Source organism: Sturnira hondurensis, unplaced genomic scaffold (genome assembly GCF_014824575.4).
Source record: "Sturnira hondurensis isolate 20B ecotype Veracruz unplaced genomic scaffold, ASM1482457v3 Scaffold0013299, whole genome shotgun sequence".
Classification (NCBI taxonomy): domain Eukaryota; kingdom Metazoa; phylum Chordata; class Mammalia; order Chiroptera; family Phyllostomidae; genus Sturnira; species Sturnira hondurensis.
The window spans coordinates 3197321-3341499 of record NW_028085930.1 but is presented as its reverse complement, the minus strand read 5'-3'; the positions used below and the strand labels follow the sequence as shown (position 1 = coordinate 3341499).

General features: G+C 38.8%; 2 protein-coding genes and 1 pseudogene across 5 annotated transcripts; 2 read left to right on the top strand and 1 right to left on the bottom strand.

The window, feature by feature from the left end:
• The first annotated feature begins 1912 nt into the window (after positions 1–1912).
• SLC35G2 (solute carrier family 35 member G2) lies at positions 1913–43037 on the top strand. 2 transcript variants are annotated; one of them, XM_037061222.1, is made up of 2 exons: positions 1913–2095; positions 40077–43037. In XM_037061222.1, exon 2 carries the CDS (start codon positions 40091–40093, stop codon positions 41327–41329), a length of 1239 nt encoding a protein of 412 aa, XP_036917117.1. In that variant the 5' UTR covers positions 1913–2095; positions 40077–40090; the 3' UTR covers positions 41330–43037. The 2 variants fall into 2 exon arrangements, with proteins under 2 accessions (XP_036917117.1, XP_036917118.1); XM_037061223.1 differs by having other exon boundaries at positions 1979–2116.
• Positions 28849–29377, bottom strand: LOC118997503 (protein tyrosine phosphatase type IVA 1-like; annotated as a pseudogene).
• Positions 43038–47955: 4918 nt separating the features above from the next.
• On the top strand, positions 47956–131763 carry NCK1 (NCK adaptor protein 1). 3 transcript variants are annotated; one of them, XM_037061218.1, is made up of 5 exons: positions 47956–48077; positions 94288–94389; positions 107715–107962; positions 128837–129549; positions 131034–131763. In XM_037061218.1, the coding sequence occupies exons 3-5, from the start codon at positions 107737–107739 to the stop codon at positions 131226–131228; spliced, it is 1134 nt and encodes a 377-aa protein (XP_036917113.1). In that variant the 5' UTR covers positions 47956–48077; positions 94288–94389; positions 107715–107736; the 3' UTR covers positions 131229–131763. The 3 variants fall into 3 exon arrangements, with proteins under 3 accessions (XP_036917113.1, XP_036917114.1, XP_036917115.1); XM_037061219.1 differs by lacking the exon at positions 94288–94389 and having other exon boundaries at positions 107719–107962; XM_037061220.1 differs by lacking the exons at positions 47956–48077; positions 94288–94389; positions 107715–107962 and adding an exon at positions 110009–110120.
• The last annotated feature ends 12416 nt before the right edge of the window (positions 131764–144179 follow it).

Below are 144179 nucleotides of genomic sequence, written 5' to 3'. Positions count from 1 at the left end.
GCATACAGCTACTATAGAGTTCCCTTTGGGTAATTTTTGCCAAGATAGTGCCCCGGCGTTTTGTTTTGTGTTTTTTGGAGAGGGTAGGGCAAGAATTAAACAAGTTAAACCGGTTTGAGTGTTTATACAAGTCAAAGAAATGGTCAAGTCCTAGATTCAAACCAATTAGTTATGAGTGCTACGGACAATTTAACTCTATTGCTTTTTATTTCCTTCCTCTTTGGGAACATTCTTTGAGTTTTCTACAGAAATGGCTGGAAACTCATCGACAATTGTCTCACTCAGCAACCCCTTCATAAATACATTTAGACACTGTGCCTGGGACTTTGTTAAACATCCTAAGAATATTGACTCATTCAAAAGCAGCCCAGCTACAGTTGGAAGAGTACCAGCACTTGTTCCATAAAGATCTAGATTGTCTTTTCATATCAAGAGTCACCCAATGTTCTATTATGTGGGACTCAGTTGGCTCCCAGCCCTTTTGTGAACACATTGGTTACGAGTGGTCTGAATCCCCATTCTTGAGTCTACTCACTCTGTCTTTGGTGCCCCCAGTGTGGAGACCACCTAGCATAATGGCTGTCCAGGGAACTGTCATGATGACTCTAGCAAATATATCACCTTTTAAAAGCCCCATCTTTCTTTAACACATCTTTTTCCTATGAATCTTCCTAACCCCAATGAAGTAAGATTTATTGTAGTGTCCTGGAGTGGTAGGAAAAAGATGGCATGGCACATCCAGGGGATAGTTGAGGAGAAGTTAGTGAAGTGACAATTTAAGGTGGGGGCAGGCTCTGGCTGGTGTGGCTCAATAGATTGAGTGCTGGCCTGTGAACTAAAGAGTCACAGGTTTGATTCCCAGTCAGGGCATGAACCTGGATTGCCAGTCCGGTTCCCAGTTCTCAGGTATGTGAGAGGCAAACACACACTGATGTTTCTCTCCCTCTCTTTCTCCCGCCTTTTCCCTCTCTCTAAAAATAAAAATTAATAAAATATTTGAAAAAAATTAAAATGTATGGACAGAGTTGAAGAATACTTCTGGGAGTCATTATCAACTCAGGCTTGAAAGGGCAAGGGCAATAGAGCAAAGAGAGAGCTGTAACAGAGGGCCACAGGATTGGAGTAATGCCTTTCAAATAAAATATGTAGTTACCGCTAAGAGTGGCCCTCTTAGGGTGAAGGTGGATGTCCTGAATATTACCCTGATCTTTGATCTCGTGCAGGTGTTTACCATTGGCCAAACCGAGTGAAAGCCAGGGGACAGTTATGTAGTCTGTAAAGGTCAGCCCTGAGTCACAGACCAGGGTGGAGTGGATCTGGACGGGCAGAAAAAAAAACCAGCAGTCACATCCTATCTTTCCTCACTTGGTTCAGGCCTCACCCTTTCTTTCTTAGCTAAGGGCAATGGCCTTCCTGCCTGTCTTCTTGACCCATCTAGTCCGTTGCTTTGATGACCAGGTCTGTTTCCAAGAGACTGGAGTCCAGGACCCAGTTCTGCAGTGTCAAGACCCTTCCCTCAGAGACGTCATTGGTAAATTGCCAGATGGACTCCGGGTTGTCTGAAAGGCTCTGGACCACAATATACTGATGCTAGTCATTTTTAAATATCAAGGATTGACTTGGAACTTTTTAACGCAGACAGGTGGAAATGAACTGAGGCTGCACCCCTGCCTCCTTCCTGAAGACCAGGTCACCCCCATAATCCGCAATTGCTTCAAAGTTGTTCTGTCTGAAGACGTAGGGTAAAGCGCTTTGGACCATCCCACCTCCCGCCGGAGGGCGGGGCGGGGGGGCAGTTCCTCAGTCCAGGCACAAATCTTGGGCGCCGACCCCTCCCCACACCCCTCCCCCCTGGCGTCTTCCTCTTAGGCACCAGCCCGGGGATTGGGAGGTGGACTGCAGAGAGCGCAGGCGCAGTGCCCGCTCCCGTGGCGCCCCTCTCCCTGCCCCGCCTGGCGGCATCAGCTACCTTAGCCGCAGTTTTCCTGGCGTAGTGCATGGGGAACTCAGCAGGCTCGGAGGTTGGACTTAAGTGCGGGTCAGGAAGCAGTACAGGCCGGAGCACCAGGCGCGCCTTACTCGCTGCGATACGCAGGTAACCGGGCCCCGAGAGCCGGTAAGCAGCAGCGGACTGGGACCTTGACCCTGCCTGCCCGACAGCCCCACCCAGAAGGAGTAGGAGCGTGCTGCGAACCCCACACACCTGCTGTTAGCTTTGGCACCTATAGGGGAAGAGTCCTTTTTGGGTTGGGCCGGCCGGGGGCAAAGCGTGCCCACTTCACAACCCTTCGCTGGGGGCTCTGCTCGACGCCTGACAGGTTTCGGGGACCCTACTTCCCTGCGCTCCTATCTTGGAGAACCTGGGCACCGTGTTGGTTGAGTCAGCATCAGCAACGGCCCCTGCACCCCCATTTCCTGCCACCGTGGCTTGTACAATTCCTTCACCAGCCTCCATGATAAAGGCTAGGGGCTGTGGCTTTCCTCTTGCCCAGAAGCTCACCCAAACGAGGGTGAACCTCTATGGAGTAATGGGATTGATTTCAAATACAAACTTCTAAGAATCTTGGATGGTTTTAGAAATATGGCCAAGGAATAGTATTTTCCTTTAATCTCTTGTCTCATGTCTATGATTCTTGAACTCAGGTCCATGTGGGTTGAGGTTTTCATGGAGAATAAGCGGTCTGTAGAAATCTTTCTCCAGCAAAACGCAAGGGCAAGGAGTAGTGGAGGAAGAGCAAGGCTATGGCCGAGTGTGGCGGCTGGAGGTACAGGGCAAGTTCACTCAGCCTCCGCCAGGCCCCGGGAGAACACACGGACCCTCCCTGACCCACCTCAGGGCGCTATAGAATTTCTACGCCACGTGCCCGGGTTTGGTCTGTTTTGAGAGGTGTGGATCGAACGGTTGCGCTGGCAGTTCTAGGAGCGGGAAGGAGACTCCGCTTTGGGGCGAGTGGGGGCGCTGCTCCGGTCTGCATCTCTGTCCTAGCTTTTGCCGGGCTTGCGGAGGAGCCGGACAGAGTCCACTTCTGATTGACGACTGAGAGCCCCGAGGTAGTGACGCACTAGGAGGAGAGGGCAGGGGCGCCCGGGGAGAGGGCTGTCTCTGCTGGCTATTCCGCCGGAAGGGACTGTGGTTGAGGTTGCCGGTGTCCGTGGTGCTGAAGTACCTTAGTAGTCTTAGTCCGTTTACTTCCCGGGGCCATGGCCTGCCTCTCGGTTCGCCTCTGCACCTTTGCCAGATAATAGCCCATCTCCAAGGCAGAGTGGAGCCGACCTGACACTGCAAACCTTTCCAGATGGGTTGATGCTGGTTTCCTGGATATAGCATAAAGGCAAATGTGAGTCGCCCTACGGGTGATACGCAGATAAATAAAGCATATGCCTAATAGGTTGGATTACCTATATGCAAGTACACACAGTAAGTGTAAACATGAATCTCACATATGCATATGTAGGATACACATATGTACATATGCACACAACACACACATAAGTACTCCGATCTATTTTCAATGCCATCACATGCTACAAGTCACACATTTTTCCAGAGCTTTTTAGTAACTCATTGTTATTTTTTGACACCTCTAGTGTTTCTGAACTCTGCAAAGCCATTAATTTTCGTAATTATTCTAAAATCACAGAGCCTGTGGATTAAAGTGTTTCGTATTTTGGTGAGCAATAAGTATTTATCCATACAGTATTTTCATTCCAAAACAAAGATAATCTAGCCCTGCCTGGTATGGCTCAGTGGATTGAATGCTAGCCTGTGAACCAGAGGGACGCTGGTTTGATTCCCGGTCAGGGCACATGTCTGGGTTTCAGGTCAGGTCCCTAGTAGGGGGAGCGTAAGAGGCAACCACACATAGATGTTTCCAACTTTTTCTCCTTCCCTTCCCCTCTCTCTAAAAATAAATAAATAAAATCTTTTGAAAAAACTGTTAAAAAACAAAGGTAGACTGGAAGGATGTGAAATTGACATGTATACAACAAAGATATTCCTAAAGGAAGTTTAAACAAAAAGACTTAGTGAAAATTTTAATATAGAACAATACCCAATATAGAACATGTATCATAATGCGGGCAATTTCAAATATAGTAGTGTTGTATGGTTTGTGAGCTCCTTGAATATTACAAAGGTATCTTTGAAAACATTGATACCTATGGTTTTTCTTTCACAAAATATATATTCATTGTAAGAAATTTAGGTGCTAGAGAAGTGCATAAATCCAGAAAAAAACATTTTAAAGAAATTTTCTTTTAGATGATGAACACACACACATTTTAATTAGACCAGTTTTTTTGTTGCTTGCATTTTCACTATGTAATTTATACTTAATGCCTTTCAAACCAATATGTATAAAGGTAGGTCATCATTATTAAGGGTTCAATAGTATTGCATTATATGGATAGAACATAATTTGATTAAACACCCTCATAATAGTGAACATGTATGTATTTACACTTTTGCTATTATAGATGATTCTGCAAACAACATCTTTGAACAGCCATTGGTGTACTAGCTTGATTATATTCTTAGAACAAATTGGTAGAAATAAAATTCATGGTTCAGCAGGAGGTACATTCTGTTTTTTTTTCATTCTTATTTATTTATTTATCTTCAGAGGGGAAGGGAAGGAGAGAGGAAGAGAAACATCAATGTATGGTTGCCTCTCGTGCATTCCCTGCTGGGAATTGGCCTGCAACCTAGGCATGTGCCCTGACTGGAAATCAAACTGAAATCCTCTGGTTTACAGGCCCATGCTCAATCCACTGAGCTACACCCACCAGAGGACATTCTATTTTTTGAAGTATTTTGTTCATTTATTTGTTCAATTATTTTCTGTCTTCTCTCTTGTCTGTTTTATTCTCTACTATGTTCTCGGCATTTACAACAGTGCCAGATATATGCATATGCAAGAGATATTTATTGGAAGAACACTATTTCCAGATTGTGCTACAGAAAAAGTGTTCCAATATATACCACTCTAAACATGGAATTAGAATATCTGTATCCTTCACACTACCACCAAAATTAGGTTGTTAAGGTTTTTATCAATATTTTAAAAGTATTTTTCAATTGGATAGGCAGAAAACATCTTTTTATATATTTATTGGTCATACTTTTTTCTTGTTTTGTGAGCTCATATCTTTATTCTTCTATTGATGTGCTTATATTTTTTTCTTATTTGTAAGAGCCTTTTGTATGCAAAGGACTCTGTTACATATGTCACAATTTTTCTTGATATTTTACTTTTAAATTTTGCTTATGATATTTTATACTGCATAGAAAATTTCATTTTTCTGTAGTCAATTATATTTTCTTTAACATTAGTTTTTCACTTCTCTATAATAAAATATGATCTATCATATATTTTATCTTATGAAAAAAGATTTATTTTTAAACTCTAGGTTTATACCCCTACTTCACTTCTTAAATGCATTTTATTACTTGATGTAAAATTCTATTAAAGATTGCTTTGTAAGAAGTAATTATTTATTTTCAACCCACATGTACATAGACTTTTCTTTTTTTTTTAAATTATTTTATTTATTTATTTTTAGAAAGAGGGGAAGGGAAGGAGAAAGAGTAGGTGAGAAACATCAATGTATGGTTACCTCTCATGTGTCCCCTACTGGGGACCTGGCCTGCAACCCAGGCATGTGCCCTGACTGGGAATCGAACATGCGACCCTTTGCTTCACAGGCCCGTGCTCAATCCACTGAGCTACACCAGCCAGGGTTAGACTTTTCTTCTATGAGAAATAAAATGTTTGAACCTGTTAATGTGATATATTTAATTTCTAAATACTTCATGAAAGTGTGTTTACTTAATGCTGTTTAGTCTGTAGTATGTTTAAGTTAATATGCACTCTTTTTTAAAAGGAGCTATTCTTTAGAGTATTTTTTGTAGATGAAAGAAAGTATAACAAAGTCTACTTTTTAGCCAAGTTAAGGAATTTGTATCACTGAAAGTAATGATAATGTGCACACATAAGGTTGGTCAAATGCCTTAAAAACAAAAGAAATCGCTGGGTTTTTTGACATCCATTACAAATCAAAATAACTTTTTCCAAAAAAACAAATAGTTTTTAGAGCATTGATGAAGTATTCTGTAGTATTTTCTTCCTGGGATTTAAAAATATTTTAGAACAGCCAAGTGGAATAATTTTATTGTATTTAAAGAATAAAATTTTAAATATAGCTAATTATAAAAATGGAAACAACACCAAAGTAGGAAATAAAACCCTTCTTAGTATGCCACTCTCCACAAGTCACCACAAATATTAATTTGGAATAATTACTTTCAGATTATTAAACGTATTTCATTGAATGTAAGATGTTATCAATTATAAGATGCATTTTGACTAAGAAATGTGAAAATGTGCATCTGAAATTTGACATATTACAATAGAATCATATCTATTTTTCTATGTTTTCATATAAAATATTGATATCTTCCCATCTGATACATGTAAGTACTGAATTAGGCAATATCAAATTTGAATATATTTCTATTATTTAAATCTTGTAGATAATAGAAGCAATGCTGGCCCTGACCTGTGTGGCTCAGTTGGTTGGGAGTCTCTCTGCAAAGTGAATGGTCACAGACACAGGCCTGAGATGTGAGTTTGGTAGGTCAGGAGAGGCAACCAACCAACTGATGTTTCTTTCTCACATCAATGTTTCTCTTTCTCTCTTTTCCCCTCCTTTCTCCTCTCTAAAAATACATAAAATCTTTAAAAACTCAATACTGTAATGAACATTAAAATATACCTCTATGTAATGGTGTTATTTAATTAGAATAAATTCATAAATGAAATCAATGGGTTAGGGAGAAGCACACTTTACATTTTAGTACACATTGCCCTCCAAAAGTCTTGTAACAATTTGCTCTGCAACCAATAATGCATGTTGTTCTAGATTCTTCACTAACTCACGGTAGAGATAATCAGCCTTTTCCTTTTTCCTCACCTAAGAGGCGAAACAGATATCTCACTCTTTTAATTGTTTCTGTGACTTTTAAATAAATTATTTATTTTTCCATATATCTATTAGTTATTGGTATTTCTTATTTTGTGTATTAATTCTTGGTTATTATCTAATTTTCTTGAATTTTTAAGAGCCCATTTTGGATAAAAGTTGTTAAACCTTTGTTGTGTTTAGTTTGTGATTTAAAATTTTTTGTGGTTTCTTTTTTTGCACAGAAAAAAACTGTGCAAATTAAATTTTCAAGGAGTCAAATCTCACTTTTTTCTTTGTGATGTTTGAACTTTGTGCTATCTTAGGATACCACCCCAATCCCTACCCTAAGATTATAAAAATATTCTGTAATGAGTTAAAGAACACAGTTAAACTTACTAAAGACTAGAACCTAGAATCTTATTGTAGATAGTCACCAATTCTGTTTCTAAATAGTATCTGACCTTAGCTGGTACTGCTCAGTGGATTGAGCACGGGCTGTGAACCAAAGGGTCACCAGTTTGATTCCCAGTCAGGGCACATGCCTGGGTTTTGGGCCTGGTCTTCAGTGGGGGCCAAGGGAGAAAAACACTGATGTTTCTCTTCCTCTCTTTCTCCCTCCCTTCCCCTCTCTCGAAAAATAATAAATAAGATAAAAAATAAGTAAATAAATACATTTTAAAAACAGAAGATTTAAAAAATTAAAAAAAATAAACAGGATCTAATAGACTTTGTTTGTATTGGTAGACCTGCTAATTAGCTCCAGTTAAGGAGTAGATAGTTGCAAATAAAAGAGCTCAAACTGAGGAGAGGCAATGATCACACTAGCTGACTTATTTAATTAATATGGCTAGCAACTCTGTTTTAGCTATTCAAAGTGGGAGTTAATACATTTAGTCACATGAGATAATAGTATTTGGGGAGACTTGCATGAAGATTGACAGACTAATTAGTCATTTTTTTATGCTTTATATAATTTAGAGTCTTCAAAGACATAGACTTAATGAAGTTAAGAGAATGTGTATAGATGTAAAGCCTAATCCAATAATTAAATATAAGTTTGGAGTTTATAAAGTTAATTTTTATAATATTTTATTTATTTATTTTGTAGTTTCCACAATATTTTCATTTAAATTGATAGTTGAATTTCCCTGGTACCTTATAACTTGGATAGCATGGCTGTCCACACTTGAGATCTAGCTGATCTCAGCAGTTGTTGGTCCATCTAACAACCTGACCCTTTGTGATTATTATAATAAGGTTTAAACCTTCCCCGGTTATTAGGTGTTTGAGAAGTTTTTGCCTTTTGGTGACCCTAGTAAGCAATATACTCTTCTAGTTTGGGATTGGAATTTGTTGGTGATAAAAAAGTGATTCATTGATCATCTTCTAACCAGGCCCACTTTTTTTCTGAGCAATGTTAAATATTTCACTGGTGATGAGAGTCATGTTTCATCTTCCTTGCTGAGGCCACTTTGGCCCGTGGATAGCATTTTTAAACACCATGATAAGTCACAGTTCCAGGACATTATGGGATACCACTCTATCCTGTTCTTATTTCATGCTTGTCCTGCATTATTTGATTATAAAGTCAGACAAAGTACCCTTCTCCATCACACACATACATATTTTTTCCTGCCATTCTGCTCATAGCAATAGATTCTTCAAGTAACCAAATTGTTAACATTAACAGTCACTATCTGCTGGCCAGTGGCTTGGGTACAGGAAGGAGAATGATAATCACACTAGTACCTGGCTCTCCTTTCTCACATTTCATCTATCTGCCTTCTATTTTGGACACAGAAAATACCCTTATACTTGGTAGGAAATGTCAGAGATGAGCTAAGCTCAGTGAGCTTTTTGTCCTCTGTGGACAAAAACTTTATTTTGCCTTATAAATGTTAGTATACATATATAATGTTAAAAATTTGGCACTTACATAGCATTATACCATGAAGCTATTTATTTTCTCTGGTTTCTTTTATAGTCATTGCTATAGTAAAATTATATGTCATCAATGGGCTTATAAAATGCTTTGTGTGGATTTAACACCATTTCATAGTGATAATTATATATGAAAATCCATACATCTTTCACCTTCATTGAAGTTTATTATCATTCCCTGACTTATCAAAATCATTTGGTGTTTACTCCTTTCCTTTTACTAAAGTCCCAAAGTATCAACAACTTCACTGAACTCTTGACTTTTATTTTAAGAATTCAATAAAAGAAAGTAAAAATGTGAGGCAATCTAATTTTCCATTTATTTTGCCCCTGTCTCTGTGTAACTCTGGCTGAGCCATTGTTCTACGTGGGGGTGAGGTTCCCAAAGATGAATAAGACTGCTGAGAGTGGTAATGAACTAAAGCCAGACACTCACATTACCTCTTGGATTCTCTTAATTCAGAGTTAGGAGATAGAAGATAAGAGTTAGGTTGCAGAATTGTGGCAACCAGAGCTCTGCACCACAGAATTAGAGGTCTCCCATTTATAGAGTGGCTTTCTCCAGAGCAGGCCAGCTATGCAACAGGAGCCATTCATTCTCCCAGCATTTGTTGAGTCTGGCACTGTCCTAGGACCTGGGAATACCAAGTAGATAAGGACACGATCTCTGTTCTTGGAACAGTAACACTTTATCAGGGGTTAATGTTACATATACAACTCACAGTGATACTATATGTCAAATACTATAATAGAGCCTGAAGAAAATGTATGAACCCAGAGGAGGAACAGATTGTTCAGTGAGAGGCTTCTCAAGTAGCTCATCAGGAAAATTGTGGGGAATGAGTGGGCATTTGCTAAGTATTGTTTTGTTTGGTAGTAAGGAGTTATGGGCTCAAATTGGGCTGAAAGATGACAGCCTGGATTTGAAGCCTGGCTGCAATAGTAAGCACCTTTGTAAGCTTCACTTATTATTATTATTATTATTATTATGTTAATTTCTACCTTGTTGTGGTTGTTGTGGGATTACGTAACATAATGTATGTAAAGAACTTGTTACCGTATACGTCTGTTACATAATAGTCCAGGTTTTTTGTTTGTTGGGTTTTTTTGCCTCTCTGTAAAATTGCATGTAAATCATCCTGGACAAATGATTATAGATTCTATTGTCAGAGCTCTCCAGGGTAAAAAGACTATATAAGCTTTTTGTGTCTTCTGAATCCGTGTGATAATCCTAATCTGGAAATTTCTCTTTTAATGTCTCTTAAATTCCAATCTGCCACTTTTTACAAATTATCATGCTATCCCCATTCAAGCTGGTTCTTGTGTTCTTTGACTATACATGTAAAATTTATGGAGTAATTTCTGCTGTAAGATGTTTTAGGCTCATCTTGGACTTTTCTTACCCCTACCATTTCAGTTGTTTCAAAACCCATTTCTCCAACCAGCCCTGATTCCTTTTAGTAGAAAATGGAAGACCTAGGTTCTAGGCGTGGTCATTGCTACTAGGGTGTCATTGCCTTTAGGCCACTGTGGCAGGCATAACCAGGAAACTGACAAACATATGTACACATCTCTATTTCTATATTTATTCATCTATTTATATTACAGTCCATGAGGTTACTATCTCCAATGGTAGTACTACAGGGTTCATTCGTCGTCACCCTTTTTCTATTTGTAACTTCCTTCTCTAATGGTGAGCAATCTGGCTCCCATTATCCTCAATATATTTAATTAACTATTTGCTGATTTCCCTTTGTATAACCGATATCCTGAACTCCTGATCTACTTCCTTGGCCTAGACTCCTCCTCATACCCAGTGCTCTGGATTCACCAGACTCCTCACAGCCTGAAGTTACACAGCTAGAAGTGATGGAGCAGGAAAAAAATTCAAAGCTGATAATTACTTGACAGAGAGCCCTTTATTGGTTCTTCAAACCCAAGGACATATATTTATGAAACTGCTCCTGTGAACATGCTCAAGGAAAAGAAGTCCTTGGGCTAATGAGATGAAGATTTAATCAGCAAGAATAGCAGCCCTCAGGGATGTGCTTTCTATGGGAAACTTGGAAAATGAAGGGCGGAGGCAGCCAAATGGTGCCACCTGCCAAGAATGTTTCTACAAAATTTGCGTGGTTCAGCAATCAACCAGCGCCCAGTGCCACAAATATACTATGTCCTACTATGTTTTGTTACTGTATGAAGAACATAATCTACTAAGGCAGAAATATATCATTGTGCTCTATTTCTAAAGAGGGACATATTGCTTTTATTAGAAGCTTCTTAAATTGAAATTCTAGGAGATGGATGATAGTGTCTGTTGATTTAGTGCTGACTTCATTTCCTGGTCCAGATCAGAAATCTGTTCATGTTTCAGAAAACAGTGTGAGATCCATCTGTTCAGGTCAGATTTTTCCACATTAATACAAAGATTTATGGAGTGGTAACCTATGTAAGAAAAACCAATGGTAATTACATTATATTCCTTTGCTGCCACTTGGAATCCACATTATTTTTTTGTTGGTCATGAAAATATAGTAGTACATGCACACATGCACGATGAATCGATTCTTTCAAACACTATGTATGATAAAGGCATCCTCCTTAGTTTATGTAGTATTTCACTTCTGTTTTGGTTTGGATTCGAGATACCATCAATTAAAATTCTCTCTGTAACATGGTCTGTTTATCCACAGTTTTCCTTCCAACAGAAGGCACAGAAACACAACTACACTTGGCTTCCTGGGTGACTATTCTGATCTGACTGAAATATAGAGTAATATTGTTATCCTCTCGTGAATATAGCTTGGTGTCCCCCCCATCATATTTTAAAGTAAATACGTGGTTATATAGAAAAAAATTTTAAGTAAAAGGAAGAAAGTACTGGATAATTGGAATTTCACCATCCACAGGTATAGATACACATTGTTTTATATAAATAGAATCATACCATGAATAACTCCTTTATATATCTTTTTACTTAGCAATGTGACATGAACATTTTTATGTCAATACATATACAATACATTATCTTTTTGGGTGACTGCATGATATTGGATTGATGTTTTCATTTAATCAGCCCCTCCTCATTAAAGGTCAATTATTATTTCCGACTTTTCAGTGTATAAAGCTGTGATGAATATCCTGCATGCCATCTTTATGTACTTTACTAGTGACCTCCTTAAGATATATTTCTGGAAATGACATTGCTGGGTCAAAAAATTCACAACTTTTAATACATGTTGCTAAGAAAATTAACTCTTGATGAAATGGATGATACTGTGTTTGTCCTTCATATGCAATGTCCCTACCAGTGATGGACCTTTATACAGCCTCTTCAACTTTCAGTAGTATTGTGCACCTATGCATATTTATTAAAGGAGAGAAGTGAGTTTAATAAATCTAGGTGTGCCGCTTAACCAACCAGGCTTTGTCAGTTTCATTCAAAATTTGACTTATGGTTTGGCCTGAAACGAGATGGCATCTGGTCACCATTTTTAAATTGCTTTATCTTATTTGAGGTTAATGAAGTGTGGTATAAGGAGAGATGTGACTGAGTTGTAGTTTCATTGAGTGATGCATATAGTGTGAAGAATCAGTTATGATTACATGAAACCAAATTTTTAAAATTTTGCACTAATTCATTTGGCATTTCCCTAAGTCTTATCCTCAAGAGGGAGGGATTTCAGGCTTGGCTTCCTCATGGATAAACAGCAGCAAGAACAGAATAAATGTGAGCAGGTGGTATATGTAGTATTTGAGAGATTTGAGAGGAGACAGTCCATCCTGGGTATTCCATATTCCAAAATATGAGGAGGGGGAAAACCAAACTGGTACAAGTCCTGGGGTGTGGGGTCCCATGCTTCTTTAAACTTAGATGTGCTGTTTACTTCATCCTCTCCCATGAGAGTTAGGTAAAGAATAAGCAACTAATAAATACGACTTTAACAAGTATATCAGAACAGCCCCATAATCTGATTTATTTTTAATTAACATCTAACCTAATTGGTGATTTAACCTCTTAAATACAGGCAAAAAAGATTATGAAAATAGAAAAGCATCATTTTATTCCTGCCCGTCTTGTGCCCCTTCTAGCAATGACTCCTTGCTACTCTTAAACAGATTCACCTAGAACAGCTGAATTTAAAGATGCTATTCTTTGTACTTAACTGACTCTCCTTTTTTAAAAAAGACAGTAGAAATGTACGTGGTGGATGATGAGTACGTGTTCATTGAGAATGGCATATTTTATGCAAATTGATAAGCCCCTTGTTTCAGAGATTAGAAAGGCTCTTTCCTGGAAGGGGAAGAACTGATTATACATGGAGAAAGACTTGCATTCCAGTAAGTTCTTAGCTGCCAGCCGACATATTCATCACAGTGTGCCAGAATGGATTTTAAAACAGTACGACCGTTACTCAGCTCCAAATCAGGCATCATTACCTTCACACAAGCCAGATCAACCTTCTTGTTTGAAAACTGCCACATAGGCTCTTTATCAACATCAGTTAACCTTTTCCTTTCCTGGTATCACGGTTCATTACAGTCTACTAAAGTTATTAACAACCATTGAATATAAGGGAGCAAGTTTTGCCTACACAGTAGCTAACAGGCCCAGTGCTTTGGCAAGAGAGAATGTTTAGCCCAGCTCCAACCAGACTGATTTTCCACCTTCTGCTCTTTCTCAGTTCTTTCCTTTTTCTCAGTCGTTGCCCCTCCCAGAGCCAGCTGTTGATTCCTAGCAGTTACTGCACAGCTGACAACCCCTCACTTAGTTAAGGAAGGTATACTTCCTTAACTTTCTGCCCAAGATCTGTCAGCTGAATCTCCTGCTTAAACTTGGACTAAGCCACCTCTTTGGTGCATGCATCTCTCCTACTTCTCTTTCCTACCAATCCCGCCAAACCCCACACTCTCTCCTTACCTAACCTTATCTCCAAGTCTCTTAGCTATAATTTTCTCCTCTCCTATAATCTAGATTTACATAGATTAGCAAAATCTTTAGCCCTCACTTCCACTCTCCCATACCCTAGCTTAGCCCAATTCTTTTTATCTGCTTTAGACCACACTCTACTTTGCTCCTCTCAGCCTGGCTCACTCTGAAATCCATTGCTTTTCCTGTTTCAACTAAGTGGCCTGATCCCCAACCCAATCATCTATACCCAGTTTCAGCTTCACCCAGGCCATCAAATCAAGCCTTGACCCATTCCTAGGCAGTTTCTGCTTTTCAGCCTAAAATAAGGATTCTGTTTCACATAAGTATCCCTCTTTTAAGCTGATGTTAGCTAACATGCAGAGGAGCTTATCCTTCAGCCTTCTGTGCCCCAAATCTCTTCTAGCCTAGAATGGGTAAGCTGTCATCCAGTCTGAGTGCTGCTGTGCATCTGTTAGCACTACAGGGAGTGATCCTCACAGAGGATGTCATACTTACCTCTTACCAGCAAAGTACAGTGATGATAATAGGTTTGGACTAATTTATTCACATTCCTCCTCTGATTTTTCTGAGTAAGAAGGTGCATTTGCCAGTTGGTTGGCAGAATAAGGAGGCTCAGTCAATGGCTGTGGAAACAAAAGCCAGCAATTGCTACAGTAATACAAAACTGGGCCCTGTCTAAAGGCTGGACTGTCTAGTTCAGAGCACCAGAGCAGATTCAGGATCTGCTTCAAACCACAAGGAGTTCTGACAAATGGGGTTCCAGGACTTTCCTGTTTTTAGATTGGAAGTTCTTCAATGATGGAGCTAAAATGAAGGTTCTCTCAGTCCAAGAACTTTGTAGAAATGCTGGCCCCTCTCTCAGGTGAATCCTAGGTGGGTTATTCTGACAATCCTGGGCCAGCATGGGGCCAGCATAGAGTCTAGGAAAAGGCTGGGTCAAGAGAAGAGGGGTTCCTCAGGGATCTTGAACCAGAGTCCCCTGCACGGAGAGTGAAAATTGCAGCTGAATAGCAGAGATAACAATGTGAGTACAATTTCAAAGGTGAAACAAAGGTAGAAATGGGAGAATAATAGTAGAGCCTATGATAGCTGATAGCAGGATGGGATGAAGTTCAAGAAGAAGCTTTAGAATGCAGTCCAGGACTGAATATTTTTGTTCAGTCAACATGTATTAAGTGTGCTTGTGTGCCAGGAACACAAATGTGAATGAAAACTCTCTTCCTTTCATAGAACTCTCAAGGCCACAAAGGATGTGACTTGGCATGCTTCCTTTAGGTGATGCCTTGATCTCTTGAAGGGATGTACATGGCAGATTAAAGGAGCTGCCTTGGGTTGTGCACAACCCAGAAGACTTGAGATGTTCTGACAAGGGCTGCCCAGCATGCATGTGGGAGGAGGTAGAGTTATACTGTGGGTCTCCTGACTTCTCTGTGGCTCTGAGACTTCTCAGAAATAATAATAATTAATAATCAGAGGTCTGAGTTAATATTAGTACTTGCTCCTTGGCCTGGAATTTGCTAGCTGAGCCTAAGTGAAGATTTGAGTAGAAATGCTTGGGAGAGTGGACAGAGTGTGCAAGAGAATTATAAGAAAACAAATTTGCCTTGATAATTGCATTTCCGGAGTAATTGCATAATTTTTTTCTTTTTTCTTTTTTAAATATATTTCATTGATTATGCCATTATAGTTGTCTCATTTCCCCCCTTAATTCCCCTTTACCCTGCACACCCCCTCCTCCCATTCCCCCCCTTTAGTTCATGTCCATGTGTCACAAGTTCTTTAGCTTCTACATTACCAATACTATTCTTGCCCTCCCCCTGTCTATTTTCTTCCTACCATCTATGCTACTTATTCTCTGTACCTTCTCCCATTTTCTCCTCCTCCCACCCCACTGTTCCTAACCCTCCATGTGATCTCCATTCCTATGGTTCCACTCCTGATCTAGCTGTCTGCTTAGTTTACTTTTGTTTTAGGTGTGGTTATTAATAATTATGAGTTTGCTCTTCTTTCACTGTTCATATTTTTTATCTTCTTTTTCTTAGATAAGTCCCTTTAACATTTCATATAATAAGGGCTTGGTGATGGTGAACTCTTTGAACTTGATCTTATCTGAGAAGCACTTTATCTGCCCTTCCATTCTAAATGAAAGCTTTGCTGGATAGAGCAATCTTGGCTGTAGGTCCTTGCCTTCCATGACTTGGAATACTTCTTTCCAGCCCCTCTTGCCTGGAAAGTCTCTTTTGAGAAACCAGCTGACAGTCTGATGGGCACTCCTTTGTAGGTGACTGTCCCCTTATCTCTTGCTGCTTCTAGGATTCTCTCCTTCATTTTAATCTTGGCTAATGTAATGATGATGTGCCTTGGTGTGTTCCTCCTTAGGTCCACCTTCTTTGGGATTCTCTGAGCTTCCTGGACTTTCTAGAAGTCTATTTCCTTTGCCAAATTGGAGAAGTTCTCCTTTATTATTTGTTCAAATAAGTTTTCTACTTGTTGTTCTTCCTCTTCCCCTTCTGGTACCCCTATAATTCGGATGTTGTAATGTTTAAAGAAAATCCTGGAGGTTCCTAAGCCTCTCCTCATTTTTTTTTGAATTCTTATTTCTTCATTCTTTTCTGGTTGGATGTTTCTTTCTTCCTTCTGGTCCACTCCATTGATTTGAGTCCCAGTTTCCTTTCCATCACTATTGGTTTCCTGTGCATTTCCCTTCATTTCAATTAGTTTAGCCTTCATTTGTTCCTCTAATTTGTGACTAAAATCAACCAGTTCTGTGAGCATCCTGATCACCAGTGTTTTGAACTGTGCATCTGATAGGTTGGCTATCTCTTGTTCACTTAGAAGTATTGGCTCTGGGGCTTTGAGTTGTTCTTCTGCTTGAGCCGTAATTTTTTGGTCTGTTTGTGCCTGTTAGGTATGAGGGGCAAAAGCTTAGGTGTTCACCAAGGCGGCGGGTCAATCCAGTCACTGGGTTGTGACTGGGAGTGGGGTCAGAGAAGGAGAAATGGCATTTGTTCTGCTCTCTCTCGGGTTTCAGTCCCCTCTGCCACTTCCCACAAGCAAATTGGGCTCTTCTGGTGCTGGTTCCCAGTGGGTGGGCTTGTGTACATTCTAGGACCTTGTGGGTCTCTCCAACTAACTCTCTTGTGAGGCTGGGAGCCTCTCCCAGCACCTCAGCCCCCAAAATTTTTTCAATCGGTGCTTTTAGGCTTTATTTCCTGGCATTGGGGCCTTGCATTGTGCGGTTTGTCCGTTTTTTCACCTGGTTTATCTGCGCACAAATGTGTGTCCAGGGTCAGCCAGCCTCCTTGTACCCTCACTGGGTCTGCTCGTTGCCACCCCACGCCTGGGATCTGCCAACTGCTACCTGCATGCCTGGCTTGGTCCAGCAGCCACTGCTTTTTCCTGCTGGGACCACTCTCTGCTGACTCTGCTCTTCTTACTGATCTGGATGAATGGTTCGTTGTTGTCGGACTTTAGTACAGTTCAATTTCATGTCTGTTTTGATTGTGTTTTTATTTCTAAATCTTCGTTGTCCTTAAATTTGGTTGTGCGAGGAGGTACAGTATTTCCACCTACACCTCCATATTTGCCAGAAGTCTAATTGATTAAAATTTAAAAGAGTCCTAGTAGAAGATGGCTTGAATTATCGAGATTCTGTCCCAATCAGCAGTCCTAAATTCATATTTACCACTATTGGCAAGCATGTCATTAATATGAGCTCAAAGTGCTATCTACCCATTGTTAAAGAAATATTAAAGTATTGTTATCCCGGTCTGCTAAGGAATGCTGGAAGATTCTTTAAAAAATCTACTCTAGCTTTCTTGATAAATTCTAGGCTATTTTCTCCAAACAATAACTACACAAGGAACAAAATGTAGGCAAATTGTCTATTATGGATTACTATTATACTCTACCCTATCTCATCCAGAAAAGAGTTAATAGCAATGTAAAGCTATTGAAGAGATCACCAGCATTATCTTTGGTCTTTGAATCATTAGACCATCATTAGACCTCTTCGATCTTTGAGTCATTAGACCTCATGTGAATCAATACTCTTTTATAAATTTCAAAATACTAATGCTTTACTGGCATCTTTATTAAAATAATATTGTTAAAAGCAGAGTGGGCAGGAGAGGTTCCTTGACTGGCAGGCCTCAATTTTGAAGATGACATGGTATGCCAGTGTTTCTGTATATCTGACAGGATTTAATTGCAGATAAAACTCACTCTACCTCTTTCAGTCAGAATGAAGTATAATACAAGGAATCAGAAAGCGATATATTCAAGGAATCAAGTTTCTAAAACCATTGGAAGGGCTGGAGAATTAGAGTTCAAGCCGGGTCTCATGAATATTTTCTAGAATGCATGGTTTTATCCTTTAAAAAATCCCTAATTTAGTAATTCTTAAAATGTATGTAGGCCTTCTTGCTATGAAAACAGAACAGAGAGGAAAAATAAGTTTTATACTATGCTTAATGGCAAAATCACCACAGTATTTGACTAACGGGAAAGAAGCAGACTTGTCTATATTGAACACCTGTTATGTACCAACTATTATTCTAGGTTCTTCTGATCTCTCTTTTCACTGAATCCTTATTAATAACCTCTTCAAGTTGATAACATCGGCCCATGAAATAACTGAGGTTCTAAACGTTTGAGTGATACCTGCACAGGTAGAAGATGATAGAAGCAGATTTCAAATTCAGATCTGCTATCTCCAGAATTGGTTAGCCATGTTGTCCTGCACTGGTTGTTAATCCAAAATTCTATTTGGTAGCATCTAACCAAAGTTCTCACTTAATAATTAATAAGTACATCCAGCAGGCCAGTTTACTAGGCCATTTAAAAGTATTTTATAACTTTTTTCTAGATGATCTGCAAGGATGTGGTTCTTAAAAGCAGGCATATAAAACGGTATCACAGGGGGTAAGCAAGCCAGCAAGTAGTTTCTATATCAGGCTGAAATGATCTTGTCCATGTCACTGGACCCAGAACTTCTCAGTGTCATCAACAGTTTTCTAGATCTTAAAAAAAATTTTAAATTCTTTTCTATGGACAATGATGGATTACATGCAAGCAGTTCTTTTTTTAAAATTTTATTTATTTATCTTTAGAGGGGAAGGGAAGGAGAGAGGGAGAGAAACACCAATGTATGGTTGCCTCTGGTGTGTCCCCTGCTGGGAACTGGCCTGCAACCCAGGCATGTGCCCTGACTGGGAACCGAACCACGACCGTGTGGCTCACAAGTCCGCGCTCAATCGACTGAGCTACACCAGCCAGGGCAAAGCAGTTCTTTTGTATACAAAAGGGTGCTAAGAGTGTGGGTTTTCTATCTAAGAATACAGATACGATTTTTAGATGTTCACAGAATGATGGTGTGAGTTTTCTGGTTGCTGTTGTAAAAAATCACCACAAACTTGGTGACTTAAAACAACACAAGTTTATTATCTTGCAGTTCTATAACTTAGAGGTCTAATGCATACATCACTGAGCTAAAACCAAGGTGTTGGCTGGATGTGTTACTTTCTAGAAGCTCAAGAGAAGGGATCCATTTCTTTGCCTTTTCCAGCTTTAGAGGCTGCCCACATTCCTTGGCTCATGAGTCCCATCTATCTTCAGTGCCTGCAATAGCAGGCTGAGTCCTCACTTGCATCACTCTGACCCTTCTATTGTCACATGTCCTCTAAGTTTTCTGTTTCTTTCTTCCACTTTTTAAAAAGTTTTTATTTATTTATTTTTAGAGGGAGGGGAAGGGAAGGAGAAAGAGAGGGAGAGGAACATCAATGTGTGGTTGCCTCTCGCATGCTCCCAACGGGGGACCTGGCCCATAACCCAGGCATGTGCCCTGACTGGGAATTAAACCTGTGACCCTTTGGTTCGCAGGCCAGCACTCAATCCACTGAGCTACACCAGCCAGGGTTCTTCCTTCCATTTTTAAGGACCTTTGTGATTATATTGGGCTCAACCAGATAATCCAGGATAGTCTCCCTATATTAAGGTCAGCTGATTAGCAGTCTTAATTCCATTTGCAAACTTAATCCCCCCTTTTCACATAGAGTAATGTATTCACAGATTCTGGGAATTAACATGTGGAGATTTCTGTGGGGAGTGAGGAGTTGGGGAGTATCATTCTGCCTACCACAGATGGTTACTTTGCAGTATAATATAGAAGAAAGGGCTTGGGAAGGCAGACTTAGATCTGAATCTTGTCTCTACTATTAACCGCTTATGTTCCCCACTAACTTGAAAGTGACTCAAGCTCCTGGAACCCATTTTGTCACCTTAAAATGGAGGTTACATATCTACTTCATAGAGTTGTTTTGACCTTTAAATGAAAAAATTAAGTTCCTAGTATGTGCCTGGCACAGAAAAGGGACCAAATAAACATAGCTATTATAATTATATAACTATAATTAGAGAATCTAGATCCATATTCAGGACCAAACAATCCAAAAGAGCACATCCCAGATGCTTGGAAGCATCTATGCTTGATATTTCCTGTGGTTTCATTTTTCCTTTAACTCTAATTGAATGGTTGCCTCAAGTCCTTTCAAAGCCAGTGTGTTGACCCTAAATAAACACACAAAACATGAATAAAGACATACTTTATTTCTCTTTTAGTCTCAGCTAGGTTCTCTCCATAGATAATATCTGAATGGAGAACAAAGAGATAAACATGAATACTCTTGATTTGTCTCCTGGTTTTTCACCATCTTCCCCTGGACATCAAAAACCATTCCTTCATTTGCATTCAGTGGGAAGACTTCACAGTTGTTATCTGTTCATTTTCACATATGTAGCTTTTCCTATAAGGGTCATGGATCTATTCTTGCATAAAGGATTCGTGGCAGTTGGCTATCCCATTTGCCTTTCAATTCTCAGAAATCTGAAGTTAATGATTGGCCTATTCTGTTCAAAGCCCATTGTTGGACCCATATTAACTAGCCATTAAAAGTGATGTTGTAGAATATCCCGTGACATGAAAAAATATTTACAATGTATTGATAAGTAAAATGCAAAAGTCATAAAATAAGAGAGTGCTTGATACCATTTCTGGGAAAGAAAATATTCACAAATAGAAAAATGCCTGGAGAGGGTCAATAGTTTTATCTCAGGCTAGTAGGATTCTGAGTGTTTTTTATTTTCTTCACTTTCCCACATTTCTGAAATTTTCTACAATAAACTTGTTACTTTTGTAATAGGAATGAACAAAAAAGTTTTATTTTATTTAGCGATCTGATGGTGGTAAATAGTTCTGAGCCAGAAGCTTGTCCTGAGCAAGCCTGGGGACCTTGAGGAGGAACTACTGTAGACTTGGTAGTGGTGGGACTCACCTGACTGGGCCGAACTTTGAGGTGTGCGCTAGAAGCAGGGGAATGGCAACTGAAGTTCATTCTGCTATTCTTGAAGGACATTTATCTCTAGTACCCCTCTAATTGATTGAGAATGATTTAATTAAGAAAGACAGATACACATTACTTTAGGAATAGTTCCACTTATGCCTGAGGAATTTAATGTTAAAGGAAATATGGGAGAGCTAACAACAGAAATAAAACTAGCACACCCTGGTCAGTGTCACTCAGTTGGTTGGGTGTTGTTCCACAAAGTGAAAGGTCTCTGGTTTTATTCCTGGTCAGGGCACATGGCTGGTTGTAGGCCAGGTCCCAGGTTGGGGTGTGTGCGAGAGGCAATTGATCAACATTTCTCTCACATTGATGTTTCTCTTCCTCTCTTTTTCCCTACCTTCTCTTTCTCTAAATAAATAAGTAATATCTTTTTTAAAAAGAAAGAAATAGAGCCAGCACTACAGAAGCCAAATACATAAATTCTCTTAGCCAAACTGCACACCCTAATATTTTATTATTCTTACAATATTGTTAAGGACTTTAAAGTGTTTTAATGAGTAAGGCTTCTTATTTTAAGTCATCAGCTATATCTATATGTATTTATATTTTGTTAACAAAATTTGCCTCATTTAAGAAATAGTTCATTATGTGTCTGTTCTTATGCCAGTGCCAGACTGTTGTGATTACTGTAGCCTTGTAATGTAGTTTTATGTCAGTTATTGTGATCCCTCCTACTTTGTTCTTCTTTCTCAAAATTGCTGTGGCTATTTGGGGTCATTTATGGTTCCATGTGAATTTTTGAAATGTACTCTATCTGTGAAATATGTCATTGGTATTTTAATAGGGATTGCATTGAATCCATAAATTGCTCGGGGTACCATGAACATTTTGATGATATTAATTCTTCCAGTCCATGAACATGGTATATGCTTCCATTTGTTTATGTCTTCTTTAATTTCTTTCTTTAGTATTGTGTAATTTCCTGAATGCAAGTCTTTTACTTCCTTGGTTAGGTTTATTCCTAGGTACTTTATTTTTCTTGTTGCTATATCAAATGGGATTTTCCCCCTGATTTCTGTTTCTGATATTTCATTGTTGGTATACAAAAATGCCTTCAGTTTCTGAATATTGACTTTGTATCCTGCTGTTTAAACATAGATCAAAGAAACAGAATAGAGGGCCCAGAAATAAACTCATGTCCCTATAGTCAATTAATATTTGACAAAGAGGGCAGAAGCATAAAGTGGAGTAAAAGTATCTTGTTCAAGAAATGGTGTTGGGAGATCTCGACATCTACATGCAAAAAAATGAAACTTAGTTACCAACTCACATCATACACAAAAATAAATTCGAAATGGATAAAAGACTTAAATATAAATCAAGACACCATAAAAGTTCTAGAGGAGAACATAGGAAAATCTCAGATATTCTATATACAACAATATTTTTATCAGTATGTCCCCTAGAGCAAGGGACATATAGGAAAGAATAAACAAATGAAACTTCATAAAAATAAAAAGCTTCTGCATGGCTAAAGATAACAGCAGTAAAATGAAAAGGGAACCAACTGTATGGGAAAATATATTTGCCAATGATACCTCGGAGAAGGGTTTGGTCTCCAAAATATATAACTAACTCACACGACTACACTCCAGGAAGACAAAAAACCCAATTAAAAAATGGACAAAGGACTTAAACAGACACTTCTCCAAGGAGGACATACAAGGGGCCCAGAGACATATGAAAGGATGCTCAGCATCATTAGCCTTCAGAGAGATGCAAATTAAAACCACAATGAGATACCACTTCACACCAGTCTGAATGGCCATCATAAACAAATCAACAAACAATAAGGGCTGGAGAGGATGTGGAGAAAAGGGGACCCTAGTGCATTACTGGTGGGAATGCAGACTGGTGCAGCTACTGTGGAAAACAGTATAGAATTTCTTCAGAAAACTAAAAATGGAACTGCCTTTTGACCCAGCAATACCTGGGTTGTACAATAGTACCTGCTGGAATTATACTCTAAGAATTCTGAAACACCAATACAAAAGAACTTGTACACCCTAATGTTCATAGCAGCACAATTTACAATAGCCAAGTGCTGGAAGCAACCTAAGTGCCCATCAGCAAATGAGTGGGTAAAAAAAACTATGGCACATTTATACAATGAAATACTATGCAGCATAAAGAAAAAAGGAGCTCCTACCCTTTGCAATGGATGGAACTGGAGATCATTATGCTAAGTGAACTAAGCCAGGTGGAGAAAGACAAATGCCATATGATCTAACCTATAAGTGGAACCTAATCAACAAAACAAACAAGCAAGCAAAATATAACCAGACTCATTAAATTAAAGAACAAACTGACAGTAACCAGAGCGGGTGGGGGAGAAGGATAAGAGGGGAAAATAGGGGAAGGTCTACCAAGGAAGATGTCTAAAGGACACATGGACAAAGCCAAAGGGGGCAGGTTCGTGTTTGGGAGCCTGGGATGAGTAGGGTGGCAGGCCATGGTGGGTGAGAATGGAGACAATTGTACTCGAACAACAATTAAAAAATAAAAATAAAATAGTTCATTAATTTATTCAACAAACACCTATCTCATGCCAAGTACTATGGTAGATGCTGCAAATATAGTAATTAGTAAAACTTAATTTTAACACCTGTGGGGTTAAAACCTTCACATTCTGACCTGGCTGGCGTGGCTCAGTGGATTGAGCACCTGCTTGCGAACCAAAGGGTTGCTGGTTTGATTCTTAGTCAGAGCACATGCCTGGGTTGTGGGCCAGGTGCCCAGGAAGGGGGATGCTCAGGAGGCAACCACACATTGGTTTCTCTCCCTCTCTTCCTCCTTCCCTTCCCCTCTCTAAAAATAAATAAATAAAATATTTTTTTAAAAAATCCTTCATATTCTAGTGAAAGAGAAAAACAAAAACACAGTTGTAATTCAGTGCAACAAATTCTATGATTGAAGGTATAATGAAAGCACTGGGGTGGGTGGACACCTAACTCACACTGGGGTAGAAGATAGCCTAGGAAGTTTTCCCAGAAAAGGTGATATTTAATTTGGGCCTTAAAGAATGACTAGCAATTTACCAGGTGAAAAAACAGGAAGAGAATATTCCATAAAGTAGAAAAAGCATATGTAAAAACCCAGAGACATGAAAAAGCAGGATATATTCAAAGAATTTTCTGTGGTTGGAATAGCCATGACTTGTGTGCATGTGGAAGACAAGCAGAGCATGAGGCTGTGATGATTAACTTCATGTGTCAATTAGGCTGGTCAAAAGATTACTTTGGATGTTTTTGTCAGGGTGTTTTTGGATGAGATTTACATTTAAATCGTGCATAGACTTGAATAAAGCAGGTTGCCTTCAATAATGTGGATGGGCCTATTCCATTCAGTTGAAGTCCTAAATAGAGCAAAAGACTTCCCCTGACTAAGAGGGAATTCTGCCCTAGGTAGCCTTTGGACTTGAACTTACACCATTGACTCTTCTTTGGGTCTCCAACCTGTAGCCCTCCACTGGAGATTTTGGACTTGCTAGCCTCCATAGTCACATGCGTAAATTTATCTCTGCAAAACCCTGGCTAATGAGAAGCTAAAGGCAGAAAACAGGGAGTGCTTCTGAACATTTCTATAGTTTTGTCTATCAAAAAAAAAGTAGGTTGTCAGTTACCTAAGATTACCATTGTTTGAGCAGTGATATCAACAGAACAGATAAGACTATCTGGGCCTATAAAATCCTATAGAAATATCAGCAGTCTTTTTTCAAAAAAGATTTTATTTATTTATTTCTAAAGAGAGGAAGGGAAAAAGAGAGGGAAAGAAACATCAGTGTGTGGTCACCTCTAACACGCCCCCAACTGGGGACCTGGCTCCCAACCAAGGCATGTGCCCTTGACTGGCATTCGAACCAGTGACCCTTTGGTTCACAGGCTGACACTCAATCCACTGAGCAACACTGTCCAGGTAAAGTACTCTTTTAAAAATATTTAAAATATTTTTTAATTATAGTGTACATTTAATATTATTTTGTATTAGTTTCAGGTATACAGCATAGTGGTTAGACAATCATTATTTTACAAAATCTCCCCTCTGATATTGCCAGTACCCAACTGATGCTATACCTACTTATTACAACATTATTGACTATATTTCCTATGCTGTACTTTACATCTCCATGACTATTTTGTAACTACCAATCTGTACTTCTCAATCCCTTCACATTTTTCACCCAATCCCCAAAACCCCTTCCCTTCTGGCAACCATCAATCTTTTGTCTGTATTTATGAATCTGTTTCTGTGTTGCTTGTTCATTTATGCTGTTCTTTAGAGTCTACATACAAATGAAATTATATGGTATTTGTCTTTCTCTGGCTGATGTATTTCACTTAGCATAAGACCCTCTAGGTCTATCCATGCTGTTGCAAATGGTTAAGATTTCATTCTTTTTTATTGCCGAATAATATTCTATTGTGTATACATGTGTACATCTATGGCACAGCTTTTTATCCATTTGTCTATTGATGGGCACTTGGATTGCTTCCATAGCTTGGCTATTGTAAATAACACTGTAATGAACATAGGGGTGCATATATTCTTTCAAATTAGTGTTCTGGGTTTCTTTGAACATATACCTAGAAGTAGAACCTCTGGGTCATAAGGCAGTTCCATTTTAAATTTTTTGAGGAAACTCCATACTGTTTGCACAGTGGCTGTACCAATCTGCATTTCCACCAACACTACACAAGAGTTCCCTTTTTTCCACAATCTTGCCAATACTTGTTTTTTGATTTATTGATGGTAGCCATTACGACCAGCGTGAGGTGATACCTCATTATGGCTTTTAATCTTCTCATATGTCTATTGACCATTTATATGTCCTTTTTGGAGAAGTGCCTATTCAAGTTCCTTTGGATTTTTGTGGAGGCTTCATTACATTATAGTCATGATTGATTATATTATTGGCAATTGGTGATTGATTCAACCTCCAGGCACTCTCCCCTCCCCAGAGGTTATAGATGGGACTAAAATTTCCAGTCCTCTAATCATTTGGTTGGCTTTCCTTGCAACCAGCCCCCATGCTTAGATGCTTTCCAAAAGTCAGCTTACTAATACAACTCTTGTCACTTAAGGAATACGAGGGTTTGGGGGGCTCTGAGGCAGTAACTGTGGACAAAAGTCAAACATATATGAGAAATATATTTTTGGTCATCTGAATGACCAAATATATATTTCTTCTAAATCACAATATTACATGTAGATAGGATTCAAATCCAGGCATTCTGGCTTCAGCATCCACTTTAAAAAACAAACAACTTTCCAGCCCTGTGCCATTCCCATCTTCCCTAGCCATGCAGTAGCCCATACATTCATTAAGTCTTAAAGGCAGAAGGTAATTTAGCCAAGTGGTTCTCACACAAGAAAGTTACACAATAGGATTATGGGGGAGGTTTTAAAAAATACTGATGCCTGGTATTGCCTCCCCCACTTCTTAAACACACTAGAGGAACCAGTACCTTTCCCCCACTTTTCTTTTTTTTGGATTTTAAAAAATTTTGATAAAATATGCATAACACAATTGTACCATTTTAACCATTTTAAGTGTACAGTTCAATGGCAGTAATTACATTCATAATATTGTGCAACCATTACCACCATTTCCAAAACTTTTCATTATCCCCATTGGGGATAACCATTATCCCCAATGGTTATCCCCTATAACCATTAAGCATAACTACCCATTCCTCTTCCCCACAGGCCCTCTAACCTCTAATTTATTTTGTTTTTATGAATTTGCCTATTCAAAATACCTCATATAAGTGGAATCATATAATATTTGTCCTTTGTGTCTGGCTTATTTCAGTTAGCACATTTCACTTAGTTCATATCCAAGTTTTATCCATATTGTAGTATGTTTTGGAATTTCATTCCTTTTTATGGCTGGGTAATAATTTGATGGCATGGATATACCACATTTTCTTTATCCATTCATCTGTTTAAGTACTTAGGTTGTTCCCCTCTCTCCCTAAACACACACAGGAAACATTGTTTTTTTTTAAAATGTAACTATGTCATACACAAAGAGAATAACATAACAAAGGAGGCAGAGGGAAAATGTCAAATGGCACAGGGAAGTGGCCCAGAGAAGTGAAAATGTGCACAACTTAGTTTGGATGGCAGGAAGCCAGGTTTTGGGCTAGGATTCTCAGGGGCAGGGGTGGTCATGTGATTGAGGCTTTTTCTCTTACATTCTGCACAGATGTCATCATCCCCACTGTTTACTGTTAAAGAATTTATGACTTCAGGAAAATGAAAATAGTTTCTTTTCTGAAAGAGAGCTTAGAAGCAGATTATTTTTCTCTAAAGCAGTGGGCTTTTACACAGAGATACAGACTTGAGGTTTTGGGGGGGTTTTTTTTGCATTTCATTATGTATTTAGATGTTTAAGCTCTCACACTAGATTTTTTACAAGCTGGTAAACACTGACAAATTATTTCTCCCACAGAACTATAACTAGACATTCCCAGACAGTATAAATGTATGGTTGAACTAACATTAATACACATCACTATTTTATCAATTACATAATAAAACAAATTATGAAGTATCCAAATATTAAGTTACACAGCTCAAAAGGCATGTGAAATATTAGATGTCTGCTCAATTCATTGGCAAAAACCCACTTTTTTTTGCAAGAGAGGGTAAGAAGGAAAAAGTCACATGTCAAACAAAAATAAGTTGGTAAACAACTTCAGAATGTATGAAAACAAATAAAGAATTTCAGAATTTTTATGATTAAGAATTGTTTTAGCTACAACAAAGCATCTCTACCTTTACCTTTAAAAAATGTACTAAAGAGCATTATCTACATGTTCCACACAAGACAAAGGCAACATTTTACTAAAAATATTTAATAGCCTCCTCCCATTCTTTTCTCAGGTCCTCCCTGTAAGTTGCACCCCAAGTGTAAACATTAAAATTAACTGTCTGGAGATAGTTAATTTTATGGAGACATATAAGTTTTCTCTGGAAACATTAAAGATATGTGCTTCTATACAATGTAGATTTTCAAAGTGGAGGCTTTCCATAACAGCACAAAATGAGATTTATAGAAAAACATTAAATAATCATTAAGACTTTGTATAAAAATAAAAAAGTTGAGCAAGCCATATGTATACTTGTATGAATGTGGGGGATGTAAACATAAAGTGAGCAGGCAAATAACCACATAGGCCCTATTACTGAAATAAATGAAGGGATAAACCACATAAGGTCCTGAGTGTTCATAGTTCCTGGGATTTTAGTTTCTGTATGATACTAAAAATATATCAGTATTGTGCTGGATATTTTGATACCTAATCTTTCTAAATCTCATATATTGATAAGATTCTGGCATGAGAATGGATTTAAAGATAAAACTCAATATTGCATGATTCTGGGAAAAGTCAATTGGTAGAAATGATAAGCATATTTTAAAGCTGAACAGTAAGAATCTTTTGCTAAGTGTCAAAACAGATTGATCAAAATCCAAAAACACAGAGGTTGCAATTCTGTCAAGTTTGTAGCCTGGTAAAACTGCTTTTTAATACTCTTATGGAAGCTTCATTAGATTTACTCACCAAGCCAATATGTTGGCTAATGTGTATGACAAATTAGGACCTATCTCAAGTTCCACTTCCAGGGCAATCGCATCAGGCACCCATTTTGCTGAATGCAACAGTTGTTTCTATGACCGTTGGAGTCTTTGAAGTGCAGCTGAATTTTTGGATGTCACTTCTCCAAATACAAAAGTTGCTTGCTGTTAAAAGCTCCTTGACACTTACTTTTGTCTTATGAACTGTACTGTCTTCATATTTCATTCCACCTTCAATTAATGCTAGGGCAACAAGTACTGCAGCTCTCCCAGTCCTGCAACGCAGTGAACTGCAATACAACCAGGTTACTCGTGAAATTTAGTTTTTACAAGGTTTAACCGGTCACCAACAATCTGGTTGGATCCTGGTGCATCATCATCAAAAGGTCAGTCAAGAACATGGATGTCTTCTTTCTCCACAAGTAGTGTCATAAGTTGCTTCACATAGTCTTACTATTGTGGTAACTCCATACTTCTTAAGTTCTTCTATAAATTTGTTAAGGTCACAATGGTTGGATTGTGTATAATAAGAAATCTCATGTTCTTATATGTGACTTCCACAGGAGCTCAGCAATCCACTGGAGCTATATTAATTTAGTTAAAAAACACTCAATGGGGTTATGAAAGAATTTAAAAATTGAATACAGAAATGATGCAAAGAAACAGTCTACTTCAATATACTCCACTTGAAATTCTCAGTGCTTTGAGTACAAAGTTGGGAGTAATGGGAAATGAGATGTACCTCCTAGCAAGAAGCAGCAATTCTTCAATCCAGTAATACTGAGGCAATAGAAAGGAAGTGCACTGAGGTTTACCCCATACAGGTCAGAACACTTGTAAAAGTGTTGATTTCAATTTAACGCTTCTGTGCCTGGTTAACCACTCTTATGTGGGCTTCTTGGTGGAGTAGTGATGAATTTCTGCAGCTCATTTGCCTGCATGGAGGTCATGCTGTGCCACTGCTCTCCAGAAACTCCTCAAATGTGTGACCAAGAATACCACAGAAAAGAATATGTTTACTCATTGAAGATAGTGGCCTAATCACACAGTCAGTCTAGAGGCGGCAGCAGCAGGGCAGGGGGCGTCGGTAGTCACGGCAGTGGGGCGAAGGCTTTGCAGAGCCTAAACTCGGAGAGTTTTAATAAAGCACAATCAAACTTAAATGCTGCCTCGAGTCCTTCTGATCTTCATGAGTTACTGTGGGGAAGAGAAAGAATAATTCCTATTCAAAGAGGGATATTAAGGGTTGTGTCTCCTCATCATTCCAGGCAGGGCTTAGCGTAAGGAGGGTAGAACCATGCTGACAGTCTTTGGGGCCTCAGAACATGGCCCCTTTTTCATGAGATCAGAGAAAGGGATGCTTTTCCCAGCAGGTCTTAAGAGATACATTTAACGGCATGGATCCTATGTATGTCTTGATGTCTCATGATATCCTGAAAAGATGGTTGTTGGTTCCTCCATTTTAGGTGACCAGTTAGGTGTCTTTACATTTTCATTCAGAGCAAGGATGTTTAAGCTTATTGGGGTTACTAAGGATACCCTGGGGGTAGGCTGTTCAGGTATAAGGTAGTAACATATCAGCTCTTTAGTGTCAAATATCACATTAGTGCACACATTTAAACCACTGTATTATAACCAAGTTGCACTAGCCAGCTTTTATATCTAGGACATTTTACCAATTTAGGGATCAGTCTAGTAATTAAAGAAACTCTTGTTACCAAGTGGCATTTGCCTTAGGTACCATAAAAGATTTGTCCTAAGGATTTCTACCAAGACAGTAGATATGTCAGTGTTAGTTTTCTCACCTTTAGGAGTGAAGTGATCTTGGACCTTGTGTTGTGGGATGGAGCTTAGGAAAGAGTGCCTCCTTTGGACAAAAATATTGGTTTTGGTCTTGCCACACTGCATTGTGCCCATTGTTGAAGGAGACAACAAACTATGCAACCTTTAAATCCATTTGTGTTTGGCATTTCAGGCTGATATATTGGTAGCCTGGCAGGCTGGTCCACTGGTCCTTTGTTTACATTTCGTCTACTTAGCCGAATTCTCAGGACAACTGAAATGGATACCTCTGTGTTAGAGGACATCTTCCCATATAAATCCTTGTCAGAGGAACTAGAGCATGAGATAGTTTATACCCCTAGTCTCTGTGAGGAAGGAGTCGCTGAGTTGGCATATTAGTTAAAACAGCTTTGAGCAGATGTTACAAAGTTGTGATCACTGAACTGCACAGTGATCTTGCATAGGAGAGATATCAAAACTATAAGTGTGAAATCTATAAAAAGACACTTATTTTTAAGAGTTAAGTCAAAAGATCCCAACAATTATCATCTAAAACTCTTTCTCTTAAAATAGACATAACTATTATTTCAGTTGTTGGCAGAGCCAGAACTCCAAACCAACGTATTTGACTTGTAAATTTCTTTTCTTAAAAAAAATTTTTTTCTTTCCTCTTTATTTGATTGTTATATATGCTCACATTTCCAGTTTGGGCTTCCTTTCCACCTGGAAACCTACTATGATTCCCCATATTTGGCTTAGATCCCCTTTGTTTGTGCTCTAACAGTCCCCTGTACCCATGTAGTCGCTTGCATTATTAACTTAACAAATATTAAATTTGAATTTACTTGTTCTTTCTTCCAATAATCTGTAAGTTCTATGAGTACAGGGAGAATGCCTATTTTATTCACCTTCATATTTATGTAGATTAGCATGGTGCTAGGCATAAGGTTCCTCAGCATTTATTGAAATTATCACATGTTGAAAGCTTACATGTGCAAAGATAAAAGAACTAGTCAGGATTCCAGGTTCTTTTCAAGAATTGGCTCATGAAGACTGAAATTAAAGGAAAACCAGAAAGACTGGTGAACAGTCCTTTATTATAAGATGGATTTGCATCGGTGGGACAAAATATAATACTAATGGTATTGAAAAATGCTGGCATATATCTATTATAGACTAATCCATTGACAGAAATGAACAAAAATTGCTCAGTGAAAATAACAGTGCAAGGTAAGGTGCAAGTTTTTATTCAACAGGTGCAAAACAGTGCAAGTTTTTATTCAACATTAGAATAAAAACATCAGAATTAGCATCCAGGATCCCACAATGGAGGACAATATATCCTACTTTCAAAAGCCAATCAGTTAGGGCTAGATATTAGAGTCCTTTCACTTTAACAATGAGATCACTCCACCTTCCTATTCCTTCAAATTCTGTGGAGGGTAATGGGATATTCCAGTTATCTATCATAGGTAACAATCACCCCAAAGCTTAGTTGCTTAAAAGAAGGACACTCATTTTATTATGTCATGGTTTCTGTAGATCAGGAATTTGGAAAGGTCTTGGCTGGATGATTCTGACCCAGGGTCTCTTATATACTTGAGATGGGTGGCTGGAGTTGGAACAATTGGGACTAGAGCCGCTCAGGGATGACAAGACATTTCTCTTTCTTCATGTAGTCTCATGGCCTCTCTAGGTGGTTTCTCTACATGAGCTAGTTTGAGCTTCACAGCATGGTGGCCTCAGAGCAGTCAAACTGTTTACCTGGTGGCTCACAGCTGCAAGCAGAAGTGTTACAACTATGAAAGATTAGCTCTATCACCTTTTATGAGGTCAGACAAGTCACAATATGTCACCTACATGGTTGAAACAGTCACAGAAGTCTGCCTAGTTTTAATAGGAGGAGATATAGACCCTGCCACTCTATTTAATAATGTCAAATTCACTTAAAAAAACCCCAAATATATAGTATAGGAGACATTAGATTAGTGGCTCTCTTTGGAAAATATAGTCTGTCCTAGGGATCATATTATCTGTTATGGGTCTTTGGTCTAAGAAGAAAGAATGTTGTGCTTTTTCCTTATGGGTAGAAAGAGGAATGTTTCCCCTTAAACCAACTGAGGGTGAATGTTTTGTTGTTGTTACATGTCACTGAGTCACCTCTGACTCCTGGTGACCCTATGACCGAGTGATATCCACAATATCCATTCCTCAACAGCCCTGCTCAGCTCCTGTAGACTCATGCTATGGCTTCATTTATGGAGTCAGTCTACCTTTTATTTGTTACTCCTCTTTTCCTTTTGCCTTCTATTTGCCCCAGAATTATTATCTTTTTCAAAGAACCTGGCCAGCTCTTGATACGCCTGAAATAGGATAGCTTTAATTTTGTCATTTTTACCTCCTACAATGTTTCAGACTTAATTTGCTATAGGACCCATTTGTTTATCTTTCTGACAGTCCAGTGTCCATGGAGCTCTGTTTTAACACCATAGTTGAAATGAATCAGTTTTTTTCCTTTTGGTCTTTAATGTCCAACTTTCAGTACATGATAATTTGCAATATGAGGATGGGGGTGATCTTAGTCTTGGTCTCTAATGACACGTCTTTGCTCTTGATGATCTTCCCTAACTTCCTTTGCTGCCTTTCTGAGTATCAGCCTTTTCTTGATTTCTTCACTGCAGTCTCCATTTGAATTAATGACTGAACCAAACTGAGCAAAACATCTAATAATTTTAATGTCTTCATTGTCTGTGTTAAAGTTGTGTATTTCTTCCATAGTCATTATTTTTCTGTCTTCTTGATACTCAGATACAGTCAGGCTAAAGGTTACCAGGTCGTCATTTGCAACAATTGCATGTGCTTTCTCATTCCCCAATTAGAATTCTGCTTAGCACATTTTAATTTGCCCTTTGCTTGCTTGAGCAAAAAAAGAAAATTGGAGACAAGGAAGCAATGGTAAGTAGCCTGTATACTCACTGGCATAATAAGGATATGTGTTTCCTAGGGCCCAATGAATACTTGTTTGTGCCTGCCCAAGAGAGCTGACTACCGGGTAAGAGGACCAAGCAGCAAAAATCTGTGGGCTGTAAACCCTAGGAAAGGAGGCTGTGCCACACCAGGGATTTGAGCACTGCAGCCCTGCAGAAATTACCTGATAGCTTGCATTTGGATGTCTGCAACCTGGAAGGTATCAGTAGCTTATCAGAGTTAACATAGAAACAAAGACAACAGTCAAAGAGAGAATTCCAACAAGTATCAGAGTCAGGGTTCAACCTGAGACACAGAACCAGTAGATTAATTAATTACAAGGAATTGACTTATGAAATTGAGAGGGCTGGATAAACAAGTCTGACATCTGTAGGTCAGGCAGCTAGGAAGAAGATCAGGAGCATATTGGAATCTCATGAGGACAGGCTGAAATTTGTTGTCCACAGGTAGTAAGGAAAGGAAGATCATGAGCAGGCTGGAACTTCAAGGGCTTGAACTGTTTGCAATCTCCAAGCTCAAGGAAAGCTTAAGCCCTCTTTTAAAGGGGTTCACCAGTTAGGTCAGGATAGTCTTTTTTTGATTAACTTAAAGTCCTCTGATTAGGGATTTTTATCATATCTGCAAAATAACTTGACAGCAGTAGCTAGATTAGTGTCAGATTAAATACCTGGAGGATGTAGTTCAGCCTAGTCAAGCTTATACATCAAAAACCCATCACACAACAGAAGCCAATATATGAGACATGTGTCCCTTTCCTTTTCCTTCCTCTCTGTGTCAGTTCATGAGGAAGCTAGAGCCTAGAAAAGGGATATGGAGAAAGTGTCCCAGCAGCAGACCATATTGCCCTCCCAACGACTCCAATGGGAGGGGATGTAAGAAGTAAAATAACAGACTACATCCTCTCCCTATTCTTGGCCTTGGAGCTATAAATTTGGCATGCAGTGGGGAAAAGGGAGGATTTAAATTGATATGTCACAATTTTCAATGGATAGCAAGTAGGAAATTATGTGATCTGAGATATCATTAAGATAGTTGCTGCCCTGGCTGGTGTAGCTCAGTGGATTGAGCTCGGGCCTGTGAACCACACGATCGTGGTTCAATTCCCAGTCAGGGCACATGCCTGGGTTGCATGCCAGTTCCCAGCAGGGGACTCACAACAGGCAACCATACATTGATATTTCTCTCCTCCTTTCCTTCCCTTCCTCTCTAAAGATAAATAAATAAAATCTTTTTAAAAAAGATTTCTTAAAAAAAAAGATAGTTGCTGACTAGCAAGGAAAGGAGACTTATCACAGCAAGTTTGGGTACAGTGATTGGAGACAAAACTCCACTAGGACAACTGAATAAAAAATAATTAGATTACAAAAATTATAAGAACTATTGCAGATGTTAAACAAAGAAGGAAAATATGTGGCTAGAGTGGTCAAAGAAGGCTTATTTCTAAATGGTGGAATTTGGACTGGGCCATCTTAAAAGAAACATTTTTTAAAGAGTTGGAGCAGAAGGGAAACTATTGAACATAAAGGTTTAGAGAAATGATATGTACACGTGGGGAGTGAGGACAGGATGAATGTTGGACTGATCAAAGTATGTGTGTTAAGCAGCCAAGTATTGACAGGGGTTATACTAGGCAGGGTCTTGAGAGCCAGGCAGAGAAATTGAGATTTGATGAGGTGGTTAACTAGGAAATCACTGTAGGTTCTTGAATGAGGCAAGCTTGAGGGAAGTTTTTGTTTTGAGTATTTTGAAGGCAGATTAATGTAATAGTAGTATAATATAGATGGATTTTAGGGGAGAAGGACCGAGATTCAAAGGGGCTATTTAAAATGCTATTGCAATACTCTAGATAGGAATTGATAATTACCTGATCCAGAATGACAAAGGTAAAATAGAATTAGAGAAAGGGAAATATTGCAAAGACAAAAACAGTAAGATCAATGACCAAATGGAACTGTGCTGGCAGAAAGGATAATTCAGAATATTCCTATTTCTAGCTTGGAGAATTGGAAGGACAGTGGTATTGCAAACATGAATGAGAAAGTTGGGAAAATCTATTTGGGAAAACATGAGTATTGATTCAATTTATTTGTGATTATTGAAGCTAAAGTTATGATTTGAAGTGGAAATGTCCTAATAAAAGTTGGAAAAAAGAACATCAGATTAGCTTGATAGAAATATGCACAAAGAACTGCAAGTGGAAGGTCGAGGCTGAGAAACTGAAAGAGGCACAGGTGGTGTTTTTCAAAATAACTTCTTCCAACTGAAGGTGATGTCCTTTAGAAGACAAAGGAGTAAATAGGAATAGAACAGTTGGCTGCCCAGATGGTATCAAAGAACAAAATATATTTTGATATCTGGAACATACCTTAAGACCCTGGAACTGATGGGTTTTTTTGGCAAGGACTAGGAAGTGTGTCATGAGGACAACAAAATAGAAAGGTTTCTTTTCCTTTTTTTTTTTTTTAGGTGGGAGGGGAGGCATCATTTTGGAAGGAAGTTGTTCTTGGATGGATAGATAAGGAGAGAGAACTGAGTGAACAAACACAGGGAGAATAGCATTGTTTCAAAAGATTCAATTACATAAGAAGACAAACAACCCTATTAAAAAACGGGCAAAGGACTTGAACGGACACTTCTCCAAGGAGGACATACAGAGGATCCAGAGACACATGAAAAAATGCTCAATATCGCTAGCTATCAGACAGATGCAAATTAAAACCACAGTGAGATACCACCTTACACCAGTCAGAATGGCCATCATAAACAAAGCAACAAACAAGTGTTGGAGAGGTTGTGGGGAAAATGGGACCCTAGTTCACTGTTGGTGGGATTGCAGACTGGTACAACCACTATGGAAAACAGTATGGAATTTTCTAAGAAAACTAAAAATGGACCTGCCTTTTGACCCAGCAATTCTACTGCTGGGATTATATCCTAAGAACCCTAAAACACCAATCCAAAAGAACCTATGCACCCCAATGTTCATAGCAGCAAAATTTACAATAGCCAAGAGTTGGAAGCAACCTAGATGCCCATCAGTAAATGAATGGATCAAAAAACTATGGTACATTTACACAGCGGAATTCTATGCAGCAGAAAGAAAGAAGGAGCTACTATCCTTTGCAACAGCATGGATGGAACTGGAAAGCATTATGCTGAGTGAAATAAGCCAGGCTGTGAAATATGATCTCACCTGTAACAGGAACTTAAACAACAAAACAAACAAGCAAGCAAAATATGACCAAAGACACTGAAATTCAGAACAGGTTGACAGGGACCAGAGGGGAGAGGGGAGAGAATTTCAGGGGGAAAGGGGAAGGATTCACAGAAACCAGTATAAAGGACACATGGAGAACAACTAAGGGGGGTGGAAATGGGAGGGAGGTGGGGAGCATGGGGTGGGGTGGGCTGGGATGGGAGTGGGGGACAGAAAACTGTACTTGAACAAGAATTAAATAAAAAAATTATTTGAAAAAAGATTTAATTACAGGTGAAAGGAAGCTGAATTTATTGTTAACATTTATTGAGAATTTACTGTATGTCAACATTGTGAAAAATTCTTTATATGCATTTTCACATATAATCCTTATAAGAAGCTTAACTTTTTTCCCACTCAACAATGTGTCATGGACATGCTCCCATGTCAGAAGAAATCTGCACTGTCGTGTTTAATGGATGCATAGCATAGTATTCCACTGCATGAAGGGTCATTGTATTGTAGTAAGCTACTGCAAACTTTCCTATTAAACATTTTTTCTACACCTTTAATTTTTTTATTTAAGAATTTTTTTGCCCTGGCTGGTGTAGCTCAGTGGCTTGAGCATGGGCCTGCGAACCAGACGATTGCGGTTCGATTCCCAGTCAGGGCACATGGCTGGGTTGCAGGCCAGTTCCCGGCAGGGGCCACTTCCCAGCAGGGGATGCACAAAAAGCAACCATAATTAATGTTTCTCTTCCTCTCTCCTTCCCTCTCCCTCTAAAGATAAATAAATAAAATATTTTTTAAAATAAATTTTTTTCTACACCTTTGTGTATCAGCTCTTTTTCTTAAATAACAGATAAATATTTTTAGTTTTTAAATTTTGAACATCATGATTCAAAAATAAAAATATGAAAAGGTATACAGTAAAAAGATTTTTTCTAGATTTCTGGAATTCTTGTTTCCTGCCCTATCCCTACAATTACTTGTTTCCTTCATATCTTTTCATAGTTTTTCCTTATTAAAAAGATTTTATTTATTTATTTATTTAACATTTAAAAATATATTTTATTGATTATGCCACTACAGTTGTCCCATTCCCCCCCTTCATTCCCCCGACCCTGCACACCCCTTCCCCCACCATTTCCCCCTCTTTAGTTTATGTCCAAGGGTCTCAAGTTCTTTAGATTCTACATTTCCCATGCTATTCTTGCCCTCCCCCCTATCTATTTACTACCTACCATCTATGCTACTTATTCTCTGTACCTTCTCCCTCCTTCTCCTCCTCCCACTCCCCTGTTGCTAATCCTCCATGTGATCTCTATTTCTATGGTTCTGCTCCTGATCTAGCTGTCCACGTAGTTTGCTTTTGTTTTAGGTGTGGTTGTTAATAACTGTGAGTTTGCTGTCCTTTCACTGTTCATATTTTTTATCTTCTTCTTCTTAGATAAGTCCCTTTAACATTTCATATAATAAAGGCTTGGTGATGATGAACTCCTTGAACTTGACCTTATCTGAGAAGCACTTTATCTGCCCTTCCATTCTAAATGGAAGCTTTGATGGATAGAGCGATCTTGGCTGTAGGTCCTTGCCTTCCATGACTTGGAATACTTCTTTCCAGCCCCTTCTTGCCTGTAAGGTCCCTTTTGAGAAATCAGCTGACAGTCTGATGGGCACTCCTTTGTAGGTGACTGTCCCCTTATCTCTTGCTGCTTCTAGGATTCTCTCCTTCATTTTAATCTTGGCTAATGTAATGATGATGTGCCTTGGTGTGTTCCTTCTTGGGTCCAACTTCTTGGCACTCTCTGAGCTTCCTGGACTTCCTGGAAGTCTATTTCCTTTGCCAGACTGGGGAAGTTCTCCTTTGTTATTTGTTCAAATAAGTTTTCCACTTGTCGCTCTTCCTCTTCCTTTTCTGGTACCCCTATAATTTGGATGTTGGAATGTTTAAAGAATATCCTGGAGGTTCCTTAGCCTCTCCTCATTTTTTTGAATTCATGTTTCTTCAAACTTTTGTGTTTGGTCATTTTTACCTTCCTTCTGGTCCACTCCATTGATTTGAGTCCCAGTTTCCTTTCCATCACTATTGGTTTCCTGTGCATTTCCCTTCATTTCAATTAGTTTAGCCTTCACTTGTTCCTCTAATTTGTGACTAAAATCAACCATTTCTGTGAGCATCCTGATCACCAGTATTTTGAACTGTGCATCTGATAGGCTGGCTATTTCTTGGTCGCTTAGAGATATCGGCTCTGGGGCTTTGCGTTCTTCTTGAGCCATAATATTTTGGTTTGTTCGCACCTGTTACGTATGAGGGGCAGAGCCCTGTTCACCAGGGTGGTGCGACCCAGTTGCTGGGTTGTGATGCTGAATGTGGGGGTGGGGTCAAAGAGGGACAATGGAGGTCTCCTCTGCTGCTCCCCGCTGCTGGGGTCTGCACGGTTCATCTTACTGCTCGCTCCTTTGCCTGGTTTATCTGCATGTGAATGTGTGACTGCGGTCAGCCTGGACCACCTTACACCCTCACTGGGTTTGCCCGTCGCAACCCCACACCTGGGATCTTCCAACTATCGCCCTGGGGGCCTGGGTCGGTCTGGCCTGGCCAAGTGTTCCTGTGCAACCGCGCTCGGACAATCGCTGCCTCCTCCCTTCTTACTGGCCTGGCTGTATGGTTCATTGTTGTCGGACTTCCGTATAGTTCAATTTTCTGTGTTTTGATTGCATTTTTGTTACCAAAAGACAAAACTTTCTTTTCTTTAAACTTGGTTGTGCGAGGAGGCACAGTATTTCCACCTATACCTCCATCTTGGCTGGAGGTCTTTTCATAATTTCTTCATGCTGTATAAGTGAATATGTAAATATGAATCAAACTTGTGACCTTTCAGTCTATGGGATGATGCTCCAACCAACTCCAACCAAGGCACAGCATTGGGTTATGTTTATCTTATTGGATAGGTGGAGAGACAGGCAGGAATTAAAAGATGGAAATTATCAGTTGTTTGTGATGTAAAGATATGAAATAGAGATGAATGAGTCAAAGAACAAACAGAATTGATAAATAGGGGCAGACTTAAGATGAGAACAAAGAAGGGTAGATCATTTCATTGGGCCTCATACATATGATAAGGCATATTGCCAGATCATCTCTGCCATAATTTTTTAAAAACTCCTATTACAACCTCTGTTTCTTTTATTGAATTGGTACACATTGATTATAATAGAAATTACACTAAATTTCAACTGAATGAATATGTTTATTTGTCTTTTTTCCCTTTTCTTCCTAAATAGAATTGTCTGAAGGAATGGATACGTCTCCCTCCAAAAAATACCCAATTAAAAAACGGGTGAAAATACATCCCAATACAGTGATGGTGAAATACACTTCTCATTATCCTCAACCTGGGGATGATGGATATGAAGAAATTAATGAAGATTATGGAAATTTTATGGAAGAAAATCCAAAGAAAGGTCTGCTGAATGAAATGAAAAAAAAGGGAAGAACTTTTTTTGGAACCATGGATACCCGACATCCACCAACAGAAGACCCAATGACCAATGAGATTGGACAATTCCAGAGTTTTGCAGAAAAAAACATTTTCCAATCCAGAAAAATGTGGATAGTGCTGTTTGGATCTGCCTTGGCTCATGGATGTGTAGCTCTTATCACTAGGCTTGTTTCTGATCGTTCTAAAATTCCATCTCTAGAATTGATTTTTATCCGTTCTGTCTTACAGGTCTTATCTGTGTTAGTTGTATGTTACTACCAGGAGGCCCCCTTCGGACCCAGTGGATATAGATCACGACTCTTCTTTTATGGTGTATGCAATGTCATCTCTATCACCTGTGCTTATACATCATTTGCTATAGTTCCTCCTAGTAATGGGACCACTATGTGGAGAGCCACAACCACAGTCTTCAGTGCCATTTTGGCTTTTTTACTTGTAGATGAGAAAATGGCCTATATTGACATGGCTACAGTTATTTGCAGCATCTTAGGTGTTTGTCTTGTCATGATCCCCAACATAGTTAATGAAGAAAATTCCTTGTTAAATGCTTGGAAAGAAGCCTTTGGATACACTATGACTGTGATGGCTGGGCTGACCACTGCTCTTTCCATGATAGTGTACAGATCCATTAAGGAGAAGATCAGCATGTGGACTGCACTATTTACCTTTGGTTGGACTGGGACAGTTTGGGGAGTATGTACTATGTTCATTCTTCAAGAACCCATTATCCCATCAGATGTAGAAACCTGGAGTTATCTCATTGCTATATGTGTCTGTTCTACTGCAGCATTCTTAGGAGTTTATTATGCCTTGGACAAATTCCATCCAGCTTTGGTCAGCACAGTACAACATCTGGAGATAGTGGTGGCAATGGTCTTGCAGCTTCTAGTGTTACACATATTTCCTAGTGTCTATGATGTCTTTGGAGGTGTAATCATTATGATTAGTGTTTTTGTCCTTGCTGGCTACAAACTTTACTGGAGGAATTTAAGAAGGCAGAATTATCAGGAAATTATAGACTCTCCCATTAAATGAATATCTGACTATTATCTTAACCATCAGTTATTAATAGGTCCACTGCCACTTTAATATTCACTTATACCTTTTGTGTTATATAACTGGCAGAGTGCTATATAATATTTAATTAATATATGCAGATGTAGAAAAATATAGTCTAGTCTAATATATTCAAAAACAAATATTAAATATGTGAAATGTCATGAACCTAATGTCTTTACTGTTGTTATTAACAAAAGGTAATTGTGGTAGAAGGAGAATGTTAACTTTCATCACTAAAGGACATAAACTTGAAGAAATGATGCCTTTCAGATGGAAATTCTGTGATACTAAAGTTCTAAGATTAGAAAAATGTTCATGCCCAATGTTTTATAAATGTTCAACAAAAATCCCTCAGTATTCAAAAATCTTCATTTGTGAAAAGTACACTGTAGGGTAAAATGCTGAACACTGGGCCCTGCTTTACCATCTACTTGCATTAGAAAACTAGAGGTGATTGAGCTGAGTAAGGGAGCTTGAGTTAAGACAAGAGGAAACAAAAGAAAGGAGCTGTTTTTTCAATGACTAGGGTGCTTATCCTACCTTAGAACAGTAAATTGGTCTTACTCTTGCTATGGCTACATTAGGCAATGCACAGGATATGGAAGTAGGCAAAAGACTGGATTCTTGCCAGCTGTACTTAGTCTACATCATTTTTTTGCCTGATGGTGGGAGGTCTAGTGTTGGGGCAAGTTCTGCTTATCCTCAGTTATAGGATCTCTTCAAAATTGCCCTTGTTTAGATTTTGTAGTCAGTACATGTATAAGCTTCCGTAAAGGTACTCTTTAGCCCCCCAAAAGATACTAACAGTAATCATAGTATAGCAGAAAAATGATATAACATGGTATCCTCAGATTCTTTTTAAAAAGGCCTAAAAGTCTGTAAAAGCATAAGGTGGCATTCATTTGGGTCTAATTTGGGAAATTTTTACTAATTTAGTACTAAGCAATGTTGATATGGTACTGGTTATTAAACTATTGTTATTGAGCTTTCCTAGCTCCAAATTCACCTTTCTATACTTTCCTTTCTGATGCTATGGCTCAGATCCTGCTAGCTACATTTTTCCTATGCTAGCTAATGTTTCACTAGGTTCCACCAATAAAGGTCATTACAGGGATACTGGAAGTGAAGGGCAAAAGGACTTCCTCCTTTCCAGTTGTTTGCAGTGTCTGTCATTGTTACCTCAGCAATAAACAATGGTCCCTAGCTGTAGCAGAAACAACTGGTTTTATCCTTGAGCTTTTTTTGGCACACCTTCACCCCAACCAGCTTCATCATATCCCTCTCAAAGGTAGCAAGGATAGATGGACAGCATCATCTCAGGGACTGGAGCTACAGTTCATCTGGGTTATTCTTCTGAGCTTCTGAGACCTAATAGTCCAACCTCAATTCCTCTTTTTCACTTGCTTTAGTGGAGAAAGCTGCTCTCTACAGTTAGCACCTCTGGGCTACTTCAGTGTTCCCTTTTTGCTTTTTCAGTCCATCTCTTGCTGGCCATGTTGGCTCTCAGTTCTTGAGTTCAGCAAAGGAAGAGTTCAGAGCCAAGAACTCAGGCATAACAGGAACTTTATTTAGCATGCCAAGTGTAAGTACACTCTAAGAGAAGATCTGAGTGGGCTGCTCAGAGAGCTGGCTTGGCCTTTTAGAAAAAGTCACAGAGGCAGAAGTGAGCTAGCTATGTTGTGTGGACTTGTGAAACAAGTTACAGAAGCAAAGGAAGGGCTCTTCGAGACAGGTCTGGGAGAGGGGGCGCCTGGAACAAGCTGCCTCTGCCTGCTGCTCCCTTGATTACAAGTGTTGTGGGGACCCTTAGAACTTAGAAGAAAGAAAGCACAGATAAACATCCAAAGAAAGAAGGTGAGGTTGCCCTCTAGACAGAATGCACTGGGTCCTTTTTTTTAAAGGGTTTTTATCTAAAGGCTCAGGAATTTTAAGAGTGGTCTCAGGGGAGATCTCAATAGAATATTCATCAGTTTTCCAGGTGTGTCCTTTAATATGCTGATGCATCAAAGTGAGCATATAAGTCATTCTCTGGTCAATTTCACCTTCAAAGAATGTTACCTGAAAGGGACCAGGACTGAGGTAGGTCCACTCTGGCGTGGTCTGGAATGTGTAAGATAAGACCTTGCAACTTATTATCTGGCTGTAAATTGCTTGCCTGGTTTGTTCAACCATCTGTCTCAGTCTTAGTTTCCCCATTCGGCTCCCCAAATAATTGTCCTAGCTTCTTACTGTCCTGCCTCACATCAACATTCAATACTAAACTCTGTTGTAATATCTTGTGATTTCTATTTTCTTCATTAATGTGTCTCCAAACCTTCCCCCTCAAAACCCATAGTCATTGGTTAGGTACCTGTGTTTTTTGGTAAAATGTTAACATTCAAAATTTTGTAGCAATTACTAGACACTGGCTTTCAAAACAAATTATCCAAATTGAAACAAGGAAAGAAAAAGACTTGAAAAAAATTAATAAAGCCTGGACTGACATGTAGTAAGGACTAAGAACTCTAGTGTAGGTGTAAGTATAATCTCAGAAGAGAAGAGAAAAAAGGACAGAATAAAATATTTGAAGCAGTGTTGGTGAAAAGTTTTTCAAATTGGACAAAAAGGAAACAACTAGAACCATCAATCCACAAAAATAGGGATACATGAATCCAAGTAGGATAAATACCAAGAAAATCATAACTAGTAACATGGTGTAACTGCTGATAAACAAAAGTAAAAAAAATCTTAAAAGCAGCCAGAAAAATGCCCTGGCTGCTGTGGCTCAATGGATTGAGCACCAGAACCAAAGGATCACGGGTTCCAATCCCAGTTAGGGCACATGCCTGGGTTGTAGGCCAGGTCCCTAACTGAGGGCATGTGAGGGGCAACCGTCAACGTGTCTCTTACACATCAATGTTTCTCTCTCAATTTTTCCCTCCCTTCCCTTCTCTAAAAATAAATAAATAAAATCTTTTATAAAAAGCTAAAAGCCATATGACATTCAGGAAAACAATCATAAGAATTGCAGCTGGCTTCTCATCAGAAACAAAGGAAGCCAGAAAACAACAGAATGACTTTTAAAGTTCTAAAAGGAACTCCTTTGATGACTTCTCATTGCCTATACAAAAAAGTTTAATGTCCTTGACTTCAATAACCCAGTATTACTTGCATTTCCAATCATCTGCTCAAACAATATTCTACTATTGTGTAATACCTTTTTTTTACTCAGGCCCCTCTATGTAGAAAGTCCTTATTTTTCCTTACTTAATTGCCTGACTAGGCTGACCACACAACTCCCCTCCCCTGGTGGCTTAATGTCACCCTATATACACTATTGCTGTACTTTACTAATAAGTATCTGTGTAAATCTCATTCTCTGATACTGGGTTAAGCTACTTTAAGTTTAAGTCTTGTCTTTTTGGATCTCCAGTGGTGCCTAGACTGGACAGTTTTTAGACTATTATAGTGCCTATCCCAGAGTAGATTCTTAATAAATTTTTGTTGAATTCCCATAAAGCATAATAATATTCAATCCAAAAATTAAATTTAGTTTCCAGGTTCCCCTAATTCCTGTATCTCACAGCTGAGCCTGTGATTAGTTACTTTTTGCTGATTAGTATGTAGGGCTCTTTGGTTCTAAACAGTCCTGCTTGACAATGATGCTAAACCAGATCATTCTCTCTAATCAGTTCTAACTATACACTAATGACAGTTTTGGGGGAAAGGCCTTGAGACATGGAGGCTCTTTTTCCCCTTACCTGTCTTCCTAAATCTTTTCCTTTGAGATTAATAAAATGAGCTGTCTGCAAGCTTTTATCCTAGACAGATTAGCTACTCATACCTGAAGCCCCATTTCCAGTCTATAGGTCTTAAGTTCTGACATAAATTTTCCTGTCACCTGATTTTGGCTAGCTCCTGGTCCACTCAGCACTAATTATGAAGGTTGATTCCTGTTTTTGGTTTGAGTTCCACTATAAGAGGAAAAAGAAACAACATGCATGTTTATATTTGAAAGTTGGGGAGACAACAGCATGTATTAAAAGAAATCTCTGGAATAACTCCTCCCCCATAAGAATGTGGACTCCATTCCTTCTAACTATATCATATTGCAATTCTTCAGAAAAATTTTTAAAGATTTTACTTATTTATTTTTAGAGATAGGGGAAGGGAGGAAGAAAGAGAGGGAAAGAAACATCAATGTGAGAGAAAACATCAATTGGTTGCCTCCCATTTGCCCTCTGACCAGGGACCAACTTCACTAACCAGGCATGTGCCCTGACCAGGAATCAAACGTGACCTTCTGCTTTGAAGGCTGATGCCCAACTAACTGAGCCACACCAGTTAGGGCTCATACTGCAATTGTCAAATGGCTTTTGCCTATCTACCCTTCCATCCAATGCTTTCCTCTTTCATTGCTGTTTCCTTATTTTAAACTTTTTTTCATGTTTTTTTTTGAGTTTATCTTTTCTAGAAGAGTTCCTGGGAAGAATGGGTTATGAGAAACTTAAGGAGAAAAAGTGCATTTACAGGGAAATACAACATTTAAATTCCTTAATTCTATTGCTTAAATAGGTGGCATACAGTACTCAAGAAATCTGTATCAAAATCTTGGGAAAATCTGTTCAGATCATGGGCCCATTAAAAATACATATTCCCTTACAAAATAAATCTAAACTTATGGCTTAGGCATTTTTTCTTACACAACCCCATTTAAGGTAGGTTGTATAAGCTGCCTGATGGCAAGAATCACTTTACCTATTGGATTTGTATTCACACCCCCTTCCCCCATCACATGTCAAATGTATTTCTAGATTTGAATTGAACTAGGTTTTCCTAACAGTTTGCTGTGTGATTTTGGAAGAATTAGTTTTAACCTCTGGACAATGGTTTCCCCAGTTTCGAAAATAAATATAATATCACAGTTCATAAACTTTCTAAGATTTATCAAAACAAATAAAACTACTATATTAGCTCAAGCTGCCATAACAAAATACCACAGACTGGGGGGCTCAAATTATAACAATTTAATTTCTCACAGTTCTGCAGGCTTAGTTCCACATCAGGCTGCCAGTGTCAGCCAGTTTCTGGTGAGAACTCTTTCTGGATCTACATGGCTGCTTTCTTACTGTGTCCTTTCTGAGTGAAAACAGAGAGCAAGCTCTCTGGTGTATTGTCTTAGAAAGACACTAATCCTATAGTATTAGGGCCCCACTCTTATCACTTCACTCAACTGAGGGCCCTCACCATTAACTGATACCAACATTAGGGCCCTCAACTTAATTACTTCCTAAAGGCCCTATCTCCACAAAGTCAGATTGGGGGTTAGGGCATCACATACAAATTTCCACAGGGCACACACAATTCAGTCCATACAGCCACAGTAAAATGTGCAAAGATATTTAGACCCTTAGAATAAGTTCAAAATTCACTTACATTATTCACTGTGGATGCCAACAATGAGATGTAAACACAGTAGCTCTTGCTCAGTTTCGTGCTCTATATCAACCAACTTAAAGCCAAGAAGGGACCACAGGTTGAGCATGATCTGAGCTTGACCTTGTGGTCCTATATATGTCAAACATACCCCATACACTTATCAGCATTCAAATGAATAACTTAAGTAAATGCAGAAAAAGTGTGAACTCTTGGGCTCCAGAGTCGAGGCATTAAAGTTAGGAAAGGAAGATGCATTAAGGCCTTCAACAATATCTAGTGACAATCTATCACATGCTAGGCACTGGAGAAAAACTGAAAACTGGTATGGCTCCTGATGTAAATGGAGTTTACAGGCAAGGTGGGAATATGGGCAAACTATTTCAACAGCTTGGATGGGGAAAATACTAGTGTTCCATGAAGGGTACCTAACCCAAGCAGTCTTCCCTGAGGAGGCAAGCCTAACCTGAGCCACAAAGCTGGTTAGGAAGAAGTAAGGCATATTGTGGGGGGCTGCAGCCTCATGTCGGGGGCACCAACTTATTGATGACTCGGCAGGTGGCTGGGGCTGGGCCCTTAAGGATGGGAAGACCTGTCACCGAAGGTCACAGTACTGACTACCGCAAACGTGACTGGAGGCTACCTTATACACCATGACACTTCGAAGGCCCTCAGACTCAGCTTACTTTGGTCTGTGGCTCAGATTAAGCATACATCTTAAATTTTTCTCTCAGGTCCCCATTTCCATGCCTTGGTTTCTTTTTCCTTTTAGCTTCCTGCCCCCAACAATCTTCATTTGCCAAGACTCTTTTCAGGCGCAGAAATCTGGAGGAAGACGCCACAGAAGTTGAGGCTGACCTCTGGAAGCACTCATTTTTTTTGCTGTTGAGTCTTCCCTGAGGCGCTGAGGAGGAAGGCCCAAAACAGTCCGCAGAGGAGGAAAAGGAGACTCGACGCAGGGTAAGGGTCCAACGCCTCTCCGGCTCCCTCAGCCGCGCAGAAAGCTCGTTCCACTCCCTGCACAGCGCTTGATTGACAGGCCAGCCCGCCCAATCCCGGTGCAGCGAAGACCGCTCCCGTGTCAGGGATGGAAGGAGAGGGGAGATCCAGCCTATCAGATTGAGTCAGGACAGGGTTTCCTGCCCGCGCAGATCCGCCCGTTGCCTCGCGGCCAGTCGGCGAGGCAGCTCCGCCCGTTCGCCGCACGCGCCCCGCCCCTCTCCCGAGAGCTACGCGGCGGTGGAGCGGAGGCCTCGTGCCGTAACGGCCATCGCGGCGGCCGCGGCAGTGTCCCTGTTTTCCCCCTCAGGTGAGCTGGGGCCACCGAGGCTTGGAAGAGGAAAGGAGAGACGGCCTTGCTGGAAGGCAGATGCTCAAAGAGCCTTTCCTTGCGTCTTGCATCCGTACACCCTGCTATTCGCTGTGTCGCTTCCTCTTCCCTGGCGAAGTTAAGCCCCCGGGGCGCCGTCTGTCGGCCCAGAGCGGAGCCGGAGGGGGCGGGGAGGTTGCTCTGCGTGGCCTGGGCTTTTGAAATGCCGCTCCGCGGGATCGTCAGGTTACAACTCCGGGTTGGGGGAGGCGGGGCGCAGGCCTGTGGCTTTCCTGCCCATCTCTGGAGTGCCAGGTTGGGATGAGCACCCTGGGCGGCTACCTATGTGAGGCTTCGGGGTCCAGTGTCCAGCCTGCGCTTCTCTGTTTCATTTCCTTCCCTCCGAAGTCCTGTTGCCTGTTGTGGCCTAACGCAAGGCCGGGAAAGTGGGAACGTGTTAGAGCAGGGAAGGGGAGAGCCTGGGAAGGAGGATGGACATCCTTGAGATGCACCTTCTGTCCCTCCCCCACTAGCCGGTACCCTCGATCTTGGGATATCTGGGTTATTTTAGTCGCATGATCTGCTGTAGATCCGTGGTAGATCCGTACGTGAGTTGCTTGGGCTGTGAGGCTTTGTAATATATCCGGTAAAAACGATCTCGAAAGGTTGGTTTTGTAACCTTAAGTGTAACCATAAAAGTTAAATTTGCCGTTAGAAGCTCAGGAAGCTAGATTTTGTTCAGGGCTGAGAACCGTAACAAAATACACGCATTAATGTCCAACTGATGAGCTAGTGACCTGAGAATAATTCTACCTGTTAGATTCTGTAAGAAACCTTAACGAAGTAGGAAAGAATGAAGTTAAGGAGAATTTTCTAACCCCATCTTGGGTGGTGAGCGAAGGACCTCAATGTCTGGTCAAAACGGGTAAGTATTGCAAAAGATAACTCATTTTTAAAAAAATCTTATGTGAAACTCCACTGTACAATTTAGCAAGGACCTGGAACGCGTTGTACCTAAAGTCTCAATTTTCAGCGAGGTCGCACAGTAAATGGGAAAATAATTCAAGAAGGTTTTGTTTGGTAATTGTTAATAATGTTCAGTTTTTAAATAGGCATTCCATTCACAGTTTGGATAGTAACTCAAGAAATGTATGTTGCTTACTTAATAGTTTCATTCCATCTTGAACACAAAGTCAGATATTTTCTTTGGGAAAATTGTCATCTGTGGGAATTAGCTAAAGTATCTTTAAACACTATTTGCAGAGTGTTCAAGAATTCTTAGTTGTGGTTGTTCACATATTAAATTTTAAATTGAGTGCTTTGTTTTTCTAAGTATTATCTACTAGTCCATATAAATAAAACTTGAAGCATGCACAGAATGTTTAAGTTGTTGTGTGATAGTTTATACCCTGGGTATTTTTTTTTAACATCAATGTGAGGTTGCCTCTTGCCCCTCACTGAGTGGAACCTGGGCTGCAACCCCCAGCATGTGCCCTGACTGGGAATCGAACCCACTGCCCTTTGCTTTGCAGGTCTGCACTCAATCCACTGAGCCACTCCAGCTGGGGTTGGATTTATTTTTCTTTTGGACCTTTTGAATTTGCCAAAGCTCAAGGTAGATTTGATGTGATTGTTGTTATAAGTTACTTGTCAGGAAGACTTGATTTAATAAATACAGATGTAGTCCTTTTTTTTTTCCTATCACAGTTCCATAACTTTTGCAGTTTACTCACCTTTATGATATGGAAAAATACCAAATGTTCTGCACCTACAACAGAAGACTAAATCATTTGATATGTAAAATGGGACGAAACTCTGGAAATCACTCAGAATTTAACGAGTTCTTCATAAACACTTTGGTTTTTTTGTTTTAGGAATACAACTACAGAGCCAAAAATGACATTTAAAGATTAAGGCAACAATTCCATCTACATGATCCTCACTTTATAGTCTTTCCTTCAAAATTGATTCCACATGCTGACTATGTTGGTGATACTATGCTTTTAATTGCCCAGACACAAACCTTGGTTTTGTCTTTGACTTTGTCTATCCATGTTTCGTTGGCCAAATTTTGTCAGCCAATTTTTGAAATTTCTTTCAGATACCTGTTCATTTCTTCCAGCTTTTAACTAGGTTTTCTCTCTGCCTTTTCTTCCTACTCAGTATGTCCAGCTTTCTGCCTAATCTTCACGTTTTGAGTATATCTCTTGCTGTAAAATCAGTAACAGCTTCTTGTCACCTACAGAGTTCCTAGCCTTTTAATAATATGGTCAAAACATGTTTTCTAATGATATCACTATTTCTCTATAGGAGCTATCCACCTAACCAAACTACCTCATGTTCTCATTTAGACTTTGTATTTTTCTACCTTTATAGCTGTTGAGACTAAATATCTATGCATAGCCTGCCTATTCTTTAAAAGAATGTTTTTCTCCTAAGGTAATGAAGTAGCAAATAAAGCCAGATTTTGTTGAAGTTTCATTTTTGGTGCTTCAATGTAGCCTTTCAGATCTTTCTGTTCCCTGTGTTGTTTTCCTTTGAACACATATCCCTTACTGTTTTATCACTCCTTTGGTTTTTTTCCATATGACGTGGGCTTGTGGGGCAGTTGGAATCCAATCTTCCTTTTTATAAAGAAAATGTAATCCATACAGAATACCTGCATTAAAACAAACATACACATATTTAGTGATTGGTGGCAGAGTCAAGACTCAGCCCTTGATTCCCTAACTCAAGTTCGGTGTATCTTTTTTTTTTTTTTTAATATTTTATTTATTTATCTTTAGAGGGGAAGGGAAGGAGAGAGGAAGGAAACATCAATGTATGGTTCGGTGTATCTTTACAAATTTTCTGTATATTCTTTCTGAGACTGTACCGCTCATCTCTTGCAATGTTTATTGTTGTTTGCTTCACATTACTTTGCATTTTGTATCTTTATGCCTTCTCTGTAAATTCAGAACTTTTTTTTTATGAGGGCAGGGGAACCTTCATGATTTGCAACAATTAAATTATTGAAATAATGATTTAAGAGTCTACAGTCTTTCTGTGCTTGTTAGATGTATCAACAGTATTGGAAAAAATAATGGTATCTCTGCGGTTGAGTCCTGTGAGTAACTAAAAAGTGAATGGATCTCTTAGAAGTGTTATGCTGGGATTTGATAAAGAGACTTGAGTCTTTGGAGGGCCTTAAAAGTATATGGCAACAACGGAATGGTTTGGAGGAATGCCCTGAGGGCTTATCATTTAATGCTCTGTCTGCAAGTGTTCTTTTTGATTATTAGAATAGTAACACTTTTACATTTTGCTTCTTTGTCACTTTGTTCTTATGTCAGGAACCAGATTACTGAGCATCCTGCTTATCGAGCAAAGCATTCTGAAAATCATTTGTAATATTTGGGGGCTTAGAGATCTTTTGTACTTATATTTGTTCTTTGTAGATTCCCTCCTTTTAACTCTAAAGTTTTTGTGAATAGCAGCAGCATAGGGTTACCTTGGTATTTTTCTTTCATTTCTTTTATGGAGCAAGATTTGAATGGTATAAGATAGGTTGCGCAGAAAACTACCAGGTAAAATAAATATCTCTGGAAGGGATGCTTTACTCTTTTGGTCTGAAATAGGTAGAAGCTATTTTTCTTTTAATTTTTGGTTGTTTATAATGGCTTATTTTTACTTGTTTAAATAGATTATCTCCTAAAATAAACTGTTGAAACACTGATTCTTTTGTTTTTTATTCCTGAATTTGTACTTAAGGATTACTGAATTGAAAATAAGTATGGTATGAATAATTTCTGCTGGGTTGGGAAAATCTCTTAAAAATAGATTTATCTAAAAAGGCTTTTGTTGGTGTTGTTTGTTTTTAAAGAATCGGCCTTCCAAAAACTTCAGTACATGTTTGCAAATCATGGTTGCATGTAGATCCACTCAAATAATAGATATAGTGAGGAATTTAATGTGTTTTGTACTTTTTAAAGTATTCTAGCTGTATTATGGAAATGTTTCACTCATTAAATAAGACCTTGGACATTTTTCCTTAGAAATGCTTGATCACCTCCAGTTACTACATGTTCTTGAATTATAACAATTTTTTTACTTCTGGAAACGTTTGGAATACTTTGTGTACAACACCCTCCTCCCAGAATTCTACTTCCCTAGGGGGTTTTGTTTTTTCCTTTCTTTTTTATATTCATTAAAAGGCCTATAAAACCTTCCGTGATTTGTCTTTTTGCCTACTTCTAGCTTCTTGTCAGTTTCCCTTCTTTTAGTCTATTCTTTTTTTCATTTTTTAAAATTTAATTATTTTAAATACAGTTTAAAAATTTTTTAAATTTAATTATTTCAAATACAGTTTTCTGTCTTTTATTCCCATCCCAGCCCACTCCCCCAGTGCTCCCCACCTCCCTCCCATTTCCACCCCCCTTAGTTGTTGTCCATGTGTCCTTTATACTGTTTCCTGTAAATCCTTTGCCTTTTTCCCCTGAAGTGCCCCCCCATCTGGTCACTGTCCCCCTATTCTCTATTTCAGTGTCTTTTTTTTATTTGTTTGCTTGTTTGTTTTGTTGTTTAAGTTCCTGTTAAAGGTGAGATCATATGGTATTTGTCTTTTATAGTCTACTCTTTGAGCCTTGCTTAATCATGCTTTTTTTTTTTTTTTTTTTTGCCTTGGAACCTGTGAGCATGCTCTTCCTGTAGACTGGGGGCTACATCAACTTCGTGGTTGCTTTCAAAGGGCCAAATGTAGAGCTCCTTGCCTCTAGTTAAGGAGTAGTTACATTTATATAATCCTAAAATTACATTTGGCCCTTTGAAGGCAACTGCCAGGCTGATGTGGCCCCCAGTGAAAATGAGTTTGACATACCTGCTCTAGACAGATACTTATTAACCCTTAGGTTAATTAGTATTAAGTTTGCTGGTCACAGAAGGACGCCAAATAATTTCTCTCTCGTACTACAGAAGTCCAGGGTTTGCATAGCACTCTTTTATTGTGTTATTTCCAGGGTGGGTTTTTTTCCCTGTTATAAATAACTCTGAAATAAAGGTCTTTGTGAGACCTTAAAATGTTTCTCCTTTTGGTTAATTGCTGTTATGAGGTCAACTGAAAATCTCATCAGTTTCTTTAAAAGCTTGTTTATAGAGTGTATTTATTTTTTTAATTGCAAAGTGCACAATTTCAATGTGTATAGGTAAACAAATATTTGCATTTGTAGACATTATATATCTAATCACCCAGATCAAGGTATAGAACATTTCTACTGCTCTTGAAGGCTCTTGTGTTGCTTTTTCACAATCAGTATCTCCTACCCTCAAAGGTAATCACTATTCTGACTTATATCATCATAGGTTATTTTTACCTGCTTTTGAATTTGATGTAAATGGAACCCTAAAGTACATGGTCTGGTGCATGGCTACTTTTGCTTAACATTGCATTTGTGAGATTCACCTATGATGTTGGGTGCAGTAATGTTTTTTTTTCCCCCCACTAATGGTAGTATTCTGTTGAATGAATATACAGTTAAAAATTAATGGATATTTGGTTTCTTCTCAATTTTTTAGCTATTATCAACAAAGCTGCTATAAACATTTACTTAGAAGACTTTTCGTAGACATACACATTCATTTCTTCTGGTTATGTATACCTGGGAGTAGAATTTTTCTGTCCTTGTCTACCAGTTTTTGAACTGGCTTGAATCACCTTTCTCTTTTACCATAAAACTGGTGACTCCCTTTGCTTTACTCCTGTCTTAAATCTATTGCCCTGTGACTCACGTAGTTCTTTTTTTGATTTGACCCCTCCTTTTGATGGAGTATAGCCTACAATAGATTCCTGTGAAGGGTTGAGATCCTGGATTAATAATTTTCTTTTCTTTTTTTGTTTTCCTACTTGATTTGGTTAGGCAATGAATTCTAGGTTGGAAATAATGTCCTTTCAGAATCGGAAGTCATCTTTCTGTTGTTTTCTAACTTGTGATCCTTTTGAGAATTCTGAAGACATCCCAATTCCTGATTTTAAGGTTATTGGTCTTTCTGGAATTTTGCGCCTCTTATATTCAGAAAATTTATGAGTGTATGATTTGGCATACATACATTTTTTGTTTTGTTTTTTCCCCTTGGATGTTATCGTGCCCTCCAAATCTGCAAAATTATGTACATCAGTTCTGGGAATTTTTCTTGAATTATTTCATTGATGGTTATATTAGTTTTCTGGGGTTGCCATCACAAAATACACAGAGTGGGTGTTTTAAACCACAGAAATTTATTTTTTTCTCACAGTTCTTCAGGCTAGAACTCAAAGATCAAGGTGGGATCAGGGTTGTTTCTTATGAAATCTCTTCCTGATTTATAGACAGCCTCCTTTTCACTGTATCCTTACAAAACCTTAGGATTACCTAGGGCTCCACCCTTATGATCTCATATAACATTAGTTACCTCAAAGTCCTTATCAGTAAGAAGTCGCATTAGGAGTTAGGGCAGGGTGTCAAATTCATTTCCACTGGGGCCACATCAGCCTCCCAGTTGCCTTCAAAGGGTGGAATGTAATTTTAGGACTGTATAAATGTAACTTCTTTTTAAAAAATATATTTTATTGATTATGCCATTACAGTTGTCCTATTCCCCCCTTCATTCCCCTCCACCCTGAACACCCCCTCCCTCACTGTTCCCCCCTCTTTAGTTTATGTCCATGTGTCACAAGTTCTTTAGATTCTATATTTCCCATACTGTTCTTGTCCTCCCCCCTATTTTCTACCTACCATCTATGCTACTTATTCTCTGTACCTTCTCCCCCCTTCTCCTCCCACTCCCTTGTTGCTAACCCTTCATGTGATCTCCATTTCTGTGGTTCCACTCCTACCTAGCTGTCCTCTTAGATGGCTTTTGTTTTAGGTGTGGTTGTTAATAACTGTGAGTTTGCTGTCCTCTCACTGTTCATATTTTTTATCTTCTTTTTCTTAGGTACGTTTCTTTAACATTTCATATAATAAGGGCTTGGTGATGATGAACTCCTTGAACTTGACCTTATCTGAGAAGCACTTTATCTGTCCTTCCATTCTAAATGAAAATTTTGCTGGATAAAGCAATCTTGGCTGCAGGTCTTTGGATTTCATGATTTGGAATATTTCTTTCCAGCCCCTTCTTGCCTGTAAGGTCCCTTTTGAGAAATCCACTGACAGTCTGATGGGTACTCCTTTGTAGGTGACTGTCCCCTTATCTCTTGCTGCTTCTAGGATTCTCTCCTTCATTTTAATCTTGGCTAATGTAATGATGATGTGCCTTGGTGTGTTCCTTCTTGGGTCCAACTTCTTTGGGACTCTGAGCTTCCTGGACTTTCTGGAAGTCTATTTCCTTTGCCAGATTGGGAAAATTCTCCTTTATTATTTGTTCAAATAAGTTTTCCACTTGTTGCTGTTCCGCTTCCCCTTCTGGTATCCCTATAATTTGGATGTTGTAATGTTTAAAGAATATCCTGGTGGTTCGTAGGCCTCTCCTCATTTTTTTGAATTCTTGTTTCTTCAAACTTTTGTGTTTGGTCATTTTTACCTTCCTTCTGGTCCACACTCTTGATCTGAGTCCCAGTTTCCTTTCCATCACTATTGGTTTCCTGTGCATTTCCCTCCATTTCAGTTAGTTTAGCCTTCACTTGTTCCTCTAATTTGTGACTAAAATCAACCAGTCTGTGAGCATCCTGATCACTGATGTTTTGAACTGTGCATCTGATAGGTTGGCTATCTCTTGGTCACGTAGAATTATTGGCTCTGGGGCTTTGAGCTGTTCTTGAGCCATAATGTTTTGGTCTGTTCATGCCTGTTTTGCATGAGGGGCAGAACCTTAGGTGTTCACCAGGGTGGGGTGACCCAGTTGCTGGGTTGTGATGCTGGATGTGGGGGCACAGTCAGAGAGGGGCACTGGTGTTCTGCGCTCTCTTGGATTTCGGTCCCCTCTGCTGCTTCCAGTAAGCAAACTGGGCCCCCTGGTGCCGGCTCCTGGGTGTGTGGTCCTGTGCACCCTCCAGGACCCTGTGGGTCTCTCCAACAAACTCTCTGTGAGCCTGGGAGCTTATCCCAGCACCTCCACCCTGAAAGTTTTTCCAGTTGGTACTTTCAGGCTTTAATTCTCGTCGCTGGGTCCCTAGCCTGAGTGGTCTGTCTCACTGCTCACTGCTCGCTCCTTCGCCTGGTTTATCTGCACACGATTGTGTGACCGTGCTCAGCTAGCTGCCTTGCACCCTCACTGGGTCCGCCCTTTGCCACCCCACACCTGGGATCCGCCAACCACCGCCTGTGCTCCTGGGTTGGTCTTGCGGCTTTTTCCTGTTAGACCCTGCTCGACCAGCCACTGATTCTGCCCCTCTTACAGGTCTGGCTGGATGGTTCGTTGTTGTCATACTTCCATACATACAGTTCAATTTTCTGTGTTTTGGTTGTGTTTTTGTTACTGAAACTGTGTTGTTTTTAAACTTGGTTGTGTGAGGAGGCATAGTGTTTCCACCTATGCCTCCATCTTGGCCGGAAGTCTAAATGTAACTTCTTAACTAGGAGCAAGGAGCTTGGCACCAGGTAGAAACAAGATGCTGGTTGGGATTCACCCTGCGGGCCTCATGTTTGCCACATGTGAGTTAGAGCTTCAACATGAATTTTCGGGTGACACAGTTCAGTCTATAACAGTGGTTTCTTTTTCCTTAGGCTAGTCTTCTTTTTTCTGCTTTTATCTCCTAATCTGTTTTGCTGTTTTTATGTGAGATACTTCCTTAATGTTATTTTCTCAGCCTTCTGTTGAAAATTTCATTTCTCTTGTCAGGATTTGATTTCCCAAGAGCTCTTTTATGTTCTCTTAAAAATTTTTTTTTGTATAAAGATCATCCTGTGGTTGTTTCATGGGTGCACTATATTCTGTAATTTCTGAGGCTACAAATTCTTTTTATGTTTTAATTTTTCTTTTTGCAGACTGTTTCTTCTATATTGTTCTCTAACTTTTATGTTGGAGGCTTATTTCAGGTGTCAGTATGCCTTGGATATTACCTTGTGATAGTAAATCTGAATTGATGGGAACTTAAAAACTCTGGACTTAGTTGCTTAATGGTCCTGGTGAGCCAGTTTTTTTCAGAAAACCCTGATGTATGGGAGATGTTTCCTTTTCGATTGGGTTCATGAAGGGAAAACTCAGCTTGTCCACCAGGGTTGTGTGTGTGTGTGTGTGTGTGTGTAATGGACTGGGTTTCTCTTCACCCCGTTTTTTTGTCGGATATGCAGATCTTTAATTATATCTGGTGACCATCAGGTAGATTTGGGGAGGAAACTTCTAAGGATTTACTGCTTCTCAAACAGCTTTTACCCAGTCCTTCTTATTTAATCTTCTCTCAATTTGGCAGTAACAGGTATTGCCAGTTCCCGAATCTTTTAAGGATTCCAAGGTATAAATTGGGCTTTTCAGCTGCTGTTAGGAGTTTGGGTTAACATTATTTTTCTGGAATTCACTGAGTTACCAATTGTCCAAAATTGTGTTGCTATTGTTTGCTTTCCTGTATGTTTTGCTCTGTGTTAATTTCTTTAAAAAAAAGCTTAGGCCCTGGCTGGTGTGGCTCAGTGGATTGAGCGCGGGCCTGTGAAATGCCGGTTTGATTCCCAGTCAGGGCACATGCCTGGGTTGCAGGCCAGGTCTCTAGTAGGGGATACGTGAGAGGCAACCACACATTGATGTTTCACTCTCACTTTCTCCTTCCCTTCCCCTCCCCTCTCTCTAAAAATTAAAAAAAACCTTAGGTATTAAATCCATTATTTTAATCGGAACTCCTCAAAACCCCTGTTTGTACTGTGCTCAGTTAAGAATGACTGAAATTTTTAAAGTGGTTTTAAAAAAGAAAATATATGACAGAGACTGTGTATGGCCCACAAAGCCTAAAACATTTACTGTTTCACCCTCTACAGAAAGAGTTTGCCTACTCCATCCTTGTTACAAAGTTTCTGATTTCCTTTAGTAAAGCTGTTTGTACCCTACTACTATTTTTACACTTTTACACAAGTTTTATAGTCTTGGAACTTCCTGAAGCTATTTGTTGTAATTTAGTCTAGTGCATGCCATGGAAATTATGACTAAGAATTGGTAGGATATACTCTATTATCAGAGATGTGAGATATTCTTTAATGTAAAATTTAAAAGAGTAGGAAAAGCAAAATGTTGATGAAATAAATCACAGAACACATAATATGTATATGTATGCATTGTTCTTTGTCTTGTCATATAAGTTCAGTACATAGGTACATGTATTTTGAAGACGGAAAGAGGGGTGGCTATAATTTTAAGAATGGGCCCAAGCCATATGCTTTAAATGCTTATTGATTTGAGAGAGAGGACATGATCGGTTGCCTCCCATATATTCCCCCATGAGGAATCAAACCAGCAACCTAGGTACGTGCCCTGCCTGGGAGTTGAATTCCCAGCCTTTTTGTGTACAGGATGAACAGCACTCCACCTAACTGAGCCATACTGGCCACAGCCCAAGTAATTACTTATTTATTTATTAAAGATTTTTAAAAAATTTTTTTAGAGTGAGGAGAAGGGAGGGTGAAAGAGAGGGAGAGAAACATCAATGTCTGGTTGCCTCCTGCATGCCCCCAACTGGGGACCTGGCCTGCAACTCAGGCATACTCCCCAACCAGGAATGGAACCAGTGACCTTGGGATTTGTGGACTAGTGCTTAATCCACTGAGTCACACCAGCCAGGGTGCAAGTAATAATTTAAATGAGTCATTTTCATCAGACCTCTCTGGTTGGTAAATCATAACAGGCAGAATAAACTGGCTCTGGGCCAAAAGCTGTTCTAGACTGTGATAACACATAATATATATGTGTGAGTGTGTATATATATACACACATATATAGTTGTAAATATACACATACATATAAGTGGTTGTATTTGTCTACCTGATATCAGTTAACAATGAGGGAGACTTAATGTGAGCCACATGTCAGAATGGGAGGAACAGGAATTACATTGTTATAGGAAATTAAATGTCTTTCCCTTAAAGTCCTGGCTGCAGATGAACTCAGTTATGTTAGTCTTAATTGTATGAGCAGTGTCTTTTTTTTCAGTGTATTTTATTAATTATACTACTACAGTTGTCCCATTTCTTCCCCTTCATTCTCCTCCACCCTGAACACCTCCTCCCACCCACATTCCCACCTTTAGTTCATGTCCATGGGTCATAAATTCTTTAGCTTCTACATTTCCCATACTATTCTTGCCTTCCCCCTGTCTATTTTCTACCTACCATCTATGCTACTTATTCTCTGTACCTTTTCCCCCTGTTTCCTCCTCCCACTCCCCTGTTGCTAACCCTCCATGTGATCTCCATTTCTGTGGCTCCACTCCTGTTTTAGCTGTCTGCTTAGTTTGCTTTTGTTTTAGGTGTGGTTGTTAATAACTGTGAGTTTGCTGTCCTCTCACTGTTCATATTTTTTATCTTCTTTTTCTTAGATAAGTCCCTTTAACATTTCATAAAATAAGGGGTTGGTGGTGATGAACTCCTTGAACTTGACCTTATCTGAGAAGCACTTTATCTGCCCTTCCATTCTAAATGAAAGCTTTGCTGGATAGAGCAGTCTTAGATGTAGGTCTTTGGATTTCATGACTTGGAATATTTCTTTCCAGCCCCTTCTTGCCTGTAAGGTCTCTTTTGAGAAATCAGCTGACAGTCTGATGGGCACTCCTTTGTAGGTGAGTGTCCCCTTATCTCTTGCTGCTTCTAGGATTCTCTCCTTCATTTTAATCTTGGCTAATGTAATGATGATGTGCCTTGGTGTGTTCCTTCTTGGGTCCACCTTCTTTGGGACTCTGAGCTTCCTGGACTTCCTGGAAGTCTATTTCCTTTGTCAGACTGGGGAAGTTCTCCTTTATTATTTCTTCAAATAAGTTTTCTACTTGTTGTTCTTCCCCTTCCCCTTCTGGCACCCCTATAATTTGGATGTTGGGACATTTAAAGATATCCTGGAGGTTCCTACACCTCTCCTCATTTTTTTGAATTCTTGTTTCTTCATTTTCTGTTTGGTCATTTCTTTCTTCCTTCTGGTCCACTTCATTGGTTTGAGTCCCAGTTTCCTTTCCATCACTATTGGTGCCCTGTGCATTTTCCTTCATTTCACTTAGTGTAGCCTTCATTTTTTCATCTAATTTGTGACCAAATTCAACCAATTCTGTGAGCATCCTGATTACCAGTACTTTGAACTGTGCATCGGATAGGTTGGCTATCTCTTCGTAGCTTAGTTGTGTTTGCTATGGGGCTTTGATCTGTTCTTTTGTTTGAGCCTTTTTTTTTGCCTTGATGGGCCTGTTACATAGTAAGAGGCAGAGCCTCAGGTGTTCACCAGGGCGGGGCAACCCAGTTGCTGGGTTGTGAGACTGTAGGTGGGGGAAGGGTTCAAAAGAGAACAGTGGAGCTTGCTCTGATCTCTGTGGGACCTCAGTCTCTTCAGCCACTTCCCCCAAGCAAACTGGGCCTTTCTGGTGCTGATTCTCATGTGGGTGGGCTTGTGTATGTTCTAGGACCCTGTGAGGACCCTCTCCTCACAGGAGAGGCTGGGAGTCTTTCCCTGCCCCTCAGCCCCGATAGGTGTTTTCAATTGGTGTTTTGAGGCTTTATTTCCCTGTGCTGGGGCCCGGGGTTGCTTGGTCTGTCTTGCTCCCCAGTTTTGCCTGGTTTATCTGCGTGTGAATGTGGGACTGCCTGGTCAGCCAGCCACCTTGGGTGCAGTGCCTCGCTTCATAATCACTGCCTTGCTTCATCATTGCTGCCTTGCTTGGTATGCCAGTTGCCACTTTGCACCTGGGGTCTGCCAGCTGTCACCTTTGTGCCCCGGGTCCCCCCACTGTCCTCTTGCACATCCGGTGTGCCTTGCGTGCCTGGTACCACCACTTCTTGTGCCCCCATCCTCTCCACTGGGCTGCCCAACTCCACCCCACCTACGGTCCAGATGAACGTGTCTATTTTATCTCCCTGGTTGTCCGACTTCCATACAGTTTAATTTTCTGTCAGTTTTGGTTGTTATTTTGTTTCTAAATTGTTATTGTCCTTATTTTGGCTGTGCGAAAAGGCACAGTGTGTCCACCTACACCTCCATCTTGGCCGGAAGTATATGAGCGGTTTCATTGGAGTTTTCTTATATAATTCTTTCCTTTGAATGGTATCTTGTCTGTAGTATTTATCACTTATTTTTTAATGTGTATATTCTAGATTTGTTTCTATGAACGTGTAAATTCATGCTTACATGAAAAAATAGGGTCCCATGCTATATATTGTTTTCTGACTTGGCTTTTTAAAAAAAATTATTTAATTTTTTTTCAAGTACAGTTTTCTGTGTATTACTCCCATCCCATCCCACCCCCCGTGCTCCCCCCTCCCTCCCATTTCCACCCTTCTCAGTTGTTGTCCATGTATCCTTTATATATGTTCCTCTAAATCCCTCCCCTATTTCCCCTGAAATTCCCTCCCCTCTTCCCTCTGGTCACTGTCAGCCTGTTCTCTATTTCAGTGTCTTTGGTTATATTTTGCTTGCTTGTTTGTTTTCTTGTTTAGCTTCCTGTTAAAGGTGAGATCATATGGTATTTGTCCTTCAGCACCTGCCATATTTTGCTCAGCATAATGCTTTCCAGTTCCATCCATGTTGTTGCAAAAGGTAGGCGCTCCTTCTTCCTTTCTGCGGTATAGAATTCCCTTGGCTTTTATAAACATCCTTCCATGTCAGTATATATACATTTAAATATTTTTGAGTCAGCTTCAATTCCAACATAGGCTTCATAACTTTTTGGGCTTAGGTCAGTGTAAACCTCATTTTCTCCTCTGTAAAATAGGAATGATACCTAATCAAAGGATTATTATAAGGTTTAAATGAAAATTCATTAATCCCTTTAACTGCTTGGCAGTGTTTGGTGCACATTAACAGCTTCAAAATTAATTTCTAGATGTGAAATAACTGGGTTCAAAGATAAAGAGGTTTAAAATGTTTCTGTTGCACCCTGACCGCTGTGACTCAGCTGGTTGGGCATCATCCCACAAAGTGAAAGGTCACTGGTTCAATACCTGGTTGGGGTGTATGCCTAGGTTGCTGGTTTGGTGCCTGGTTGGAGCAGATACAAGAGGCACCCAATTGATGATTCTCTCTCACATTGATGTTTCTCTCTTTTCTCCCTCCTCCTCCTTTCTCTAAAAATATATAAATAAAATATTTAAAAAATGTTTCTATTGCCAAACTGCTGTTCATAAACATCTGAACAAACAAACACCTTTACCGACAAATTGTGTGTCTTAATTCTTTTGTTCTAATTTTTGCTAACCTGGTAAGCAAGAAAAAATGACAGCTCAGAGGAGAATTAGATGAATCCATAAGCACAATATAGTATATCTTAGCATGCTTCTCTGAGTAATTAGTAGAACAGTAAGTATCAAAAGAGAAGATTTTGGCATAAATAACAAATGAGTCTAAAAGATATACATAGAACATTTCACCCAGCACCTGCAGAACATAGATTTTTGTTTACAATTTTCTATGGAAATTTTCCCCAAATCAGTGTATACTTGGCCATAACAAAGATCAAAGTCTATAGTGCTCTGAAATATTGGAATTAAGCCAGAAGTTAATTACAAAAAATAACTAGGAAATCATCAGCTGTTTTGGAATCTATACAATATATTCCTAAGTAACCTCAGTATTAAAGAAGAAATAATACACTATTTTGAACTGAATGATGAGAATAGGACATAACTTAAAATGTACACGTAAGCCATGCTTAAAGTTTATAGGCTTGAAATGAACATAGTAGGAAGAATAGAGGCTTAAAATAATTCAAAAATAATTAAAAATCCTTTTGGTTAAGTATGGATTGGTGAAAGATGCATTTTCTTTTACTCCCTTACAAAGTCCACTGAGGTGATAGTAAAGGATTTTTTAAAAAAGATTTTGTGTATTTATTTTTAGAGAGAAGGGAACAGAAGGAGAAAGAGAGGGAGAGAAGCATCAATGTGTGGTTGCCTCACACATACCCCCCACTGGGGATCTGGCATGCAGCCCTGGCATGTGCCCTGACTGGGAATTGAACTGTTGACCGTTTGGTTCCCAGCCTGTGCTCAATCCAGTAAGTCACACCAGCCGGGGCTAGTAAAGGATGTCTTAAAGACTTGAACTACACAGGTAAAGAGAATGGAAGAAGAAGTAAAATCTGGAAGCTGGAAAGCAAACAAACTGATAGGAACTTCATAGTAGACTTAAAAGTGTTCAGTCCTGATAGAAAAGAATCCTCAGGCCCAGGAATTGGTAGCATCAGGCATTTTTGTCAAAGAAGGGGTGAGAATGGTGCTAAAAATAGAATTGCTGGAAACTGTTTAAGAAACAGTTCAATCAGTCATAATAGCTAAAAAGAACAACCTAAATGTCCACCTACTGAACCATGGATGAATGAAATGCATATTCACACAATGGAATATTATTTGGCGATAAAAAGGAATGAAGTAATGATACATGATATAACTAGAATGAACCTAGAAAATATTATGGTAAGTGAAATAGACAGTCACAAACAACCACAAATGTCCAGGAGATGTGTATCTATAGAAGCAGAATAAATTAGTGGTTCCCTAGGACTGGGAACGGGGGAAGATTCAAGGGAAATGGGAAATGACTGCTCAAGTGTTCAGGGTGATTTTTTTGTATGATAAAAATTTTGTAAAATTGATTGTGGCGATGGATGTACAATTCTGTGAATATACTAAAAGCCATTGAATTAGACACTTTAAATGGGTCAGTTGTATAGCATGTGAGTCATATTTAGTTATTACCAAAAAAAAAGTGGCAGCTTGAACCCAGGTCTCTTTGGCAATTTGTATAGATAAGTGACTGCTGTCTTTACAGCCCTGGCAGAAGACTGAAAATTTATCTTCTGCAAGGGACAAATAATGCATCTCTTAGAGAGGGGTGGACACTAGACATAACTGAAAGCCAGGTGTTCTACAGAAAACACTTGGATTAAGTGAATGTAGTCTGTGTTGGGACCCTCCCCTGAGGCCTCTTCTCCTATTTGGATTATCAGGATTCTGATAACCAAGTCAGAATTTAGAGGATCCTTCTCTTATACTAGCCCAATAAGAAACACTGTAAGCCATTCATAATCAGCTTTTAGGGCCTTACTTTTAAATATAAGCAGGCAATTAAGGATCACCAGGTGCATAAGAAAAGTTTTTAATATAAGAGACCAAAACAAATAGGAAAAAAAAGAATTTGGAACAATCAGGATGAAAAATGAACTTGAGAATTAGAGAATAATACCAAGAAGAAAACAGTAGATGACAGAGAAGACCTTTCATAAAGTATAAGAAAAGATGTAAAATAGGTGGGAAAAGATAAAAGATCAGTTTGGGAGATGAACTTCCAAGTAACAGAAATGATAAAACAGAAGAGAGCAGAGAAGAAGAAACCTGAAATATATTTTTGGGGATTTTATTTATTTGTAGAGGGGAAGGGAAGGAGAGAGGGAGAGAAATATCAATGTATGGTTGCCTCTCATGCATCTCCTGCTGGGAACTGGCCTGCAACCCAGACATGTGCCCTGATTGGGAATCAAACAGATTGTTTGGTTCGCATGCCCACGCTCAATCCACTGAGCTACACCAGCCAGGGCTGAAATGTTTTTAAAAAATCCACAGAGATGAGGAACATCACTTTGCAGATTGAGCCCTTTGGGTACTCAGGAAAATGGTTGAAAATACACATACACTTTAAGTCAGGGTCTAGTTGGGAAAATGGAGACCACATCACTTACAGTAGAATTTAATATAAAGAATTGTTTAGCCAAATGTTATAGGTTGAATTGTGCCCCCTCCCCAAAGATTGGTTGAAGTCCTAACCTCCAGTACTTTGAAGTGTGATTTTTTTTTTTGGTAAAGTGTTTTTACAGAGGTAATCAAGTTTAAGTGAGATTAGAATGTGCCCTAATCAAATATGATTGGTATTTAAAAACTGGGGGAAATTTAGACATAGATACACACACACACAGAAGATGGCCACCCACCAGCTAAGGAATGTCTGGGGCTACCAGAAACTAGGAGAGGGGCCTAGAACAGATCCTTCTCTAGTTAGTGCCTTCCAACATAGTGTGGCCCACCCATACCTTTATTTCAGACTTCTGGTGGCCACAAAAGTGAGATGGATTTCTGTTTTAAGCCAACCCAGTGTGTATTACTGTATTATAGCAGCCCTCAGAAAGCAATACACTAGATAATTGGCCAATTGAAAATGCAGTAAGTGAACACTCAGGTATCACAGAGGCAGTAACTGTAGGAAGTACAGAAAGTCCTCAAAGTCAAAGAATAAAGTCATTTTGTTCAACCATTTACTTACTACTTTGATGAACTGCAGTGGAACATAACTTGTTTTGCCAATTATTCTGTGGTAAATTGGTTTAGTTATTGTTTCACAGAACCAGTCAACTATGTTAAGTGAGAATTTACTGTAATTAGTAGTTCTTAGGGCTGGGAGAACAAAGAAGAGATTGAGATTATTAGAATTTAGAGGCTTGGAAGAGTGGTCCTGAATTTATGAGGAGTTGCTTTCTGCTCAGGAAGTGTAGGTATCTTAGAAGACTTGAAGCTGGTCTGGGAATAGTAGGTAAAACATAAAAATAAAAAAATGCTAATTTAGAACAACTCCTGGTACTGGAACAATTGCTGTTGCCAGAATGAGGGTCATTGGTTGATGGTTGTTGGTTAATCCTGACCTGCAGGAGTTAATCTTGTTACTTCCTTCATTCTTTTAGAGTCTTTCTAGTGCCCCTTATAGGCAGTCCAGTGGAGCAAGCAAAGTGTGATTTGCAGGGTCCTCCCTCTCCCCGCCCACCACCCTGTATTACAAAGCAGAGTAGAATAAAGTAGGGTTGAAGCCAGGGACAATAGCTTAATAACCTGTACACACAGACACTGAGGTGTGTCATTGTGAAATTTTGTAACACACAGGACAAAGCAGATCCTAAAAACTTTCCAAGGAGGCAGATGGGTCATGTATTTGCCTCCTTGGAAAGTTTTTTTTTTTTAATAGATTCAGTATTCTCAAGTGCAACTTCACAAGCTAGAAGCCTGAGCAGTGCCCTGAAAATCTGAAGGAAGATGATCTCCCAGCTAGAATTCTTTACCCAGCCAAAATTATGGAGCATAAGTATAGTGTAGACATTTTAAGACATACAGAGTCTTCAAAAATTTCTCTTGCTCACTTCCTTTCTCAGAAAGCTATTGTGAAAAAAAAAGAAAGCTATTGTGTATTGCTCCATCCACTAAAAAGGAGGAGTAAACCTCAATGAAAAGAAGATGAGAAATACAGGAATCAAATTCTTGAGAGACAAATGAGGTACCTGAGGTGATAAGTAAAGAGGATTCTCTGAAATGCTGATTATAAGATAAAAGAACAGCCTATAGATTTGAGCAGGTGAGAAGGTGTTGGTAGTTTTTTGAAAATGAAAAGAGAATACTTGATGTCTATATTTTAGTTTAGGCAAATGGCAAAGAGTGGTTGAATTAGTGATGTCGTTTATTGAGTATGCTATTACAGTTGTCCCAATTTTTCCCCCTTTGCCCCTCTCCACCGAGCATCCCCCACTCCCTCAGGCAGTCCCACACCATTATTCATGTCCATGGGACATGGGTATAAGTTTTTTGGCTACTCCATTTCCTGTACTGTACTATGCATCCCCATGGCTATTCTGTAATTAGCTATTTGTATATCTTAATCCCCTCACCTCTTCACCCATTCCCTTCCATCTGGACACCATCAAAACGTTCTTGGTATCTATGATTTTTCTGTCTCTGTTCTTGTTTGCTTGGTTTGTTTTTTAGATTCAATTATTGATAAGTATTTATTGACATTTTACTGTTCATGGTTTTGATCTTTTTCTTAAATAAATCTCTTTAACAGTTCATAAATAATGGTTTGGTGATGAACTCCTTTAGTTTTTTTCTTGTCTGGGAAGGTCTTTATCTGCCCTTTGATTCTAAATGATAACTTTGCCGGGTAAAGCAGTCTTAGCTGTAAGTTCCTGCTTTTCATGACTTAATATTTCTTGCCAGTCTCTTCTAGACTGCAAAGTTTCTTTTGAGAAATCAACTGGAATTCCTGGTCAACAGGAATTCCACTGTAGATAGCTGCTTTTCTCTTGCTACTTTTAAGGTCCTCTCTAACTTTTGGTATTTTAATTATGATGTGTCTTGGAATGGTCCTCTTTGTATCCATCTTGTTTGGGACTCTCTATGCTTCCTGGATTTGCGTTGTCTTTCTTTCACCAAATTAAGAAAGTTTTCTGTCATTATTTTTTCAAATAGATTTCCAATTTCATGCTCTTTCTCTTCTTCTGGCACTTCTGTGATGCGAATGTTGGAAAGGTGGTTGTTGTTCCAGAGGCTCCTTATACTGTTGTCATTTGGGGGATTCTTTTTCTTTTTCTGGACGGTTGTCTTGTGCTTCATTATGTTCCAAATCATTGATTTGATTCTCAGCTTCATCCACTCTCCTGTAGTTTCCCTGCAAATGGTTCTTTATTCAATTAGTATATCCTTTGTTTCTGACTGTATCTGTTTTATGATGTTAAGGTCCTAAGTTCTTGAACATCCTTATAACCAGTGTTTTGAACTCTGCATCTGATAGATTGCTTATGTTTCATATGCCCTTTGTGTAGTTCCTTCTCTGGAGTTTTGATCTGTTCTTTCATTTGGGCCATGTTTCTTTGGCTGCTCATTATGGCAGTCTTTCTATATTTGTTTCTATGTATTAGGTAGAGCTTCTATGACTCCCTGTCTTGGTGTTGTGGCCTAATGTAGTAGGTTGTCCTATAGGGTCCAGTGGCACCGCCTCCCCCATCACCCAGGCTGAATACTTCAGATTTACCCAGGCCAGTCAGTTGCAGTGGTTGGCTCTGACCACTTACTACCAATCTTTGCCCTATGTAGAGGATCAAGTGTATAGGGGCAGGGTGGTGGTGTTCTGAGGTGGTCTGTAGCTGTCCACTGAGTGTACAGGGTCTGGGGTTTCCTGGGTGGTGTGGGCCAAAGTCAGCCTTCTCCTGTGTTCTGTCCAGGGCTACCCTGCATGAGCTGTAAAGCAATCTGAGATGGCTGCCACTTGTGTTGGACTTGGAGATTCCCAGGAGAAGCCAAGCTGTGAATCTAGGCTGGCTGCTGCTAGTGCTGGACCTGGGGCCACTTAGCAAGGAGTATGGGGTCATAGGGCTTACTGAGGCTCTGTTGCTAGTTTAATAGGATTTAGGAAGTTATGAAGCACAGGCCAAGATCAGGCATTCATATGAAAAAGCCATTGTTAAAAGCCACATACAGCCCTGGCTGGTGTAGCTCAGTGGATTGAGCGCGGGCCTGTGAACCACACAATCGCAGTTCGATTCCCAGTCACGGCACATACCTGGGTTGCAGGTGAGTTTCCAGCAGGGGACTCACGAGAGGCAACCATACATTGATATTTCTCTCCTTCTCTCTTTCCCTTCCCCTCTAAAGATAAATAAATAAAATCTTTTTTTTAAAAAGCCACATACAGCTGTATGTTGGGTGGGATGGAGCCTCAGAGGATCTTCAGGGTTGGGCAAACAGTGTTAGCCAGACTGATGGAGTCTCAGGGCACCCACCTGCCAGCTCTGTGACCCTGGGGGGAGGGCTGAGAAAAGGGACAGTGGCCTCTGCTTGCTGTTCTGTCTGGCAGAAAGCTGTCCCCCAGCTCCCGTCTTGATGCCAGAGACTTCAGTTCCTTCCTGTATGCCTCTGGTACCTTTCAAGCTACTACCCTGGTGCTGGAACTCAAAGGAAGTGGGTCTGAATAAGTCCATGTGTGTGTTCAAGGCTGACTGCCTGGGACTTACGCAGTTTTTCCACTGACTTAATCAATCCCTGCTGGTTTTTGCAGTCAGAAGTTATGGGGACTTATCTTCCTGTCACTGGAACCCCGGGCTGGGAGTCCTCACTCCCAAGCTATCCCTTCTGAATTTTGATTCACCACAGGTGGACTTGGCACCAGCCTGTTCTGTGTGTCTGCCCCCCCCACCAGTCTGGATTGATGTAGTTTAATTCTGTAGTTGTCAGACTTCCATTCAGTTCGATTTCTGGTGGTTCTGAGGGATGGTTGTTCTATAATTTAGTTGTAATTTTCATGTGGTTTGCGAGGTAGCAAACGATGTTTACCTATGCCACCATCTTAGTTATGTCTTTTATTTACTTAGTTGTTTTAAAAACCGTGACCTGAAGATATGCTTATTGATTTTAGTGAGAGGGGAGGGGGCAGAAGAGAGGGGGAGAGAGAGAATTAAACACCAGTGTGATAGAGAAACAAGGATTGGTGTCCCCTCCCTTCTGCATCCCAACTGGGGGTTGAATCCACAAACCTTAAGCCACCCAGCAAGGGCTTGCTTAGTTTTTTTATATTGGAGTTTAAGAGTTTCATCTCTCCCTTCCATGATCTCATTCAGTCCTATGATTTTAAATAGTATTGCAATGTGGCTGGTTCACAAACTTATGTCCCTAGGGAAGATCTCTACCCTGAACTCCAGAGTCATATTGTATCTATTATCTATTGCTGAGTAAATGTCACTCCTAAACTGAGTAGTTTAAAGCAATAATGTTCCCCCTCCACTCACCCCATGGATCTCTGATCTAAGGATCTGCATTTGGACAGCACTTGGGCAGAGATGGTTTGTTTCTGTTCCATGTGGTATCTTTTAAGCTGGCTGGAGGGATTCATTTTTTAAGTGACTTACATTGTTGACAAGGTGGTGGTAACAGTTGTCTGGGACCTCCTTGGCTGGCTGTGGGTTGGGGGCCTTGGTTCCTCTCCATGTGGATCTCTACATAGACTGCTTGGGCTTCATCATAGCATGATGGCTAGGCTCTAGGAAGAAGAAAACAAGAAGGATTTCATGGGCTCTGGTGGGAGATTGTGCCCTGAGGGGTCTGGAAAAAGAGGATTACTCTGACATTGAAAAGGTGTGTTATCCTAGATGTAACAAGACAATAGATAGGCTCAGTTAAGGTAAAGATTACCTTAATCAAGGGCATTATTACCCGCCAGGACTTGCTTTTAGTTAGGGAGTTTTAATTTCAGACCATCCTATGTGATTACTTCAGGTCACTGAGTTCGTGAGGGCCTGCCATGCCTGAGCTTGTCAGGTTTAGTATGTGCCCCCTTTTTATTCACACTGGTCTTTTTGTTCTTTATATCCCTCCCTCTCTATTTGTTAATTGTGGTAAAATACACATAAAATTTATTATTCTGACCATTTTAAGTACGTAATTCAGTGTTGTTAAGTATATTAACATTGTTGTGCAGCCAATGTTAAAAACCAGAACTTTCTCACCTTGTAAGACTGAGACTTAGTCCTCACTAAATGACTCCCCATTGTCCCACTCCCCTAGCTCCTGGAAACCACCATTCTACTTTTTTTCCTGTGAATTTGATTGCTTCCTCATGTAAGTGGAATAATGTGGTATTTGGTTTTTTGTGGGGTTTTTTGGGGGGGTGACTGCTTTATTTCACTGTGTCATGTCCTCAAGGTTTATTCATGTTGTCTCATGTGTCAAAATTTTCTTCCCTGTTAAGTCTGGTAACAATATCCCATTGAATATGTATATCACACTTTGTTTATCCATTCATCTGTTAATGGACACTTGGGTTGCTTCCACCTTTTAGCTATTATGAATAATGCTGCTGTGGAAATGGGTGTTCAAATATCTATCTGTTTGGGTCTCTACTTTCAGGAATAGCTGGGTCCTATGATAATATGTTTAATTTTTTGAGGAATTGGCATACTGTTCCATAGCAGCTGCACCCACCATATTACATTTTCACTAATAATATACAAAACGTCCAGTTTCTACACATGCTCACCAGTTCTTAATTCCTTTTTTCCTTCTCTCATCCCTCCTCTCCCCCCGCCTTGTAGCCATAGTAATGGGTGTGAGGTCATGCCTCTTTGTGGTTTGATTTGCATTTTCCCAGGAATTGAATTGTGATTTAGAGCATACTTTCATATGCTTGTTGGCCTCTTGTATATCTTTGGGAAAATGTCTACTTAAGTCCTATGTTTTGAATTTTTTGTTGTTGTTGAGTCTTAAGTGATCTTTTAATTTTACTGCTTTTTTTCCCTTTAAACTCATTCTTCCTAGAGCAGTCAGAGAATTGTTTTTAAGATTTCTGTATTAGTAATGATATGTTAACAGCTCTAATAAGCAACAGATCTTAACTGTGGCTTAACACACCGTGGAGATTTATATTACTTTCTCACATCACAGATTAGTGTATATGTGTGATAGTGTGAGAGTGAGGGGACACCTCTGCTTCATGGAGTAACTTAGGCACACAGGTTCCTCAACTCTTTTAAGTCATCACTGTCATCACCATGGGTCTTTGAGGTTGTCTTGAAAAGGGCAGAGAGTATGGAGAAAGATTTTAGGACCTAGGCTGGAAGTGGAATATGATCACTTTTGGCTACATTCATCGGTTCTGACCAATGGAGTGTGGCCGTTTAGATCCCTCTTAATTACAGGGGTGGCTGGGAAGTGTAGTAAAGCAGTGTGATAATGAAGGAAAGAACACATTAATGAACAGTCTCTGTTACAGTGTGTATTGGATTAGAACTCCCCTGGTAAAAGGAATTCTTTAATGACTTATTATGCATAGAGTAAAATTGGCCTACGTTTGTTCCAACCTTACTTTGTACTACTGTCCTTAGATCATATCCCATAATATACTAAGCTTCCCCCTCCCCCCTAGAACTTACTATATGTTTTGTAGGTTCTTTTGCTTGGAGCACTCCAAATATTTACATGACTGCCTCCTTTTCTTCTTAAAGTGTCAGCTTAAAATCCATCTCTAACTAAAGTCTCTACCTAAAGTAGCCCTCCTATTCTCTGACCTTTGTGTTAGCACTGTGTTTATATCATCGCAGTCTATAATTATTTTGAGAAAATTTTGTTTGCATTACCTTTGTCTTCTGCTAAAATGAAGTATCTTTCTCACTGTTCTATCCTGGCAGCATTTAGCCAATGATTAACACACACAAATTTTTTAGTAAATGTGTTGTATAGATGAATGACAGTTATACAGAAAAGACTAAAGTGGAGAGACTAGAATGAATTATAGCCAAGAGCTCTTATCATAATTCAGGTGAATTGCTGGGGGGCTTGGGTTTTAGTGGTAGCAGTGTCAGTGGAACAGAAAAAGATGAATGAGAGACATTTCAAAGGCAAAAACCTACAGAAATTAAAGTGTGACTTAAGGGGCGGGGTCTGGGTAAATGGAATGATAGTGGTTTGTAATAAACAGACTAGGAAAGGATGGAAAAGATTATGATGAATTGAGAAGGATACATGTTGAATTTGAGGTGATAGCAAGACATTCAAATAGAAATGTTGAGGAATGGTAGCTTTAGCGAACACAATTGTACATAACAGATTTGATAGTCAGCTGGCCAAAAGTGATAAGATGAAGCCATAAAAATGGACTGTCTATTCACAGAGAGGGTATATATATTGATAAGAACAGATGGCTAATGGGGAGTATAAAGAGGAACTAGAAATGGAAACAAGGAGTTGGTGGCAAGGGAGGAGGAGAACCAATTTAGTACATAGGGTTAAGGAAACCAGAGTTTAGGAAAGAGGGATGGTTAGCTTGTCTTCCTCTAGTGTAGCTATTCTTTGTGATGTGCATGTGAAGGTTCTGAAATGTTACCTTCTCTTGAGGTTATAAAATGGTGATAATAATATAATAATAAAATAAGGTTGTTGTGGGAATTATTAACATGTTGTACTAAAAGTATTCAGCACACCTGCTGTGTGTACTAAGTGTGCAGTAAACACTTCTGAAGTGAAATACAATGAGATAATGCATTTAAGGAGTTTGAGAGGGAGAAAAGGCTTCTGGGCTTATAGCAACTTTTTTTTAGAGATACTTTCTTTTTTAATGTTACGGTAAGTTAGGATTGCACTAATTGCCTACATAGAGATAAAATTTACTAAATTATTTTGAAATATTTCTAGTATGATTCTTCTGATCTGCAGGTGTGCAAAATCATAGCAGTACAATGCCAGTTCATCTGTTTATGCTTCTTTTTTTTGTTTATGCTTCTTAACCATATCCTTTACTCCATTTTATTCCAGAAGTATTTATAATGCAGGTGCCCCTTTGAAAGGCATTGTCCTTTAAAATAGTTTGAGGGTAAATTTTTATTTAACATTGACATTAAATGAGGGTGTATTTAAAATGGAAATGTAGTTTTATATGCCAAATTTTACTAATGCCATATTCTTAAAGCATCTTGACTTTGTGGTAGTGGAACTTGGTTTTAGATAGTAGGGAGAAATTCCACTTCCTCTCATTGCGTATCACAGGATTCTGTCTCCAGGTAAATAAGAGCTATCAGCAGGATAGCAGGAGCTTTCAAGGGAAAACAGGGGCTTCCTTGCATTCCTTCTCATTCTCATCTTTTTAAAGTTTGTTCATCTTTGTTCAGGGCATTTTGTGGGTAAGCTGGGCAGGATTTGATGCTGTCCCATAAATTGCATAATAAGTCATTTTTTAAATCTTAACGTGTTATAATGGACAAATTATTGTTGCCTTTTTCATGATTAATAGCTACCTAAGTAAGAATAGTTTGGAATAAAGGATGAGTAAAAAAGGCAGGTAGCTAAGTTAAGGAGTGTTTGAAAATAAACAAAGGAAAAAATTTTTTGAGATAATGGGTAAAATAGTTCATTTGTCTTTGCCTCGGGTTTCAACTTGCAGTGAATTACCACTTGAAAATTGCTTTGTCAGTACCATAATTGGTGACTTTTGCTACCTTGGACAAACATAACTTCCTTATCATGAAATTCAGATACAACTATCATTGAATTTATATTTTCATACAGTTGGTGGTGGAATTTTTAGTAGGTAGGAGGATAGGGCAGGGAAGGACAATTATATAGCAGGTATGATCCTAAGTGTTTTACATACTATTTTGTGAATCTTCTCAACATCCCTATTAGTAGGTGTTCGAAAGCACAGAGAGGTTAAGTACCTTGTTTAGTGTCAGTCACAGTATGGCAGAATAAGAATTCTAACTGTGCTGTTTCTGTTCTCTTACAGTATTTGCTTCATTTTACAATTCCATTCAGTGACCAAGTCTTGTTGGCTTAGAAAAAACTTTATTAAGATATAATTCACATAGCATATAATTTTCCCATTTAAAGTATACAATTCAATGGCTTTTAGAATTTTCACAGGACTTTACATCCATCACAATTTAGAACATTTACATCACCCCCAAGAGAAACTCCACTCCTGTTAGTCATCACCCTTTAACATCCCTTATCCCCCACCCTAGGCAACCATTAATATACTTTCTGTCACTATAGATATTGCTCATTCTGGACATTTCATATAAATGGAATCGTACAGTATGTGGTCCTTTGTGACTGGTTTCTTTCACTTAGTGAAATTTTTTTAAAGTTTTTTTTATTTATTTTTAGAAAGAGGGAGAGAAACATCAATGTGTGGTTGCCTCACTTGTGCTCCCTACTAGGGACCTGGCCCGCAACCTAGGCATGTGTCCTGACCCAGAATTGAACCAGCAACTCTTTGGTTCATAGGCCAGCACTCAATTCACTGAGCCACACCTGCCAGGGCACAAGTTTCTTTTTATTGTGGTAAAATACATATAACATAAAATTAACCATTGTAAGTGGATAGTTCTGTGTCTTGAAATACATTCACATTGTTGGGCAACCACCACCACCAGGTATTTCTAGAGCTTTTTCATGTTCCTGAACTGAAACTTTGTCTCAGGGGGTGTTGAACTCATTTTCACCAGGGGCCACATCAGCCTTGCGGATGCCTTCAGAGGGCCGAATGTAATTTTAGGACTGTATAAATGTAACTACTCCTTAACTGTTAAAGAGTTGAAATTATATCCGGGCCTTTGAAGGCAACCTTGAGGCTGATGTGGCCCCCAGTGAAAATGAGTTTGACACCCCTGCTCTATCCATTCTCATTCTCCCATCCCCCTAGCTCTTGGCAACCACTATTCAGTTTCTATGTATTTGACTAGTTTGTAACCTCATATAAGTGGAATCATACAGTGTTGGTCCTTTTGTGATTTGCTTATTTCACTTAGCATGCTGTCTTCATGGTTTATCTATTTTGTAACATGTCGAAATATTTTTTTAATGCTGGTAATATTCCATCGATTATATATTTTACTTTTACCCATTTATTTTTTATTTTATTTTTTCCTACTCACATGAGGGTATGTTTATTGATTTTAGAGAGAGAGGAAAGGGGTGGAAGGGGGAAGAGAGAGAGAGACAAACAGAGAAACAAAAACATCAGTGTGAGAAACATTGATCAGTAGCCTCTGGTAGTGTCCCAACTGGGGATTGAACCCACAACCTCTTAGTGAATGGGACAGTACTCCAACCAAGTCACCTGACCAGAGGTTGCCCATTTATTTTTTAATAAACACTCTGATACCTTCTGCTTTTTGGCTATTGTGAATGAGGCTGGTGAACTTGGGTGTGCAAATATCCATGCAAGACCCCGTTTTCCTTTCTTTGGAGTATGCTAAATCATATGGTAATTCTGTTTTTAATTTTTTTAAAAGATTTTATTTATTTATTTATCTTTAGAGGGGAAGGAGAGGGAGAAAAACATCAATGTATGGTTGCCTTTCATGCGTCCCCTGCTGGGAGTTGGCCTGCAGGGAACTGGCCTGCAACCCAGGCACGAGCCCTGACTGGGAATCGAACCTCGATTCTCTGGTTCACAGGCCCGCGCTCAATACACTGAGCTATACCAGCCAGGGCTATCTGTTTTTAATTTTTGAGGAATGACCTAACTTTTCCACAGAGGCTGAACCACTTTACATTTACCAGCAATGCACAAGTGTTCTGCTTTTTCTGCATCTTTTCCAGTACTTGTTATTTTCTGTTTTTTTCTTTCTGTTTGTTTGGGTTTTTTGCTAATAGCCATCCTAATGGAATGTGAGGTGTTATCTCTTTAGGATTTTGAGTTGTATTTTCCTAACAATAATGATGTTGAACATCTTTTCTTGTGCCTCTTGGCCATTTGTATATGTTATATGGAGAAATGTCTATTCTGGTCCTTTGCCCATTTTTTTAATTGGATTGTTGTTGTTGTGTTGTAAGTGTTCTTTATTCTCAGTAGTAATCCCTTATTAGATATATTAACTTGCAGATATTATCTCACATTTCATAATCATGTTCTTTCATGCATAAAACAGTTTAATTTTGAAGTCCAGTTTATCTGTTTTTTCTTTTGTTGCCTGTGCTTTTGGTATCAGATCTAAGAAATTATTGCCAAACCCAATGCCACGAACTTTTTGCCCTGTTTTCTTCTAAGAGTTTTACGGTTTTAGCTTTTTCTCTGTCTTGCATTCATTTTGAGGGGTTTTTTTTTTGCACATGGTGTAATATAAATGTTCATCTTCATTTTGTTTTTATGTGAATACAGTGTCTGTCCAGAAGTATCCAGCCATGTAATATGAACAATAGAGACATTTATTGAAGGAGATACAAGATAATGAGAAACATTGTACATAAGACATGACATAAGATAAGACATCTTATGTACATAAGATACATAAGACAATGACACCTCAGTCTCCTTCAAAGTGTAGGTACTGTGGGACCTCACACGGTTCTCCTAATTGCCATCAGCTGCCTTTTTGTATTTTCCTGATTCTCACCGATGGTCTGAAATCTCTTCCCTTTCAAAGGTGATTTTAGTTTTGGGAAAAGCCAGAAGCCACAGGGTACTACCAAATCTAGGCTGTTGATGGGCTGTGTCACCTGGGTGATTTTATGTTTTGCCAGAAACTTGATCTGAGGGGGCTGCCTTAGGGTGATGAAGCTGCCAGTTACCAGTTGCCCATAGATGTGGCCTTCTGAATCATCCGAATAGTTTCCACAGAGGTGTTCAAGCTTAATGCAAAATTTGATGCAGATTCATTGCTCTACTCACTCAGTCATTTTCAGTGCAACAGCCACATAGTACACATGCTCAGTCAATGGTGTCTACCGCCCCCATTGGCTAGTACAGTGAAGTTGTCATTGTTGACACATGTGCATTCCAGTCCACTCTCCTTGGCTGCGAGGTTACATCGATGTCCTTTGCAAACTGTTCTTTTCATATTAACAATGATTGGACTTTTTCCCAAACAGACCTTGTTTTAATTTCTCTTGGTATATTACTAGGAATGGAATTTCTGGGTCATGGTATAATTTACGTTTTATCTTTTGAGGAACTGCTGAACTGTTTTTCAAAGTGGCTGTGCTATTTTACAATCCCACCAGCAGTGTATAAGGGTTTTAATTTTTCCATGGTTTTTCAGTTTAGGCAATATTACCTTCTGACTGGCTTATTTTAACAATTTTTTTTGGCTGGCCTCTTTAGTGATAATCTCACTCCTGCCTTTCTGCTGTCTCCTTTCACCAATTCATAATGCTGTTTATTATGTCAGAAGTTTACAGCTAAAAGGAACTATCAAAAATAGTGGAAGTTGAGCCATTCAAGCCATTAATTTTACAATTGGTAAAACTTAAAAAATTTAAGAGATTTGACTCAAAGTTACACAGTGATAGTGTCAAGACTAGATACCCTACTATGTATACAGTATAGCCTTCATTTTAAGTCATTGTCTTTCCCTTTTCTGTGTCTAAAACTCTTTATTAGATATTCTTAGGCAGTTATGCTTCCCATACTCTTCCCTGAAGTATAGTCTAAAAGGGAGAAATTGTGTGCAGATAGGTTGTTTGGCAGACGATTTTAGGGAATGAGAGCAAGGGATCAGGGTGAATGAAACAAGAAAAGAAGAAAAGCTAATACAGGAATGTATTGTTGAGTTAATCGCTACTATTGCAGCTAGGGCCCAGTCCTAGTGGGAATTTCTGAGGATCTAGATGCTCTCATATTGTCTACTGACAGATGGACAGGAGTAAACCATTATCATCTGTTCTCCCAGTCAGTTTACAGTTGTCCCAGGGGGGTATGAAATTTTTCCCCGTCCCTCCCCTACTCTTAGCTACTACACACAGCATCCTACCAAGGGTCTTCCCAGTTCATTGCCTCAGGAAGTCCAAGGACAAAAAGCAAAAGAACCACTGAATACTGTGGAGAAAGTAAGTCAAACCTATCTAGAACCATTAGGCTCAGTTTATGACTAGTGTGGCAGGCAGAATGATGATCTACCCAAGTTGTCTATATCCTGGACCTCTAAATTTGTAAATATGTTACCTTACATGGAAGAAGGGACTTTGCAGATTTTCGTGGTTATTGGTGGACCCAGTGTAATCAGAGGGAAGCAGGAGTATAAGTTCAAGGAATAGAAGCGGTGATGTAAGCAGGGGTCATGGTGATATGGCCAGAAGCTAAGGAGTTAGACATAGGGCCTTTTGTGGAAATTCAGACTTTGATTTTAGCTCTGTAAAACCTGTTTTGATCTTATCTCCAGAATTTTAAGATAACAAATTTGTGGGGTTTTTATTAATTTATTTTCCAGTTACAGTTAAATTTGTGTTTTTAAGCTACTAAATTTGTGGCAATTTGTTACACATCAATCAGTAGGAAACTAATGCAGCTAGAATCAGAGGAGAAGCCAACAATAAGGGGTAGGCTCTTATCGGAAATTTCTTATACTTCATCTTCATGCTGTTTGGCCTCTCCTTTGATTCTTGTTGTGTTACTTTCCTACTGCTGTGTAACAAAATACCACAGATTTACTTCTGGCTCTGATCAGATCTGTTTGGATCCTACATTGATTTCTAATCCATCACTGAGTCATTGCAGTCTCTACAACAGAAATTTAAGAAGGATTCGTGGTGTGAGCTAGTGCTACCTGCTTGTACAACTATTGTTGAAGCAGGAATTAATATTCATCATTTCCTTCTTTCATGAACACCCATTCTTTCATGAACACCCATTCTAGGTTCCCCTTATGCTGGGTCAGTATGTCAGCTGCTATAGGTTGCTTGTAACCTCTAGACTTTCATCCTTGAGGAATTTGAGCCCTTAGTTGTGTTACCTTGTTTGAGCCATGGTTGCTGCGATTTCTTTTTTACTGTAGCCCAAGCGTGGAAACACCATGAGCTCCAGACAGACTGCTGCCTACACACATTGTGTACAACAACTCCTAATGATAATTAGCATTAAGTATTACTGCTAGTATAGTTTATCCTGTATTTGGTAGTCTGTGAGCATGAGAAGCTCAAAAGTGCCAAAAAGAATGCATAACTTGTAGGCTCAGTGAAATCCTTACTTACTGTGTCCCTGGTGGAAGTGTTACCCTCAGGACCTTTAATATAGGAGAGGTTTTAAATTGTGAGCATGAGAAGCCCACATTTCACAAATGAGTTACTGGGATTGATAGTGGAAAGAGTCAGTTTAGCTTCACCCCTTGCTTTCTGGATTCCTCCATTCTAGATACTAGGGATATAACACCATAGCCCTTGGTTCAGTGCATATACTGCATCCTGGAAGATCAAGAGGGTAACCTTTTAGTTGAGCCAATCAGGGCACATGCCTGGGTTGCTGGCTGGGTCCCTAGTAGGCAGCTGAATCGTTTCTCTCACACATTGATGTTTCTCTACCGCTCTTTCTCCCTCCCTTCCTCTCTCTCTAAAAATAAATAATATGTGAGATCCTATGGTATTTGGCTTTCACCAACCAGCTTATTTCACCTAGCAAAAGTCTCCAGTTCCATACATGCTGTTGAAAAGTGTAGGAATTCCTTCTTTTTTTCTGCTGCATAGTAATAGAATAAACAAGAATAAAAATATAAATAATAAGTAATATGCCATTCTATCATTCTGTTAGTCTGTCAGTTTCCTGGTGATGTCATCTGTGGAATGGCCAGATCAAATGCTTATTATTAAAGGCACACTTTTATTGTGCTTTACAGATGTTGTGTGTTTTGTTTTGTTATTTTTTTAAATTGAAGGCATTACCCTCCACCAGCAAAAAGGTTATGACTTACTTTATTTCAGTATTTACGTTATTTCAGTGGTCTGGAACTGAACCACAGTATCTCCAAGGTATGCCTGTATTTCTCCTTCACTCTTAAATGGGTCCTTTGGTTTAAAGTGTTGTTAAGATGGATCCCATTTTGGTGGTGCTGGGCCTAGGTACTAGAAATGTAGAGGGACACTTGGGGCAGGTAAGGCAATGAATTTACTCTTATTTCTAGAGTAAGTGTAAATTCTGCTTCCTCCCAGAGTGCAAGAGTCCCAAACCCATCTTACCACTTGCTCAGCTCTATGTCTGATAAGTTGCTATTTATATTTTGCAGTGATCCTAACCTTACCAGAATTTTGTCTCCTTTAGTAAGGCTTTTTTTATTATAATGTTCTAAAGTAAGTTAATGATTTTTTGATAATAGGATATCTGATTAATAGAAGTTTTAAATTTTAATATAGTCAAGTATATGATTCCATTTATAAGGAATTCAATAAAAGGCAAACTGTCTAGTAACAAGAAAGCCTATCAATAGTTGGCATCAGGGAGAGGCTGACTATAAAGGGTCACAAGGTAACTTTTTGGGGTGATGAAAATCACTTAGATCTTGATTGTGTTTTGGGTTATGCAACTTTATACATTTGTAAAGACTCATCTCCACTTAAAATCATTGAATTTTGTATGTTAATTATATTTCATGACTGATTTTAAGAAAAGAAGAGAATTTAATGTACTCATTTGTCAGTCTTAATTATATTTGTTAAATTTTTCCTCTATAGGTATGGTTTTTGATTCTTAAGTTTAAGGAACTATTCCCTTCTTTGGGATTTTTTTCTGATATTTTGTTTTATTAATTTCTGTTCTTTATTTCCCCTATTGTTATGAAGTGTACCCACGATGTGTTTTAATCAGGTAGAGTAAGACACACAGACACCGAATACTGAAGGAAGGTTTTTTTTTTAATTGAATTGATTGGAGTGATGAAGAAAGAGACTTTTACTCACAGTTCTCTAGAAGCAGGAGGCATAGCATGCCCTGCCAGGCCACGGGGGAAGCACCAAGGTGATCAGGAGGTAGAAGGCGCAAGGGAAATTACGTTCTAGAACCGTTATTGTGGTTTCTGTGGAAAGGAATGGATGAGGCAGGGCCTACCCCTGAGCAAGTTTAGAATTAGATAGTTTGAGTAATTTATAACTCTGGGCAGTAGGAGTGGTCTCTAGTTGGCTAGTGCCTGGCTTTGTGGTGATTGAGTGCAGGGAAAATATGAGCTTTGGATTAGTTGGTTATATATCAAAGATATGCTTTCAGACAAGTTGTTTGCTATCTCTAGAAATTAGGTAACCCTGGATGCAAAGGGGCCTGCCATGTAGAAGCATTATAAAATATAGAAAATTAAAAGAACATTATTAATCCATTTATGCTTTTTTTGATATTTAGAATATATTGTCTAGACGTCAAGGTTCTAATGAGAAATCTGCTGATAATCTTGTTGAGGATTCCTTGTTTGTGATGATTCATTTCTGTCTAGCTGCTGCTTTTAAGATTCTGTCTGTCTTTAAACATTTTCATTATCTTTGTATTTCAGTATGGGTCTCTTTGAGTTTATCCTACTTGGAATTTGTTGAGCACGGATGTTTATATTTGTGTCCTTCATTTGGCCATTTTCAGCCATTATTTCTTCAAATAATCTCTTTACCCCTTTAATCTCTCTTCTCCTGGCACTTCCACAGTGCGTATGTTGAGTTTTTTTGCTATTGTACTATAGGTACCTTACTCTGTACTTTTCTTTAGTCTTTTTTCTTTGTGATTGATAACTTCATGTTCACCTATTCTTTCTGTTTGTTCAACTCTGCCTTTGAATCACTCTAGTGAATTTTTAAAAATTTTTGTTATGTACTTTTCACCTCCAGAATTGTCTTTTAGTTCTTTTTAGGTTTTCTATTCCTATAGATACTCCCATTTTTTATACATTTTTCTTTTTTTTAAAGATATTATTTATTTATTTATCTTTAGAGGGGAAGGAGAGGGAGAGAAACATCAATGTATGGTTGCCTTTCGTGTGTCCCCGCTGGGAGTTGGCCTGCAGGGAACTGGCCTGCAGGGAACCGGCCTGCAACCCAGGCATGTGCCCTGACTGGGAATCGAACCGCGATCCTCTGGTTCGCAGGCCCACACTCAATCCACTGAGCTACACCAGTCAAGGTATACATTTTTCTTTACTTTCTTCTCATCTTTTCACTATTTGATCATCTTTTTTTAAAAATATATTTTATTGATTATGCCACTGCAGTTGTCCCATTTCCCCCCTTCATTCCCCTCTACCCTGCACACTCTCTCCCCCACCATTCCCCCCCTTAGTGTATGGTCATGTGTCACAAGTTCTTTAGATTCTATATTTCCCACACTATTCTTCTCCTCTCCCCTGTCTATTTTCTACCTACCATCTATGCTACTTATTCTCTGTACCTTCTCCCCACTTCTCCTCCCACTCCCCTGTTACTAACCCTCCATGTGATCTCCATTTCTATGGTTCTGCTCCTGATCTAGCTGTCCTCTTAGCCTGCTTTTGTTTTAGATGTGGTTGTTAGTAACTGTGAGTTTGCTGTCCTTTCACTGTTCATATTTTTTAATCTTCTTTTTCTTAGATAAGTCCTTTTAACATTTCATATAATAAGGGCTTGGTGATGATGAACTCCTTGAACTTGACTTTATCTGAGAAGCACTTTATCTGCTCTAGCCCCTTCTTGCCTATAAGGTCTCTTTTGAGAAATCAGCTGACAGTCTGATGGGCACTCCTTTGTAGGTGACTGGCCCTTATCTCTTGCTGCTTCTATAATTCTCCCCTTCATTTGATTCTTGGGTAATGCAATTATGATGTGCCTTGGTGTGTTCCTTCTTGGGTCCATCTTCTTTGGGACTCTCTGAGCTTCCTGGATTTCCTGGAAGTCTATTTCCTTTGCCAGATTGGGAAAATTCTCCTTTATTATTTGTTCAAATAAGTTTTCAATTTCTTGGTCTTCCTCTTTTCCTTCTGGCACCCCTATAAGTCGGATGCTAGAACATTTAAAGATGTCCTGGAGGTTCCTAAGCCTCTCCTCATTTTTTTGAATTCTTGTTTCTTCATACTTTTCTTTTTGGTCATTTTTACCTTCCTTCTGGTCCACTCCATTGATTTGAGTCCCAGTTTCCTTTCCATCACTATTGGTTTCCTGTGCATTTCCTTTAATTTCAATTAGTTTAGCCTTCACTTGTTCCTCTAACTTGTGACTACAATCAACCAGTTCAGTGAGCATCCTGATCAGTATTTTGAACTGTGCATCTGATAGGTTGGCTATCTCTCGGTCGCTTAGAAGTATTGGCTCTGGGGCTTTGAGCTGTTCTTGAGCCATAATGTTTTGGTCTGTTCATGCCTGTTTTGTATGAGGGGCAGAGCCTTAGGTGTTCACCAGGGTGGGGTGACCTAGTTGCTGGGTTGTGATGCTGGATGTGGGGGCACGGTCAGAGAGGCGCAATGGTGTTTGTTCTGTGCTCTCTTGGATTTTGGTCCTCTCTGCTGCTTTCCGCAAGCACACTGGGCCCCCTGGTGCCGGCTCCTGGGTGTGTGGGCTTGTGCACCCTCCAGGACCCTGTGGGTCTCTCCAACAAACTCTCTGTGAGCCTGGGAGCTTCTCCCAGCACCTCGACCCTGAAAGTTTTTCCAATTGGTACTTTCAGGCTTTAATTCCCGTTGCTGGGGCCCTAGCCTGAGTGGTCTGTCTCACTGCTCACTGCTCGCTCCTTCGCCTGGTTTATCTGCACACGATTGTGTGACCGTGCTCAGCTAGCCGCCTTGCACCCTCACTGGGTCCTCCCTTTGCCACCCCACACCTGGGATCCGCCAACCACCGCCCGTGCTCCTGGGTTGGTCTTGCGGCTTTTTCCTGTTAGACCCTGCTCGACCAGCCACTGACTCTGCCCCTCTTACAGGTGTGGCTGGATGGTTCGTTGTTGTCAGACTTCCATACATACAGTTCAATTTTCTGTGTTTTGGTTGCATTTTTGTTACTAAAACTTTGTTGTCTTTAAACTTGGTTGTGTGAGGAGACATAGTGTTTCCACCTATGCCTCTGTCTTGACCGGAAGTCCTATTTGATAATCTTTAAGATGTCTGTTTAAAGTTTTTGTCTAGTATGTTTATCATCTAGCCTTTCTCTGGGAAAGTTACTGTTGGTTTCTTTTCATTTGAATGGGCCATATTTTCTTTTTTCTTTGTATTCCTTGTGACTTTTTGTTGTTAAAAACTAGATGTTTGAATCTAATAATGTGGTAAATCTGAAAATCACATTTCTTCCCCCGGGTTTGTTGGGGTTTTGTGTGTTTGTTTTTATGCTTTCTTGTTCTTGAGTGTTATAGACTGTCTTTGTGCCAGGAATTACCCTTAATCTCTCCTCAGTCTTTTCTAAACTTGAGTCTTTTCCTGGGTATGTGTGGTGACTTCCTAAATTTCCCTGTTCTTACTTCTTTGATGCCTGACTCCCAAAAGAGGAAAAGAGAAAAATGAAGGAGAGAGGGGATGGAAAAAAAGTGCCAGCCCTTTAGATCCCATTCAATCCAAGGGAAAGGGGCTTATACATTTGGGTGTGTGTGTTCAGCAGTGGCTGCTTGCCTCTCTGTGTTAGCACCTTAGTGGTCAGAAGCAGCAGTCACCTGTCAGGACACATATCTCTCATGACAGGATCCTTATTGTCCACTTGGCTCCCATAAGCTGCTCCTGGAAGTAATGCACAGATGCCTGGCACAGGACTGAGGGTGGAGGATGGATAGTCATTGCCAGGCTAAAAGCTAAAATTAATCAAAACTTACAGGCCAACCCTTCCCTTGGAAGTTTCAAGTCCTGGAATAGACTCTGGAATTCTAAAATAGTTAGATCACACAGATTTTGCTAGTATAGTTTTTGTCTAGATGGTGAGACTGATTCTTGGTACTTCCTACTCCACTATCCTTCCAGAATCTTCTTATACCAAAAAAAAATTAGTTTCATTATAGTTTAAAAAGTTTTTACCTTTTCTCATGATTTTTAGGAAGTTCAGAAGAGTACATTTATTGTGACTCAAAGCAAATACATTTAAGACCTTTCATTTAGCTTTCAATTTTAGATAACAAGCATTTAAAGGAGGAACTCAGATGTATTATACTTTTTTCCACCTAAGAATAAACTAAATGCTTCAAACTGGAAGATGGTGAGACTGGAAACAGAGAGACTCCTTAAGGAGGCAAATGCCTACATTACTACTGAGGTAGTGGTATTGAGAATGGATATACTGGATTCATTTCAGTACTGTGTAGGAGGTAAAAAGGACATGACATGAGATATGGGGGTTGACTGAGTAGGGTTCATCAATCCAGATAACTGGATTGATAGTGGTACTACTTAGCTGAATTATAGAACACAGAAGGAGAAACTGCAGGGAAAGTTAGTTAAGTGTGTGACGTGCCTATGAAGTGGACAAGCAGAATACTTGACAATTTACAAAGCATTTATTTATTTTTTTAATTTAAATTATTTTATCGTTGTTCAATTATAGTTGTCTGTATTTTCTTTCCATCCTTACCCCCACCCCTCCAAACATACCTTCCTTCCTTGCTTCCACCCTCCCCCTTGGTTTTGTCCATGTGTCCTTTATAGTAGTTCCTGAAAACCCTTCTCCCCACTGTCCCCTCCACCTTCCCCTCTGGCTATTGTTAGATTGTTCCTTATTTCAATGACTCTGGTTATATTTTGTTTGCTTTTTTCTTTTGTTGATTATGTTTCCGTTAAAGGTGAGATCATATGGTATTTGTCCCTCACTACCTGGCTTATTTCACTTAGCATAATGCTCTCCAGTTCCATCCATGCTGTAGCAAAAGGTAGGAGTTCCTTCTTTCTCTCTGCTGTGTAGAATTCCATTGTGTAAATGTACCATAGGTTTTATTTATTTATTTATTTACTTATTTATCTTTAGAGGGGACGGGAAGGAGAGAGGGATAGAAATATCAATGTACGGTTGCCTTTTGTGCATCCCCTGCTGGGAACTGGCCTGCTACCCAGGCATGTGCCCTGACTGGGGATCGAACCGTGATCCTTTGGTTCACAGGCCTGCGCTCAATCCACTGAGCTACACCAGCCAGGGCTTTTGCCCATTTTTTAATTGGGTTTTTTGTCTTCCTGGAGTGGAGTTGTGTGAATTTCTTTATATATTTTGGAGATCAAACCCTTGTCCGAGGCAAATATGTTTTCCCAAGTAGTTCGCTCTCTTTTCATTTTAATGCTGTCTTCTTTAGCCATGCAGAAGCTTTTAATTTGATGCGGTCATGTTTGTTTATTCTTTCCTTTATGTCCCTTGCTTTAGAGGACATACCCATGAAGATGTTCTTGTGTGAGATGTGTTAGGTTTTCCTGCCATTGTTTCCTCTAGGGCTTTTATGGTGTTATGACTTATATTTAGGCCTTTTATCCACCTTGAATTTATTTTTGTGTGTGGTGTACAAAGCATTTTCATACCTAGGAATTTTAAGTGAGAGTGTACTGGTTTCCTGTAACTCTGAGAGTCCCTTGTAAGCATAGGCCAAAAGGATGATGGAAGGTACAATAAATTTTAACAAGGCTAAGTGGTAAAGTCCTAAAACTGTTTTTGAATAAAAATTACATAAACACATAAAGAGCATGAGGAGGAATTAGTAATTAAGTGCAGCAATTAATGTGAAAAATACTCATGTTATGATTAACTTCATGTCAAATATGTCTGGGATTTCAGGTGTCCATAGTTTGTCGTACGTCAGGAGAAAATGGTTGCTAAAAGTGATGCCCAAATCTAAACCTTATTTGTACTCTACAATGTGGGGAAATGGTAGTTCTGCTGTTCCCGCTGCTACCGTGTATTCTTTTGGAAATATATATACCTTGGAGTGATACTTTTAAGAGATAGAGTGATTAGAGTATAAAATATAAGGATTGGAATAGTGGTAATATACAGGGGTTGGCAGAGGTAGATTTATAATTGTTTGTATACAAAGCAGTTTATTCTTGTATTATTATATGAATTATTGTATTGTGTGTATTATACCTGTAAAACTACTTTTGCCTACCTGTGTAATGACAATATGTAGAAAACCCAGTACTGTTTTTTATTGTATTTTTCCATTACAATTTATCCTCCTTATACCCTCTTCCATCTCCACCCAACCCCCTCTGTCTATAGTCGCCACACTGAGGTCTGTGTCTGTGAGTTCTTTTTCTTTTTTGCTTAATCACGCAACACCTCCATCCTGGAGTTTACAGTCTGTTCTCTGTCTGTGAGTCTGTCTGTTTTGCTTGTTAGTTCATCTTGTTCGTTATATTTTGTATATGGAGGAAATCATATGGTATTTATCTTTCTTTAGTGGGCTTATTTCACTTTAAAAATATGTTCTCCAGGTCAATCCATGCTGTTGCAAAGGGTAGAATTTTCTTCTTTTTTACGGTAAAGTAGTGGTCCATTATGTAAATGTACTGTTTGTTTTATCCACTCATCTGATGGACACTTGAGCTGCTTCCAAATCCTGACTGTTGTAAATAATGCACCAGTGAACATAGGGGTGCATGTATTCTTCTGAATTAGTGTTTCAGGGGTTTTTGGATAAATTCTCGGAAGTAGAATTGCTAGGGTCATAACTGCAGTTCCATTTTTAATTTTTGGGGGTAACTTACACTGCTTTCCACAGTGGCAGCACCAATCTGCATTCCCACCAACAGTGCAAAAGGCTTCCCCTTTCTCCACATCTTCTAGTGAAGATGTATGTGTTGTTTGTTGATTTATTGATAATAGCAATTTGACAAATCTGGTTTTGTTTACTCCATAAAATTTAAGGGAAACTTAGATCATAGTTTTGGCATGCAAAAGAGACTTTTTGATCTTATCTGATTCAGTTTCCTTATTTTGCAGATAAGAAAATGGAGTTTCATGGAGGTTGATAGGACATCCCCTGAGTCATAGCTAATGGCAGAACAGTGTCTAGTACTGAAATAGGTGGTTAGAAAGGAAACTGAATGTGCCATAAACATTTTATTTACAGGAGTATTAACTAGGGTGAGGCAGGCAAGTTGTGTAGGTTACAAAATTGAAGGAAACACTCACTCCTAAGTGCAGACTTTTGCAAGATCCTTATTTATCAAAGTAATACGTGAACATTGTTTTAGATGTTAGTGCCAAGAGGCATCTCAGTCCTCCAGATTAGGGATAGCTGGAGAAAGCTAGATGTGGTGATGGTAGAAGAGAGTTATTCTTTAAAACCTAGTTCGTGCAGTAGTCTGTTTGTAAGAACCTGTGGAGCATTGTTTTACTTTATGTAAGAACAGTATGGAGTTTTCTGTTCTCAGGCCTGACTGGTTTCTATTCTTTTTTCCTTGATTCAAATCTCAGAAACTATAGATTTTTCTTTGTGCTTTTCAAGCTATTTTCACCTACACACTTGGTGGTTCTCTGAGTCTTGGCTAAAGAGTTAGAGAAACTAGACAGTCCTCTCATTTCCTCTACCTTACAGCCCACATGGCTAGATATGGAAGCAATTTAAAGATAGCAGTAACAGAAATGAGAGATAATCCTTGGCCTCTGGTCTCTTGTTTGTGACTTCCATTTGTTTTCGAGGGTAGAGTCACCAAGTTCAACTCCATTCCCCTAGGTAAAGGACATATTTCTTTATGAGGGTTCTTTTCCCCAGCACTTAGGGATTAGAGGTAGTCTAGGCTGAATAAAATCCCCGATACCATGTCTCAGGAGATAATTTGTACTTTCTAAAACCTCCGGGATGGATGACACATGCAGTGGACAAGCCTTCCCCAAGTATTGATGGTTCCCTTTTTCTCATTAACCTTTGTGAGGAGAATAAAACCAGAATGCACAGCCTCTGTTTTAGAACTAATAGGTATAAATTTATTATGCTACTTCTTTGGATATGCATTGTTTTATACCCAGTACCTGGCTCGCCTCCTTAGGACCATTATATATTTTTTGTTCTTTAGGTCTTTGGAGTTAAGACCAGCCATTTGTGGGTTGTTGTTTGTGTATGTGTGTGTGTGTATTATATTTTTAAATAGGTGGATTCTGAAGGCTCAGACTTATAATGTGTATGACAGGTGGTTTTATTGGTCTAGTCAGAGGTAGTTAAATGTATAAATAGTAGCAGCACATTGAACCTAATGTGCTGTTAGTATATAGTATAGTATACTATAAAGTATAGCTATGTACTTTATAGCCATAACATAGTTTGTGGTGCTAATGGGAGCAGAATAAGTTTGAAATAAGTCGGCATTACAGATAAAATAATATTGGTAAAGAAATAGAACTTTTCCCACTAGCTTGTAAACTCTTCATGACATCTTTAGCTTTATGAGCTGGGTAGCTCATACTGTGCCCAGCACACAGTAGGACCTCGAAAATAACTGGTAAACATTTTTCTAAGTAAAAGCATGTTAAAAATCAGTGATTTGGTTGTCATAGTGTTCAGTGTTAGTTTTCATTAACCCATCTGAAACTGTTTACATACACACACAGTTGTTAAATATGGGGATATCTATATGTGCTAGTATTGGTTTCCTTAATCTCCATCTAGCTTTTTAAATCCTTGTTTTTGTTAATTTTTTTCCAATCTGAAGTTTCCTTTCTTATAGAGTGTTCTTTTCTTTAAAATTTAGTCTTTTTTCAGTCATTTCAGGTGCCTAATCATCTTACATAGTGAATAATTTGTTTTTTGTTAAAATGCTAATTTTTTTACTTTTTATTTCATTTTATTTTGTAAATATTTTATTGATTATGCTATTACAGTTCCAATTTTTTCTCTACTTTACTACCACCCAAAAGCAAACTGAGCCCTTCTGGTGTTGATTCTCAGGTGGGTGGGTTTGTGTAAGGGTTCCCCAGCCCCCACAGGTTTTTTTCAGTCAGAGGTTTTGAGGCTTTATTTCCTTGACCTGGAACCCTGGGTTGAGTGGTCTGTCTTGCTCCCCAGTTGTTCCTCCTGGTTATCCACACACAAATGTGGGACTGTCTGCTCTGCCTCCTGCACTCTGCCAGCTGCCTCTCCTGCCCTGGTCCTCTCGCCACTGCCTTGCGTCCAGTCCTCTTTGCCCCCGCTGCCCCGTCTCTGCATCTCTGCCCCTCCTACTGGTTTGGATGAGTGATTCTTTAACTCCTTGGTTGTCAGACTTTCATACAATTTGATTTTTTTAAATTTATTTATCTTTAGAGGGGAAGGGAAGGAAGGAGAGAAGGACAGAAATATCAATATATGGTTGCCTTGTGTGCATCCCCTGCTGGGAACTGGCCCACAACCCAGGCATGTGCCCTGACTGGGAATTGAACTGCGATCCTCTGGTTTGCAGGCCCTCGCTCAATCCACTGAGCTACACCAGCCAGGTGAAATCTACTCTTTTTTGGATTATTCTAGACCTGCTTCAAAGATAAATTTACTTTTGCTGGCATCTTGGAGATTTCTTTTGCCTTTATTGGTTTCCCTGCTTCCTAGATCTTATGTCTTTCTTTTTCCTTGCTTTACTCCTTCATTTCCTAAGTATGGTACATTGGAATTAAATTTTTTGAGAATGCTTGTCTGAAAATGATGTTAGTCTTCTCCCATACTTAATTGATAGTTTGGCTGTATAAAGGCAGTTGTTGTATAAAGGCAATGTGTATAGTGTTTCAGTTTTGCAAGGTGAAAATTGTTCTGGAGATGGATGGTGATTATTCTGCTCAACGTTGTAAATTGTACTTGTTGCCACTGAACCATACACTTAAAAATGGTTTGGATGATAAATTTTATCTGTTACTTAGGACTGCCATGCAAAGTGTCACAGACTAGGTGGCTTAAACAACAGAAATTTATTTTCTCAAAATTGTAGAGCCTGGAGTTTGAGAGATCAAGTTGTCAGCAGAGTTGGTTTCTTTTGAGGCACCTCTCTTCTGGCTTATAGGTAGGTGGTTGTTTTCTCCCATTGTCTTTGAACCAAGTATGTCTGTGTCCAAATTAGCTCTTCTTATAACAACACTAGTCATACTGGATTAGAGTCCAACCTAGTGGCCCTATCTTCAATTATAGTCATAGTCTGAGAGGTACTGGAGGATGGGACTCAGCATCCAAATTTTGGGGGTGTCGTGGAATTCAGTCCATAACAGGTATTTACCACAGTTTTAAAAATACATCTAAGGGTATATAGTCAGTAACATTGTAATAAGTGTATGGTGTCAGATGGGTACCGGATTTAAACTGTTACTTTTGTTATAGGTTTCTTGGCATTATATATATTTTAATTCAGAGAGGGTAATAAGTAAAATTTTGTGGTGCCTAACAAAGTAATTAAATAGGGGGTAATGCCTGGAGCATTAATTTAATAAGTTGTTGAAGAAATAGTAGTAGCGTGGATATTTTTTGAGAGCAGGGTTTTTGCTTGATGTGCCTTTGTTTACTCTCAGGCCTTAGCACAGTGCGCTCCTAATCTGTAGTAACTGTTCAATAAACTTGTTGAATCAATAAGTGAATGAATTTTGGTATGCACAGGACTTTTGCCTTTGTCATTATTTTGTGCTTTCTCATATTGGAAACTTTTCAAAGTGATATTTCCAAAAGTGATTAGTATAGGGTTGCATTTTTATGTGATCTATTGTTTAAGATAAAAGCTTTGATTTTATGTAGCCTTTATTTCAGACTAGTGTGTCATTTTTAATTTCCCCATAATGGGATTCTTATCCATGTTGTTTCATTAATGAGTGTTTAACAATTAAAATTACTTGACAAAATGATAAGGTTTAATATGTTGGATAGAGTAAAATCATCTTATTTAAGTTAATTATTTGGGGATTTTTTTTCCCTCTTAATTGTTTACTGCAAGATCTGTAGCCTAACCAAACTTCCGGAGTTAGTCACTTGGGTATTGTCACTCTGCTGATTTTTATCAGAAACAGGAAATTGTCAAGTTATATGTTAAAGTACAGCAGATTCTAAAATTTCATTTGTTCTAGCACAAGAGATTTCCCTTTAGAATTTTTCTGTCACTGGATAGTTCCTTTTTCCTCAGACTATAACAACTGGTTTGCCAAAGATGTTGCAAACAGTACCCTTCCTCATAGTGTACATACTATACACAATGATTGGTAAAATGATTGGACAAACTTAGTGTCATTAATATATAGATACACCTAATTAATTTGTAAAGGTAAATTGGGGAAGAACATATTTTTAGTTGTTCACTTGTTGTTCCAGTGTTTAGATTAGCAGGATTCCTAAAATAGACCTTTTAGGGAATTCATAAGGCAAAAACTATTTTCATATATTGTGACGTTAATTTTCATTTTCATTCTGGAGCTTGGAGAGGCTGCATGAAATGCAGTGATAGTTTATAAAACGTCAATGTTTGGAAGATCTGCAAAACTCAGTCAATGTATATATTGCATGATGGTACAAAATTCATACATGACCCTGACTGATTAACTCAGTTGCTTGGAGCATCATCCCACTACACCAAGGTTTCAGGTTTGACCCCAGTTAGGACATAAACACGAATCAGCCAGTGAATACATAAATAAGTGGAGCAACAAATCTCTCTCTCTCAGATCAATCAATAAAAAAATAATCATACATGAGTAAAAACAGGTGTACTTTAAGTATAAGACAAATGAATGTTTTCTGCTATATATTTCAGTGTAAATATAGTAAGATTCATACTTTTTTGAGTGTGAATGAGATTTGATACATAGAGTTATGTAGTCACTACCCCAATCTAAGTATGAACAGTTTCTTCATTCCCCTCTCAAGAAAATAAAATTTTCTCATGCTTTGTGGTTACCCCCACCATTAACCTGTGAAAACCTCTAGTTTGCTCTCTGTCGCTATAGTTTTGCCTTTTCCAAATGTCATGCATAGCCTCTTGGGTCTAGCTCAGTGAGATTGCTGGGTTGTATCATAAGTCGGTGTTGAACCTTGTAAGAAGATGCCACACTGTTGCCCATAGTGCCTGTACTACTTTTGGATTCTGACAAGCAGTGCATCAATTCCAGTTGTTCAGTGTCCTCATTGGCTCCTTGGTACTTTTTGTCTTTGTTCCCTTCTCTCTCTCTCATTCTCTCTCTCTCTCTCTCTTTCTGTCTATATTGATCCTACCCCGTCTTTTTTACCCCTTTCCTTTTTTCTCCACTTTCCTTCTCTTTGTAAGCCATTTGATAGTTGTGTAGGGATATCATTTTGTGGTTTTAATTTGCATTCCTATAGTGACTAATGATTTTGGTGAAATGTCTATTCAGATATTTTGACCATTTAAAAACGTTAAATATTTAAATATTTTTTCTTCATGGCTTTACTTGAGGGTGCAACTTGAGACAGCTCTCCCTGGGCTGGAATCATGTGTCAGTCGCTCTAGTCACCCTGCCCCCACAGCTTTGGGTTAAGTCCCAGGTAATGGCTTCCTCTTTTGAAATGGAGGAGGCAGCCTTAATGATCTTTGAATCACCTTTGGGGTTCTTCTTTCCTAGTCTTGGAAGAATATCTGGTCTTACCCTGTAAAATCTAAGAAGATGGCCAACAATCTTCTTTTGCTAGTTCAGATTGGCTGTTTCCCGGCTGAGTCTGATGTTCACACCTCTACTCATCTCTTTACCAAAGGGTTCCCTGGGCACACCTGTAAGCATTCAAGCTGCACCTTCAACGCTTTGCTTAAAAATAGCTTCAGGCAGCCCTGGCGAAGTAGTTCAGCTGGTTAGAGCATCATCTGGATATGCCAAGATTGCAGGTTTGTTTTCTGATCAGGGCACATGCAAGAATCAACCAGTTAATACATAAATAATTGGAATAGCAAATTGATGTTTCCCCTTTTCTCCGCCACCCCTAAAAATCGGTAAATAAAGATTTTTTAAAAAATAGCTTTATCCAAATATCCACTTTCATCCTCACAGTTCTACCTCTTGCAAAACCCTAGGACATGAACACAATTTAGCCAAGTTCTTTGTCAGTTTTACAACAAGAATCACCTTTCCTGCGTTTTCTGATAACCTGTTCCCTGATAACCTGTTCCTCATTTCTGTCTGAGGCTTTTATCAGAATGGCCTTTACTGTTAATGTTTCCACCCACTTTCTCTTCATGACCACTTAAGGTATTCTGGAGGAAAACTGAGGCTTTCTTTACATCTCTCTTCTCCTTCTGTGCCCTCAGGAGACATTGCCCTCAACAGACCTGTGGATGAAGAAAGTAACCTCATGGGGTGATCTGATCATAAATTTGTAATTGGACAGGTCATGGTGGATAATCACCCCCAGGTATATAACTTCTTTAGTAAAAGGTTTATTTTTGCCTTAAGCAACCTTTGTCCTTGTTTTTGTGCATCTAAGTTAACACACCTTTGAAATGCCAGAGTAATCCTTTTTCACAACCCTTGAGGATTAACCACCTTCAAGAGAGCACATAATCTTCCTAATTATCCTGTAATCCAGTCTCTGCCTTCCTTTTTCTTGCTTTCCTTTAATCTTCCTCTGTTCCCTCCTTAATTCCAGATTTCTAAAAGAAACTACAGACTGTTCAAGGAAGCATTTTTCTCGTTCTATTCAAAGATTGCATCTAGGTGTATCTTTTGTTTGGCTCAAGTAAATTTTTATAAAAATTCCCCACATATTTTATATTCTTACATTGACAGTTCCTTCTAGGTTTTTCTGGCTAGTCTAGTAATCAAATTGACATAAAACAGATTAGCAGGCAAAAAAACAAATTCAAGTTTAATAACATGTATACCTTGTCTTTCATGGGAGCAACCCAGCATAACTGAGTAACTCATCAAAATGGTAAATGCCATTCACTATAAATACTATCTTCAGCTAAAGGCAAAAGATGTTGGGGGTGGGGAGTCAGTTACAGGAGGTTACCAGGAAAAGCACTATAAATAAGAGTAAGATTGTTAGGCAGATTTAAGTCCATGCCTTTTCCATTAATACTAGTCTCTAGAATTTTAGACATCCTCCTCTTTATGGTACAGCTAGGGAGACACCCTTACAAATGAAGATTTCCCTTATAAATATCTCTTACAAAGAGTAATTCTACCTGGTTTTCAGAGCTCTTTTTATTTTTTTAAATGTCTACTAGTAGTGTCTTAAAAATTAACCAACTTAAAATAATCCTTATGCCAAAAAAGTATTTGGGGATGGCAAATTTTGCTCCCCTGCAATGGCAATGTAGACTTTTTTTAGCATGTACCTCCAGACTCTTCTAGCCTCTTCCCATGATACAGTTAAAAAGCTGCTTCCACAAATGAAGTATTTATTACAGCAGTAGCCTCACTTCTTGGTGTCAGTTTTCTAAGTATGTTTGGGCTGCTGTAACAAAATACCACAGAAATTTACTGCTCAGAAGTCTGGAAACTGGAAGTCTGATATAAGGGTACCAGCATAGTCTGGTGAGGTCCCTCCTTTGTTATATCCTCACATAATGAATAGGGTTTCAGGAACTCTGGGATCTTTTTTATAAGAACACTGGTCCCATTTCTGGGAGCTCCACCCTGATAACCTAATTACTTCCCAAAGGTCCTACCTACTAATATCTAACCTTATGGGGGTTAGGATTTCAACCTGAATTTGGGGTAGGAGGTGCACAAACATTCAGACCATAGCAGGAGTACTCCCTTATGTTTTTAGTGCCAAGTGGCCTAGTTTTTCTTTTTCTTTTTTAAAAATATATTTTATTGATTATGCCATTACAGTTGTCCCAAGTTTTCCCTCTTTGCTCCCCTCCACCTGATACTCCCCATCCCTCCGGCAGTCCCTCCTTAGTTCATGTCCATGGGTCATGCAAAAAAGTTCTTTAGTTACTCCATTTCCTGTACTGCTCTTAACATTCCCCTGTCTATTCTATACCTACCAATTTGTACTTGTTAATCCCTGTACCTTTTCCCCATTCTCTCCTTTCCCCCACCCAATTGATAGCCCTCCAAATGATCTCCATATCCATGGTTTTGTTTCTGTTCTGCTTGTTTACTTAGTTTGTTTTTTAGATTCAGTTGACATAGTTATGGATTTATTGCCATTTTAATGTTCATAGTTTTTATCTTTTTCTTAAGCCCCTTTGATATGCCATTTAATAATGGCTTCGTGATGATGAACTCCTTTAGCTCTACCTTGTCTTGGAAGCACTCTATCTCCCCTTCAATTCTAAATGATAATTTTTCTAGATAGAGTAATTCCAAGTCGTAGGTCCTTGCTTTTCATGACTTTGAATACTTCTTGCCAGTCCCGTCTAGCCTGTAAAATTTCATTTGAGAAATCAGCTTACAGTCTTATGGGAACTCCTTTGTAGGTAACTCTCTTCTTTTCTCTTGCTACTTTTAAGGTTTTCTCTTTATCTTTAACCCTTGGCATTTTAATTATGATGTGTCTCGTTGTGGTCCTCTTTGTCTGGGACTCTGTGTTCTTCCTAGTCTTGTATGTGTATTTCCTTTGCCAAATAAAGGAAGCTTTCTTTCATTACTTTTTCAAGTAAGTTTTTAATTTTCTGCTCTTTCTCTTCTCCTTCTGAGACCCCTATGTTTTCAATGTTGGTACATTTGACCAGATGTTCCTGAGCCTTTCCTTGTTCTTTTGGATTTCTTTTTCTTTTTGCTGTTCTTATCGTTTGGTTTTTGCTTCCTTAGGTTCCAAATCATTGATTAGATTCTCAGCTTCATCCACTCCACTGTTGGTTTCTGTACATTTTTCTTTATTTCACTTAGTGTAACCTTCATTTATGGCTGGATCTTTTTTATGCGATTGAAGTACCCAGTTAGTTCCTTGAGCATCCTAATAACCAATATTTTGAACTCTGCATTGGATAGATGGCTTATCTCCATTTTGTTTAGTTCTTTCTCTAGTTTTGTTATGTTCTTTCATTTGGGCCATATTTCCTTGCTCATTTTGGCAGCCTCCTTGTGTTTGTTTCCACATATTAGGTAGAGCTGCTTTGACTCCCTGTCTTTAGTAGCATGGCCTATTGTAGAAAAGCACACTGGTAAGTTGGATGGGGCAGAGCTTCAGATAATTGCCAGGGTGGGGCAACTGGGTGAACTGGGTGATAGAGTATCCAATATGGTGTTGCCACTCTGTGGCTCTGTGTGCAGAAGGGCTCAAAAGGGGGACAGTACTGCTGCCTGCCCTCTGGAGTTGTCTGGGAAGAAGCTCGTCCTGATGCCAGACACTTCAATTTCTCCTTGTGTGCCACTGGTGACCTTTCAGCTGCTGCCCCAGTGCTGAAACCCAGAGGGAGTGAGTCTGTGTAGGTCTTAAGTCCATTGTGAACCCTTTAAGGGGAAACTTTTGGGAATCCCATAGTTTCTTCTGCTGGTTTTTACCCCCACTGGTTTTTATAGCCAGAAGTTATGGGGACTTACCTTCCTGCAACTTGAACCCTGTGCTGGGTGGTCTGGTATGGGGCTGGGACCCCTTGCTCCCAAGGTATCCATCCCAATTTTTATCTAACATACGTGGGTGTGGGACCACTCATTCTGTAACAGGGTGCAGCCAATGTGGCGGGGGAGGGAGGTAAACACAGGTTTGTAATGGGGTCCAGAACTCAATGTCCAGGAAATATTAGGAAAACAATATATATGTATAAGATGTCCTCACCCCCACATGTCTGAGCTGGGAGATGGGACGCATGGAGCAAGGCCATTGAGAGTTGTTTTGAAAAGCAACAGTTTTGTAGATAACCTCTAGAATGGTAGTTTAACATACTTATAACCTTTAACTGTTTTTCATAGATATGTTAAACAGCTGTGGCCATGCTTTGAGCCAGGGGGATGGGCAACTCCTGCTGGTTACAGAGTCTGTGTAAGAGCTTGGAGATGACTGGCTCCACACCACAGGGCCACAGCTAACAAATGCTGGCATCTGGGGCCAATTGTGGGCAGAGTCAGAAATGTTGGGGCAGAGGAAGATTGGCGCTGGGATTTAAATCCAGGCGCAGCAGCTATGCAGGGTCTTTTTGGAACCTTGTGGCTTGGGCAGAGAAGAACCACGGACTTCTAATTCTTTTTCTGAGATATGGTACCCCGGACTGGGCAGAGGGGGAAGGAAGGACTGTGCATTTATGGGTATTCAAAAGGACTTTGGGATCTCAGTGAAGACACTAAGTTACTACTCTTAAGTTCGTATAACTCTTTAAATAATCCCTTTCCTTTTCACCAGTTTCTTACATTGAGAGACGTCTTTCCCTGGTGGTGGGCAAGGCAAACCTAGTACGGGGTAGGGGACCCCTGGAGTACAAGGGTAGGTCCATTTGGTAATAGCATGTCATTCACTCTCCCCCACCGCCTCGGGTCTGTTCTGTAACAATTCCATGTTTCCACCCCTCCACTCCCATACAGTTTGATATTCTGATGATTCTGGGTGATAGTAGTTTTGTAGTTTGGTTATTTCTGCAGTGGTTGTGTAAGGAGGCAAGCTATGTTTACCTACACCTCTGTCTTGACTGGAAGTCTGAAAGTGTCTTAGTTTTTCTTTATCTGAGAATGTCTATTTTATTTCATTCTTTAAGGATAGTTTCACAAATATATTACAGTAGAATTCTGGTTTGCCAGTTATTTTCTTTAAACATTTTAGAGATGTGGTTCATGGTTTCTTATCTGTCAGCACCGTGGACTGGATAATTCCTTACTGTGGAGGTCTGTCATGATATGTTTATCATGGGATCTTGAGCAGTATCCTTGGCCTCTATACACAGTAGCAGCTCCCCTTTCCTCTGCCCCCTAACTGCGACTATAGAAAATGACTCCAGATATTGTCAAATATTCCCTTGGATGCAAGATACCAGTAATATCCAACTGAGAATCACTGCCCTGTATGTGTTGTGTTGTTTTTTTCTGGCTGCTTTTAGGATTTTCCTTTTATCTGTTGTATTTAGCAGCTAGATTATGATGTGCCTGGACATGGTCTGAAATTACCCTGTTTGAGGTTTCTCAGTTTCTTGAATCTGTAAATTTATGTCTTTTGCAAACTTCCAGAAATTTCAGCCATTATTTGAAGTGTTGTTTTTTTTTTTTTTACTGGTATCTTTTTGGGGGTGGGGACATGGAACCTAATACATGAGTAGTAGCTCTTTTGATATTGTCCCATGGTCCCTGAAGCCCTGTTCTTTTTCAAAATATTTTCCCCTTTCCTTTAGATTGGATATTTTGTATTGATCTGTCTTCAGATTAATATAGTCTTCTTTTCTGTTATAATATATTTCCTCCCAAAAGATATTTCCATTACCTAATCCCTGGGCTTTGTGAACACAGTCATGTGCCACCCGATGATGGTGTTACATTCTGAGAAAAATATCATTAGGTGACTTCATAGTTGTATGAACATTATAGAATATATTTACACATAGGATGTAATTAACACAGGTGGAATAGCCTACTGTACATGTATGTTATATGGTATATCCTATTGCTCCTGTGCTTCAAAACAGTATAGCATGTAACTATACTGAATAGTATAGGCAGTTGGTAAGTGTTTGTGTATCTAAACATATCTAAAGAGTAAAAATATGATATAAAAGATAAAAAATGGTACACTTGTATAGGGCACTTACCATTAATGGACCTTGCAGGACTGGAAGTTGCTCTGGGTGAGTCATGCATGTCCACACTTGGGGGGGAGCCCAGTACTTATATTGGTTCATGACCAGATTTACAGATATTAAAGGTTAACAAAGCTTTAATACTACTAGTTAAATTGCTGAGGATGGATTTTATTCAATAAATAGTTCAATAGGATGCAAGTCTAGGGTGAACTGAATTCAGCTTTGCCAAAACAAGGCAGGAGACTTTGAAAGCTGCAGCATGCAAAGGAAAAGGTGCCATGTGGTGTTAAAGGGGATTTGTCCATGTGACTAGGCCACCTAAGTTAGTAATTGGTACTTATCTAGATGAGAAACAAACTTCATGATGAGCGGTAATGGCGCAAGTTAGGGCAGGGCACCCACCAAAAGTTGTGCCCTTACTTTTCTACAGGGACTGGAAGCAAGAGTGAAAGTCAACTTGAATGTTTCCATTTTAAAGAGATGGCTCTCAAGTCCTTGAGAAGACAGTTCTAGGTGCTACAAGATTCTTATCTCAAAGGGATAGAGAAAGTATAATACTTTCTAAATTGACTGCTCTGAGAATGGGTTTGAGAACTTAACTGCCTATGACCAAGTTTTGGCTAAAACAAACAGTAAATTCTTGTGGCAGCACTGATCTTAGTTTTCATCTGGGGGATGCCGCTTTAAGCCATTAGAAACTTACTACTGTATAAGTATGAGAGGATAGACTAAATTATTTATGCTGAGAATCTACATTTGGGTTTTTTTTTGTTTGTTTGTTTTTTAATCCTCACCTAAGGATATTTTTTCATTGCTTAGAGAGAGAGAGAAATATTAGTGTAACAGAGAAATATCAATTGGTTGCCTCACATAGGCTCCTGCATTGGGGATTGAACCTGCAACCTAGGCATGTGCCCTTCCTGGGAATTGAACATACAACCTTTTTGGTGTACGGAACTATGCTCCAACTAACTGAGCCATACCAGTCAGGGAGAGAATCTACAGTTTTTATAGGCTGTGTCAAGAAGACGTCTCAGAAGAACCTGACTACAGAATGATCAAAGAGAGAGTGTTTGTCATAGATTACTTTCTCTAGCTCTTTTGTCATGGGAATTTTATCCATATTTTCCAGTTCCCGGTAATTCCTCATTCTAGTTTTTTTTTTGGCCAGGAATATTGGGTTCTCTTATTAGAATTTCAGTCTTCCATGTTGTTGCTCAATTATAGGCATGACCACCTGCCTTAGTGGTAAAATGGTGAGTTAAAAGTGAAGAAAAATAGTGTGTGTTTCCCCATATTCTTTGTTCTACCTGGTTCCTTCTTCTTCTTGGTTCCTAAATCCAGAAAAATAGGTTTTCTCTTGGGATCTTAAAGTGTGTGTACTCCACCATTGTGGCAGCAGTGCAAATCCATAGCTGAGGCTGGCCTCAGGAGGACAGGGCTGGGAGAGGGGGGAAAACCCCACCAGGGAGTTTTCCTCTTTTAACCAGATGAGCTCCTGTTTTTTCCCAGCTCTACCTGCTGTACAATTCCCCTGTCTGCCTGCCTTTGGGCCAAAATGAGGAAATAAAACATGGGGGAACCAATAGGAAATTTACTATCACTGTATTGGTCTTTTTTTCCCATTGATTTCCCTCCCCAGTCTGCCTGCTGTTACTTCATTTTCAGAGTCCTCAGGTATCTGATTCTTTTTAGCTTTTCTGAAGATTTTAGTTGTAAGCTGTTGGACAGACACATTGTAGTGGGCTTACACCTGTCTTTCCTGAAATTAAAAAATACTAGGCCAGACTTCCAGCCAAGATGGAGTAGTAGGTGGAAATACTGTACCTCCTCGCACAACCAAATTTAAGGACAACAAAGATTTAGAAACAAAAACACAACCTAACAGACAGAAAATTGTCTGAAGGACCTTGCAGTACTGAAGTCTGACAACAACGAACCATTCACCCAGACTGGTAAGAGGGGCAGAGTCCGTGGCCGGGTGAGAGGGGTCCTGGCAGGAGGAGGGGGTGATTGGTGACGTGGGCAGGCAAGGGGTGAAAGCCCAGTAAGGCTCGCGGGGAGGCTGGCTGACTGCGGACACGCATTTGTGTCCAGAGAAACTAGTCAAAAAAAAAAAGACAGTGAGCACAACCCAGGGCCCCAGCACCAGGAAATAAAGCCTAAAAGCACTGACTGGAAAAACTTTCAGAGGTTGAGGTGCCGGGAGAGGCTTCTAGCCTCACAGGAGAGTTCGTTGGGGAGACCCACAGGATCCTAGAATGAACACAAGCCCACCCACCCGGGAACCAGCACCAGAAGGGCCCAAATTGCTTGTGGGAAGCAGCAAAGGGAACCAAAATCCGAGAGTGTAACAAACACCATTGCTCCCTCTCTGACCCTGCCCCCAGTCACAACCCAGCAACTGGGTTGCCCTGACCTGGTGAACACCTAAGCTTTCGCTCCTCATATGTAACAGGGGCAAACACCAAAATATTACGGCTCAAGCAGAAGAACAGCTCAAAGCCCCAGAGCCAGTACTTCTAAGCGACCAAGAGATAGCCAGCCTATCAGATGCACAGTTCAAAGTACTGATCAGGATGCTCACTGAACTGGTTGATTTTAGTCGCAAATTAGATAAAAAAATGAAGGCTACACTAAGTGAAATGAAGGAAAATGCACAGGGAACCAATAGTGATGGAAAGGAAACTGGGACTCAAATCAATGGAGTGGACCAGAAGGAAGAAAGAAACATCCAACCAGGAAAGAATGAAGAAATAAGAATTCAAAAAAAAAAAATGAGGAGAGGCTTAGGAACCTCCAGGATTTTCTTTAAACATTACAACATCCGAATTATAGGGGTACCAGAAGGGGAAGAGGAACAGCAACAAGTGGAAAACTTAATTTGAACAAATAATAAAGGAGAACTTCCCCAATCTGGCAAAGGCAATAGACTTTGAGGATGTCCAGGAAGCTCAGAGAGTCCCAAAGAAGGTGGACCCACAGAGGAACACACCAAGGCACATCATCATTACATTAGCCAAGATTAAAATGAAGGGGAGAATACTAGAAGCAGCAAGAGATAAGGGGACAGTCACCTACAAAGGAGTGCCCATCAGACTTTCAGCTGATTTCTGAAAAGAGACCTTCTAGGCAAGAAGGAGCTGGAAAGAAGCATTCCAAGTCATGAAAGGCAAGGACCTACATCTAAGATTGCTCTATCCAGCAAAGCTTTCATTTAGAATGGAAGGGCAGATAAAGTGCTTCTTAGATAAGGTCAAGTTCAAAGAGTTCATCATCACCAAGCCCTTATTATATGAAATGTTAAAGGGACTTGTCTAAGAAAAAGAAGATAAAAATATGAACAGTGAAAGGACAGCAAACTCACAACCAAATTTAAAAGCAAACTAAGAGGACAGCTAGATCAGGAGCAGAACCATAGAAATAGAGATCACAAGGAGGGTTAGCAACAGGGGAGTGAGAGGAGGAGAGGTGGGGAGAAGGTACAGAGAATAAGTAGCATAGACAATAGGTAGAAAATAGATAGGGGGAGGGCAAGAATAGTATTGGTAATGTAGAAGCTAAAGAACTTAAGACACATGGACATGAACTAAAGTGGGGGGAGGGGTATGCAGGTTGGAGGGGAATGAAGGGGGGAAATGGGACAACTGTAATGGCATAATCAATAAAATATATTTAAAAAATACTAGGCCAATGAATCTTAATATAGGAAAAGGTCACTTATGTAGTTTTAGATTCCACATTAGAAACTATATTGTTTAAGAAACTATCACTTGTCAAGTTTTGGTGTAGTACGAAAAAGGAATATCCACAGTTATCCAAAAGTACTTAAAATACTCTTTCTTTTTTCTGTTTAGCTGAAACAATATGTTGGCTACACATTAAATGCAGAAACAGATATGAAAATCCACCTGTCTTCTCTTAAGATAGACATTTAGAAGATTTGCAAAGGTGTAAAATAATGCCACTTTTTTAACTAATGTTTTTGATTTGGAAAGTATAATTTTTATAAAAATATTTTTAAATGTATTAGATTAAATATGGTCACGTTTAACTGAATTTTAAAATAGCCTGACATTTCTCATTTTTAATCTCTAATATAAATATTAATAGATATGACTGACATAAGCAAAAACTCTTTGGGTCTTCAATTTATCTATAAGTATGTAGAGGGGTTTTGAGACCAAATAGTTTGAGAATTGCTCATTTAGTAGGTAATTGGTTTACATTCATTTATTACATGTACACTCTTTTTCTGTTCTCTTTTTAAAAGAGAGCATAGTAATCACAAGTACATGAATTCTGGGGAAGTGCAAAGAACATGCATTTGACTTCAATTTGAACTCCCAGTTTCCACCACTTATTTTTCAGGGTTGGTAAAACTTCTTAGTATCTGTGTGATACTTGGCAAAGTGAGGATAATGCTTTTTAAAGTTTAAAGGATTATTGAGAGGGAAATGCTAGGATAGTACCTGAGTTATGGGCATTGAGTAAACATTTCTTTGGTGTGAAGTTGCAAATCTTTAGCAACTCCTAGCCTTTGTGAGGGTATAAAAACCTCTGCTCTTAAGCTAGTAGGTGTTCTTTAACTCAATCTTCTGATTCCTTTCTAACAAATAATAGAGTAGTGCAATTTATGAAGATCTCCAAAATAGTAAGCTCCATGTTGTCCTTGGTGACAGTGAAATAATTGAGTTATTTAATACCAGTTTGGTCCTGTTGTTATGATGAACAGATAAGGAAAGGCCAAGCATATGATCAGTGAGTGTGAATGGGTTCATTTTGGAAATGAGGTTGGAGGTAAATTAGAAAAAGAGAGATCAAGACATAATCCCAGGAAGAAAAGGCAAGCAGGTTGTGAGTACTGTAAACTGGGATTAATGTCAAATTCGAGGTCCATGATTTTTGTATAATCAGAGCTGGGCAGTGGTCAGTGAGGAAAAAAATAGTTCAGATTCTGTAAAGGAAATCCAACTCTGATGTCAAGCAGGAATTGGACACTGGTTGATAAGGGTCCTGGGTTCTGTTGCCAGGTACAAGGACCCAAAAACAAAAGGACAGGAATCCAGTTCCTGAAAGCAGGCATAGGAGCCAGGAGTATCCAAGCACAAATGTCATGAGTGGAGTTGGGAATGTGGAGCTCGAGCTTTTGTAGAAGAATATAGAATATTAATTGACAGCCTTTACAATCATGGCTGCATCAAAGTACAGTGAAATCACTTCACATTTAATTTATATAATTTGAACTAAGTGTGGTTCAAAGAAAGCCAGGGAAAAATGTCTGTTAATGCAATGCAAATGTTTCCACCCATCATTCTAATGTAAGTATCTGCTCCAGAGTCGGCATGAGATGGGAACCATTCTTTGCTTTCTCAGTTGACCTCAGTTGCTGTCCTTCTTGTAGTTTAAGCATGCCATTTCACTTTGTATCTTGGTTTAAAGATACATGGTTTTCCCTACTATTTGAACTCTTTAAGTTCAAATTAACTCCTTTATCTGGTACTTAACTGAAGAAATGATCATCAGAGTTAAAGTGTAAGTGCTTTATTTGTTTTTTATGTTCTATTGTTTAGGTTCTAGTTGTGATTCTCCTGTGAAGCAGATTTAGTTTTACACCTGCTTGCTTTTCTCACATTTATTTTTCCCTCATACCTTCTGCATATTTCCTTACCATGTTTCATACTTTGTGTTCAGATGCAAATTCCATTGGCTAGCTTTCAGATAGTTTTCTTTCTTAAAGTACATTTTTAAAAAATTAAGTAATACATACCTATTATAAAATACTCAAACCATGCATATATGTGGAATAGGGACTGAAAATTTATCAGTCTTATTACTCACTGAGGCTACCATTGTGTTTACAGTTTTTTGTATATCCTAGAATTTTTTAATGCATATACGTAATAGGATTTTTTCCAAAATAAAACCATACTTAGCACATTTTTAATATGTATTTTATTTCTTTATTTTTTAAAATTTTTTAGAGATACTGGAAGGGAAAGAGAAAGAGAGGGAGAGAAACATCAATGTGTGGTTGCCTCTCACACAGCTTCCAGTGGGGACCTGGCCCGCAACCCAGGCATATGCCCTGACTGGGAATCGAACTGCGACCCTTTGGTCCACTGAGCTGTACTAGCCTGGGCAGCACATTTTTTTTTTGAAATTTGCATTTTTGCTTAATATATCTTAGCCATTTTACCATACTAGTACTTAAAATTTAGACACTCTTGGTATATATGTCATTTCTGATTTTTCGCAATTATTAGCAGCAAACATTTTTATACATGTGACATTGGGTATTTGCATCATTTTTTCCTCTAGTAATGTAGATTGTTCGTTGCAAGAAATGTGCATTTGAAATTTTGACAACTCTGTTGTCAAGTTCTTCAAAATTTTTGTACCTAAAAATATAATAGCCAAGTTAAAAGACAAATGACAGACTGGAAATTTTTGTAATTTATATCAAAGGGCAAAGTGTTCTTACTGTAGAAAGAGCTTGTAAAAAGTAAAAAAGAAAAGCCACACCTTAAGAAAATGAACAAGTGGTCCACACGTGAAAATAAATGCAAATGTCCCTTAAGTTTGGGAAATGATGCTCAGTCTCATTGTAATGGAGACATACAAAGAAAACTGCTTCAGAATACTGTTTTTTAACTATCCAGTTGGCAAAAATCCAAAAGATCAACAATGCAGTTTGTTGGCAAGGCCATGAGGAAATCATCACTCATATTGAGAGTAGAAAGGGATAAAGAGCCTCTGGATAGGGATTTAGCCATATTTCACAACATTGTATAAACCTTAAGCTTCAACTCAGTGTTCTTCTGACTTGAATGCAAAGGTACATTAAAAGAAAGTTTAAATGACGTACATGAGACTCTTCGTTGCGGCATTGTTTAATACCATAGATTGAAAACAACCCATCATCCATCTGTAAGGTCTGCTTGAGGAAATTGGTACTTCTCTACTGATAAAGTACTGTGCAGTAGTTAGAAATAGTAGTTGTATTAGAAAAGAACCCTCAGACACTGCTGTGGAATGATCTTCATCATACACTGTTAAACTGAGAAAACAAGGTCCAGACAGTATACATACTGTGCGTGTACATGAACATACTCACAACTTTAAACCTACTTTTGCCCCACCCTGTATACTTACTTTGCTGCATCCCACAGGTTGGCTCTATAGTCTCTATTATTTTACTTTTAAGATTTTCAAAATTCTGTTACTTACTGTTTTAGTCATGAGTGTTTTAAGATTTCTAAAGCATATGAGGTTGGTTTTTGTTTTAAAGATTTTATTTATTTTTAGAGAGAAGGTAAGGGGGAGAGAGAAACATCAGTGTGTGGTTGCCACTCATGGGGCCCCTAGTGGGCCTGCAACCCAGGCATGTGCCCTGACTGGGAATTGAACTGGCGACTCTAAGCTTCTTAGTCTGGTGTTCAATCCACTGAGCCACACCAGCCAGGGCCAAACATATGAGGTTTTTAAAGAGCTATCTTTTTGGTGAGGTTGTTAGAGAATGTGGTTGTATAATATCAAAACATGAAAGTTGTTGAGACTTTTTTTATGGCCTAACATTTGATAGATTTTTATATATGTCCATTTGTATTCTTCTTTTGGGAAATAAAATTTTATGTTTATTGATCAAACAGATGATTCATAATGTCAATTCTTTTCTAGCTTTGTTAATTTTTATTGTCTCCTTGATTATGTTAAAATTTGTCCTCTGGGGCAGTCGATGTCCATTTTTCTTCATGGTTCTAGCAATCTATTTTTAGCTATGTCAATAGCTACATACAAAATTAGATGTTGTAGACATTGAATAAAACTTTATTATTTATGGTAAACTTCTTTATCATTGATGATGGTTTTGTCTTAAAGTCTTTGTGTGTGTGTTGTTATTACAGCTACACCAGTTGTGTTTTGATTAGTATTTGCCTGGTATATTTCCCCCCATATTTTTACTTTTAACCATTCTGTACTCTTAGGTTTTTTAGATGTATCTCTTTTTAAAAGTATGTAGACTAAAACCTTATAAAAATAGTTTCTATGTTGTTACAGTGCTGAAGCTACTGAAAGATGGCAGAAGAAGTGGTGGTAGTAGCCAAATTTGATTATGTGGCCCAACAAGAACAAGAGCTGGACATTAAGAAGAATGAGAGACTATGGCTTCTGGATGATTCTAAATCTTGGTGGCGAGTTCGAAATTCCATGAATAAAACGGGGTTTGTGCCTTCTAACTATGTGGAAAGGAAAAACAGTGCTCGGAAAGCATCTATTGTAAAAAACCTAAAGGATACCTTAGGTAAGTTGTTTTTGTATTAAAACAGCAACAATACTTTCTTTTGAGCAGATATTAGAACTTGGTTCTTTGTACAGAATTTTAGCAACAGTGGGCAGAATTGACAAGAAAAGGCCAGGACTGGAATTTCGGCCAGACGAGGTAAGTTTGGCTCATAGTACGTGTTCAAGTCAGGAGACCAGGGAACATTGTGCTAGTGGACAGTTTCTGTAAATCTAACTCTGGTGCGACTGATCAGAATTCAAAGTTCAAGCTGTTGTGGTGCTAAGGAACAGAATTGGACTGATTTATCAGGGGTTCTTTTAACTATGAGTGCCTGCCTGGTGGAGTTTAGGCAAATTCTGCATCTAATTGAGAGGGATAGATGAGTGAGAGGCAGAATGGCCTCCTTGAAATTAAGGCAGCTTATTTTGCTCAGTGCGTTGCTGTATTTTAACATCTAATGGCTTACATTTTGAACTTCACTTTAAAAAACAAATCATTTTTTCTTGACAAAAGAATTTTAAACTGTGGATCACTACTATAGATTAACATTTATAAGGCTAATCTCTCTTCTGTTTTGGTTTTCTTTTTTTCTCATTTGTTCTTACTCTAACTGTAACATTTGTTTGTTTTTACGACCCTCATTAGGGCCAGAAATAGTGGAACCTGCTCCACACTTGACTTGGCTGAGCTGATAGGAAGGAAATATGCCCAGATGATAAGTGGCCTCTTTTTTTTTTAATTAAATTCTCCTGGCTTACAGGAAGGAATTGGGAGGGACAGAATTTCATTTTTTTTTTGTACTTAGACAAGCATGCAAACATTCTGTTACTATTAAGTAACAGAATACAAAGGTTCTTTGTATATAGATGGAAGAGAAAGTAAAATTTCTCCCTGTGAAGATAGCTTGGGAGTAATATAGTATGACTGACAGATATAAAATATTACTAATTAACTGCTTTATTTTAGTTTTTATTTCTTATTTAACATTATTGTTATTCTAGACTAGAGTGTTCTTTCATTCATCAGCAATAGAAGACAAATATTTTTTACCACTGTAAAACAGCAAGAATTTTTAGTACAATTCAAAATAAGACAAAGTATTAGAATCTTGATTTCTGAGCTAAAAACATTCCTCATGTTCTAAATGAAATATAATACATGGAGTTATTCATCTGAATTTTTATCTTGATATTTAATTGCTGTATGTGAGCTTACCTTTTTTTGAGATTTTAAGGTTTTACAAATAAGACCATTATTATTAGCTTTAAAATGGGAGACAAATCAGAAAGAGTTTTTCCTTGAATAGCTAAAAACTACCAGAGTTAGAACCAATAATACTCATGAATTTGTAATACTGGACATTTATTTAAAGCATGTTGATTAGAGGCATTGGGGATAATTAAGGTAATTCTGTGAAGAAAGTATGCCTTATAGTGATGAAGGCACAGAAAGGACTAGAACCACATCTAAGTAGACATTTTTGTTCTTTTTTAAAAGAATGCTGGTATCCTGGAAATAGAGCATATGTGAAAGTAATTAACAAAAGGTAGTGAAAAAACTAATACCATAGAGCAAAGAGGAAAAATATCCCAGGTTTAGGTATTACTGCATACAAATTTTAAAGCCCAGTTACATACAAACATTTTAAGTTAGTGATCTGTAGTTAGCCTGTATAGTGACGTAAATCCAGCTTTTGCATCATACAGCCTTCTCTCCTCAGAATTTCTAAGCGCCTTTTTGGTAATTTAAATGTCCCATATAATTAATGGATTTGTTTCACAATGATTGTGCTGATGGAGTGGCATTGTTTGAAAGTTAAGAAAACAAAGGAAAAATGAATATGTGAATATATTTTCAGCTGTTGAAAATATATGACGTAAAGCTTCTTTTAAAATAAGAGTGAATAATAAGGTCACCTTTGTGGCCATCATGATATACTTGTTTTACAGGTTCTGTTACAGTCAGGGGTGGGGGAGGGGGGAATTTTGGAAAGAGAGGAGCCTCAGAAAATCTTCCTGTTGCCTGGTTGTGGGCCAAGTCACATGGATAGGGTGTGGAGAGTTTCAGTGTTGCAGAACATACCAGGAAGCTGACTGAGAATTATCCTGGACTGTAACAAACTGACAAAAGAAAACATTCAAAATGGATTGGTTAAACGTCTTTAAAGATTTTTTCAGTAAGTTACTTTGTTTATTAAATCCATAGTTTTCTTGTAATTTTCAAATTAACATTTTCACTTTTGTAATTTAAAGGAAAACTGTAGGAAGAGAACCTGGTGTGCTTTATGTAGTCTGGTGCTTTATGCTGTTTATGGAACATTAGCTAAATAAATGGTGATACATCAAATATTAGTAGTTTTGAGTTGATTAGTAAAATAGTTTAAAATGTTTTAATATCACTGTTTAACATAGAAAAAGATTATAAATAAATTGATTTCAGTTTGATGCAGTTAGTTCTAATTCAGTAACTTTGAACTTAGGATAGACATTTAAAGTGAATTAAATATGTTGTAAAGATGTTAAAAACACACGGAAAAAGGATTAGGTGAGCAAATTCCTTTATTCTCAACAAGATTTTAACATGATCCTAAACATTTGAATTAATAATGGTATTGTTTTAGTACTTTTTATTTAGATTTTAGAGGAACAATGTAGACATTTAATAAAAGCACTAGTAAAGGAAATGTTTTGATTTAATCAAGGTAAATTTTATAGAAATCGCTGCTGTTTTGGTAAATGTGAAATTTGATAGTTTGAAATGAGTTCTGAGTTCTGAGACCAACTGCATGCAAAGAAAGTGTAAACATTGAAAAAATAGTGAATTCTTTGGCTCGTTTTTTTGAGTTCAGGTCATAAAGTAAAACTAATACACACAAGAGCCTGATCTTTTCTATCTGCCGATGGCCTTTTTATGATCTTATAGCAGTGAAGTTGATTTAGTGTTTGGACATTTGCTTGATCTTTCTAGAAAAATGAACAGAGGAATTGTTGTAGACATCTCTCACGTATAAAGAGTCTAAAGAGACAAAGAGTAACCTGTTGAAATTTCAGGGAAAGAAGCAAGCGCTTTGTTGAAAAAGAGTGTTGTAATTGTAATATTAAGTCTCTTTGTTTATTTAATTAACTTGAGTGTCCAAGTGAATCCTTCTGGAATATATGTCGTTTGTTTATGTTTTGGTATGTTATAGAAATTTTTTGATCTGCTTCTTTGGTTAGTGATCCTTTTAAAGACTTTATTCATTAACTTATTTATTTGTTTACCAGCAAACTTTTATTGAGAGCCTACTTCAGGCCAGGCAGAAATCATAGAATAAAAAACTAACATTCACAGAATTACATTCTGATGGGGAGGGTGATGGTGGTGGTTATTTATTAATAATACAGAGGATTTCGTATCTCAGTTTGGTCATAAGTGATATTGACTATAAATTAGCCAGAAAGGGTATAAAAAGAATATGTTGTTTACATAGTAATTCAATATATACCTTCAATATAATAATAAAATTATCATTCTCTCTATTGAGTTTTAGAAAGTTGATAGTTCATCCTAGATAAATTTGTGGGCTCAGGGTCAAAATTTGAGATTTACAACCAAAATATTCCTCTCTTCACTACCTGCAGCTAGCCAAATTTATATTTATATTGCTTTTCAGCTTGTCAGAGTAGAGACAGGCTATTCACCCACTTATTCTCTGCATGGACTGATAAAGTTGAGGAAATAGTGTGTGCTTCTTATGTGGTAGCAAGAATACCCGTAACAACAAAAAGTGTACATATATTTTAGATTAAAAAATAAAAACAATTTTTCTTATTTCATGTAGATAAAAATGAACAGATAATATAAAACATTAAATGAAAACCTGTAATAGAAATAACATCATGTATTTGTATTTAGAATTCCTTAGTCTACTTCCAGATACACCACTGTCATGTGGCCAACGGTATGTGACTAAACTTTACCAATGACTTCTTGTTTGTAAATGAGAGAATTGGGCAAGACTGTGGCCCTGGAAAGTCCCTATGAACTCTAGAAGTCTTAGAGTCCTGGGAAACAACTGATCAGTCCTGTATATGCCATAGAAATCAGGGGGAAATCCAAAAGGGAGAAACTGGTTTTGAAGAAGTACATAGAAGCATAACAGAATTACAAAAAGAAGAATACTTTCATTAGCCTCATTCTATTTATTGAACATTTATTTACTTAGTGATGTAGCTGGAGGGAAAATAACATGCTTAACATAAAGAACTAATGCTAGAAGGATGACAAATACATTGGGTTCAGAAATATATTTGAAAGCTAACCTAGCTGGTGTGGCTCAGTGAATTGAGTGCCAGCCTGCAAACCAGAGAGTTGCAGGTTGGATTCCCATCTAGGGCACATGCCCTAGGTTGCAAGCCAGATCCCCAGTTGGGGGTGCATAAAAGGCAAACACACATTGACGTTTCTCTCCCTCTCTTTCTCCCTCCCCTTCTTTCTAAAAATAAATAGATAAAGTCCTTTTTTTAAAAAAAGGAAAGCTAAAAACTTCAATAGAAATAAATGAAATGAGTAGGAACAGACAATAACATAAAATTGCATAGCAAGTTTTTAAAAAAAATTGAAAAGGTTGCTGAGAATCTTGCTTGGCAGTAGTTTACATGAGTAAAAGACTAGTAAGGGCTGCTGTGATAGTGTAGGTGCTGAAAGATTTCAACACAGTTAATAATGGCATTGATTCAGATTTATGAGGTGCTCAGGTGAAGGGATGCAATAGCTTCTTTATGTGTATCTGGCCAAATAAAATACGATTTAGTTTGTCTACTTTGGATAGACATACTTTCAGTGGTATTGAGGAACTGAGGTGCTTCCAAATCCTGGCATTGTGTATATCAAGGATTTTGAAAATCAGATTACATAAAGGAATAGTAATGGGCACAAAGATTTATCTTAGGAAGAGTACAACTATCATGTGAAGATAGAATGTCCACAGTGCTTAACCAAATTCATAAAAACTTTTGATGATTTAACAATATATCTGTTGTTTTGGTCAAGTGACAGTACCGTAGGAAGAGGGAAGTTAGAGCAGTGGTTAGGACTCATGGAAAATTGGAAGGTATGCTAACACTTTTGGGAATTTTTAAACAAAGCTAACAATAAAAACAAGTGCTTCAGACTTGTGTACATCCTTAGTGTTTAGGCCTGAACATTGCCTTCCACCTGGTCTTGTACAGGAATGTGATGTTACAGTAAAGGTTTAAGTATTTTTTTAATGTAAATGCCAGCACTAGCGGCAGAAAAGTAGTAACTACCATTGCTTATAAACTGTTGTTTTCTTTTTTCCCCTCCAGTACACCTTTAAGTACTTTTCTTCCCATTTTTTCTCTCCTCTTTATTCCTCTCCACCCTGTACCTCCTCCCAGCAGCTCCCCCCACTTTAGTTCATGTCCCTGGGTCGTACATGTAAGTTCTTTGGCTTCTCCATTTCCTATACTGTTCCTAACCTCCCCCTGTCTATTTTGTATGAACCATTTATGTTTCTTATTCCCTGCACCTTTTCCCCCATTCTCCCCTCATCCCCTCCCTGCTGATAACACTACTCACGATCTCCATTTTCATGATTCTGTTCCTGTTCTAATTGTTTGCTTAGTTTTTACTTTTTAGGTTCAGTTGTTGATAGTTGTGAGTTTGTTTTCACGGTTCATAGTTTTTGATCTTCTTAGATAAGTCCCTTTAACATTCCATATAATAAGGGCTGGGTGATGATGAATTCCTTTAACTTTGCTTCATCTGGGAAGCACTTTATCTGCCCTTCCATTCTAAATGATAGTTTTGCTGTATAGAGTAACCTTGGATGTAGGTCCTTGCCTTTCATGACTTCAAATACTTCTTTAAAGCCCCTTCTTGCCTGCAAGGTCTCTTTTGAGAAATCAGATGAGAGTCCCATGGGAACTCCTTGGTAGGTAACTGTCTCCTTTCCTCTTGCTGCTTTTAAGATTCTCTCCTTCTCTTTAATCTTGGGTAATGTAATGATGATGTGCCTTGGTGTGTGCTTCCTTGGGTCCACCTTCTTTGGGACTCTCTGAGCTTCCTGGACTTCCTGGAAGTCTATTTCCTTTGCCAGATTGGGGAAGTCCTTCTTCGTTATTTGTTCAAATAAGTTTTCAATTTCTTGGTCTTCCTCTTTTTCTTCTGGCACCCCTATAAGTCGGATGCTAGAACATTTGAAGATGTCCTGGAGGTTCCTAAGCCTCTCCTCATTTTTTTTGAATTCTTGTTTCTTCATTCGGTTCTGGTAGAATGTTTCTTCCTTCTGATTGAAGTCATTGGTTTGAGTCCTGGTTTCCTTCCTTTCACTGTTGGTTCCCTTTATATTTTCCTTTTCAAAGCCTTCATTTTTTCCTCTATTTTGCCACCATACTCAACCATTTCTGTGAGCATTATGATTACCAGTGCTTTGAACTCTGCATCTGACAGGTTGGCCATCTCTTCAGTGCTTAGTTCTGTTTTGGAGTTTTGATCTATTCTTTCATTTGGGCTGTATTTTTTTTTTTTTTTTTTGTTTCGTTGCATCTGTTATGTTGTAAGGGGCGGAGCCTTAGGTATTAGAGAGGGAACAGTGCCACTTGTGTGGCTCTCAGCCAGCTTTTGGTCACTTCCTCCCTTACCCACAAGCAAATTGGGCCTTTCTGGTGCTAATTTCCAGGTGGGTGGATTTGTGTAGTTCGAGGACACTGTGGATCTCTCCAATGAACTTGCCTTTGAGGCGAGGAGTTTCTCCCACTGCTGCAATTCCCACAGGTTTTTACAGCCAGAGGTTTGAAGGCTTTAGTTTCCCATACTGTGCTGTCTGCCTCGCCATTTGTTCCTCTCCTTCTGTCTGCATGCAAATGTAGGACCACCTGCCTCAGCATCGCCCACGTGTTTCTCCACTCCTTTGCCTTCCTGCCGGTCCTTTCCACCTTGGTTGCCCATCTCCACCCCTCCTACTGGTCTGGATGGATGAATCATCTTTAATTCCTTGGTTGTTGGATGTCCCATACAGTTTGATTTTCTGGCAGTTCTCGTTAGTTTTTGTTTTTAAGTTTGTCATTCTTTTGGCTTTGTTTGTGTGAGGAGACAAAGTGAATCTACCTACGCCTCCATCCTAAACTTAAAAATTCTTTACAAAAATTTTGTGAGGTAGGTTCTTAATACATGCCATCATTACACAAGCAAGGAAACTGTAGTTTAAAGAAGATTAAATTACTGGAACAAGATAAAACTAGCCAGTAAATATCAGGATGAAAATTTAAACTCTTTTGCATCCATTATGATTAAAGAGTAGAGAAAGGTTAGAGTCAGATAAGCAAAGGATTAGAAAGAGTAAATGCAAAAGGAACTAAATAAGATTAGGAGGATTGTGGTGAACTAACTGTAAAGTTGGGGAGAATTTATAAAAAAAATACCTGAGGGACTCTGCTAGTATAGTGATCCAACAGTTGCTGATTATAAAATTATTTAGAAATTAAGAGGTGCAAATACTTTATATTTGTATATTTTTTATGAAGTAATTTCACATCTACTCTCATTGCTAGAAGATTGAGAAGACTGTTTTGTAGCAATGGAAGCAAAGGGCAATAAACAAGCCCTTCTGAGGAATTGTAAAAGTAAGATAAAAAAGCAAGTTATAGATTATGCATGCATTTGTCTGTCATTCACATGATAAATGGTAACGGAACACTTAATATGGGTCTGCACTGGGACTAGATAGTGATTTAAAACATGGTTTGATCTCAGGGAAGAAAATAGTGGTATACAGGCTGTTGAGCTTTATAGTAAAAATATTTACAAAGAATAGTAGTAGAATAGAGAAGGAATACATTAACTCTGTTTTGGGGAGAGATCGGGAAATCTTTGATGAGAAAATATCATGACTGAGTCTTGAAGAATGAATATAGTGTTTAGGGCAAAAAAGCATCAGGCACAAAGGCTCATATCCTTGAAAGAGAATGAGTTTTTTTGGAGGGGTAACCAAAGTGCTTGTATGGCTGTAGCATTAGTTAAACAGTTTTGAGGCTGAAGACATGCTCACAAAGAGATTACAGAAGGCTTTTTATTCCACAGAAAGTGAAAATTCTAAGTTTATGTTCTTTCCCTGAAATATTTCTGGCCTCCAGGATTAAAGTAGATTGTTTTTGGTATTTTCCCACTTGAGACTTATTGTTGGGTCTTTCCAAAACTACTTCATTCTTTTTCTGGCAATGTATAATTAGTCTTAGAGATTATCTTAATCAGATTTTTTTAAGTGGGCCACAATGCAATGTACAAATCATGTGTCATAGAAATGTGTACTTGAAACCTATATAATCTTAATAACCAGTGTCACCCCAATGAATTTTGTTAGAAAAAAATCATTTTGGAACTTGTTATTTTCAGGGTTAAAATTTTGTATTTTATCAGTATTCAGTTTTAATCAGCTTAACAAACATTTATTGAACATCTGCTGTGTACACAGTTGTAAAGTATAGGAAATGAAAGAGATGGGTGAGACAGAATGCTCTTCTCCAGGAGCTATGTTTAAGTCGAGAGGCTTAACACAGGAAACACAGGAAATGTTGTCATACGAAGACTTCAGAAGTATAAGCTGCTAGGGTGCTTAAAAAAGGAGAATGTACATATCACTGAGGGTGAGAAATGAAGGGTGTTGAGAAACATAGAGTAGGAAGATAAGTAATAAAGTTGTTATTTGAAATGGTACTTATTGAAAGGGTAGATTTTTGTGAGGTAGACTTTTTAATAAGATTTGGGCAAGAAACTAGCAAACAAAGTAAACAAGTCATGAAGGTAGAAATGTCTATTTGGGGGTTGACTTAAGGGGCCCATTATGTTAAAATTTAGGGTAGTTTCAGTGCCGGGCATTATAAAAAGATGCTTTTGTATAATTGTATAACATGTTTTACAACATTGTCATGGTAAGTGATGTTTTCTCCATTTCTAAGCCCAGAAAAATAGCTTGCTCAAGATTCTCATTAGTAACTGATATAGCTGTAATTTGAACTCAGAGTCTGATTCGAGATCTGTGCTGTTTTCAGTAGTCTATACTATAAGCTGAGAAAGGAAGGCCGAGGACCTTCTACAGGGCTGTCATTCTAAGCAGAATATTTCTCTTAATTTGAGAGTCAGTGGAGAGCCACCTTTGGCTCTTAAGCAATAGCATCATGTGATTGCAGCTGTATTTTACAAGACGATTAAACTGGGTGGGTGGAAGCCGGACAGAATGGATTAGTAAGAAACTAGTTTGGAGGGTGGCGAAGGCTCAAGCACAATCTAATAGGCCTGTACTAGCATATGAACAGTAACAATGGAAAGTGTCGGCAGAAAAGACCCGATAAGGCAGAAAAGATCTTAAGGATTGGATGTGGGAATCTTTTTTCTTGTTAAATTACTGAGATGTACAAAATTATCAGGAGCATAACCTGTGATTAGACATTAATGTAACTTACAAAATGATCACCCCCCCAAATCTAGTATCCATGTTACACCATACATAGTTAATACAGTATTACTGGCTATGTTCTTCTCTGTGCTGTAGTTTACACCTCTACCTATTCTATAAATACAAATTGATACTTCTAAATCCCTTCACATTTTTCACCCATTCCCTCCCCCCGCCGCAACCTTTCTCCCGTCTGGCAACCATCAGAATGTTTTCTGTATCTATGAGTCTGTGTCTGTTTTGCTTATTTATTTTGTTTTTTAGAATTCAATGTGGGAATCTTTTAAGAAAAAATTTTATGAGGTAAAATTTATATAACAAAATTAACCATTTGAAGGTATGCAGTTTAATAGTGTTTAGTATATTAACAGTGATGTATAACCATCACATCTGTCTAATTGCAAACCATTTTCATTACCCAAAGAAGAAACCCTTCCCTGTTAGACAGTCATTCTCTATTACCCCTTTTCTTAAGCCCTTAGCAACCACTAATCTGTTTTCTGTCAGTATGGATTTACATATCTTGCCTGTTTCGTATAAATGCGGCCTTTATATAATTATGTGGCCTTTTGTGTCTTTTTCTTTAACTTAACATAATGTTTTTGAGGAGCATCCATGCTGTAGCATGTATCACTACTTCATCTCTTTTATGGTTGAAAATGTTGCATTATGTAAATGCTACTTTGTTTATCCATTCACTTGTTGATGGACATTTAGGTTGTTTATACTTTTTGGTCATTGTGAATAGTGAAAGTGTGAAAACTTGTGCACAAATATTTGTTTGAATACCTTTTTTAGTTATTTTGGATATATACCTGGAGTGGAATTACTGCATCATATGGTAATTCTGTATTTAACATCTTGAGGAACCACCAAACTGTTTTCCACAGCAGTTGTACCATTTTACATATTGACCAGCAGTGTAAGAGGAGTTCTAGTTTCTCTGTATCTTCAGCAACACTTATTTTCCTTTTATTTGGTTTGGTTTGATTTGGTTTGGTTTTATTATTGCCATCCAGTAGATATGAAGTGGTGTCTCAATGTGGTTTTGATTTGCATTTTCCTAATACCTAATGGTGTTGAGCATCATTTCATGTGCTTTGGGGGCATTTGTTATATTCATTGAAGAAAGTTTTATTTCAAGTCCTTTGCCTATTTTTTGAAATAGGATTTTTTTTGTCATTGAGTTATAAGAGTTTTATAATCCTTATCAGAATTCGATTTATATATATATTTTTAATGAAGTAAAATTTTATCTTTTTTTGTTTGTGGTTTTGGTGTAAAATCATAAGAATTCATTGCTGTATCCAAACTCATGAAGGCTTTTACCCTGTGTTTTCTTCTAAGAGTTTTAAAGTTTTAACTATTATATTTGTGTCATTGATCTATTTTGAGTTAAGTTTTGTATGTGTGGTGAAATAGGAGTCCAACTTCATTCTTTTGCACGTGGGTATCCAGTTGTCCCAGCACTATTTGTTGATGAGACTGTTGTATTTCCGATTAAATGGCATTTGCCTCTTTGTTGAAAAATCAGTTGACCATATATGTATTTCAGGGCTCAATTCTATTTCATTGGTCTGTATGTCTGTCCTTTTATGCTAGTACCACACTGATTTGATTACTATGGCTTTGTATTAAGTTTTAAAATTGAGAAGAGTGGGTGCTCCAACTTCATTTTTATTGTTTAAGATTGTTTTGGCTATTTTGGGTCCCTTGCAATTCTATATACATTTTAGGATCGCATTTTTGATTTCTGCAAAAAGAGGGTGTTGGAACTTTAAGGATTGCATTGAATGTGTGAGACCACTTTGGGTAGTGCTGCCATCTAAAAATATCATCTTTAAATCTGTAAGCACAGAATGTCTTTCCATTTACTTATGTTTTTAATTTCTTTTAGCAATTTTTCATAGTGTTCAATGTACACGTTTTATACCTCTGTGATTACATTTATTCCTGTGTGTTTTATTCTTCTTGGTGCTATTATAAGTGAAATTGTTTTCTTAATTTCCTCTCAGCTTGTTTACCACTAGAGTATAAAAGTACAACTGATTCTTGTATGTTGATGTCGAATCTTGCAACTTTGCTAAATTCATTTATTAGTTTGAATTTCTTGTGGATTCTTTAGGATTTTCTGTGGATAAAATCATGTCATCTGTGAATGAGGATTACTTTCTTTCTTTTCTGCTTGGATATCTTTTATTCCTTTTTCTTCCTTAATTGCTCTGGCTATCATGTCCAGTACATTGTTCAGCAGAAGTGGTGAAAGAGGGTAACCATTTTCTGTTCCTAGTCTTAGGGGGAAAGCTTTCAGTCTTTTCACTACAGAATTCAAACTGTGGGTTTTTCATAAATGCCCTGTAAGAAAAATTCTTTTTATTCCTAATTTACTCACTCTCTTTATCATAAAAAGGTATCAGATTTTGGTCCAGTGTTTTTTCTGTATGAATTCAGATAATTGTTGGGGGTTTATTCCTCTTTGTTCTGTTAATGTAATATATAACATTGATTTTCACGTGTTGAACCTCCCTTACTTTCTTTGGACAAATCTCACTTGGTCATGATGTACAATTCTGTTAATATGCTGCTAGTATATTCAGTTTGCCAGTATAGATAATCCTTACTTTTTACAGACTCCATATTTGTGAATTTGACTTCTTGATAAAATTTATTTGTAAGCCCTAAATTGATACTTATGATATGCTTTAGGGGACATGTGCAGAGTGACAAAAATTTTGAGTTGCCTGATGTACATGTTGCCAGTTGAGGTTAAAAAAGATTATACTATGCCTTCTTGTTTCAGCATTTATACTATAAATTGGTGTCCTTTCACAGTCTGCTTGTTTAGTGCTGTGTTTCTGCATTTTTGTCCTTTTGGGGGTGATTTTGCTGTTTAAAATGGCTCTAAGCATAGTGCCGAAGTGTTGTCTAGTGTTATTAGCCTAAAAAAACCTAAAACAGGAACTTCCAGCCAAGATGGAGGTGTAGATAGACACTGTGCCTCCTTGCACAACCAAAAGAAGGACAACAACAAATTTAAAACAAAAAACAACCAGAACTGACAGAAAAATCATACTCTATGGAAGTCCGACAACCAAAGAGTTAAAGAAGAAACATTCATCCAGACTGGTAGGAAGGACAGAAACAGGCAGCTGGGTGAAGAGGACTTACGGCAATGCAGTGCCTGAAGGATTGGGGTGGGCAAGCCGGCAGCTGGTGGACAAGGGCGGTATGGTCCCACATTTAAGTGCAGATAAACCAGGAAGAACAACTGGGGAGTGAGACAGACCATGCAACCCAGGGTTCCAGCACAGGGAAATAAAGCCTCAAACTTCTGATTGAAAACACCTGTTGGGGTTGAGGTGGCAGCAGGAGAGACTCCAGTTTCATAGGAGAGTTCGTTGGAGAGACCCACAGGCTCCTAGAATGTACACAAACCCCACCCACCTGGGAATCAGCACCAGAAGGGCCTAATTTGCTTGTGGGTAGCAGGGGAAGTGACTGAAACCCTCTATAGAGCAGAGCAAGTGGCACTGTTCCCTCTCAGACCCCTCTTCCACATACAGTCACAAGACAGGGATGTGGTGGGTTGCCCTGCCCTGGTGAACACCTAAGACTCCACCCCTTACAACATAACAGGCACACCAAGACAAAAAAATGGCCCAAAATAAAGAACAGTTCAAAGCTCCAGAAAAAATACAGCTAAGTGACAAGGAAACAGCCAACCTATTGGATACACAGCTCAAAACACTGGTTATCAGGGCACTGGTTATCAGGGCACTCCAGGAACTCACTGGGTATTTCAACAGCATAAAAATGACCCAAGCAACAGTGAAAGTTGCATTATGTGAAATAAAGAAAAATATACAGGGAACCAACAGTGAAAGGAAGGAAACCAGGACTCAAATCAATAGTTTGGAGCAGAAGGAAGAAAGAAACTTTCTACCAGAACAGAATGAAGAAACAGAATTCAAAAAAATAAGGAGAGGCTTAGGAACCTCCAGGACATCTTCAAATGTTCCAGCATCCGACTTATAGGGGTGCCAGAAGAAAAAGAGGAAGACCAAGAAATTGAAAACTTATTTGAACAAATAACGAAGAAGGACTTCCCCAATCTGGCAAAGGAAATAGACTTCCAGGAAGTCCAGGAAGCTCAGAGAGTCCCAAAGAAGGTGGACCCAAGGAAGCACACACCAAGGCACATCATCATTACATTACCCAAGATTAAAGAGAAGGAGAGAATCTTAAAAGCAGCAAGAGGAAAGGAGACAGTTACCTACCAAGGAGTTCCCATGGGACTCTCATCTGATTTCTCAAAAGAGACCTTGCAGGCAAGAAGGGGCTTTAAAGAAGTATTTGAAGTCATGAAAGGCAAGGACCTACATCCAAGGTTACTCTATACAGCAAAGCTTTCATTTAGAATGGAAGGGCAGATAAAGTGCTTCCCAGATGAAGCAAAGTTAAAGGAATTCATCATCACCCAGCCCTTATTATATGGAATGTTAAAGGGACCTATCTAAGGGACCTATGTACAGTGAAAGGACAACAAACTCACAGCTATTAACAGCCAAACTTAAAAAAAAAAAAGATAAACTAAGCAAACAACTAGAACAGGAACAGAATCACAGAAGTAGAGATCACATGGAGGGTTATCAGTGGGGGAGTGGGAGGGGTGAAAAAAAGGAAAAGGTACAGAGAAAATAGCATAAATGTAGATAGACAGGGAGAGGTTAAGAACAGTATAGGAAATGGAGAAGCCAAAGAACTTAACATGTATGACCCATGGACCTGAACTAAAGGGAGCAGGGGGATGTGGGTTCGAAGGGGTGTGCAGGGTGGAGAGGAATAAAGTGGGGGAAATGAGACAACTGTAAAAGCATAATCATAAAAATCATTTTAAAACAAAACAAAAAACAACTGATTTGCCTTATGAAAAGGATACATGTTAGGTAAGCTTCATTCAGGCATGAGTTCAATGTTAATGAATTAACAATTTGTATTATAGTATCTTCAAAGAGAAACACACATATAAAATGTTTTTATGATTGTTTAACAAAAATGGTGTGAACAGAGGCTTATAGGACCAAACCCTGTATTTTTCCTAGGAGTAATGGTTCAGTATTTGCATATTCAGTTGTTCATGGTGACTTTATAGAACATGACTACCATGAATAACAAGAATATTTGGTTGAGGATTTTTACATCCATATTTTATATTTATGAGGGATATTGGTCCATGGTTTTCTTGTGATGTCTTTAGGGTGTCTTGTGATGTCTGGCTTTCTATTAGTGTAATGGTGGCCTCATAGGACAAGTTAGGAGATGTTTACTCTTTTTTTTTGTAAAAGTTGGAGAAGGAAATGTTTGGTAGAATTCATAAGCTGAGTTATCTGGTCTTGGACTTTTCCTTGTTGAGAAGTTTTTGAGTACTGATTCAATCTTTTACTTGTTGCAAATTTTCAGTTTCTTCTTGAGTCAGTTTTGGTAGTTTGTGTGTTTCCAGCAGTTTATTCTGTGATCTAATTTATTGGTGTGTAGTTATTCATAGGTCTTTTTCTTTTATTTCCATAAGGACTTTAGTAATGTCTCCATTTCTGATTTAATCATTTTTTGTGGGGTTTTTTGGAAGATTTTATTTATTTTCAGAGCGAGGGGAAGAGAGGGAGAGAAACATCAATGTGTGATTGGTTGCCTATCATGCACCCCCTACTGGGGACCTGGCCCACAACCCAGGCATGTGCTCTGACTGGGAATTGAGCCTGGGACTCTTTGATTTGTAGGTTGGCACTCAGTCAACTGAGCCACACCAGTCAGGACTGCTCTAATCTTTATTATTTCCTTCCTTCTGCTAGCTTCCTTTCTGTTCACTTGATCTTTTCCTGGTTCTTCAAGGCATGAAGTCAGATTGTTGATTTGAGATTGATTTTCTTTTTAAATGGAGGCCTTTAAATGGAGTTATAAATTTCCCTCAGAGTCCTGCTTCGCTGCAGTCTGTAGGTTTTGGTGTGTTATGTTTTCACTTTAACTTTTCTCAAAGTATTTGTAATCTCAATTATATTTCTTCTTTGACCTATCAGTTGTTTAAGTGTGTTGTGATTTCCATATCCTGGGGGCAGGGGCAAAAAAAATGGAGTTTGTTTATAAAACATTGTATATTTATTCTTACATGTTTAAACTTCATTTACCTTCTATCAAGACATGTTTTCCACAGCTCATATTAGTTTTCAAACGTAATGATTTTGATGCCTGTTAGTTTCTTCTGCTGTTTTTGTTTCACCTCTTCCACATCAGCAAAACATTTCCCTTTGAGGACTTTTTTCATCCGGGAAACAAAAAAAAGTCTCTTGAGGCAAAATCGTGTGAATAGGGAGGGTAGGGCATGGGGGTTTTGCTGTCTTTGGTCACAAACTACTGAATACTCAGTGCAGTGTGGGCAGGTGTGCTCGTAAATGGCTCATCATGAAATGGGCAAATGCACTGAAAGATCCTTCAAAAAAAATTAACTGAATCCATGCCCAGCCTCTCACAACCATGCCAGCTGGTACACTGATACAGATAGGTTCCTAGAACACTAACCTAGCAGGGGAAGCCTATACTACAAGGGGCCCACCCTCCAGAAGATAATTCTGTTTTTTTGGAGGGGTTCCCCCTTGTATTTGTGAATTTTTAAATTTTCCTTTGTTATTGATTTCTATTTTCATTTCATGTTATTAGAGATTTTATGTGACCTTAGTCTCATTAAATTTATTGGGGCTAACATATATTTTATCTTGGAGAGTGTTTCATGTATGCTGTAGAAAAATGTGTATTCTGCTGTTGTATACTGTATACATCTGTTATATACCATATGTATATAACATACATATAACATATACACTGGCGTATGTACCATGTACATCTGTTAGCTCTAATTGGTTTAAGTCCTCTATTTCCTTAATCTTTTGTCTAGTTCTATCCATTAGTGAGAATAAGGTATTGAAGTCTCTTAATCATATTGTAGGACTGTGAATTTTTCCTTTAAATTCTATCAGTGTTTGCTTTATGTGTCTTTGGGCTGTATTATGGTTGTGTATATAATTACAGTTATTACATCTTCATGATAGACTGACTCTTAACAATATGTAATGTCCTTCTTTGTCTCCTGTAACAAGTTTGTCTTAGAGCCTGTTGTCTGGTATAAATATAACCATCCCAGCTCTCTCTTAGTTACTGTGTTTATGGCATATCTTTTTCCATTCTTCCACTTTGAAACCTGCTTGCATCTTTGGATCTAAAGTGAGTGTCTTATAGATAACATAGAATTGTAAAGTTTTGTGTTGTTTTTTTTTAAGATTTTATTTATTTATTTATCTTTAGAGAGGAAGGAAAGGAGAGAAGAGAAGGAGAGAAATATCAATGTATGGTTGCCTCTCGTGAGTTTCCTGCCGGGAACTGGCCTGCAACCCAGACACGTGCCCTGACTGGGAATCGAACCGTGATTGTGTGGTTCGCAGGCCCGCGCTCAATCCACTGAGCTACACCAGCCAGGGCACACACTTTTTTAAATTTAGTATTTCCTTATTGATTATCCTGGGGATTATAATTTAAATTTTTATCAGTTAAGGAAAAAAAAATTTTATCAGTTAAGTTTGAATTAATAAAAACTTTGCTTTAATGGTACTTAAAACTCTTCTTCTTTACAGTTCCATCTTATACATTATATCCCCATTAACCTAGATTTGAAATTATTGTTTTATACATTTGCATATTAAATCATATGGGAAAAAGATGACTTATAAGCCAAAAATGTAATACTACTGGCTTTTATATTTACAAATGTAGCTACCTTTATCATTGTTCTTTATTTTCTCATGTTTTTCAAGTTACTATGTAATGTCCTTTCCTTTCCACCTGGAAAACTTATTTTATGGTTTTAACATGTCTTATAGTACAGGTCTAATATAACAAAACTCCTCCGCTTTTTGTTTATCTAGGAATGTCTTAATTTTTCCTTTGGTTTTTAGAGGACAATTTTGATGGATATAGACTTTTTGATTGATAGGTTTTTTTTCCACATTCTACCTCTCCTGTAGGGTTTATTGTTGCTTCTTATTGTGTGTTTTTATTGTTTGTTAAATAACTTTTCTAAACTATTTTTGTCATGTCTATTCTTTATCATGTGTGGCTACTGAAGTCCGTTCTGTTTCCTTATTGATCAGCTAGTGTTTTGACAATTTCCTTAAATGTCTAGAACCAACAGAGAAGGAAAAAAAATATCCTTTCAACACTTAGCCAGGCCATTTGTAAGTCTTCCTTAGTCTTCACTTATTGCTTCTTCAGACCATGAAGGTCAACCAAAGGTAAGAGCTTAGGGTCTTCTCAGGCCTTTCCTGAACATGTGCCCAGCCCCAACTATGTCTGTGGCAATCCTGATCCTCTGGTGTACACAGAATCTTTTTAAAGCCCAGCTCTGGCTGGTGTAGCTCAGTGGATTGAGTGCCAGCCTGCAAACCAAAGGGTCACAGGTTCTATTCCCAGTCAGGACACATGCCTGGGTTGCAGGCCAGGTCTCCAGTTGAGAGGGCGTAAGAGAGGCAACCATTGATGTTTGTCTCCCTCTTTTCTTCCCTTTGCCTCTCACTAGAAATAAGTAAATAAAATCTTTAAAAAATAAAAGTTCTTATTACCCAAGTATAGCCTTTCCTATACTGCTTCTTCCTAGGGTTTTCAGTGTTTGTTCCTTGTCCCAATTGTTGTTCCTTGCCCCGGGCTGCTGTATCAATTAAATGATTTCAACCAAGGTGCTCTAACCTTGGAATGCTCCAAAGTCAGGTTAACCAAGGCAAGCCATTGTGCTGGTCCTTTAGGTAGCTAAGATAGGTTGAAACCGACAATTTACAGTTGTTTGAGAATAAGATCTGTGGTGCTCCTTCTGCCATTAGGAGTGCAGATTATTGTTCTCACAGCCACTCCTGATTTGGGATATAAGTGATGATTGGCAGGCAAGTTAAAATGCCACAAGTTTCTTTTTTCACTAAACCTTGCCCTGGTTTTTATAAATTTTTTACTAGATTTCAAAGTTCTGCAAAAATTGATTATGACAGTATTTGCCACCTCATTACTCTTTTTAGAAGGTTGGTGGACTAGTTTTGTACTCTGTAAAAACTCCTGATGTGGATGATGATGCGCCATTAACCAGAAGGAAGGAAATTGGGAGGGAGGGAGTTGATTTATGGATATTTTATTTGAACATGTTATTTGTATTTGAGGTGCTGATGATAAAATTTGTAGATGTCTAGTGACAGTTGGAATTGTAGTGTTTGCTTTCTCAAAACCTTAGAGCTACAAAGAGGCCTTGGAACCTTCTATACAAAAGTTACAAAGAATGGAAAGTGTATGGTTTCCTTAAAGTGAAGGGGAAGTCCAAGCATGGCATCTTAGGGAACATTTTCAGATAAGGAATCATGTCACTTACTCATTCCACAAACATTCACTTTGTTCCTACTACTAGTGTTGGTACTGGTAAGCACTGGAGATAAAAGGTAATAAGATCCAGTTTTCTGCCCTCAAGAAGCTCGTTCTCTTCGTAAGGAGATAGACAAGTAATCAAATAGAATGCAATTTTATAACAAGATTGAGAGGAGCTTAGACAAAGACACACAAGAATATTTAAACAAGTCAGTAGGGAAAACAGGAGAAGTTAAAGGAGAAAATGATGGAGAAAGTAATCAGATATTGGTTGCTGCATAGAGTTTGAAAAGACTTGAGGACTGTAAGGGATACTGATTGGCACCGAGGAGATGACACACTTTCATAAGAATGGTTTATATTGAGTAGTTTTGATGTGGAGATAGGTGACCATATTAAAAGGAGTTAGAAGTGAGTGGTGGAAAAGTTGAAGGAAAAAGGGAAGACAACTTTTTAAATAATGGCATATTTTAAAGGGAGTAGCGGAGGTAAAGTAACTTTATTTTAGAGTAGAAGCCTTCTGAGTGTTGATTTTAGAAAATAGTCGAGATTGAGTAAAAAGGAAACAAGGATGGCCAAGAGTCATAAAAGAGGCAACAAAGATGGTAATAAGAACCTAAAAGGATAGATGAAAAAAGAAAAGAGTAACAAGAAAGTTTTGAGAGAAAGTATTTGAGAAATTTTACCTAGGAGTAGTTTTCTTGGCAAAACTAGAGCACAAAATCACATGCCCGGAAATGAGTGGTGGTTCCCTGCTCGGGTGCTCGGTTGCTTATAGTGTCGTCCTGTGCTCTGAAAGGTTGCAGGTTCAGTCCCTGGTTAGGGCACCTATAGGACACAACCAGTCTATGCTTCTCTCACATAATGTTTCTTTCTCTTCTCCCTCCACTCCCCTCCCTAAAACCAGTAAACATATCCTTGACTGAGGATTAAAATTAAATAAAAAATAAAAACAAATGAGCAGTGGTGAAAATGCTTGACTAGTGATGATTTGCATACATTTGTGATGATATTACCATTTGGTGGTTTTCTCTTGTCTTTCAACAAGTATATATTAAGCATCTATTGTGAGATGCTTAGGATTATATACATGAACAAACTAAGTAAAAATCCCTTCCCTTGTTGAGTTTACATGTGAATGGAGTGAGGGAGGCAAACAAATAATTTATTATTTTTATTTTTTTAAATATTTTATTTATTTATCTTTAGAGGGGAAGGGAAGGAGAGAGGGAGAGAAATATCAATGTATAGTTGCCTCTGCTGAGGACACACAATGTATCGTGTGTCCCCTGCCGGGAACTGGCCTGCAACCCAGGCATGTGCCCTGACTGGGAATCGAACCGCGATCCTCTGGTTCACAGGCCCGTGCTCAATCCACTGAGCTACACCAGCCAGGGCAATTTACTATTTTTAAATAAACATGAAATAAATAGAGCACCCTGTGTCTTGGAAGAAAGCAAAGGAGAATATTACCTAGACAAAACTATAATTTTATATTGCATATATCAAGTTATAAGTTATTTTTGTTTCTATACAGATAATTATGAAATCTAGATTTAAAAAATAAGAAGATGGGTTTGGTGGACCTTTTATGTACTTAGATTATAGAGAGGAGAGAAATAATTTATTTACATTTAAGAGAAAATTTGTTAGTTTAGGACAACTTTATAATTATGCAGTTATATCAGAGCTTTTGACAAGAAAAAAAGATGAGAAGGTGAACTGTCAAGTAATAACTGCAGTTAAGTGGTTGGTTGTAAAAAGAATTGGTAAAGGGGGTGGGCAAAAGGTACAAATTTCTAGTTATAAAATAAATTAGTCATGAGAATGAAAGGGGGGAGGAAAGGAGGAGAAAGAGAAATCTATTTAAGTCTAAGGATTAAAAGAACTAGAGTTGAAGATTTTTTTTTAAATAATGAATAAATTGGGATTTTTTTTATCTTATCATTGTTTGTATTCTCTTCTTACTACTTTTCTTTTTTCAATCTGAACAGGCATCGGAAAAGTCAAAAGAAAACCCAGTGTGCCAGATTCTGCATCCCCTGCTGATGATAGCTCTGTTGACCTAGGGGAACGTCTCTATGACCTCAACATGCCTGCATATGTGAAATTTAACTACATGGCAGAGAGAGAGGATGAATTATCATTGATAAAAGGGACAAAGGTGATCGTCATGGAGAAATGCAGTGATGGGTGGTGGCGTGGTAGCTACAATGGACAAATTGGATGGTTCCCTTCGAACTATGTAACTGAGGAAGGTGACAGTCCTTTGGGTGACCATGTGGGTTCTCTGTCAGAGAAATTAGCCGCAGTCGTCAGTAACCTAAATACTGGGCAAGTGTTGCATGTGGTACAAGCTCTTTACCCATTCAGCTCATCCAATGATGAAGAACTTAATTTTGAGAAAGGAGATGTAATGGATGTTATTGAAAAACCTGAAAATGACCCTGAGTGGTGGAAATGCAGGAAGATCAATGGAATGGTTGGTCTGGTGCCAAAAAACTATGTTACCATTATGCAGAATAATCCTTTAACCTCAGGTTTGGAACCATCACCTCCACAGTGTGATTATATTAGGCCTTCACTCACTGGAAAGTTTGCTGGCAATCCTTGGTATTATGGGAAGGTCACCAGGCATCAAGCAGAAATGGCATTAAATGAAAGAGGACACGAAGGTGATTTCCTCATTCGTGATAGTGAGTCTTCGGTAAGTTGGTTTTCACATGGAAATGGAAATACAGCTCCGGGTATTGAAAAAATAAATGGAAAATTGGAGAGGTTAAGTGGCTTCCTCATAAGTATTCTGAAGCTAAAGTCAATGTTCTTTCCAACTTACTTTATTTTTAATAAAATATAACCCTAGCAGTGATACTAAACTGGATTATTTGGCCTTGTCTAGTTCTGTTGGTTTTTCATTCCTGAAATATTTTATGTTGCATTAAACTGAAAAATGGGGAAATACAGCATTGGCTTCTTCACTGAGAGTAGAACAGTGCGGTAGACAAAACTGGGAAAACACTTGAATTATATATAAGATGCACTGTCATCCACATAATAAAGGGAATTTTTAAATTTTAGGAGTTGGCATTTAATATCTTCATAAATTGCCTGTTTCAAAGTAGGAATACACATTTATGTACCTAAAAACCTTTTTTTAAAAACATTCACAGTATTTAAAATGCATTTGTGATAAAAGTTAAATTTTATTCTAATACTAACAAAGCAGTAAAACTATAAAACCATAAAAATTTAGTAAGAAAATAGTTACATGGACTCTTTAGGTACTGTATAGAATATTAGAATTTGATGTTATTCATTTCCCTTGAAAAGTGGCCTTTATTTTTTCTTGATAAAGGATACCACCGTGTTTTCACTTTTCAAATGATGATTAGTATTGGTTTTGTTTGTGTGTAATTATACAAGAGCGAATGTGTGATTGTACAAAAGGTTGAAAGAAAGAAACTCTCAAGTGGTGTGTGTGTGAGAGAGAGAGGGGGAGGGAGGGAGGGAAGAGAGAGGAGATGGAGATTCATTGAACTGCCAGTGTGAGGTTCAGGAAATGGGGCCTGTGCGTGCATATAACACCCCAGGAAGAGCAGGTGGTTGATGACAGGGGAGAGGAGCGCTGCTGTAGTTCCCTCTGTCTATCCACCCTGTCACTGGTTTACTTTTTTTTTGTGGTCTCGTTTAGGCATTTGAATTTATGACCTCTCATAAGTTTACATTATTTCACATTTTTGTGTCTTTCATCTTTGAGAATTCATAATATTATCTCAGCTACTCTGTAAGACAGCCGTTGGTTACTAATTGAAAAAGCGTGATGTCTTCAGTTTTCTTATGTGTTTCTCTAGTGGTCTGATGGGAGAGAAGATAGTAACAGCTCTAGATGTGCTTCAGATGTTAAACTAAAGGATTTGCTGTGGTGTTAGGTAGAACATATTAGTTAAGAGACTTTGGAGTCTGACTGGATTTGAATCCTTACTGTTAACTAGGTGGATGATCTTGGATAATTTAGCTTCTCTCGGCCTGTATTTCTTATCTTTAAAATGAGCTTGTTATGAGGCATAAATAATTTAACATATAGTGCCTAGTACTTAGTGTTTACATTCTAGCTATTATTAGTTTAATATAAAAATGCTAATAGATGTCTTTCAAAGTGTTTAACCTACATGTTTTTTTTTTCTTTTTTAGCCAAATGATTTCTCAGTATCACTAAAAGCACAAGGGAAAAACAAGCATTTTAAAGTCCAGCTAAAAGAAACTGTCTACTGCATTGGGCAGCGTAAATTCAGCACCATGGAAGAACTTGTAGAACATTACAAAAAAGCACCAATTTTTACAAGTGAACAAGGAGAAAAATTATATCTTATCAAGCATTTATCATGATACTGCTGAGCAGAAGTGACCTGCACAGCTCTAATTCGTCATGTAACTGGAGACTGAGAAAATGTCAGTACAATCATGCTTGGTTGGATATTGCTGTTTCTAACTCTACATGAGAATTGACTATAATACATAAGTATTTTTATTATAACTCAGCCCATACATATATATATACTACGTATGCAACCATCTGCATAAGCAATTCTTTTTCCTTGGTCTTCTGTGTTATCATTTTCTTTGCTGTTTTTCATTTTGCTTCTAATATTAAGGTTTTATATCTTGAGAAAATAATGCAGATCGAAAGTCTTTATATGGAAGAATTTCTTATATTGCCTTTTCTTTATTTCCTTGTAAGGACACCCTATTAGTCACTTCCTCAATGGTTTCTCTTGTAAAATTATATCAGTATATGGCATATGCTAAAATAAATTTCTTGGAGAGTGTTAATCTTTTTTGTGACTAAATAGCAATAATAAATGGAAAATTAGAAATTATTTTCAGGTATTTGTCACAAGCCATTATAAATATCAATCAGGTATGTTGTGTCTGCCATTATTTTAAAAAATTCATTCATTGTCTTCACTGTAATGCAAAACAAATGGGACATAGCTTAGAAAAATATATCTTGTACAGTTTGAATTTACAACTGTTAGGAAAAAAAATCTACATTTCTAAGAATTGTTTTATTTTTGGTCCTCCTTTCTCATTTAGTTATTCAAGAGAACAAAGCAGTGTTCAAACTGTAAATGGAGGCTCTAGTGTTATTTTTTTCCTCATGTTACATTACCAAAGCATCTTATATTAAGATACATCTGTGCCGATGTAAAAAGAAACTATAGCCAAGTTTGGGGGAAGTGGGAGGCAGTGAGATACTTGGTCTCCCCATACCCCATCCCCAAACATCAGAAATTATTGGGCATAGTATTTCTATTTAAATTTCCTTCTTTTAGCTTTGAGTTTTGTTGACTGGGACTTTAAAATTGATGTATACCTGAGGAAGAGATGAGATGTGCTCATAGTTAGAGAAAAGTACTTTTCAATTTTACTTTTGCAAGTGCTTCTATTGTTTTTATTTAGCAAGCAGAAGTTTGTGTGTATGAGCGAGAAGCTACTGTAGAGTATTGAATCTACATCTGTAGGTCACAGAAGAAAACCATTGTATTTTATGATCACAGACTTTTCCTCCATTATGCTGTAGATTTAAATTTAAGCAAAACAACCTTCAGTATTTTAATTTAAAATATTTACCAAAACCACAAAACTTTTAAACACTTGGAAGTCATATATTTTGAAAAATTTCCCAGGGAAGCCTAAGCAAATGAATGTTTCTATTCTTAATATGTTATAAGCAGATATTTAATACACTAGAACTATAGATGTTAAAGTTGAAGTCACCCAATTCATGAAGTTTTGGGGGTTTTTTAATTGTTTTATTTTAAATGGTTTCATTTTAATTCTTTAAATCTTAAAATCATTTTTAAAAACATAATGTTGCCACTGGGTGGCAGACCTGGCCTCTCCCACTAAGCAACAGAAGTCAGCTGATATAAGACATGGATGTACAGTTTTTTCATCTTCATTACATCTGCTTTTAAAGCCTTTAAATTTCTAGTTCTGTTTCTTTCTCTTTCTCAGTCCCCCTTTGTTTTTGTTTTGTAATTTTTTAAATTACAGTGTACGTTAAATATTTTGTATTAGTTTCAGGTGTACAGCATAGTGGTTAGACACCAGTCCCCCTTTAAGATGGTTGGTAATTAGTAGGTAAGTTTAATGGAAATAAAAGTCATGTTTGCTTATCTTATTTCACTATAAAAATCACTTGAATATAAACTGAAGAAAAGTTTTAAAATGGTTTTGAAGTGATTAGATAGTAAACATCTTTTTATTTAACTTTAAACATTTGATGAAGACTTCTTTCTCCATTGCTTTGTTTTTTATCCAGTCTTACTTTTTTAAAGGACCAATACTTTGTATCACAGATATGAACCGTTTATAGCAAACCCCATCGAGCTGATGATAAAGATTTTGAGAAGTAGCCAGAAGAGTAGCGTTGGAAGCAGAATATATATTTCTGTGCCATAATTAGAGTAAATAACTAGAGAGTTCCCAGATAGTCCATGTGTGCCAGTGATAACTACTGTGTGTTCTTATTATCGTATGAAAACCTCACTAGGAACTACTTAATTTTGTATTTTGACATTTTATCAAATTTTTAAAAGTCTTAAACCAGTCCTTACACTAATGACTGGTTTTATAAGCATGAATTTTACTTGAACCAATTTTCGTAAAAACTAGAACAACCTTAGAAAATATCTACATAGCAGGAATTATATTAGAAACCAGATTTGCTTATTCCCCACCTGGCACACTAAGTATCATGACACATTCCCATCAGTGTGCAGCTTGTTTTCAGACTAGAGAGCTCTAGGAAGGACAGTGTTACAGAAATTCTTGTCCACCTGTGAGGAAGTGCTTAGCTATCAATTTAAATACAAAGAGCACACATAACCCTGCCCAGCCCACTCCCACAAATAACTTCTCCAAAATCTTGGAAGAAGGAAGGTTTTTCAAAACTTTATATAAACTAAGTAAAAGCTATCATTGGCTGTATCTGTTAGTTGGTTGTGAAACATTTTTGACATACCACACATTTCACTGTATGCAGTTAACACAGGCACCTGGCACTGCTAAAGATGGTATATGGCAGGTAAGTCACTAAACAGAATAGGAAGGCTAGGTGCAATCCATTACCATTGCTGGAATAATAAAGGCCTAGCAGATGAGCAACTTGGGTTAGAATAACAACCTCAAAATACAGTAAATAAAATATTAAAAGGCCATCCTTATATGGCACATAAATTATTTCCAGCATTAATGCACTAGTTCTTTTAAATATACTGATTACATTATTACACTTGTCCCAATTTTTCCTCATTTGTCCCCCTCTACCTGGTACCCCCTTCCCTCCAGTATTCCCCTCCTTCTTAGTTCATGTCCATGGGTCGTGCACTGAGTTCTTTGGCTTTTCCATTTCCTATCCTGTAATAACATCTCCCTGTCTATTTTGTACCTACCAATTAAGCTTCTTTCTTAATCCCTGCACCTTTCCCCCATTCTCTCCCTTTCTTCTCCCAGGTGATAACCATCTAAATGATCTCCATATCAATGATTCTGTTTCTGTTCTGCTGGTTTGCTCAGTTTGTTTTTAGATTGAGTTGTTGGTAGTTGTGAATTTGTTGCCGTTTTAATGGTCGTAGTTTTGATCTTAAAGGAATAACATTTCATGTAATAATGTCTCAGTGATGATGAACTACTCTAGCTTTACTTTGGGGAGCACTTTACGTGTCCTTCCATTGTAGATGATAGCTTTGCTGGCTAGAGTAATCTAGGTGGTAGGTCCTTGCTTTCCCTCACTTTGAATACTTCTTGCCAGTCCCTTCTGGCCTGCAGTTTCTTTTGAGAAACCAGCTGACAGTCTTATGGGTACTTTCCTGTAGATAACTCTGCTTTTCTTTTGCTGCTTTTAACATTCTTTAACCTTTGGCATTTTAATTATGATGTGTCTTGGTGTGGACCCTCTTTGGGTCCAACTTGTTTGGGATTCTCTGTGCTTCCTGGGCTTTTATGTCTATTTCCTTTGCAAAATTAGGGACGTTTCCTTTAACTTTTTCAAATAAGTTTTCAATTTCTTGCTCTTTCTCTTCTCCTCTGGCATCCCTATGATTTGGTTGTTGGTGTGTTTGGAGATGTCTCAGAGGGTCCTTACGCTATCCTTGTTTTTTTCCATTCTTTTTTCCTCTTGCTATTCTGGTTGAATGCTTATTTCTTCCTTATGTCCCAAACCATTGATTTGAGTCTTGTCTTCCTCCCCTTTGCTATTGTTTCTCTGTAGATTTTTCTTTATTTCATTTAATGTAACCTTCATTTTTTCCTTTGTTTTTGCCATATTCAATCAGTACATTCTTTGAGCATCCTGATCACCAGTGTTTTGAACTCTGCGTCTGATAAGTTGGTTATCTCCATTTTGTTTAGTTCTTTTTTCTAGGGTTTTGTTCTGTTGTTTGCGCCGTATTTCTTTGTTTGCTCAATTTGGCAGCCTCCCTCTGTTTCTGTGTATTAGGTAGAGTTGCTTTGACTCCCTGTCTTAGTAGTATGACCTGTTGTAGAAAAGGCACCTGTGAATTCTGTGGGGCAGAGCCTTGGGTAATCGCCAGGGCTGGACAACCTGCTTCACCACTTTGTGGTTCTGTGGGGGAGGGCTCTAAAAGGGGGGGACAGTGCTGCTGCTTGGTTTTGAGAGGTTTGCTTGGCACTTGCCCCATTTCCTGTCACTTCACCCACTTCCCATATGCAGCTGGTGCCATTCCAGCTGCTGCCCTGGTGGTGAATCCTAGAGTGGGTGGATTTGTGTACATTCAAAGACCGTGTAGGCCCTTTAAGTGGAGTCGCCTGAAAATCTGAGTTTCTTCCACTGCCACAACCCCCAGTGGTTTTTACAGACAGAAGTTACGGGGCTGGGATCACTCACTCCCAAGGTATCCCTACCGATTTTTATCCAACACTTGTGAATGTGGGACTACCTGTGCCTGTTCTGCAATCACCTCTGCATACCACACCACGTCCGTCTCCTTGCCTCTCCACCCATCTGGATGAATGTGACTGCTTTAAATCCTTGGTTGTCAGACTGCCATACAATTAGATTTTCTGACAGTTCTGAGTGTTATTTGTTTCTGAGGTTTAGTTGTAATTTCTCTGGTTGTGGGAGGAGGTACAGTAGGTCTATCTATACCTCCATCTTGACCGGAAATCCTGCTGTCTAATCCAGAAATTGCAGAGAAGCAGGCCACTACTGTCTACAGGCACCTTTGTGAGAATAGGGAAAGGCATCTCTTCCTCTCAGGAAAGCCTAGCCTCTTTTCTTACTGAAAAGTCTGAATTTACATTGTATATTCTCAGTCTTCCCCACTCCATCTTGGCTAGGTTACCCTGTTCAGGGTACAACAAAATAGTTCTACCACAGAGTGCTTTAAAAAAGTGACTGTTAACATTTGAGAATTGGAGCATATCACCTGAAATACAGAGTTCTGGTTTCCCCTGAATAATGAGTAGCTGACGATACTGGAGATGAATTCCCACAAGGCTATTATCATATAGAACATATGGATGGTCCCCTTATTTTTACCAGTACAGGTAGGAGAAAAAGTCAATGTCAAAAAAGCTTCCCAATCCTTATTCTTCTACTTCACATCTCCAAATGCAGTTACTGTTGCTCTCTGTTTTACCAGTAACATGGAGAGTTTGGTTTGGAATCTGGAAACCACCATTTATCACAAACACTTCAAATGCAATGTCCAAATCAATAAATTAGAAATACAGCATTATTGCATGCTTAAACGTTTCCACTTTATAATATTTTGCTACAAGATAAGGGGGTTCTTTGTAATTTTGTGTTTATATAGATCTTTCCACATGGCTAAAGGACACGATATATTAGATAGGTGGCATTGTAATTTTATGCTCTCAACAGCATGCAGTGAACTCTAAAAAATGCCACATCACTGCTTCTGGGGGAAACCATTATTTGATTTCTATTGCAAGGCAAGACAGGAAGTTCCTCTCTTCTGATGGGCTTGTTTATCAAGTTTACATGACTCAACTCTGCCATCTAAACACTAATAGGCCAGCGTACTGTGTGTATTATACACCCCAATTTCTTGCTGTTACATAACCTAAACCAAGTGACCAAGGAACCAAAATAACGTGTTTCTAGTTTACTAACAAGGCGTTCTTTGATCAGAAAATATAGTTTGCTGAGACTTGTTTGTTCAATGGGTAAGCTCCTAAATTGGGTTTGGTGAAGTTTTGAAAGAACAGGAGTTTTTCAGGTATTATTGGCCCTATTCACACAGGTAAGTGTTTTAAACTATAGTGTTTTGAGAATATGTTTGCCAGCCTGAGCACTTTGATTATGTAAAATATTTCAGAATTGGCCTGATGCCTGCAATGGCTTAACAAACATTTAATTTACCAATTGGACTGGCAAATTTTTTAATGTTTCCACCCAAATGACTTTTTAAGCTTTTTTTTGGTTTAATCCTCACCCAAGGACTTTTATTTCATTGCTTTTGGAGAGAAACATTGATTGGTTGCCTCTCACACATGAACCAGCCAGGGATCAAACCTGCAACCTTTTGATGCACAGGACAGGACAACACTCCAACCAACTGAGCCACACTGGCCAGGGCTTAAGATGTTTTACAGCTCACTGGAAAGCTGGTCTCAGTATTTTGAAATAATATTGCAAATTTTATTTGTACTTGTAACTATAGAAGACATAAAAGACAACTCTATTTTTTCATGTTTCCTTGTATCTCATGTAATGATAATGATTTTCAAAAAGGAAAACAACCATAAGTCAACCGCATGTCTTTTCTAGGAGCAACTAATGCCAAACAAACTACTTGTTTTGATATCTCTTCTAGATTATAGCTAAAGGGGGATGTTATAGAAAAATACTGATTTTACTAGGGTATATGCTAATTGCTTGGTGTTGTGATGAAAAAGTATTTATTTGAACCGTTATATCTGTGTGTATGATTATGTGTCTATATTTAGATAGATTTTGGAGATATTTGTCTAGGATCCAACCATCCAACTAGTTCATCTAAAATGCGTGATTGCTCATGTGACAGACTCTTCTAACTTTGCAGTATAATCATGAAAATAGACGAAGTGTCCAAAAGCTGCCATAAAACTTAGATTTCTAGTGATGCAGTGCTTAATGGAGAAGTGCTCTGAAGAAAAAAATAGAGGTCTAGGGGGTTAGAGAGTGACAGTCGGGTGTTAATTCATACAAAATGACCAAAAGAGGCCGCTGATGAAATTGACCTTTAAGCATATTGTGCCCTCCAGGTGAGAGAATCACTAATGACTAGGATTCAGCCACCAGTTGGGTGAATAGAGCAACCCAAGTCATTTGAAAATTGTGTTAAGATCTTCACTATTACAGAGCATTATTTCTGATTTTCAAATTTTAAAATTGAATAAAATGGTATTTGTTTTACTTAAATGTGGAAATTTTAATTACAACAGGCTGTTCTGAATAAAGCCTGATTTTGCGTCTTAAGAATTGTTGGGGAATGTTCACAGGAAAAAAAAATAGTCATGATTAAAGGAAAGAAGACAGTTTGATAGACTTAGGGGATTTATTTGATCATACCCTAAGGAAAAGAATTTAAGGGAGGTAAAATTCCTAGTGTTCTGCACTGGCAGCCAGACAATAAACTAGGGAGGAAACTGAAAAACAAGTATATTCAGAGGAAGTATAAAAAGGCTACAAGAACCCTGAAAAGTAAAGCATGACAGTGTATGGAAATTACATCTGACCAAACTCAGTGGAAGCAGGAGTTAGAAGAATCTAAGATACAGGGAATTCCATCCCTTTAAATACTCTGTAACAAAAAAATACATAATTGAGACTGTGGGTTACAACTAAATATAGTTACCAAGATATACTTAACAAATCTTGATAAAGGGTCCAGACTGTTCTGTGCTAAGCAGGGCAAAGGAGGGTTTTCGGAACGGAGTGATTGACAATGTAAGTAGGCTGTGCCAGGGCACTGGGACCTAGCCTGCCCTTGTACAACTCTTAAGAGTGATTGCTTCAAATTTGTGCCCTAGTGTTTTCCTTGCTTCAGTCCGGTCCTGGCCCTACGAGGTTCAGAGGGCTTTTACTTGCATCAGTCTCCTTATCCTTCCCCACTGCCTCTTTCCTGCTTCACAAAAACCTTGTATTTTGCTTTTCCTTCCATAATTAAATATGAAATATTTAAGTGGCAAATAATGTAACGGGGAAAAATCCCTTTTTCTAGACTGTACCTGCTTATGAAGGGAAATAGATTCATTTTCCCAGGAGTTCGTTTTCAGAATGAATGATCTTTCAACTCTGGCAGGCAGTGGAAATTAACCTGAGAAGTGCAGGCAGTGGGTTAGAGGATAGTTTGGTTCTGGCATGTTTTGTAAACAACTGGAGATTTCAACTAGCTGATGGGAAGGTATAAAAAGAGAAGTACTTCAAAGACAGGAGAGAAACATGAGATCACAGTTGGGGATTCCAGACAAGGATACAGGCTAGCAGGTGAGGCACAGACCTCCAGAAGTGCTCATTCATTGCCATGGCCCATGCAGAGGTGGATGGATGGTCTGAGTGCCTTGTCATGACTTTGTCCTGAGAAGGACCGTCGTTCAAAAGCTGTGGCAGGCAGATAACATTACCCCTCAGTGTCCCTGAGGAGGTGTGCAGAGCCCAAGAGAAAGACTTTCCTTGCAGTGGCTTGTGACGAATTGCCTGGCTATCCTGCCTAGTCAGCATGGCAGGGCTGAGCAGGTGCATCTTGACAGGGACACATGCCCAGGTAAGGAGCTATCTTAAAACCTCCAGGTTTGGTGATCAATGCTCACTCCCCCACAGCATAGCTAAATGAGCCTTGTTCTCCCATTTTCTGTTTACTTACCTTTCCTTTTCTTCTTCAGTTGGTATTCCCTTCAACTTTTCCATCCTTGGGCCTTACTTACTTCATTCTCCTGGTTGGAATGCTGAACCATGAATGCATCTCTCCTACCCATATCTAAACAGGTACATCCTTGGAACTCAATATCAAGGCCTGTCTGTTCTCCAAAGCCTTTGCTTATCTCAGATCACTCCTTTTGTGCCCTCAGACACATTGTAAGCACTCCTTTGGTGCTAATGTTACAGAGCTCCAGCTTACGCAGTTCTGAAACGGCTGGGGAGTCCGATTGTCCACTGCCAAGAAGTGTGACTCCCAGTGCTAGAGTTTGGTGAAAAGGAAAGGAAGTATTTAAAAGTTATGTGGGTTTAGAATAATGGCAGAATTCTGCCGTTAAGTTCCACTCCCTTTAATATACCCACAAACACACGGTCCTGCCACCCTTTGCCAAACCAGACCAGTTTCAGAATATGCCAGTCAGAAATGCCATCTTTCAGAGAAACATAAGTCCATGGCTCAGCATTCCTGGTCACATTTCTGCCTTCAGGCATTTGCCATTAATCTATTGCTATGTTCTCCAGCTCTTAATCCAAAACTGCATGGCACCTTCTTACACACCAGACCTCATGGCGGGCCAGTGGGGGCCCTACTTGGCAGACCCACTACTCCTTCCCGAACCACATGGCAGAGACCTCTTATGGCTGCCATGCCTAGTATAAATTCTGACCCAGAGCTTCCAGCCTGACCCCATTTTCAACTCCTCCCGCAGTGGGTTACATCTGCCAGTTCTTTGTACAGTTCACTTTCTCAGCAGCCATTGACTCTGGGCAGGTGTGGCCCTGTGATGCAGGGTTAACCACCTTCCTGCTTCAGTGCAGGCATTATAATGGGAACTGCCTCCTAGCTTCACACAGGCACTGTAAACTCTTCCCCACTCCCTCCCCCCCATACCAAGTCAACATAACTAGCCAGTCTTGCCCATTTCCCTGGCCCTGAACACCACAGCTTTTTAACGTAACTATTAAGTTGGCCAAATTGCCATAGATACGCAAAGTACTTCTCAATGGCCACCCTCTCCTTCCCCCATCCCCCAAGCCAAGGTTCATGGCGAGGGTGGGGGAGGTCTCTAGCCCAACACCCTGTTACACTAATTGGGAGGCAGTAAGGTGAGTGCAAAGAACTTGGTACTGGGCAGACCTCAGCTGGGGTTTTTATTTCCATCCTTGATATATCTGATACACAGTAAATCCATTTCTCTGAGCTCTATGTCCTCATCTGAGAAGTTGGGAATCAAATCTTACCTTGTAAGTCTGCTGTATAAAATGTTGAAATGCATATAATCCCGGAAAACCTTCAGGGCAATTCCTTGCACATGGTAGATACCCAGTACACATTGGCTTTTGTTAGCTTTCAATATGTGGAAACTGGGCAGAATTGCATTTAGTAGAGAGGAATCAGTAAACCAGGACTGGGAGAACAAAAGATGGGGACAGAGGTTGATGCCAGCATGTATGAAGCACTACAAGTTGGGGTGTGTGGAGACCCGAAGTCTGGGCGAGCAAGGATTAGACACCAGGCAAGCAGTGAGAAACTAGACAAGCCACTGGTGACCAGAGGTCATGGCACAAACATGGCCACTGACTCAACAATGCTGGAATCAAGAAGAGCGTGCAGCAAGTGTTCTTTTTTTTTATTGTTTACCCTGTTACAGTTGCCCCCACTTTCCCCCCTTTGCCCACCTCCACCCAGCCCCAACCCCACTTCAGGCCATCACCACGCCGTTGTCCATGTCCATGGGTCCTAGTATAGTAGAGATACCACTAACATTTGTCGTGTGCTTACTTTGCCAGGCCCTGTTCCGAGTGTACCATTCGTTTAGTTCTCACAACAGCCCTGTGAATTAAGTACATTATAACCATCTCCAATTTATAGATGAGGACACTAAAACAGATTCTTTAAATGACTTGTCTTAAAAACACACACAACTAGTAAGTGTGGCAGAGCCTGGATACCAATCTACACAGTGGCTCAGGGGCCTATGATTTTAACTCCTACCCTCCAGTAGTTATCTCCAACTAAAGTGTCACAGGTAACCAGGTTCTTGGTGACCAGGATAAAGAATTGAACTGAACACTCAAGAGTTTATAGCAGAGAACATGGGAGCAGGCCAACTCCAAGTAGGGATTGACCTCATGGGCTGGAGGGACTCTAGTCTTATAGGGCGGATCCTTCCTGTGCATGTACTTTTACTATGCATGTACAAGTAGTTGTATTACTTTAAAGCTACTGCACTTGTGGTCTCCCGTGGTTTTCCCAGATTGGCCACCAAGGAAAGGGGTTCCACAATGATACGTAGTTGACCCCCTTTTCTCCGGGGGTCCCCCTGTACTAGGTTCACCTTTCCCTTCGCCAGAGAATTACAGCTCTCCATGTTAGAGATTAGTGAAAAGGAAAGGAGTTATTCAAGTTACACAGACTTAAGAGTAATGACAATGTCTTCATCAAAACCCCAAAGTCCCTTAAAACACCCACAAACACACACAGTCCTTCCTTCCCCCTTTGTCCAGTCCAAGGTACCGTATCTCAGGAAAAGAAATAGAAAGCCGTGTGGTGGTTCTCTGCTAAAGCCGAGCGATGATTCTTCTCATGGCTGTGGTTGTTGCGGTGGTGGTCCCCCTACGCTGGCCAAAGCCACATGCTGATTCTCTCTCACTGGGCTGTAGAAGTCCCCATTCTGGCCAAAAGCGCATGGTTCTCTCCTCAATGGCTACCGTGTCAGCCTTTAAATCCCCATTCCAGTCTTCCTCTGCAGCCCCATTTCTGACTCCTCCCACAACCGGCTACACTTGCCAGGACTCCCATATCCTTCTAGCTTTACTGGGCTGCCATAGTGAGTGTGGGTAGGCGTGGCCCCATGGTGTGGAGCCAATCATCTCCAAGCTCTCATGCAGGCAATGTAATGGGGGCTGGGAGTTGCCTCCCAGTTACAGCTTGGGTGAAAGTCACTCCCTTTTCCCTGGCTCAAAGCACTGGCCACAGCTATTTAACATAGCTATGGAACCAGTTAAAGGTTATAGATATGTTAAATGACCATTCTAAAGGTTATCTGCGAAACTGTTGCTATGCAAAACAACCCAATGGCCCTGCTCCATGTATCCCATCCCCCCGGCTCAAACTTGTAGGGGTGAGGACATCCCATATTATTAGTACTTCTGGATACCCTGAGTTCTGGACCCCATTACAAATCCTTCTTCTGGGAGCACCCTGGCTGCACCCTCCTACAGCTTTTTTTTCCTGATCCAGGGGCAGCTGGCAAAGGGCCAGCAAGTCAGAGCAAATTATCTCTAATGTATTTACTGCTAATGTTATCACTATAATAAATGGTTAATACAGCATTTGTGAAGATCTGTGTTCTTGGCACTGTGCTAATGTACTTTGTTGGCATTCTTTAATTCCTTTAACTACTAAATAAGACATCATCGTATCTATTTTTTTAAAGATTTTATTTATTAATCTTTAGAGGGGAAGCGAAGGAGATAAGTATCAATGTATGGTTGCCTCTCATGAGTCCCCTGCTGGGAACTGGCCTGCAACCCAGGCATGTGCCCTGACTGGGAATCGAACCACGATCGTGTGGTTCACAGGCCTGCATTCAATCCACTGAGCTACGCCAGCCAGGGCCATCATATCTATTTTATAAATGAAAGAACTGGGACTCTTGGAATTGCTTTCTTCCTCCCTCATATTGAAACACATTGAAAGAGCACTACTTTCCACATCCACTCCTCATCCTACAACTATCTAGCTTCAGATTCAGATTCCCCACTGAAACTTCTCTTCCCGAGATCACAAATGATCGTCCAGCGGACATTTTTCAATGATTCACTCAATGACTCACCCTTCTGTGCTCCTGCTTGATGGCCACTCCATCTTTCATCATTTCCAGGGCCATAGTTTGTTCCAGGACCACCTCTCTGACCTATTTTTAACCCCCATATTGCCCTATTTCTTTTTTCTTATGCTGGTCTTTAAATGTGAGGCTTCTCCAGAGTCACATTCACACCCTCTGTGATCTACATACTCTTCAATGTTTCACCCACTTCCTGATCTCAGCTGCCATTGAAATGCTAAAGTAGGGGGAGGAGTTCCCATAAACTTGAGACACAGATCCTTTACATGCTGAGGACCCCCTGCCTGTATCTCAGATTCAAGTGTATGAAGCTGAATACTTGCAAACTTTTTCTGTACCACCCCATCTTTCTCCTTTACAGTATTTCCATGAGGTGCTGCCATCCACCCAGTTACTCAAATCTAGAACCTGAAAGTCATGCTTGCCTCCTCCCCCTCCACCCTCCCAATTTGCACAGTATTTATTTATTTATTTATCTTCATACAGTATTTAAGAGCTGTCAATTCCATCTCCATTCTGTAGATTTAATCACTTTTC

Bases quoted from the DNA above. Each gene is read 5' to 3' on its own strand.
- SLC35G2 (XM_037061222.1), top strand. From the start codon at position 40,091: ATGGATACGTCTCCCTCCAAAAAATACCCAATTAAAAAACGGGTGAAA.
- NCK1 (XM_037061219.1), top strand. From the start codon at position 107,737: ATGGCAGAAGAAGTGGTGGTAGTAGCCAAATTTGATTATGTGGCCCAA. The intron at 107,963-128,836 runs GTAAGTTGTTTT...CAATCTGAACAG, and splicing joins AAACCTAAAGGATACCTTAG to GCATCGGAAAAGTCAAAAGA. The intron at 129,550-131,033 runs GTAAGTTGGTTT...TTTCTTTTTTAG, and splicing joins TTCGTGATAGTGAGTCTTCG to CCAAATGATTTCTCAGTATC.